General features: G+C 46.1%; 4 protein-coding genes and 4 pseudogenes across 14 annotated transcripts; 4 read left to right on the plus strand and 4 right to left on the minus strand.

The window, feature by feature from the left end:
- Window positions 1–3,910: 3,910 nt before the first annotated feature.
- On the minus strand, window positions 3,911–18,952 carry LOC118717366 (annotated as a pseudogene).
- Window positions 18,860–42,087, plus strand: LOC118728843 (cytochrome c oxidase subunit 5A, mitochondrial). 2 transcript variants are annotated; one of them, XM_036455753.2, is made up of 5 exons: window positions 18,860–19,065; window positions 33,473–33,589; window positions 36,836–36,957; window positions 38,807–38,929; window positions 41,921–42,087. In XM_036455753.2, the coding sequence occupies exons 1-4, from the start codon at window positions 18,960–18,962 to the stop codon at window positions 38,918–38,920; spliced, it is 459 nt and encodes a 152-aa protein (XP_036311646.1). In that variant the 5' UTR covers window positions 18,860–18,959; the 3' UTR covers window positions 38,921–38,929; window positions 41,921–42,087. The 2 variants fall into 2 exon arrangements, with proteins under 2 accessions (XP_036311646.1, XP_045442727.1); XM_045586771.1 differs by lacking the exon at window positions 18,860–19,065 and adding an exon at window positions 29,479–29,524.
- On the plus strand, window positions 25,973–27,788 carry LOC118705638 (annotated as a pseudogene).
- A 4,817-nt stretch (window positions 42,088–46,904) lies between the features above and the next one.
- Window positions 46,905–47,944, minus strand: LOC118717416 (annotated as a pseudogene).
- A 14,439-nt stretch (window positions 47,945–62,383) lies between these two features.
- Window positions 62,384–64,288, plus strand: LOC118728786 (chronophin-like). Its single transcript, XM_036455630.2, is given in 2 exon segments — window positions 62,384–62,980; window positions 62,983–64,288. Coding segments are annotated over 2 exon segments (849 nt in total). The 5' UTR covers window positions 62,384–62,385; the 3' UTR covers window positions 63,237–64,288.
- Window positions 64,289–73,287: 8,999 nt separating this feature from the next.
- Window positions 73,288–79,027, plus strand: FAM219B (family with sequence similarity 219 member B). Of its 5 annotated transcripts, XM_045586805.1 has the most exons (7): window positions 73,293–73,403; window positions 73,446–73,581; window positions 73,803–73,890; window positions 74,336–74,413; window positions 74,527–74,743; window positions 74,855–74,903; window positions 76,500–76,591. In XM_045586805.1, exons 1-6 carry the CDS (start codon window positions 73,386–73,388, stop codon window positions 74,855–74,857), a joined length of 540 nt encoding a protein of 179 aa, XP_045442761.1. In that variant the 5' UTR covers window positions 73,293–73,385; the 3' UTR covers window positions 74,858–74,903; window positions 76,500–76,591. The 5 variants fall into 5 exon arrangements, with proteins under 5 accessions (XP_045442756.1, XP_045442757.1, XP_045442759.1 ...); XM_045586800.1 differs by having other exon boundaries at window positions 73,288–73,581; XM_045586801.1 differs by having other exon boundaries at window positions 73,288–73,581; window positions 76,497–76,588.
- Window positions 79,028–80,129: 1,102 nt separating this feature from the next.
- On the minus strand, window positions 80,130–90,985 carry MPI (mannose phosphate isomerase). Of its 6 annotated transcripts, XM_036455596.2 has the most exons (8): window positions 90,893–90,985; window positions 90,274–90,401; window positions 87,305–87,505; window positions 86,258–86,399; window positions 85,501–85,683; window positions 81,983–82,156; window positions 81,119–81,327; window positions 80,130–80,826 (listed from the first exon to the last, which is right to left on the minus strand). In XM_036455596.2, the coding sequence occupies exons 1-8, from the start codon at window positions 90,906–90,908 to the stop codon at window positions 80,608–80,610; spliced, it is 1,272 nt and encodes a 423-aa protein (XP_036311489.1). In that variant the 5' UTR covers window positions 90,909–90,985; the 3' UTR covers window positions 80,130–80,607. The 6 variants fall into 6 exon arrangements, with proteins under 6 accessions (XP_036311489.1, XP_045442754.1, XP_036311497.1 ...); XM_045586798.1 differs by lacking the exon at window positions 87,305–87,505; XM_036455604.2 differs by lacking the exon at window positions 85,501–85,683.
- On the minus strand, window positions 82,624–82,828 carry LOC118709620 (annotated as a pseudogene).
- Window positions 90,986–107,899: the final 16,914 nt, after the last annotated feature.

Genomic DNA, 107,899 nt, shown 5'->3' on the forward strand with positions numbered 1-107,899 from the left:
TTACTGCCCCCACTGTCAGCCTGGATGGCCCCAACTGTCCCCCTCTTCCAGCCTGGTTGCCCCCCTGCTGGCCTGATCACCCCAAAATGCTCACCCTCACTGGCCTGGTTGCCCCTTACTGCCCCTCCCCCATTGGCCTAGTTGCCTCCAACTGCCCCCCCCCCCTGCTGGCCTGGTTGCCCTATGCAGCCTGCTGTTTGATGGTTATTCCAGTTGTTTTGCTTGTGACAGCCCATGGCTTTTTACATATTAGGATGTACTCCAAAGATCACCTCTTAACTGAAGAATTAACCTTCAGAAGTCAAGTGACAAGATTAACATCTATATTTTATATGGTAGGAAATAAAGGCAAATATGATTGAGTCTTTAAATAAAAACAGACTCGGATTTATTTGAAATAAGATTCATGTGTCCTAAATCCCTTCTATTGGGTTACATCCATTAGTGTACATTTCTACCTATAAGCCAATCCACTTCAAAAAGTTACCTCTATTTTGTTTTTGTTTTTTTATATATTTTATTGATTTTTTACAGAGAGAAAGAGAGAGGGATAGAGAAGTTAGAAACATCGATGAGAGAGAATCATTGATCAGCTGCCTCTTGCACACCCCCTACTGGGGATATGCCCGCAACCAAGGTACATGCCCTTGACCAGAATCAAACCCGGGACCTTTTGGTCCACAGGCCGACGCTCTATCCACTGAGCCAAACCGGTTTTGGCTCTATTTTGTGTTCAATACCTTAATGTATTAGAGTACTATAGATAGATTCTTGTAGTGTTGCTCATTTTTAGTAGGCCATTAAAAAAACAAAACAAAACAAAAAAAACTTTGTGCTTTCTGTTCACTCTTTAGAAATAAAAATGAATGCAAAACTGATTACATTAAAGTCAATATGGGGGGGGATTTTCTAAAGTAGAAACAATAATCTGATTGACTTTAAATCTCTTATTCATTTTGGCATAATTATCTAACAAACAGTCTATTTTACTTCTTATATTTTTATATTTTTATTGATTTCAGAGAGGAAGGGATAGGGAGAGAGATATAGAAACATTAATGATATGAGAGAATCATAAATTGGCTGCCTCTTGTATGCCCCACATTGGGAATGGAGCCTACAACCTGGTTATGTGCCCTGACTGGGAATCAAGCTGTGATCTCCTGGTTCATAGGTTGGCACTCAATCATTGAGCCATCGCAGCCGAGCTGTTTTCCTTTTTTATTTTATTTGTTTGTTTGTTTGTTTGTTTATTTATTTATTTATTGAGAGAGAGGGAGAGACAGAGAGAAACACCGATGTGAGAGAAACACATAGATTTGTTGACTCCTGCATGAGCCCTGACCAGGGTCTGCCCCAAGGAGGAGCCACATACAGGCTATTTTAAACTTAAACATTATTTTCTCCATGATGTCTTAGGAATGTCTTAAATTATTACAAGTCTACTTTCCTGTAAAATGTGCTGCCAAAACATAACTAATTTGTCTCTGATTATAGCTAAAAGTGACAAAAAGATTTATTAAAAACAACAACAACAACAAAAACAACCTTGAGACCTATCTTTTGTAAATATACTCTTAATTTTCATTTAAAATATTTTGTCACCCTGGCTGGATAGCTCATTTGGTTACAGTGTCACACTAATACATCAAGGTTTTGGGTTCAATCCCCATTTTTAAATCGATTGATTGGTTGGTTGATTGATTCTAGAAAGTGATAGAAAGGGAGAGAGAGAATGTCAAAGAGAGAAACATAAATTTGTTATATGTGCCCTGACTGGGGATTGAACCCAAAACCTTGATGTATTAGTGTGACACTGTAACCAAATGAGCTATCCAGCCAGGGTGACAAAATATTTTAAATGAAAATTAAGAGTATATTTACAAAAGATAGGTCTCAAGGTTGTTTTTGTTGTTGTTGTTGTTTTTAATAAATCTTTCTTGTTCACATTATTACAGGTGTTCATCTTCCCGCCCCCCCCCCCATAGCTCCCCTCCACCCGATTCTCCACCCCACACCATGCCCTTACCCCCCACCACTGTCTTCATACATAGGTGTAAGATTTTTGTCCAGTCTCTTCCTGCACCCCTTAGATCCCCTTCCCCCTGAGAATTGTCAATCCACTTCTTTTCTATGCCCCTGATTCTATTATGTTCATCAGTCCATTCTGCTCATCATATTTTTTATTCACTTGATTTTTAGATTAACTTGTTGGTAGGTATGTATTTGATGTCATTTTGTTATTCATAATTTTTATCTTTATCTTTTTCTTCTTCATCATCTTCTTAAAGAATACCCTTCAGAATTTCATATAATCTTGGCTTGTTGGTGATGAACTCCTTTATCTTTTACTTCTTTGGAAAGCTCTTTATCTGACCTTCAATTCTGAATTATATAATAGCTTTGCTGGGTAGAGTAATCTTGGTTGTAGGTTCTTGCTATTCATCTCTTTGAATATTTCTTGCCATTCCCTTGTGGCCTGCATAGTTTCTGTTGAGAAATCAGCTGACAGTTGTATGGGTACTCCCTTGTAGGTACCTAACTGTTTTTCTTTTGCTGCTTGTAAGATTCTCTCTTTGTCTTTTGCCCTTGGCATTTTAATTATAATGTGTCTTGGTGTGGCCTTCTTTGGATTCCTCTTGTTTGGGGTTCTGTGCACTTCCTGTACTTGTAAGTCTATTTCTTTCACCAGGTGGGGAAAGTTTTCTGACACTATTTCTTCAAATAGGTTTTCAATATTTTACTTTGTCTCTTTTTCTGGCACCCCAATAATTCGGATGTTGATACACTTAAAGTTGTCCCAAAGGCTTCTTACACTATCTTCATATTTTTGGATTATTTTTTCTTTTTGTTTTTCTGGATGGGTGTTTTTTGTTTCCTTGTATTTCAGATTTTTGGTTTGATTCTTGGGGTCCTTTGATCTACAGTTGAATTTCTGTATGTTCTTTATTTCAGACAGTGTATGCTTAATTTCTGACTGGTCCTTTTCAATTTTCTTGGCATTCTCATTAAGGTCCTTGAAGGTCTCACTAAGCTCCTCAGAGGTCTCATCAAGGGGTTTTTAAAAGATTCTTGAATAACATTATAAGTGTGTTTTTGAACTCTATGTTCAGTAGTTTGCTTTCTTCCACTTCTTTCATTCATGACATGTTTCTTTGTCTCCACATTTTGGCTGCTTCCCTGTGTTGATGGAGTGGCTTTGTGTGATAGGTGACCTATAGACCTCCCCAATCACCTGAGGTGGACAGCCTTGGTATACCCCTTTGTGGGCTGAGTGCAAAGTCTTGGTGAAATTAAGCCTCTGTTGCTATTGGCACACTTGGAGGAATTGACCCCCAGGCCAATTGGCTGTGAGGAGCGGCTCTGTCTATAATGGAAGAAATGCTGCGCTGAAGACACACTTATGGGGCAGGACTTGTTTCAGTGGGGCTTTGGTGCACACTGAGTCTGCCTCTTGAATATGTTACTTATGGATGTGAGGAATTGAAATCTGGTGTCATCTCACACTGACCACTAGGTACACTGGCTTCTGGATCTCTAATGGGGTGCAGGTCAGCTACTGTCTGAGGCCACTCAGCAGGAGCTACAGCAAAAATTACAGTTTTCTCCTCTTTGCTTGGGGTTTGGAGTTTTTGGAGCTGTCTGACCAGAGCTTTGTTAGGTTAAGCTGCGATAGGGCAGGCCATTCATATGCAAAAGCTGCTGCTTGGAGCTTGGGTGGGTTTGTAGACTGTGTGGTCCAGGGTCTCAGGGAGTCACTAGGCTAGGGTGTGGCAAACAGCAATGGCTGCCAGTTTTTATCTAGCTTCTTGGATACCCAGTTGACTTTCCACATCAGTCCCATGAGACTAGGGACACTTCTCTGTCTTGGTTCCTCTTTGCTCAGTCCAGTGCCTGGCACACAGTAGGAACTCAATAAATAATTGTTGAATGTACAACAAAGGATGCCTTGTGTGGGGACTCCCAGGGGAAGAAAACCAGAGTCCTCTGAGGACAGTGTCCAGGGGCCCCCATGTGGAGGGGCCCCAAGCCCAGGACCCCCAGGGCTGCTGTGGTTGAAGGACCTGGCCTCAGTCAGAAGGACATGCTGGTGAGATTGTCCTGGCTCAACAGTCCCTTCTGACCTACACCAGCCCCGTGGCCACTGCCCCAGAACCCCCACCATCCCCACAGTATTCGTGCAGCCTGTGCAGCAGGCAGGCACCTTTGGGCACATGGACCCGCCAGGCAGCTGGAACAGCAGTGTGGCCATACCTGCCATGCCATCTTCCGTGGGCTCAAGGGCGATGGGCCCAGCTCGCAAGCCGGCAATGGTGGTGGGGGGGATGGCTGGTAGACAGCAGCCCCCTCCCACTAGTCCCCAGACCCTGCCAGCCCCGTCAGCAGCAGGGGTGCCAAGGAAGGCTCAGAGCGGTGGAAGGCGGGGGGTAGGAGTCTGGCAGGTTTCCAGGCAGGAATTGGGGCAGCAGGGTCGGGCAGGAAGCAGACGGTGACCAGGGCCTGCTTGGTCTTCCAGAGGAGCACACAGAGGGAGAGGAAGAGGAAGAAGCAGGAGAAGAAGACGGAGAAGAAGATGAACAGGTCAGTGTGGGCCTGGTCCTGCGGGAAGAAGACCAGGCCCTGCGAGTCAGCCGAACTGTTGGCGCCAGGCCCGCTCGGGTCTCCCACGCCCAGCAGGAGCAGGTAGAAGCGGCTGGACTTGAGGTGCTCCTCGGGGTAGGTGATGACCAGTCTGTCCTGCACACTATGAACCACCAGCACCGCCAACGGCTCTGTCACTGTCACATAGGTGATCAGCCCCTGTGGCCATACCTCCCACACCCGTGGCTCCATTGGGGTGCCCGACCCACTCCCGGCGCCTGGTCCCCCCAGGTTCCCAGCCCCACGGGACCCGCCTTCGACAGGAGGTGGGAGCGGCGGTGGGGTGGCTGGATATGCACTGTGTGGACACCCGTGTCGGGGGCCACGAGAACCACAAAGGTGTCGTAGGAGGTGGAGACGTAGAGGACCATGGCACCGAAGGTCACATCCAGCAGATGTCCACGTTGGTGAACTTGGGCTGCACACCAAAGAGGACCATGTGGCCAGGGCCCAGGGCCCTGAACTTGGGCTCGTGAAAGCAGTTGTTCTGGGACATGGGGCCAGGCAGCACTCCTGCTCACAGCGGTGAGGCGGCAGCACTGCTGGCGGCCCAGCCGGCTCCCGTGGAATGACTCCTGGCACTTGGCATTGGTACTTGCCGCAGTCTCGGCGGTCACTGGGGGAGCTCCCCTGGCAGGTGCCCGTTTCTGTGTTGTTCTGACTCGGGCAGCCTGTCCCGTCCTGCTCGTTACAGTATCCGCATGGCCATTACACTGGCACTTGGTGCACTTCCCATCCAGGAGGAAGTAGCGTGGAGGCAGCTCTCACCTTTGTCCCCATAGCTGTTATTCTGGCAATTTACACACAGCCTCGTCTTTGCTGGGACCCTCAGTCACCCAGTTTTCAATCTCCTCTGAATCCAGGGAGTACTTCTCTGGCTCCCTCCTAACCATTTCAAGCTCCTTCCTGGAGACACAGACAGAAGGTATGGCGGTGCCCGCCCCCCACGGCAGAACCCACCAACAGCAGGAGGCACTGTTCACAGTGGCTGCCCTTGATGTGGTTGCGGCAGAGCAGGCATTGGGGCAGCGCCCCAGCACACTCACTGTGGCTGTTGCAGTGACACTCTGTGGAGCAGTTGAATCTGACAAAGCCAAAGCAGCAGCAGCAGTGGTCAGGCTCCACTCACAAGCCGTTGACGCACACTGGGCGGCACAGCCCCGAAATATTGTCCAAGAGGTAGCCTGTCTTGAAGCTGCACTCATAACCGTGGGGCTGGTCATGGCAGTTCTGTGTCTCATTGCAATCATGGTGCCTGTTTGCACACTCATCCTCAGGGGGGGGCAGGGCAGGAAGGCCCAAGAGGCCCCAGGACGTCCACACATCAACCCATCATGGGGGCAGCTGAGTCCTCCAGGCAGCAGCCATCCCATTCCTCTCCCCCCGCCCCCACCGCAAACCAGCCACAGTGGGGGTACCGTAGGCACAGGCTGCACTGGGGTGCCTGAGCATAGCCCAGGGAGCAGCTTTGGGGCCCTCGGAGCAGAAGCCCACAGCCTCCGGCCATACATCGCAGGGGCAGGTATGAGGTGCTCAGACAGTGTTGGAGACTGCTGCTCCACACACAGTGCTGCCAGCCCCCGTCCACACCCTTGGAGTCCAGACAGGAGGTACAGTTAGGCAGGAGGTGACAGGGAGTGGGGCAGGAGAGTGAGGGCAATGATTCCACTGGCATTGGGGACATGTCCAGAGAGTGGCTGAAGCATGTCCAGTCGTAGGTGGGCTGCATGGAGAGGATGCAGCTGTCTAGGAGGTCACTGGCGGGTCTCCCCTGTCCTCTTGAACTGCCGTGTTCACATGCACTTGCCCTCCCTGGTACACTGCTCTCAGTCGACAGCCCCACACACAGCCTCTGAGCAGTTCCCTGCCCAGAAGACCTCTCGCTGATTGATCTGTCAGTCATTCTCTGAGATTCAGGATTTGTTGCGCCGGATGTAGGCACCCTCGGGACAATTGTTACACCACTTACAGCGGGGGACAGATGCCTCTCCATCTCCAGGCTGCAGGGTCCGGGGATGGCGGGCAAGGCACTCACTGCAGGTCCAGAGATGTCGGCATTCCTCAGGGGAATGAGGCATCGGGGAGCAAGCGGGTGCCCCACAGCCTAGTCTGTGGGCCTGGTCCCCAGACAAGCAGACCCCATGGCACCAGGTGCAGGCCCCAAACTGTTTCCAAGCTTCAGGTGAGGGCAGCAGGCGACAGAGGTCAGGGGGCATGGTCAAAGCCAGCAGGTGGCCCAGGGCCACTCCCCCAAAGCTTCCTGAGATGTACAGGCGGCACCCACTGCTGCTACAGCATGGGCCACAGATTCCTCCTTTGGGGGCCCCACAGAAGCCTGGCGGGTGAGGTCAGGCAGCAGCCAAGAGTTGCAGTTGACCTGGTAGAGCAGCACATCGCTGCTGAACTCATCAGGGTCCAAGCATCCCTCTAGGACCACCATGGTGTCCCCTAGCAGAGCTGAGGCATGGAAAAGTCGGGGGCGGGGCTTTGTCCCCTGAAAAGGGGCCAGCAGGCTCCAGGTTCGGTCAGGACAGTGCAGGGAGTAGAGCTCAGGGGACGGGGCCACCAGCTCTATGTGGAAGCAGAAACCCTCAAACACGAAGAGAGAGTCGGTGGCCTGGTGGTACACGGCAGAATGACCATAGAGACCTGTGAGGGGGTGTCCCACTCTGAGCTCTGGATATCCAGGTGCCAGTTGCCAGCTGGTACTCAAGCAGCTGCTGCTTGAAGCCATTTTCAGGAGAGTAGCCGGCCACCAGGAGCAGAGACTGGCCTCTGCACACAGTGAGGGCGTGACCAGCGACGACAACTGGAAGTTCCACAGTCTGAGGGCCTTCTCCTGCTGCCACTGTAGGATGGTGAGGTTGAGGACCCAGAAGTCTCAGGTGATGTCCCCCGCTGTGACCATCCCCTCATCAGGTACCTGGCACCACAGCCAGCGGGCACATAGGCAGCTGCATGGAAGGAACAGGGTGAGGGGCCTGGACCCTGTCCTCAGCTCTGGCAGCATTTGTGTCCACCTCCACTCACTCACTGAGTACTTGTACAGGTTTCCCAGCAGCCCCTGGGGGAGGCCCAGGCCCTCAAACCTCTGCAGCTGCTGGCCTCTGCCACTGTCCCCAGGACTTGTCTGTCCCACTGTCGCATGGCTCTATGCCCTGAAAATTGCAATGCCCACAGCAGGCCAGGGACGTGTAACCAGAATCTGGGTGTGTGCATCTGTACTGAGGATTTTGGGGGCCCCGACTGTGCCACAAAGCTGGACAGCGGCCAGCTGGTCTGGGAGACTCTCATGGACAGCTGCCTCTCAGCTGACACTTAGCCGTTTCCTGCACCGCCTGAGGCACACCATGGTGGAGGGACCTGATGCCACCTTCATGTGTTCCTCCTTTGGCAACCCTAACATTTGATGCCGAAATCCAGAGGGTTCTGTTGGAGAGTGGGAATTTTTGAGCATGCTTCCAGAGAGGCCGTGGACTACACCCCAGATAGAGTTATCAGTGCTGACACCAGGCCAGGCCTTGAGATAGGGTCTCATGCCCCTTCCCAGCACATAGGCCTTCTTTCATAGATCACTGTCAGCTTTCTGAAGAACAGGATGACCCTGTGAACAACATGGTCGTCAATGGCATGACTCTGATGTTGCTTGGGAAAAACTTTTGTCTTGGGTTGCTTGCTCTGCAAAAACAGGATGTGGTTAATGTGCTTAAAAAGTGGTCTTGCAAAAAGGGTTGGGACTGCTCCTCTGGTCTCTCTGCGTGGAGAAAGGCAGAGCAGTCGCAGACCAGCCAGCCAGCTAATAAAGGCTCCCTAAATTTTAATTTGGTCTGGACTCCAGTGGTCTTTACTCGAGTTCCTTCCACATCAGGTTCCACCTAACAATTGCTATTGGGCCACCAAAAGACCACCCTCCTCAACAGCCTCTTCTATTCCTGCACCCATTATATCCCTTAAGGAGATAGCAGGAACTGAGGGTATTGTCTGGGTATGTATCCCATTTTCCATGTCTGACCTTGTACAGACTGAGGCGTCACAGGTTTTTTCCCACCAATTTGACCACCTTTAGTAAGGAATTTGAGTGCCTGACCCAGTTCTATGATCTAACCTGGCAACACATCTATGTCATCCTGTCCTCCTCTCTCACCCCATAGGAGAAGAAGTGCATCTAGCTAGCAGCTCAGGACCACATCATGCCCTCCATAAACAGGACGCAGCAGCAAACCCTGTTGGCATGGATGCAGTCCCCAGAACTGACCTGAGATGGGACTATCAGGTTAGTTCTCCAGGGGGCCAGCTCTGTAAATATATATAAATACCCTTCTCATTGCCGGACTCAGAAAAGCTGCCCATAAGGCAGTCAATAATAACAAACTTAATTAAATCTCTCAGGGCCCTGATGAAAACCCAGCTCTCTTCCTCTTCTGCCTCATGAAGGTCTTACAGAAATTTTCCACCTTGGACCCCACCTCCCTAGAGGAAACTGTTCTTCTGAACATCCATTTTATATTCCAATCAGCCACCAACAAACACTATAAACTTCAAAAAATAGACACAGGTCCACCCACCCCTCAAAAAGACTCATTAAGCTGGCCTTTAAGGTCTTTAATAATAGAGACGAGGAGACCCAAATCCAAAAACAAAGGTAAGATCAGGTCAAGGCTGAGGCCCAGAGGAGGCCTTTTAGCTCCCAGCCACCACTCTCTCTAACCCCAAAAGTGTCGGTGGGGCTAAGTGCCATCCAGGCCCATGCTTCAAGTGCAACAAGGAAGGCCACTGGGCCAAGTGCTGCTCAAACCCAAGACCCCTGCCTGGGTCCTGCAAGGTGTGGAAGGGAAGACCACTGGAAATCAGACTACAGTCTGGCCCCTGCAGGTCACTTCAGCCAGTCCAGCAAGGCTGCCCTCTGGATCCAGTTTGGAGCTCCCAGAACTCCTGGGACTGGCTCCAAAGACTGAAGCTGCCAGGCCCTGCCAGGGCCCCACAGACATCACAGGACAGAACCTCAGGTAACGGGGTAATAATTGTGGTGGGAGGTAAATTGCTCTCATTTTTAATTAACAATGAGAACACTTATTCTGCCCTCTCTGAATTCGCTGGGATCCTTGTCCCCTCTTCAGTCTCTATTATGGGGGTTGATAGATTAGTCTAACACACAGCCATTAGTCACCACACCTCTACATCGCATCTTACTAAATTCCCCCATTCACTCTTTTTTCATTCTACCTTGATGCCCGGCCAGGGCTGCCATGCATCCCCTCAGAAAGCCCAGTTGTCCCAAACGACATTCACCTATTTCAGTTTCACTCTCACTCCACAAAGCCACACCATTCCTTAGAGACTGTAAACACTTCATCTCCTCCAAGACTGTCCCCTCCTCTAAACAAGAAATACTCTCCTTTCTCAGGCTCGCTGGCTACTCTCACCTCTCAGTTCCCAACTTCAGTCTTCTCGCAAAGCTCCTCTATGACATGACATGGTGAAGGGACCCCCTCCTTGAGCCTTTAGATCACAAGGCCAGCACCCCTTTAATGATCTGAAAACTGCTCTCACCTCAGTGCCTTCTCACAACCCCACCCACCTTTCTCAAAAAACAACTTTCTTTACTGCAAAACTGCAAATGCTTACGTAACAGTTTGGCTACCATCAGAAGCTGAACTCATTATTACCCAAACCTTAGCATATTATCTCTAAGGGAAAATGTGGCATTTTTAAATCCAAGTGGCTAGAGGCCTGGGAACAGACTACTGGACCTGCTCCTTCCTCCCCCTGCCTTTTCTCCAGCCTCGTAGGCCTATACATAATTTTCCAAAGTCTTTGGTAGCTTAAAGGCTTTGGAGCATTGCTGGTTCAAATGATAAACATCTAAATATTTCAATAAGTTTTAAGTTCACTTGATTTTAGCTTTTATTACAGAAAATCTCTAAAGTAGATTTGGAACTGTTGATGTAATGTCTTGTGCTTTGATAAAAGTACATTTCTTAAAAGTGAGAATGTTCATAAATGTCAATCTAAGAAATGCTGGTGATAGATCCTCCCTTACTTCAGTTGATGGACAGATGTAAACCCCACATGCGGCCAGGCCAGACGTTCCTGAGCTCTGAAGCACCAATCAGTACCTGCCAAATATTCTAAGCCCCCATTCCTAAATCCCTAGGTCCCTAATCAATCAGTGTGTGCTGAGTGCCCTAAGCCCCGCCCTCTATCCTTAAAGGTGCCTGTAAGCCCCTTGCTAGCTCTCTCCGCTCCTCTCTCGTGGAAGCAGCCGGCAAGGGTACCCTTCCCTCCAATAAAGCCTGTGTGTCCTGCCATCCGGGTCTCCGGTCTACCTTCTCTATTTAATCTATCAGCTGGTTGTTTACTTTTTGGTTATCATTGGAAAATTAAGCTTTCTAAGAGTTAAGAATATAATTAAACTGGAAAGAAATTGTATGGTTTGGGTAATAGAAGGCATGAGGCATAGGCATGTATTTTGGAGGAAAAAGAAAGTTAATATTATAAGAATGTTTGTGAAAGTTGTAAGAAGACTTGTGAAAGTTATAAGAGGTCTGTAGAGAGAAGTGTTAAAAGGAAGTTATATAAATGACACAGGCCAGTAAGCCAGGACAAGCAGAATAAGGATAGTAATAAGACAAACAGCAGTTTGCAGCCATCTAGAAAATCCTATTCCCTAAGCCAAGGGTACTTACCAGTAAGAATAAATGATTTGAGAATAAACCCTCCAAACTAATGCCTCTCTCCTTCTACCAGACCATTTGTCATTGTTCTAGCTTTTGCCCCTGTAATACTAAAATTTATAAAATAATTTGCCTTCACCAGGATACAAGCCCTACTTGTACTCAGGAAATACCACCTCTAGGCACCATTACAACCTCCTTTTGTGCCCAGGCATTATTGTCCTTCTGACCCCCAGAGCAAGGATGATGAGCAGGTACAGAAACTTACCAGGGCAGAAAGCTCCAGATGCCTAGCTAGGGGCTAAACTGAAAATAAGAATCTTGCCCCCAGGGTAACCTACCCTCCCCTAGCATATAACTCCTCAGGCAGTTTAGATCCCTAATCTTTTCCTCCTTAAAGATAACATCTAGGCCTCAGTTGTGTTTCTGCTCCAGGCCCAGAAAAGCAGAAAAACCAGACAAGTGGCACTGTGGTAGCCTTAGGACCAGCTTTTACCTCCCAAGTGACTCAACAGAACTTGACCAACCAGTCTCTTGAAAAAATGATGCTGTCTTGACCCTGGTCCAGCCAACTACTATCAAAGTCCATCTCCTTGTGATCTCGACATCCCCCCTCAGGAGGAAGTAACTACAGAAGATATGACTTCATCCCAATTTTGTTATAGACTGAAAAATTCCACAAGGTCAGCGAGGCAGCTGTGCACCATAAAATCCACAAGGCCAGCACGCGACAGCCGCTGCACAGCTCGTTAAAACAAGCTCATTAAAAGCAGGATGTGCTGAAACCGGTTTGGTTCAGTGGATAGAGCGTCGGCCTGTGGACTGAAAGATCCCGAGTTCGGTTCCGGTTAAGGGCATGTACCTTGGTTGCGGGCACATCCCCAGTAGGGGGTGTGCAAGAGGCAGCTGATCGATGATTCTCTCATCGATGTTTCTAATTCTCTATCCATCTCTCTTCCTCTCTGTAAAAAATCAATAAAATATATATATTTTTAAAATAAATAAATAAAATAAAAAATATATATTTTTTTAAAATTAAAAGCAGGATGCGCTGACCACTATCTGATACAAAAGGGGTAAGGCCAGGTGGTGAGAGGAGGAAGGGAGAACTGACATGTTAAATGTAAAATGATTAGGAATTGCTGATGGCTAAAGGCAGATATCCGCTTCTGAACACGTAGCTTGCTTGCTTGCTAAGGATGAGAAGCCTATATAAGCAAAAGGCTTCTAGAGCTTGGGGCTGCAGTACGGTCCCGTCTTCCCTGCATAAGTCGGCTGCAGACCCTGCGCAGGAAATAAAAGCACTTTTCTAAAAACTTTTGATCTTTGTCTGAGTGATGTGTCTCTCCTGGGTTACGACATTTTCATAAAACAAAAAAGCTGAAATGTTAGGTCCAATCAAATAATTTAATCAATATCCCACTTCACAATAAACATTCCACTTGCTTAGGCCACATTCCACTTGCTTAGACCAGTATTTTTCCCCTCTGGACTTTCCCAGAATCTGGACCTGCACAGAGAATTCTCTGCCCAGAAAAAGCCCACCTAGAGTCCTTTAAAAATCTTTGTGTCACCATCTTTTGGGGCTGGCACCATTTTGGGGCTCAGACCATCGGGTATCCAGATGACTGAAGTATGGTAGCAACCATACTTAGGTAAAAACTGCTGTTTGAATTTTAACCCTGCTATTCTGGCTTCTGCACTCTTACTTGCCTAAACAATAGTTACCTCAGCTTCCAGATTGAGACCTGGAGGCTAAGGCAATTTTCCTGTGCCTATGGACCAGGTCCACAGGAAATTGATTCCCATTGACTCAGTAGCTCCAGGAGTTGAAACTGCAGATAACCTTTAGAGATTAACCTTCTGTACTATCTGCTTTTGCAAGATAGGTCCACATTCCAATGTCCAGCAAGGTGTGGCTGGGAACGACCCTGTGGGCTGTTCCCAGCATTTAGAATTTTGAATTTAGAACAAAGAAAAATTTTTGTGGTTTAGACCTTTAAAAGGACTGCCTACACCTGGAACGGGGCAGTCATGAGTGTGGACTCCAACAGCATGTGGTGCTCTCGCAGCCATCCTGGCTAGTTCAAAAATCCTTGCCTGCTTTTTAAAAATAAATTAGCAGCCTCCAGTGGTCTTATTTTGACTCCAGGGTTTGACCCCACAACAATGACCTAGTAAATTCATAATTCTTTACCCCCTTTGGCTTCGTGTGTTCTTCCTTCAGTGACCCTAACAGGGACTACATCAAAATAAAAAGCTTCTGGCCCTAACTGGTTTGGCTCAGTGGAGAGAGTGTCGGCCTGCAGACTCAAGGATCCCAAGTTCGATTCCTGTCAAGGGCATGTATCTTGGTTTCGGGCATATATCCAGTAGGGAGTGTGTAGGAGGCAGCTGATCAATGTTTCTAACTCTCTATCCCTCTCCTTTCCTTTCTGTAAAAAAAAAAATCAATAAGATATATTTTTTAAAATAAATAAATAAAAAGCTTCTGCACAGCAAGAAACCAGCAACAAAGTGAAAAGGGAGCCCACTGTATTGGAGAACATATATGGCAAGGATACATCTGATAAGGAGTTAATATCCAAAATATATAAGGAAGTCGTACAACCCAACAAAAGGAAGACAAACAATCCAATTATAAAATTAGCAAAGGACCTAACTAGACACTTCTCCAAAGAAGATATACAGATAGCCAAGAGACATATGAAAAAATGCTCAAAATCACTGATCATCAGAGAGATTCAAATTAAAACAATGAGGTATTACCTTACATCTGTCACAATGGCTAACATCAACAAATCACAAGTGCTGGAGAGGATGTGGAGAAAAGGGGACCCTAGTACACTGCTGGTGGGAATGCAGATGGGTGCAACCATTATGGAAAACAATATGGAGTTTCCTCAAAAAATTAAATATAGAACTTCCATTTGACCCAGCAATCCCACTTCTAGGAATATATTCTAAGAATCCCAAAACCACAATCAGAAAGAATATATGCACCCCTATCTTCATAGCAGCAAATTTTACAATAGCTAAAATCTGGAAACAGCCCAAGTGCTCAACAGTAGATGAGTGGATAAAAGCTGTGGTACATTTATACCATGGAATACTATGCAGCAGCAAAAAAGAAGAATATCTTACCCTTTGAGACATCATGGAGAGACCTGGAAAAGTATCATGTTAAGTGAAATAAATTAGTCAGAAAATGATAAGTCTCACATGATCTCACTCCTATGTGGAATCTAAGTAACAAAATAAACTGATGAATGGAGTGTATCCAGAGACATGAAAGCATGGAACAGAATGCAGAATCTCAAAGGGAAGGCAGGGAAGGGTGAGTGGGTGGGAGGTAACTAACCAAAAGCCTTCTTTGCATATATGCAAAACCTCAAGGACTCAGACAATAGAGTGCTGAAGACCTGGAGTGAGGAAGGGGGGGTGGCTGGAGGGGATCAATGGGGGAAAGAAAAGGGGACATTTGTACTACTTTCAACAATAATTATTTATTTTTAAAAAGAGAGCGAGCCGACACCGGTTTGGCTCAGTGGATGGAGCGTCGGAGCATCGGCCTGCGGACTGAAGAGTCCCGGGTTCGATTCCGGTCAAGAGCATGTACCTTGGTTGTGGGCACATCCCCATGGGGGGGAGGGGTGCAAGAGGCAGCTGATCGATGATTCTCTCTCATCGATGTTTCTGACTCTCTATCCCTCTCCCTCTCTGTAAAAAAAAAAAAGTTAAAAATAATAATAATAATAAAAATAAAGAGAGAGAGACTGGTTTTTCTGCCACCACAATCATTACCCGAGGCTCTGTCCTAGTGATGTAAGTCTGTGGGGCCCTGTCAACGCCTGGGAAGCTTCAGTCTTTGGCAGCCAGCCCCAGGAGGTCTGGGAGCTGCAAACCAGATCCAGAAGGCAGCCTTGCTGGACTGGCTAAGGTCTGACCTGGAGGGGTCAGACTGTAGTCTGATTTCCAGTGGCCTTCCCTTCCACACCTTGGCAGGGCCCAGATGGGGGTCTCAGATTTGGGACTTGGCCCAGTATCCTTCCTTGTTGCATGTGAAGCATGGGCCTGGATGAGGCTCAGCCCCCTGACTCACCCTTGGCTAAAGGACTGGCACGTCATTTGGGGGTCATGAGAGTGGTGGCTAGGAGCTGGAAGGCCTCCTTCTGGGCCTTTGTTTTTGGATTTGGATCTCCTCGTATCTATTATTAAAGACCTTAAAGGCCAGGTCAAAGAGGTCTTTTTGAGGGGTTTGTGGACCTGTGTCTATTTTTTGAAGTTTATGGTGTATGTCGGTGACTGACTGGGATATAAAATAGATGTTCAGAAGAACAGTTTCCTCTAGGGAGGTGGGGTCCAAGGTGGAAAATTTCTGTAAGACCTTCATGAGGCAGAAGAGGAAGAGAGGTGGGTTTTCATCAAGGCCCTGAGTGATTTCATCAAGTTTGTCATAGTTGACTGCCTTATGGACATCTTTTTAAATCTGACAATGAGACAGATGATCATTTGGCTACAGAGCCAGCACCCTGGAGAACTAACCTGATAGTATCATCCAGGGTCAGTTTGGGGGAATTGCATCAGAGTCAACCTGATTGTCTGCTGTGTCCTGTCTATGGAGAGTATGGGGTGTGGTCCTGAGCTGTTAACCAGATGCGCTCCTTCTCCTCTGGGGTGAGAGAAGAGGACAGGATTACATACCGTGTTTCCCCGAAAATAAAAATCCTCCAAAAATAAGACCTACTTACAGTTTCCTTCTGAGTGAAAAATAAGACATTCCCTGAAAATAAGACCTAGCACATCTTTGGGAGCAAAAATTAATATAAGACACTGTCTTATTTTCAGGGAAACAGGGTAGATGTTGTGCCAGGTCAGGTCCTAGAACTGAGTCAGGTACTCAAATTTCTTAGTAAAGATGGTCAGGTCTGTGGAAGAAGCCTCAAGATGCCTCTCCATCAGTATGAGGTTGGACATAGAAAATAGGATGTGTATTCGGACAATACCTTCACCCCAGCCACCTCTCAGAGGGGAAGGACAAGGGCTGGAGGCTGGGCTGTCTGGGAACAAGGAAGAGGGGGCAAGGGTTTGGTAAGGAGTTGAGGGGGTGGACAAAGAGATGGATACTGAAGATAAATAAGACAGTTAGAGGAGGAACATAAGGAGTTGGGTTTGAGAAGACCTAGAGGGGAATGGAGAACTGAGTAATTGGAAGGGTTGAAGGAAGGGTCTAAGGAACCTGAGGGGTCAGGGAAGGACATATCAGAAGCCTCAAGGTGAAAAGGTCCAGTCTTACCAAATGGAATGTGGTCTAAGCAAAAGGGGAGGTCAGTTGTGAAGTGGTCTAAAGGACAGTTGACAGGGGAGGGAGGTGTTGATTCAATTATTTGATCCGTCCTAAGAGTGGGAGAAAGGAAAGTGGGTGAGGAGGGACCTCTGGGATTAGATAAAAAATAAAATAATAGATACATACATATTTTACTTAAGTGGATGCAGGGTAGTTAACAGTCAACAATTAACTCAATAACAATGAGGGGATTTGTGGTCTTTGAAGAGAGGTGCCTGTGCTTTGAGGGGTCCAAAAGAAAAGGAAAATTACTTTGACATTCCAAAAATATGTTATTGTAGATGCAATAGTAGGCTCAGTTAAGGTAAAGATTGACCTTTGTCGGGGAAGATACCAGTCTAGGACAACAGTACCTACCATAAACTGTTTTTTAGTTTAAAAAGTTTTAATTTCAGACCATCCTTTGTGGTTACTTTATGTCCATGAGTTTGCAATGTTACCACACAGGCCTTCCCTGAGCCAGTCAGGTTAGCATGTGGCCCCTTTTCAGTCACAAGAGAGAGAAACATGGGTGAAAGAGAAACATCCATTAGCTGCCTTCTGCTGGCCCCCCACCAAAGACAGAACTGCAACTTGGGCCTGTGCCCTGGGGAATCAAACCGGGCAACCTCTTGGTGCATGGAGGAGCTCTATCACTAAGCAACAGTAGCCAGGGCTGAACTCATTAAAAAAAAAAAAAAATTATTTCAGAGGAAGGGAGAGAGAGAGATAGAAACATTAATGATGAGAGAGAATCATTGATCGGCTGCCTCTTGCATGTCCCACACTGGGAATCCAGCCTGCAACCAGGGCATGTACCCTTGTTATGGGCGACCCGCGATTGACGACCACCAGTCAGCCAAATTGGAATTTAGGAAGCCTTTATTACAAACTCGAGTCCGGGCTCCCGTCTCAACTGACACAGCAGTGAGCAACGAGAGCCCCGACCCACTCTAAGCATGCTACTTTTATCCCCGCCTTAGGGATGCCTGGCAGATTATGATTGGCTAAAGTTTTAACAAAGAAAAGTCAGTTATAAGTTATAGAAAAATTCCACCAGTACAGTAACATTTAAAGTTTATACAACACCTGGGGTGGGGGTTTATTTTCAGCTTAAGCAGTCTCTGTTTGACCTGGTTTGGGCTGTTTGTTCTGCCATGTGGCTACCGGAAACAGGACGTGCCTGCCTGGGAGTTGAGCCTTGCAACAGAACTATTTTATGACTAAGTTATGCTACATTCTTTGTTGTGGGTCTGGTTGCTCGTTCCTTCCCTGGCCTGGAGTCCTGCCTCGATAGGGTGTTGCTAGCTAGCCATCTGGAGCTCTGCCTCTCCCGGGTCTTGCTGGCCACAACACCCTTAAGGGAATCAAACCATGACCTCCTGATTCATAGGTTGACACTCAACCACTGAACCATGCCGGTGTGTGAACTCATTTTTTTAATGCTTGCGGATTTGTGAATAAGAATAGTTGCTGTAAGCAATTGCTTTTTCCCTCCCCCCATTTTGTTCTCTTATTATTTTAGGCTCAAACCCGGGATTGGGGAAGCAAAGGTATTTTTATAATTTGTCCTTGTTGGTATTGTTATTCTCATTTCGAGGTGATGGAGTAGCCCCAAGAAGTGTTCTGGGCTGCAAACATTGCACAACTCCTCCGTCGCCTGGAGGCAGGATGCCTTGGGACAGAGGGAGTGGAGTAGGTCACTGAACAATCGGTTGGAGTTTGGAGGGCAGTGGCAGTTCAAGCTCCGGCCAAGCGCGCCCAGGCCTTGCACCTGTGCCCTGAGTTTCTTGGAAACGGCTTAAATAACTTTTGTAATCTTTGGGTTGTCATTCTAACTGTCCTAACTCCCTCTTGTGGTTTCTGAGTATAAATTTGCTGTAACACCTGTGCTCTGCTCTGCAGTTCGGCCTTTACCGCGGTGAAGTGCTGCAACTGTAGTCGCTGGTCAGCTTAATAAAGGCTCATAAATTTTTATCTCTGTCTCTGGTGGTCGTCTCTTGCGGATCCCCCCATAACAGCAGGACTTGAACGACTACATTATCCACCACTTGCTCCTCTACCCTCTGTCTTCATGATGGCGGCGGCGAGGGGACCCAGCCTCCAAATAATTTGTCCACAACCGGCCGCCGTAGCCCGCGCGGCCGGCCCCGTTGCGTGCCGCTCCCTCCGACGGAGGTGCGCGCCTCAGTGGGTGGAGCCTCATGCTCCGCCCACTGTGCGTCAGTGCGTGAGTCCGGCCCCCGCAGCTCCGGAACGGCCGGTGAGCTCGCAGCCGGCTTCCCTTCAGCTTCGACCTCCGCGCCGCCATCGCCGTTATGCTGGGCACCGCTTTCCGCCGCTGCGCTGTAGCAGCGGCCGCAGCCTCCCGAGCCAGCTCTCGAGGCCTCCTGCACCCCGCACCGGTCCCCGGCCCCGCCGCGGGTAAGGTCCGCTCCTGCTCTGTGTGTCCTTGCGGTGACCTGGGTCCCCGCCGCCACGCAAGAACAGGCTCGCCCCGCGGCCTAGGCTGCCCTGCCGGCGGGCGGCTGAACCCAGTGGCCACTGGCCGCCCTCCTCGCCGCCTTCCGGCGTGGAGGACTCGAGGACGCGTCCCCGCGGCCTACCTCGGCGACTTCTTGTATGGCCACCACGGACGGGTCAGGTGTGGAACTGCCGTGGGCGCCAAAGAAGGGTCCCAGCGCACTTCCCGCGTCAACGCGACCCCTTCGGTCCCCGGGTCGTGACCGTAATACCCGGCGCTGACCCCTGGGGCCACCTCATTGGGAGTGACCGCCGCCATCAGCGCTTTGGCGAAGGTGACATTGAGCCGCCGGACGCGCTGCTCAGTGTAGGAACGGGGGAAGTCCCTTAGTGTGCCCGGGCAACGCCGCCCCAATGTTAAGAAAACACAATATGCTTCCTGGGTGGGACACTATACTTTTTTTTAGTCAGGCATTTTCTCGGTTGGCGTTTTGTGGGTTACCTTCACAGACCGTTCTGTTAATTTTTAGACTGCTCTGCCACGATCTAATTCTTCCACGTGTGTGGTTATTTCCTGAAGTCTGAAAGAGGGTGGAATAGGCATTACTATTTCGAAAATGGGGTACCACAAACCAGGAATACTGGGATCTACAGGTGTGGGGAGGCTTTATTGTTTATTTCAGGTTAAAGCCTGTTGGTTGGAGTATGAAATGGTTTGCTGATTCCTGTCTCTTATTTTTCCTTCTCCTAATATGTGTTCCCAATGACTGCCCAGCTCTATAATTTTATTTTTTTAACATATTTTATTGATTTTTTACAGAGAGGAAAGGAGAGGGATAGAGAGCTAGAAACATCGATGAGAGAGAAACATCCACTGACCAGCTGCCTCCTGCACACCCCCCACTGGGGACGTGCTCACAACCAATGTATATGCCCTTGACTGGAATCGAACCTGGGACATTTCTGTCTGCAGAATGCGCTCTATTCACTGAGCCATACCGGTTTCAGCTAGCTCTATAATTTTAATTATTGTAACCACAGTTTGATCTTAGTCCATGATGGATGGATATGCTAATCATTTAGCCTCTAACCATATATATTTTAGCATATGAACTCACAACTAATAAGGTTTCCTTGGCTATTTTGAGTGTTTTAAGTAGACACACACCTAAGGAATATGTTTCCCTTCATTCGATTTAAGATTTCATCTCTCATTTATCATACGATGGTAAGGCTGGCATTCACATCAGAGATCATGGAGACCATTTTATTGTATAGAAGAGGTTTCCTTCTTGGGAAACTGACTCCTTAACTAGTGGTAGAACAATTTTCTGATTTTGAGCCTCAGTTATTTTTGGCCCATACTGATATTTGTCCGGTTTTATAATTCTTTATTCTTTCCTTATCTAAATGTGAAAATAAATACTATAACTTTTTCATATAGGCACATTTCGGGAGGTGTTTATGACCTTCAAAGTAAATACTTCATTTTGTGGCAGGTAAAGAAAAAGACCAGAGGTTTTTGGCAAACTGTAAATTAAGGGGATTTTTTTTCTTAATGCCTTTGGACATAGTGGTTTATCTCCTAAGTGTTCTATTCCCACTCTTAAGAGTTTAATTCATAAACAAAAAGTTGTGTTTTATATATTTGTTCCTTAGACCTAAATATTTGCCACAAGGAGTCAGTATTGTTTACAGTTATGTCAGCTGCTTTCTTTCTGTGTGACCTTGGACATATTAGTTTACCTCAAGACTCATTTGCCTCTTCACTACAGTAAAATCAGGATATTTGGTTGTGTTGTTTTAAGTGAGATAAAGTAACTTCTTAGCACCTTGTCTGGCACAAACGCTTAATATATATTTGCTTTATTATACTGCATTTCATTTTTGCATATTATAGGTTGGGGTTTATCAGTATAAGACTGAAGAGGTTTTTATGCAATTGAAAGTTAGAAAAAAAATTTTTTTTTAAATATATTTTATTGATTTTGTACAGAGAGGAAGGGAGAGAGATAGAGTTAGAAACATAGATGAGAGAGAGTCATCGATCAGCTGCCTCTTGCACACCCCCTACTGGGGATATGCCCGCAACCAAGGTACATGCCCTTGACCGGAATCAAACCCGGGACCTTTCAGTCCCCAAGCCGACGCTCTATCCATTGAGCCAAACCGGTCTCGGCTGAAAGTTAGAAAAAATTAAGATTCTTGGCCCTACCACTTTGGCTCAGTGATAGAGCGTCGGCTGCGGACTGAAGGGTCCTGGATTTGATTCTGGTCAATGGTACATGCCCAGGTTGTGGACTCAATCCCCAGTAGGGGGTGTGCAGGAGGCAACCAATCAATGATTCTCTCTCATCATTGATGTTTCTATCTATCCCTCTCCCTTCTCTGATATTTGTCTGGTTTTAAAATTAAAAACAAACAAACAAAAAAAAAACGGTTCTTGGATGAGGTGTTCAAAGGCCAAATGAGAGTACACTTGAAGGAGTTCTAAAAAAGTTAATCTGAGGAGCCTCACATTTGCTCCAGTTAAGTAGCAACCCAAATACCATATTTGACCATGAAGAAGTCTCCAACTTGAAAGAGTTGTTTTCCAGGAACTGCTGACTTACTAGATTCTCTAGTCAACCCTTAAAACTTACACAGTCCTGGTTCCTATATTCTTACCTTGATAATTTGTGGAGGAAAGGAGGGTTTTCTATTTTCCCTTTCTTGGTGCAAGGTTGAATTTAAAGAGTTACCCTTTTAAAAAAATAAATTTTTATTGATTTTAGAGAGGAAGGGAGAGGGAGAAAGAAAGAGAAGCATCAATGATGAGAAACCGATCAGCTGCCTCCTGTACCCCCAACCCCCCAACACCCTCACCCCCGGGATCAAGCCACCTCCTAGGCATGTGCCCTGACCAGGTCTGAAACCATGACCTCCTGGTTCATATGTCAACACTCATCCACAGGGCCATACCAGCCCAGCCTTCTCTCCCATCTTAAACAATTTGGTGCTCGACTAAGTTAATATGGAAAATGTCTCCATTGTGGAACAAAACTTCAGTTCTGCAAGATGACTAAAAGCTTCTTGGAGATAGCCCTACCTGGTTTGGCTCAGTGGATAGAGTGTCGGCTTGTGAACTGAAGAGTCCTGGGTTCGATTCCAGTCAAGGGCACATGCCTGGTTGTAGGCTCAATCCCTAGTAGGGGGCATGCAGGAGGCAGTTGATCAGTGATTCTCATCATTGATGTTTCTATTACTCTCTACCTCACCCTTCCTCTCAAATCAATAAAAATATATTTTTTTAAAGCTTCTTGGAGATGATAAAAAGCACCTAGTAGGCAACACACAAAGGAGAGAATAAGAGTTTACCACTGAACCTCTTGGTTAACATATCAGGAAATTGTAATGTGAATATTTTTGTGTTTTTTGTTGCTGGTGAAATGGACAATTAGCACAATTTTAAAACATAAAGAGGCCATCAAGAATGCAAACCTTCATTGCCCAATGGGGTGTGGCTTAGTGGTTGATCATTGACCTATGGACCAGAAGGTTAAGGTTCAATTCACCATGGTCAGGGCATATGCCAGGATTGTATGCTCCATCCCCAGTGGGGGGCATGCAGGAGACTGCTGATCAGTGATTCTCATCTTGATGTTTCTCTCTCTCTCTCCCTCTCCCTTCCTCTCTGAAATCAATAAAAACATATTTTAAAATTTTTTAAATGTTAAGAAGTGGTATGTAGCCGAAGCCGGTTTGGCTCAGTGGTAGAGCGTCAGTCTGTGGATTGAAAGGTCCCAGGTTCGATTCCGATCAAGGGCATGTACATTGGTTGCGGGCACATCCCCGGTAGGGGGTGTGCAAGAGGCATCTGGTCGATGTTCCGCTCTCATCGACGTTTCTAGCTCTCTATCTCTCTTCCTTCCTCTCTGTAAAAAATCAATAAAAATATATTTTAAAAAAAACACAACAAAACAAGTGGTATGTACATATATATTTTTATAATGATAACTTTGCTAAGGATATGTAAGAAACAATGATCACAGGCAATTGAGGAGGTAGATAACCTGTTGTTGATTTGTATAAATGAAAGCAGTTAGCACAAGACACCATTTTGGAAACACTGATACATGAAAAAGTAAAGATGCTGCATACTGACTTCCTGAAAGATACCCCTGGAACAAGTAGTGAAAGTGATTAGTTTAAGACTAGAAGGGGGTTGTTCAATAAGTTTAAGGAAAGAAATGTTTGTTTATAGATTAAACAATATATTAAACATGTACTGTGTATAAGGAAAGGTTAAAACTGAATCATTTGGAGGTCTGGAATGAATAAATTAAATTTACATATTTCTAACAGGGTAGGAGAAGGAAGATTTGGTTTTCCAACAATCACTTCTTGAATAGCCTTCTAGAGCAAATTTAAGTTTCACTGAATAACTAGTTTGTAATTTGGGACTCTCTAGAACACATGTGTCAAACACAAGGCCCGCAGGCCAAATCCGTCCCGCCAGGCCTTGCAATGTGGCCCGCACCGCGCTGTCATCACTGCACTCCACTGCGTTTCCATCACAATGACAGTTTATGACTGTTCAGTAAACCATTCGGCCCGCGATTTAGGCTGGATTTTAGATTTTGGCCCCTTCTCTGATTGAGTTCGACACCCCTACTCTAGAAGGCACCTAAACAAATATTAAAGGTTTTCCATAGATCTCCTTGACTGGGATCTGCAGCTGCTGATCATCTTTTCACAATTAGAAAATAATACAAAGCTACCAGTCATCTGATGAAATCCATGCCCAGGCAGTGAAGAAAGAATTGGTTATCATGAAACACTTTGTTGTAAGAAAGATACACTTAATTAATAATTACCTCTGGGGAGGGAATACATATATTTCACTTTTCTTGGGTAAATATTTAGAAGTGTAATTACTGGGTTAGGTGTGTGTTTTACTTAATAAGAAACTGCTAAACAGTCTTCCAAAGTGGTTGTACCATTTTATACTTGTGCTTTAAGTATTTAGTAAGGATAACTAGTTTTTGAAAAAGGTAGCTTGTAAATTTTGGGTAACAGCAGGTAGAAGCATTTGTGGTCTATGCTTTCTGATATATTAAAAGTGAATATTAATCCTGTGTAGTTTTGACTAAATGTTTGTACTTGCCAAATACTTTTAGGTCTATAGATTCATTTTTTTTTTCTTGTCATAGAAATTAAAGAGTATCCCAATTCTAGCCCATTTATGTATATGTCCCACTTCATTGTTATTGGAAATTTAGGCCTCTCGTAAAATTGGGACTTGTGCTGGGGTCCTCTGTAACTAATGACTGATATTTTGCAATAGGCTCAAATGGTGATTAAAAAAATATATACATATTTTTATTGATTTCAGTCAGGAAAGGAGAGAGAGATAGAAACACCACTGATGAGAGAATCATTGATAGGCTGCCTCCTGCATGCCCCCCATGGGGATAAGCCCAAAATCCAGGCATATGCTCTTGATTGGAATCGAACCTGGAATCCTTCAGTCCACAGATTGATGCTCTGTCCACTGAGCCAAACCAGCTAGGGCTCAAATAGCGATTTAAGCGAGGATACTTTTGCTTGATCTAGTAGTGACAGTCCATCTGCAGAACTGGCAAGTATTCCATCTTTTCACCTTTTTCTGGTTTCTTTTTTATTACTTTCTATTTTTTGCACTTTCTCTTGCCAGTTACAGCAGTAAAGGTATATAGGATATATCTGACATCTAAATTTCAGAGTATATGTAGAGCCCCGAGGTTTCTGCATAGTTTTTATTTTATTTTTTTCCATCACCCTTTATCCCCTCTGATGCCCTCTTCCGCCTCCACCCTCAACCCCGAAATCACCGTGGTGTGAGAGGAAGGGAGAGAGCTAGAAACATCAGTGAGAGAGACATTGATCAGCTGCCTCCTGCACACCCCCTACCAAGGATGAGCCCCCAACCAATGTATATGCCCTTGACTGGAATCGAACCTGGGACCTTTCAGTCCGCAGACTGATGCTCTATCCACTGAGCCAAACCAGTTTTGGCTGTTGTTGTTTTTTAATCCTCACCCAAGGATATTTTCCCATTTATTTTAGAGTGGAAGACGGAGATAGAGAGAAACATCAATGTGAAAGAACCACATCAATTGGTTGCCTCCTGCACATTTCCCAACCAAGTATATACAGATTGAGCCTGCAACTGAGGTATATGCCCTTGACTGGAATTGAACCCTGGACTTTTCAGTCCAAGAGCTGACACTGTCCACTGTGCCAAGCTGACTAGGGCAATTGTTCTTTTTAATCTTTTGAGAGAGAGAGAAGCATTGATTTATTGTTCCACTTATGCATTCACTAGAGGCCCAGTACCTGAAATTCATGCACTTGTGTGTCCTCTCACAGTCCAGGACCCCCTTGCTCCTTACCACCCACCTGCTGGCTGCTCCTTAACGCTCAACTCGCTGTTCCTTAGCACTGCTGCAGAAGCAGGAGAGGCTTCATCCACTGCTGCGTCCCTCGCCAGCCATGAAATCAGCTTCTGGCTGAGTGATTCTCCCCCTGTGAGAGCGCACTGACCACCAGGAGCAGCTTCTGCGTTTAGCATCTACCCCCTGGTGGTCACTGTGCATCATGGTGACTGGTCGTCCCAACATTTGGTCTATTTGCATATTAGCCTTTTATTATATAGGACTAGAAGCCTGATGCACCAAGATTCTTGCAAAAATGAGCCTTCCTTTCCCTGGCTGCTGGAACCACCTTTCCCCTCTGGCCCCGGAGCCACCAGCCCCGCCTTCCCACGCTGCCCAGAGGCCCTGAGTAGCTGGGGAGATGCCAAACACCTGCGTCCCACACCCCTCACCATTCTGCATATGCAAATTAACCCACCATCGCTGGTTATGGCTCCCGGAGGAGGGCGCTGCAGAGTGCCCATGTTCTCTGTGGCGGCCAAAGTGCGAGCCGCCCAGGCTTTTGGCTAGTACCTATCCCAGAGTCACCCTGATAACCAGAATGGAGCAGATCACCTGCTGGCTGATGCCTACTCTGGCCACAAAGGGTCCCCTGAGATGCAGCCAGCACCCCAGAACAAGCACAGCCTCTCTGAGGAGGTGGTCATTGGGAAGTCGGCTGAAGGGGTCCCCCAGCCCCGCATGTACACCATCTCCGGGGAGCTGGCCCCGAGGCCAAGGCCATCAAGCTGTCCGTGGTAAAAGGGCAGCAGCACCTCCACCACCATAGCCAGTCCCTGCATAGCAGCCATGAGAACGTCAGCACAGCCTGCCAGAGCTGGGCAGGCAGCCACCAGGGCTCCCAGGAGTGTCCAGAGTTTGCCCAGCTGGTCTCAGGCCCCTCCCCTTGCGCCTTTGGGCTGGACCAGCCCCCCCTACTCCAGGCCACCAGCCGCCGCAAGAAGCTGGAGAGGATGTACAGTGTTGACTGTGTGTCTGATGACGCCCACACCCCCATTCACGCCTGGTTCCCCAAGGAAAACCTCTTCAGCTTCCAGACCGCAACCACAACTATTCAGGCGCTCCCTGCCCTGGGCCAGGAAGTGGGGCCACCACACCCCTGTGTCCAGGGCTGGCAGGCCACAGTGCCTGGGGAGAGACTGACAGCAGGGCGCTCCTGGGGAGTGAGGGGTCAAGGCTCACTGTGTCTTCTCTTTCACGCTGCCCCTCCAGCCATGCCTCTTAACATTTTGGTGTTCAGGTCTATGAGGAGGGAAAGCATCCATAATCCAGAGGAACTTCTGAAAGCACCTGTGCATGGTCAGTAGCCGGAGAGTGAAGGCCCAGATGTTCTCAGAGCCACACAAGCTGAGCTTCAGCCGGTCCTGGAGCGACCCCACCCCCATGAAAGCCGACACTTCCCATGAATTTGGAGAAAGTGGCGACCTGCAGAGCTCGCATTGAACCTTGGGCGAGGCTTTCCAGGACCTGGACCGGGAGGCCGAGAAGGGCCTGGAGTTTGTGGCCTGCAACGTGGAGGGCTTCCTGCCGCCCAAGGTCATGCTCATCTCCTCCAAGGTCAAGGTACCCAGAGGGGAATACATCCCCGCCATCATCCGCAGGGACGACCCTTCCATCATCCTCATCCCCTATGACCATGAGCACGCAACCTTCAAGGACATCCTGGAGGAGATAGAGAAGAAGCTGAACATCTACCACAAGGGTGCCAAGATCTGGAAGATGCTCATATTCTGCCATTGCGGCCCGGGGTACCTGTACCTGCTCAAGAACAAGGTGGCCACCTTCGCCAAAGTAGAGAAGGAGGAAGACATGATCCACTTCTGGAAGCAGTTGAGCCACTTGATGAGCAAAGTGAACCCAGGGCCAAACATCATCCACATCATGGGCTGCTACATTCTGGGGAACCCCAACAGGGCGAAGCTGTTCCAGAATCTCAGGACCCTCATGACCCTTTACAGGGTCATTTTTGAGTCCCTCCTGGAGCTGTTGGCCCAAGGGAAGCAGATGATCGAGACTTATTTTGACTTCCGGCTGTACCGTCTGTGGAAGAGCCACCAGCACTCAAAGCTGCTAGACTTTGAGGACGTGCTGTGAGGGCAGGGCTACTGCCCTCTCCATGTCCTGGGCCCTGCAGGGCAGCCTCGGCTCAGGGTCCACCACCATGGCCACAGAACAAGTGCAATTTCCTCCAGCCCTTTGGGAGCTAGTGAAGTGTGTGCCCAGCCAGCTGCGTGGTGCCCCCGGCCCTGCGAAACCAACACCAACAAGGGGCATGGGCACCTGGTTGGCTCTTGTGCACTCTTCTGCCTGCCTGTCCCCAGCTTGTCCTGGGCTCCCAGCAGAGGATGCCATCTCCAGGGCCCTTCCCCCTCCCCTCCTCAGAGGTGCCCAGAGCTGCTGCCCGCCCCCCGCCCCCTCCTCACTGCACAGTCCAGGGAGTGGGGATAAGGGGAGGGAGGAGGGAGAGGTTGCAGTCGGGCAGAGCAGGCCCAGCCAGGGCTAGTCCCTGTGGGTGAGATCCTCCCGCCACACTGGGGGCCTGAATCTCACCTTCAGGCCCAACAGCCAAGAGTTGATGGGTGGGCTGGCACCTGGCCTGGGCCATGGGCCGTACTCCTTTTATATACAGATACAGCTGGTGCTGGGGACAGGTCCCCCTTTGCAGAGCCAGGGTTTGAGGGCACCTGGCTGTGCCCGAGGCTGAGTGAGAGCAGGAGTGGCTGGGCTCTTAACTACGTACATTATCCGTAGAGTGACCGTTAAAGCTGACCCTCTGCTGCAAAAACAAACAAAAAAACAGAAAAACAAACTAACCCACCATCTTTGGGTTAATTTGCATACTCACTCCTGATTGGCTGGTAGGCATTGTGAAGGTGTGGTCAATTTACATTTTTCTCTTTTATTAGTGTACATTGGTTGATTCTTGTGTGTGCCGAGACCAGATCAAACCCACCACCTTGACATATCAGGATGACACTCCAACCAACTATCCTACCTGGCCAGAGCACACATGCACGCATGCGTGTGTGGTGGGGGAAGGGTGATTTTGTTTGATAAGCATTTAAAATATATTTTTTTATTTTTTTATAGAGAGGAAGGGAGAGAGATAGAGAGTTAGAAACATCGATGAGAGAGAATCATCGATCAGCTGCCTCTTGCACACCCTCTACTGGGGATGTGCCCACAACCAAGGTATGTGCCCTTGAACAGAATCGAACCTGAGATCCTTCAGTCCACAGGCCGACACTCTTATCCACTGAGCCAAACCGGCTTCAGCTTGATAAGCATTTAAAAATATCTAGACACTATACCAGGTTTGTCTAATTCATCTAATAGAAAATACAATTTGAAGAATGTTTTATTTCTATAAATTATGATATCCGTTAATAGAAAGTCAATTAAGTTTTTTTAGACAAGGATCAATTTATAGTTGTTATTTATTGACTGCCTTTTACAAAGTGCCAAGTCCTAGAGAGTGTTACCAGGCCTTCATTTTTATTTATTTTTTTAATATGTTTTCAGAAAGAAGGAGAGGGAGGGAGATAGAAACATCAATGATGAGAGAGAATTTTAGATGGGCTGCCTCCTGCATGCCCTCTACTGGGGATCAAACTTGCATCTTGGGGCATGTGCTCGGACTAGTAATTGAACCGTGATCTCCTGGTTCATAGGTCAATGGTCAACCACTAAGCCACACCGGCTGAGCTGGTTTTCATTTTTAATCATCATAATCTGATAAGGTAATGGTATCTGTATTTTACAAATAAGAAAAATAAAACTTGCTGCTTCTTAAAACCCAAAGGTAAAATTTCCTTCTTCTCCATTCCCTACCATCCAGAGGCTGTTTAGAAAGATTTCACATTTCCTAACTCATAATTCAGTGTCCATTTGAAAGGCAGTAACTAAAATAGAAAGGCTTTTCATATGTGCTACAATGAGTATAATGATTGGGAGCAGAATGCTAAATAAAGCCTTTTTTCTTTTTTTTAATTATTTTTAATATATTTTATTGATTTTTTTTGCCCCCCCTCCCTCCCATACATACCTTTCCTCCCCAGAGTTTTATGTCCATTGGTTGTACTTATATGCATGTATACAAGTCCTTCGGTTGATCTATTATCTCCCCCAGATCTCCCTACCCTACCTGCTGTAATTTGACAGTCTGCTTGTTGCTTTACTGTCTCTATATCTATCTTTTGGTTCATCAGTTTATAATGTTCTTTATTATCCATAAATGAATGAGGTCATGTGTTCCTCTTTCGTTGATTGGCTTATTTCACTCAGCATGATGTTCTCCAATTCCATCCAGGTTGCTGCAAATGATGAGAATTCCTTCTTTTTTATGGCAACATAGTATTCCATTGTGTAGATGTACCAAAGTTTTTTGATCCAATCATCTGCTGACGGGCACTTAGGCTGTTTCCAAATTCTGGCTATTGTAGATTGTGCTGTAAAGCCTTTTTTCTTGACACTTAATATATTTTAATATCTCACTTAGAACTTTTAAACGTATTCTTTTATAAATTACTATTGCTTTGTCAGGATATATAATTTATTTTGGAGTATAATTTAACTAGAGGCCAGTACATGAATTAATATACATTGAAAGGAAATTAATTAGAAGAAATATTTTAGAGTCTGGGGAGGGACCCCAAAAGGTTGGCTCAAGGGCATGTCCAGCCCATCTCACCCAGTCCCAATCAGGGCCATCAGAGCCGGGGAGGGACCAAGCGAGAGCTCCAGGGCATGTCCATCCCATCTTGCCCAGTCCCCAGCAGCAAGCTAACCTACTAGTCAGAGGTTCTGCCCCCTGGTGGTCAGTGCACATCATAGTGACTGGTTGAATGAACGGTCAGACATTTAGCATATTATGCTTTTATTATATAGGATAGAAAGCATAAGATTTTTATATATATATATATATATATATTTTTTTTTTATTGATTTCGTACAGAGAGCAAGGGAGAGAGATAGAGAGTTAGAAACATCGATGAGAGAGAGTCATCGATCAGCTGCCTCTTGCACACCCCCTACTGGGGATATGCCCGCAACCAAGGTACATGCCCTTGACCGAAATCGAACCCGGGACCTTTAAGTCCCCAAGCTGACGCTCTATCCATTGAGCCAAACCGGTTTCGGCGCATAAGATTTTTTTAAATTTATGAAATATATATCTTTTTTAAATATATATTTTATTGATTTTTTTACAGAGAGAAAGGGAGAGAGAGAGAGCTAGAAACATTGATGAGAGAGAAACATCGACCAGCTGCCTCTTGCACACCCCCTTCTGGGGATGTGCCCGCAACCAATGTACATGCCCTTGATGGGAATAGAACCTGGGACCTTTCAGTCCACAGACCGACGCTCTACCACTGAGCCAAACTGGTTTCGGCAATATATATCTTTTTTAAAAATATAAATATCTTATTGATTTTTTACAGAGAGGAAGAGAGAGGGATAGAGAGTTAGAAACATTGATGAGAGAGAATCATCGCTCAGCTGCCTCTTGCACACCCTCTACTGGGGATGTGCCCGCAACCAAGGTACATGCCCTTAACCGAATCGAACCCAGGACTTTTTAGTCCGCAGGTCGACACTCTATCCACTGAGCCAAACCGGTTTTGGCTGAAATATATATCTTATAAATTAATTTAAGAACTAGAATGAGCCGAAACCAGTTTGGCTCAGTGGATAGAGCATCGGACTGTGGACTGAAAGGTCCCAGGTTCAATTCAGGTCAAGGGCATGTACAATACCTTGGTTTGGGGCACATCCCCGGTGGGGGGTGTGCAGGAGGCAGCTGATCAATGATTGTCTCTCATTGATGTTCCTAACTCTCTATCGCTCTCTCTTCCTCTCTGTAAAAAATCAATAAGATATATTTAAAATAAAATAAATAAAATAAAGAACTAGAATGAAGTTCTGGCTGGGTAGCTCAGCTGGTTAGATCAAATACCAAGGTTACAAGTTACAAGTTCAATCCCCAATCAGGGCACATACAAGAATTAACAAATGATTAGAACAAATCAGTGTTTCTCTTCCCCATCTCTCCTTTCCTCTTTCTCTTTCCCTAAAATCAATAAATCTTTTTAAATGGTAAAAGGCAAACTAGAATGAACATTATTTTGAATTAAGAATTAATATTCTGCTTATTGTAAAATTCCAGACATTTTGAAACTGTATAAAGAAATAAAGTTTTTCTTTCCAAAGATAACCAATGTTAACAATTTCAAGCTAGCATTACACATTGGGAGAGGAGGGGAGCCTGTAATACACCTGTAATACTTTTGGTTCTGCTTTTCTTTAACTTTTTTTAAAAAAATTTTCATGTCAATACATAAAATTTGTTTCATTTGACCTGCTAAGTAATTTACTACTGTGACATATAGTTGATTTAAAACCTAATGCATTGAGTGTATATAAATGCCACTGAACTGTACACTTAAAAATAGTTACAATGGTAGAGTTTATGTTATACTAGAGGCCCATGCATGGGTAGGGTCCCTAGTGGCTGCCAGCTGCCAGCTGGGGCCTCCCTTCCGCACCTGCCTTGGCTTAGTGCTGCCCACTCACCTGCTCCACCATTCCACCTTGGTCCCACTCTCATTGGGACCCATCAGGGCCGCAGGCAGTGCCTGCACTGCAATGCCAATGCCTGCCATGTTCTGCACCGCCCCCTGGTGGTCATCACATGTCTAACTCCTAGTGAGTCAAACTCCCACCCATAGTGACAATTTGCATGTTAGCCTTTTATTATATAGGACTAGAAGCCCGGTGCATGAAATTCATAAATGGGGCGGGGGTCCCTCAGCCCAACCTTCACCCTCTCCAATCTGGGAACCTTAGAGGGATGTCCGACTGCCTGTTTAAGCCCGATCCCTCTGGCTCCCAACTTCCCTCCCATGCAGGCCTGGTCCTCCCCCAACTGCCCTCCCCTGCTGGCCTGGTCCCCCACAACTGCCCTCCCCTGCAGGCCTAGTCCCCCACAACTGCCCTCCTCTGCCAGCCTGGTTTCCTCTAACTGCCCTCCCACTTGCCTGCTTGTCCACAACTGCCCTCCCCTGCAGGCCTAGTCCCCCCCCCCCAACTGTCCTCCTCTGCCGGCCTGGTCCCCCCCTCCCCCAACTGCCCTCCCTTGCTGGCCTGGTCCCCCCACAGCTGCCCTCCCCTGCAGGCCTAGTCCCCCCCAACTGCCCTCCCTTGCTGGCCTGGTCCCCCCCCAACTGCCCTCCCCTGCAGGCCTAGTCCCCCCCAACTGCTCTCCTTTGCTGGCCTGATCTCCTCCAACTGCCCTCCTCTGCCAGCCTGCTCACCCCTAACTGCCCTCCCAGCTTGCCTGCTTGTCCACAACTGCTCTCCCCTGCAGGCCTGGTCCCCCCCAACTGCCCTCCCCTGCAGGGCTGGTCCCCACAACTGCCCTCACCTGCAGGCCTGGTTCTCCCAAACTGCCCTCCCCTGCAGGCCTGGTGTCCCCCCACCCCACCCCCAAACGGCCCTTCCCTGCCATCCTGGTCCTCCCAACTGTCCTCCTCTGCTGGTCCTGTCATCCCTAACTGCCCTCCTGGCTTTCATGCTAGCCCACAACTGCCCTCCCTTGCTGGCCTGGTCTCCCCCAACTGCCCTCCCCTATAGGCCTGGGTCCTCCCGAACTGCCCTCCTTTGCTGGCCTGGTCACTCCTAACTTCCCACAACTGCCCTCCCCTGCAGGCCATCTTGTGATGGCCATCTTATATCCACATGGGAGCAGCCATCTTGTTTCTTGGTGTGATAGTCAATTTGCATATTACTCTTTTATTAGATAGGATTATATAGGACGTGTTTTAACGGGAAATGCAAACAAAAAATACCTTAATTGTATTGACACGATACATCAAGTACTTCTGTACATTTAAGTTATTATTTCTCCATTGTAGGTATCCAGTCAATTCGCTGCTACTCCCATGGGTCACATGAGACAGATGAGGAATTTGATGCTCGCTGGGTGACATACTTCAACAAGCCAGATATTGATGCCTGGGAATTGCGTAAAGGTAATTGTAATATAGACTGCTAAACAGTTTATTTTGTCTATTTCATTAAAGAATTATGAACTGCTTTGTAGTCTTCTACTCCTTTGTTAAAAGCAAAACATGCATCATGTTAACTGAATACTCTCATGCAGCTTGCGATTAGAAAATACTATAGTCCTACCTGGTTTGGCTCAGTGGATAGAGTATCGACCTGTGAACTGAAGGGTCCCTGGTTTGATTCCAGTCAAGGGCATATGCCCAGATTGCAGGCTTGATCTCCAGTTAGGGGTTATGCAGGAGGCAGCTGATCAATGATTCTATTTCATCATTGATGTTTCTATCTCTCTCCTCCCTTATTCTCTGAAAGTAATAAAAATGTATTTAAAAAAGAAAATATGATAGCTTCCCTAGTGTATCCTGTAAAGCAAATTTTAAAGCAGACACAGTGGTATTTAGGGCCAAATAATTCTTTGTTCCAAGGGCTGTCCTTTGCATTATAACATGTTTAGCAGCATCCTTGGCTTCTACCCACTAGATGCCATCCACCCCCATACCCTTCATCCCCTCTCACCCCCAGTTATGACAACCAAATATGTTTCCTGGGGGACAAAATCACCTCTGATTAAAACCACTGCTATAGCCGAAACCGGTTTGACTCAGTGGATAGAGCATTGGCCTGTGGACTGAAAGGCCCCAGGTTCGATTCCGGTCAAGGGCATGTACCTTGGTGGCAGGCACATCCCCAGTAGGGGATGTGCAAGAGGCAGCTGATCGGTGATTCTCTCTCATTGATGTTTCTAACTCTCTATCCCTCTCCCTTCCTCTCTATAAAAAGTCAATAAAATATATTTTTTAAAAAATAAATAAAAAATAAAACCACCGCTATAATATCAAGGTGAGCAAGTGTTAAATTTTGTATCTTTTATTTAGATAATTTATACAAGTAGTTATTTGGTTCTTTTTTCTTCTTAGTTATAGTTTGGGTTTTTTGTTATTTTTATTCTTTATGATTTGTCTTGCCCTGAATAAGTGTCCAATCTAAATAAGCTAGAACTTATTTTTCCTAAATTTTCAGATGTGCATTTAATATGAGTAAGTATCGTTAATGATAACTAGTCTTTCTTTTTCTTTTTTTAAATATATTTTTATTGATTTCAGGGAGGGAGGGAGAGAAAAAGAGGGAGAGGGAGGGAGGGAGAAAGAGAAGCATCAATGATGAGAGAGTCATTGATCAGCCCAGACATGTGCCCTGACAGGCAATCGATTCACAACCCTCTGGTTTATAGGTCAATGCTAGACCGACCACTGAGGCACGCCAGCCGGGTGATAGTCTTTTTTTTTTTCTTTTTCTTTTTTTTAAAAATATATTTTATTGATTTTTTTTTATAGAGAGGAAGAGAGAGGGATAGAGAGTCAGAAACATCGATGAGAGAGAAACATAGATCAGCTGCCTCCTGCACATCCCCCACCGGGGACATGCCCGCAACCAAGGCGCATGCCCCTGACCGGAATCAAACCTGGGACCCTTCAGTCCACAGACCGACGCTCTATCCACTGAGCCAAACTGGTTTCGGCAACTAGTCTTAATATATTGTTAGTCGTAAATAGCTTTAAGGTAGGCAATTTATCTCAGACCAAGATTTCAGCCTCTTTGACTATATTCTAGCATTATAGTCACTGGTGTCCTGTGTTTAAATATTGTGTTATTTTGTGCAAAGCTGAAAGTAATCATGTCCAATTATCTTCTGGTTGAATGTTTGAGTCTGTGCATTAATGTTTCTCTGTTTCTTTCTCTGTTTTTTTAAAATATATATTTTTTTATTTCAGAGAGGAAGGGAGAGGGAGAAAGAGATAGAAACATCAAAGATGAGAGAGAATCATTGATTGGCTCTTCCCTACATGCCCTCTACTGGAGATGGAGCCCACAACCTGGGCATGTGCCCTGTCTGGGAATCGGACTGTGACCTCCTAGTTTATAGTTTGACGCTCAGCCAGAGCCACGTCTGCCAGGCTCTATATCTCTCTAATGTCTTCATTTGGGCTTCATTCATTCTCCTTTTTCATTTCTCTGGTTTTTATTTTCCAAACAAATCTATTTTAAAGCAAGCAACATGTATACATTGTACTAAGAGTTAAAAATATAAATTTAAAAAGACTCTTAATTGAAACGAAACCAGCAAATTATTATGAAAATAATGTTTGCATTTAAGGAATTCTTTGGTTGGTTTTTTGGGGTCTTTTTTTATTGTTTTTTGTTGTTACTGATTTTCTTTAATCTGCAGGATACTGCATAATTCTTTCCACTAATTTATTGTGGAAGAGTCATTATGATCTTACTATCTGTTAAAAGTAGATTCTCTTATTTTATAGATAAAATAATAGAGGCCTGGTAGGTTCCAGGACCCAATTCCAATGTGTATGGGTAGCCTTCCCTACATCAACAAACAAGCCAGCAGGCTGTCCAAGAATTCAGTTCAGGGTGGCATTACCTACCCTACCCAGAAGGAGAATCAGATTCCACAGGTAAAGGGCTCAGTCTCACAAGACTACCCTTCACTTTAGAGGCTGGTTACAAGCTAGGTTGTTCATCTGTGCTTCTGACTACTGGCTACAAATCAGAAGTTCCCACAACCCCCTCCTTGGGTTTCAGTGACTCAGAGAACTCAAGAAAACCTGTTTACTCACTAGATTAACAATTTATTACAAAGATTATTAAAGGATACAAATCAACAGCCAGATGAAAAGATACATATGGCAAGGTCCCAAATGAAGGAGCGTCTATCCTCATGGAGCTTGGGGCCTGGCACAGTGGCTCATTCTAGTACCCCATTGTGGGAAGCTTTCTAAAAAAGGACCAAAGGGCTGTCATATGGTTTTTAGTGGAAGTTTCATACGTAGTCATGATTGATTAAATCTTTAGCCAGGCAATTAATTTGACCTCAAGCCCTCTCTCCTTGCAAATCAGGGAATGGGACTGAAAATTTCAATCTTCTGTCCACATCATTGGTCTCTGCTGACATCCAACACCAACTCTTGGGAGTCCAAAAGTTAACCCCTTAATATAACAAGAGATACCACTGTGCTCCCATCATCATCACTTAGAAAATTCCAAGGAGGGTTGGCAGTTCTGTGTCAGAAGCAGACCAAATACATATTTATTATAAATCACAAGATCATATGTCTATGTTTCAAAAAATATAGATAACTAAATTATAGTTTAAGTGAGACTATTTCAAGTTGATATGCCCCCTCTTTTTCATTTGACAGGGATGAACACGCTTGTTGGCTATGATCTGGTTCCAGAACCCAAAATCATTGATGCTGCTTTGCGGGCATGCAGACGGTTAAATGATTTTGCTAGTGCTGTTCGCATCCTAGAGGTTGTTAAGGTCAGTGAAATAGTATTAAGCTTGTTCTGGAAGTATGTGGTCTATTGACTAGGTATCAGTTTATCCTTTATTTTTTAATTTGTTAAGATAACTAAATTTATTTTTATATAGCTAGAGGGAATGTACAGTGAAGTTAATAATTTTTCTGGAATAAAGTTTTAAAAAAAATTTTTTTTTAATTTTTATTAAGGTATTATATGTGTACATATCTTACCATTGCTCCCCCGCCCCCTCACTGGAATAAAGTTTGACAGAATTTATCCCAGGCCTGAAAAATTGTGCTTGATACCCTTTTGTTCAGCACTTCCATTTAAGAATTTACCTTAAATATGTACAAGGTTTAACTATAATTTATATTTGTGCTATTTTTGATAGGAAATTAAATGTGTGGTTTTTTTAAAAATATATTTTATTGATCTTTTACAGAGAGGAGGAAGAGAGAGTGATAGAGAGCTAGAAACGTCGATGAGAGAGAAACATCAACCAGCTGCCTCTTGCACACCCCCTACCAGGGATGTGCCCGCAACCAACGTACATGCCCCTCACCGGAATCAAACCTGAGACCTTTCAGTCCGCAGACTGACGTTCTACCACTGAGCCAAACCGGTTTCGGCGGAAATTAAATGTTGTTAGTAGTTTTTTAAGATGGGACTTTCCAGAAGTGGTTATTATACAAATGTGTTTAACATTAAACATATTTACATTAAACATATTTATTGCATATTAACTGAAGAAAACTAAGAACTTTATAATTTAAAAAATATAACTAAGGAGACTTAGAATTTGTTAAAGGCAGAAGAGTAGCAGTTTGGCAGTGTCTTAGTCCAGTGGTTGGCAAACTATTGATAATTAGTCAACAGAGCCAAATATCAACAGTACAACGATTGAAATTTCTTTTGAGAGCCGAAAACTGATTTCTGCACAGGGACCACGAAGTTTCAATCTCACTGTACATGTGCGCCTCCACATGGTATTTTGTGGAAGAGCCACACTCAAGCGGCTAAAGAGCCACATGTGGCTCGTTAGCTGCAGTTTGCCAACCACTGTCTTAGTCCATTTGGCTTTTTTTTTTTTTTTTTTTTTTTTAATATATTTTATTGATTTTGTACAGAGAGGAAGGGAGAGAGATAGAGAGCTAAAAACATTGATGAGAGAGAGTCATCGATCAGCTGCCTCTTGCACGTCCCCCAATGGGGATATGCCCGCAACCAAGGTACATGCCCTTGACCGGAATCAAACCCGGGTCCCCTCAGTCCCCAAGCCGACGCTCTATCCACTGAGCCAAACCGGTCCCGGCCCATTTGGCTTTTTAATATTTGTCCCTGGAGAACTTTGTGACAACGTTTAGGTATTAATATATGTTATGGTGAGTATTCATGAAAACTCTCTTACCCTGAAAATAAGTATTTTCTAAGTGTAGCTCTCCATGAAAGAATATGGAATATAAGAAAGAAATTTAAGGTCTATAAAAAAGAAAATGTAAGATTACTTTATCTACAATGGATAAGATAATTTAGGGTTCTGTAGGTTGTCAATTCATTCAGCACCAGTAGTTAATTCAGTTAGGGTCGCAAATTAGAAGCAAATGTAAAAACTTTTCCTCTGTTAACTTAATTATTCCTATTGCCTGCTGGGCAAGTTTAATTACCTTCACAAAATTCTGTCATCACCACCTTGTTTTCTAGTAACTCAGGCTTTGAAAAAATATATTTCTGGATTTAGTCTAATTGTTTTATTATTTTCAAATTGTCTTTAAAAACCTACCTTGACTAGTGCCCACAAAGTAAAATTGCTCTCTTTATTGAACAAATATGTTAACTTAATGAGAGCTTTTTTTTTTTTCCATCAGGACAAAGCAGGACCGCATAAGGAAATCTACCCTTATGTCATCCAGGAACTTAGACCAACTTTAAATGAACTGGGAATCTCCACTCCAGAGGAACTGGGCCTTGACAAAGTATAAACCCCATTGGTAAGCAACATACTACTGAATAAAGCAGGGAAGAATCCAGGGAGATGTGAATGGCATTTCAGTGTTCTCAGAAATGTCTTCTTAGAGGCTGTAAGCATAGAGATTTAGAGTAACAATGATAACTTTAAGGAGCTAGGATTGTTGTTTTTAGTTGTTATAATTGTTCTCTACTGGTGTAAAGGCAAATAAAGACCTCCTTTATAAAAAATCTATATAAAATATTTTAAGCATAAGTATCGATAGCATACAGAATAAATGTAATCACACCCAGATTTTCGGATATTATTATTTTGCCATATTTGCTTTAGTCTCCTCCCCCTCTATCCCACCAAGAAATTATTGGTTTCACCTAGAATTCAAGCCCTCTGGGTACCCTTCCCTCATTCTAGCCCATTAACCTCAAAAAAACTAAAGATAGTTCACTGCATTCAAGATGTTTATCATGTATGCTTTTAAACGTGATTTGTTGTTGTTGTTTTTATATTTTTATTGATTTTAAAGAGGAAGGGAGAGGGAGAGATAGAAGTATCAATGCTTAGAGAATCATTGATCAGCTGCCTCCTACACATCCTTTATTGGGACCAAGCCCAAAACTTGGGCATGTGCCCTGATCAGGAATTGAACTATGACCTTCTGGTTCATAGGTTGACACTCAACAAATAAGCCACACCAGTTGGGCAATGTGTGTTGTTTTTTTAACAGTAGGTTTTTATTAATTTGGTGCTATTTTTGTGTGCCCAGGTTAGAATTTAATAGTCAAGTCAATTTTCATCAATAATAAAAACTTATTCTCTATGGGAAGACAGATTAGGTAATAAAACCAGCCACAAGGTTGTCTAGGTAATGAGCAGTATGCAGAAAATCCTTTGTAAAACATAAAGTATATAAGCAGTAATTCATGTTTTAATTTTATTTAACAAATACATATAGTGTATATTAATTTTTTTTTGCTAATCCTCACCAGAGGATATTATTTCCATAGTTTTTTAAAGAGAGTGGAAGGAATGGCCCGGGGGGGGGGGGGGGGGGGAGACACCTCTATTGGTTGCCTTCCGCAGGTGCCCCAAATTCATGGATTGAACCTGCAACCCAGGTAGGTGCCTTTGATGAGGAATGGAACCTAAGATCATTTGGTGTGCAGGCCAACACTAACTACTGAGCATACTAGCCAGGGCAGTATATAATTCTTGATGTGTGTCAGGCACACACATCATATAATTGCTTTCAGAGAGGAAAGGAGAGAGGTAGAAACATCAATAATGGGTAAGAATCATTGATCAGCCATCTCCTGCGTGCCCCCTACTGGGGATCGAGCCCACAACTCCATGCAAGTATCCTGACCAGGAATTGAACCATGACCTCCTGGTTCAGAAGTCGATGCTCAACCACTTCAATCACACCCGTTGGGCTCAGGCATAATTTTAAGTGCTGTATAAATAGTAGCTCATTTAATCCTCATAAGCAATCCTATGAGGTGATTACTATTATTATAATTATTCCTATTATTTATTGATGAACAAACTGAGGCACCTTGTCCAAAGTCTACATTTAAATCCAGGCAGACTGGTTTCATAGTTCATTGCACCCACTATGCCACATGTTCTGTATAGGCATTTACTGAGGCCATACTCTCTATTTCTCAGTAAAAAATGAGACTTAAATAAAAGTGGGCCCAAAATTATTTTAGGAAGTGTTAAATATCCTACTAACAGACTAAGCAGAGAATGTAATCCACTTTGGGGTTTGTTTTTTGGAGCATATGTCTTAATTTTTATTTTTTTCCACAATCACCACCTCCCTGAATTCAGGTAGAGCTCATCTTTATAATATACGGAAAGTTTTTTGTATGGTATTAAAAACTTCTGTGAGTACTTAGAGAAAATTAGGTATTCAGAATAGAGGATTTCGTAGTCATATATATATATCTTTATTTTTAATGGATTTTTTTCCCAGTGATTTTTAGTGAATGGAAGGGAGGGGAAGAGACAGAAAAACATTGATGTGAGAGAGACAGATTGATTGGTTGTCTACCGCACAGACCCAACTGGGGCTAGGGATGGAGCCTGCAACCGAGGTACATCAAATCCTTGTGCCAAAGCTCTAACCTAGGGGTGTCGAACTCAATCAGAGAAGGGGCCAAAATCTAAAATCCAGCCTAAATCGCGGGCCGAATGGTTTACTGAACAGTCATAAACTGTCATTGTGATGGAAACGCAGCAGAGTGCAGTGATGACAGCGCGGTGCGGGCTACATTGCAAGGCCTGGCGGGACGGATTTGGCCCGCGGGCCTTGTGTTTGACACATGTGCTCTAACCAGTGAACAAAACCAGCTAGAGCCCTAGTTATATTTTCAAAGCTCTTATCTGTGGTTCATATTCATAATGGACTCTAAAAAGTTTGTCTAAACACTTGGGCTTAATTTTTATTTTATCAAATACTAGAGGCCCAGTGCACAGATTCATGTCCCTCCATGTCCTTTCACAATCCAGGACCCCTTGGGGGATGTCGGACTGCTGGGTTTCAGCCTAATCCCCATAAGCAGTCTGAAGGGCCCAACCGGTGCAGGAATCCGTGCACTGGGCCATGCATATAAGATCTTTGGTTAATTTCTTCCTGCCCTCACCTCTTCCCCGTTTCCCTCTGAGATTCATCAGTCTGTTCCTTGCCTGTGCATTAAGCATCTGCCTCCTGGTGATCAGTGCACATCATAGCTACCAGTTGAATAGTCAGATAGTCATTTAGGCTTATAGATAGAATAGATAGATAGATAGATAGATAGATAGATAGATAGATAGAAAGAAAGAAAGATAGATAGATAGATAGATAGATAGATATAGATAGAATAGATAGATAGATAGATAGATAGATTTTTGCAAGGAATCCAGAAGACCTTTGTTATATAGGATGTATTCTTGCTGCAAAAACATGTTTTTTTAAAGATTTCTACCTTTTCTTTATTTCCTGGCTAATTCTTCATGTTTTCTCTTACAGAGAGGCTTCCCAAGGATTTACTGATAATACTACTTGAGTGCAAACAATCACCTGGAAATACTGATGATAACATATTACCTTATTTGAACAAGTTTTCCTTTATTGAGTACCAAACCATGTAATGATAACTTGAATTTTAATAAAAAGGAAATGAGTTTGAACTGAAATTAGGTATTGTTCCATGTGTTTGCATTGAAGAGCAGAAAATGACTATTATAGTTCCATTATGTCACAGTTTTGTTGTCCCCTTATGTTCTGAGAGAACTTTAATTTTCTGGAAGTCATCACTATATAAACATATTTGGGTACAGTGACTGGTAAAATAGCTAAAGGCTAAAAGTCATTTATATAGACTTTCCTTGTTGATAGGTCAGCAAACCCTGGGCTTAGGGAATTGGTTGTCTGGGGATAGATCAAATTGTATATCTTCCCAAAACCAGTGAAATAAAGTTTAAAAGTGGTCATTGAGACGGTCTTGAGGATGTGTTGTAGGATTGCCAGCCTTCGCTTGGTGCCCCTTTCCTTCCCTGCCTGGTCTTCCCTCAAACTGCAGTATTAACTTTAGACATCAAAGAATTTGCTATTGTAGATTTGGAGGCTTTCTCCTTAAAGAACAGTACATGGGTTTACTTCTTGAGAGAATTAATAAAATAAACAAATCCTATCCTTAGAAGCCCCATAATACTGGATATCAGCTGCTGGATAAAGAGGTTCTGGGCCTGAGTGACTGCTACAGCCAGTTCAGACTACAGACTACAGGGAATAGGGTTAATGTTCAGGTGAATTTTTTTTTTTTTTAAATCATTTGTACTTTTACACTTTTATTTCCCTATATAGTTTCTTTTAGTCTGGAAAAGTGAAAATAAGTTTTTCTTTCAGCATGTTCAAGTTCATGCCCCAATCTCATTATCACAGAATATGCTGATACACAGTGTAGAAAGTATAAAATTTGGGAGAAAACCTATAGTCACACCTGTAAATGTTTTTTTTTTTCCATTTCTTTCTTTATTTTTTTAAAATTTAAATTCTTCAAAGTATTATGTAAGTCTCCTTTTTTCCCCCATTGTCCCCGGCTGTCCCCACCCCCAGCACATGACCTCACCCTTCCTTCCCACCCGCCCCCCCCCTCCCCCCAATCTGTGTCCATTGGTTATGCTCATATACATAGGTACAAGTCCTTTGGTTGATCTCTTACTCCCTTACCCCTGATCTTCCCTCATAGGTTGGACAGTCTATTCAATGCATCTTTGACTCTGGTTCTGTTTTTGTTCATCAGTTTATGTTGTTCCCATTGCGTTCCACAAATGAGTGATATTTATCTTTCTCTGATTGGCTTATTTCACTTAGCATAATATTCTCCAGTTCCATCCACGCTGTTGCAAATGGTAGGAATTCCTCCCTTTTTTTACAGCAGCATAGTATTCCATTGTATAAGTGTACCATAGTTTTCTAACAGTTGAAGTTTTGATGTCTTTTCTCCTAAAACCATTGTAAGGGAATGTTAGGGTAAGATTTTAACAACCTTTTATAAAAGGCTGACTCTACCAAAAAGTTCCCTTTTCCCTATTTTAATAAGTATAAAAGTGAAATAAAGTAAAACGCGCCATGCAACTATTTACTAGGTAGGTAGTAAGCCATAGTTAGGTTTGATACCTCTGTGTGGCAGTTCTTTTCCTCTCATAGGATAATGTCCCAGTCTCTCATGCTCTTTTTCCTCCAGATTCCTCCAGTGATGAATATTAACATAGTCCTGACCTCATAAATCATAGAGACTGGGAGACATGTGTGTGGGGGGAGGGGGTATTAAACAGATTAATCACAGATAAAAAAATGTTATGGTAGATTTTAAAAGTTCTGTGAATATACATATGGGTACTATGAGAAAGGGAATGATATTTAAGTTGAAGCTTAAAGGATTGGGAGTGTTTGTTAGTTAAGGCTTTAGCTAAAAGGTAATTTCATTTGGTTATACTAAAGACTTTTATTTCAAACAAATAAAAAATTGAGAGCTATTTCCCTGGGTGTGGGGAAGAGATTAGGGCAAGGAATTTCCCATGGCTGGGCCAATACCATCATGTACTGGAAGGGTTGTGTAACTCTCTTCCTGGCCCCTATGATTGAGAATCTCAGCAAGTGCAGGACCCTATGCCATATCCTACCTACCAAGGGGAACTCCAGCTAGGAGTCAGTATCTGGAAAAAGACAGGCAACAGCATGGCCAAAGACAAGCCATAGGATCAAATCCTAAGTACGTACTAGGAACCCACTCTCCCCCTTAACTGGGACCCAGAACAGATTAAGAAGATGACCTTTGGAGCTCTGGCTGGTTTTCTATTTCTCAGTAGTTAGGGTTGTCCCAGGGACAAGTGTCGTGGGTTCAGGGCATCCAATCTCTGGACCTGGTTGAGGCATGTGTGGGAGATGACCAATCCATGTCTGTCTCTCTCCTCTCTCCTCTCTCCTCTCTCCTCTCTCCTCTCTCTTCTCTCTCTCTCTTCAATGTCCTCACATTTATCAGCTCTATTCTCACAAGAACACTAAATCCTGGAGTCTCAGGTGATGGTACTGGCACCAATGGAGGCAGGGAAACACCAGCAGGTCTGGACCCTAAGGCTGACTCTCCCATCCCCTGGCAAAGTCTACACTCAACTGTGATCCTTTGTATTTCTTGCCTTCCATTTTCCTTGGGTGGATGGGTGGGTAGATTAGGTTTCTTTAATAAGGGCCCTCCAGGAGGGTCCCCTGAATGCCTGTCAATACAGGGCCTGAGAAAGGACGGTGTCACATGATGTTTGGTATTGATAGATTGCAAGGTACTCTGTACCAGTAGCTGGAGCTGCTCCTGTCAAGCTCATGTGGAATCTCTGAGGTTCTGGATAGTGCTGGAGCCCTAGAAGCAAGGAAGCTGAAAACTTTGTTGCATGATCTCCATTATTTGTACCACTTTGTCCTTGTGTTTCCAAGCATCAATAACTCCCTGCAGCATCCATATTTTATAGTAGTTGAATATGTCACCATTCAGGTTGCCTGTGCCTGTAAACTCTGTGTAGCTTAAAGGCCAACATCACAAAGCTCAGGTTTCAGGGAGTGCTGGACAGGATGAAGCCAAAGTTGATGTGAATGATGGGGCCTTCTTCGTCCAAAAGAATGTTCCCATTGTGTCTCTGACTTGCAGCAGGTAGTCAGCTCAAGTTTGCACAAAATTGTGCCGGGCACTAAGGAATGCCTCGGTGTAACTGCCATGCTCCTGCAGGAAGAAATCTGGCCAGGAGGGCTGTCTTTTCTTTCCCTGGTAGATGAGCAGTGTTGACCATTAGTCCAATCATGCTACTTGTCCACTGAAATCACAGAATCTTGTGTGGCTTGATCCACAGAGGCACTTGCCTCTGTTCCCAAATGGACTGCAGTTGCTTCAATAGCTGGGAGGTCAACAGATCATCTCCCAGACTTGACAGTGACTGATAGAACTCCAAGTTAGGGAGATGGCTATAACAGAAGCCCTCTCTGATCACCTCACTTTTTCCTGCCAGGGCTCTATGAGAGCAAATGTATGTTAACATAAAAAATAAAAAAATTGTAACCTGTAAAGAATTTTTGTGAGTTTATTTGAGCCAAACTGTTGACATATGCCGGGAAGCAAAACCTCAACAAATTCAGATAATGCTCCGGAGAATGGCGGGTTACATTTGTATTTATACATTGCAATCAAAGGAGGGACATAGGTGGGTTGCATGAAATTCATTGGTGATAGATTAAGGAGGTGGGATAAAGTAAAGTGGTGGGAAACCCCTGGGATTGTATAAAAAGTAAAATTATTATGCCGAAACCGGTTTGGCTCAGTGGAGAGAGCATCGGCCTGTGGACTGGAAGGTCCCGGGTTCAATTCCGGTCAAGGGCATGTACCTAGGTTGCAGGCACATCCCCAGTGGGAGGTGTGCAGGAGGCAGCTGATGGATGATTCTCTCTCATCAATGTTTCTAACTCTATCCCTCTCCTTTCCTCTCTGCAAAAAAAAAAAAAAAAAAAAAAAAGTAAAATTATGGACACATACTTAAGTAGATGCAGGAACAATTAACATGATAGTGAAGGAATTTGTGGGATCTGTTCCTGGGCCCAGGCACATTAGACTGTGCCCCAGGGGTTCCAGTAAAAGGGAAATTACAAGTTACCTAGACATTTCAAGAGTATTTTATCATAGATGCAAAAAGATAGATAGACTAAGTTAAGGTAAAGGCTGACCTTGTCAGTGAAGATACTGGCCTAGGATGTAACTGCCCACCATAACTGCTTTTAGTTAAAGTTTAATTTCAGACCATCCTTTGTGACTACTTTAGGTCTCTGAGTCTGCAAGACTGCCATGCAGGCCTCCTCTGAGCCTGTCAGGTTAGCATGTGGCTCCTTTCATCCACATGTCGAAGGGTCTTATGGGTCTCATTTGAAGGCAGGTGTAAGCCAGGTGCTCTGAAAGGCACTGTCGTATGTACCCTGCTGCAATGAACACAGGCTCCTTGCTCTATCGGATGGTGATATTGTATACGGAAAACATACTGTCTCAGCTGTTGGTGTGCATTCTGGGAGCTCCACCTGCAGCTCCCCTATGTTGTCCACTAACCAGGCCTCATTTTCTTTTTTAAAATATATTTTTATTGATTTCAGAGAGGAAGGGAGAGAGAGACAGAAACATCAATGATAAAAATCATTGATCCCCTGCTGAGAAACCCAAAACCTGGGTATCTGCCCTAACCGTGAATCTAACCATGACTTCCTGGTTCATAGGTCTACACTCAACCACCAAGCCACACACACTGCTGGGGCTCATCATTCTTTTTCTGTTTTGTTTTGTTAATCTCACCTGAGGATATATTTCCCACATTGATATTTAGAGAGAGTGGAAGGGAGGGGGAGAGATAGAAACATCAATGTGAGAGATCTATTGGTTGCCTCCTGCACGTGCCCTGGTGCCCCAGTCAGAGATTGAGCCTGCAACCCAGGTATTTGGGTTGAGTCCTTAACTGGAATCAAACCCTTGATCCTTCTGTCTGAGGGCCAGCACTCTAACCACTGAGCAACTGGTTAGAGCAGGCCTCATCATTATGTCATAGTGGGGAACAGTGTTGAAACTGCCTGTCTCCTGCTCAGGTAGATACCGAATTTGGGCAGGTTTTCTACAGACTGTGTGTTCCAGATTCAATTCTCAGGAAGTGGTGGGGACATTGGTGGTGTTGAAGTTTTTGCATTCAAGGACTTCCCCATAGTTCAGGCAGGGAGTCTTGTTCTTGGATTTGAGGACAGGATATGGACCATGTGGTGGCCAAAACCGGTAATGGGCAGCAAGACTCAGGGAGCTTACAGTTGAGCAGGGAGAGCTCTCAGATCAGCCACTGCGTTTTCTGCTCTTTGAAGGAAAGGGTGGCAATTGCCATCAGGAATTTGATGAAGTCTCAATCAGGAGCCAGTATGAAAGGCTCATCCTCATTCTCCATTATGGGTTTGCTGGCATTCATTTCAGATTGCTGCTGAGACTTATGCTAGTGGTGGCATCTGACTTAAGATACTGGTGAGCTCTTTTAGAGGGAGACAGCCCTGCCTATGTCAGGGACTGGACTCAAGGAAGGCGGCTCCCTCTTTCAGTGAGCTGGCTTCAGCTCGTCTGAGATCAGCTCCCATAGCTTGGTCCCACAGGAGTGTTGTTGAGTGGAAATGTGCATATCTGAAGAGTAGGCCCCAAGCAATAGGTCACACTGGAGGGAAATGTTAATGGTCTAACAGCAACAGTAGACTAGACTATGTAGGGCTTGATGGCATCATCCATGTCCTCATCCATGTGGATGTACATGTTAAACAACGGGCAAATGGAAGTCCATGTCCCTTCAACATCACTCATCATCAGAGCAATGCAAATTAAAACCACAATAAGATATTACTTCACACCTGTCAGAATGGCTACCATCAATAAATCAACAATGGGCAAGTGTTGTTGAGGATGTGTAGAAAAGGTACTGTTGGTGGGAATGCAGATTGTGCAGCCACTATGGAAAACAGTATGGAAGGTTCTCAAAAAAATTAAAAATGGAACTGCCTTATGACCTAGTGATTCCATTTGTGGGTATATATCTGAAGAAACCCAAAACATGAATTTAAAAGTATATGCACCCCTATGTTCATTATAGCACTATTTACATTTAGAGACTCGGTGCATGAAATTCATGTATCAGAGAAGGGGAGGGGTGTCCCTTAGCCCAGCCTGCATCCTCTTGCAATCTGGAACCCTCAGGGGATGTCAGACCTAAACCAGCAATCCGACATCTCTCTTGCAATCCAGATACTGCATGCACCATTGATCATACTTTTCATACAGGTGAAAGGCATCTTGCTGTTGTATGGGCAGCTACATTATTTTGCCCTGATTACAAAAAGTAGTACATAACATGATCCTTTTGAGGAAGTAATACCATTTCCATCTAGTGGGTGGAAAAACTGAATCAGAGAGAAATTAAGTAATTGGCTTTGTCACACAGTTACAAGTGTCAGAGAATCAGGACTGACCACAAAATGTACAAGCCAGAGTCCATGCATGTCATTGCTGAATCATCCTGTTTTTTGTGTTAGAGTAGCCTTGTCAGGATTTAATTTTTAAATCTAAGAGATTGGCCGAAACCTGTTTGGCTCAGTGGATAGAGCGTTGGCCTGTGGATCAAAAGGTTCTGGGTTCAATTCCGGTCAGGGGCATGTACCTTGGTTGCGGGCACATCCCCAATAGGGGGTGTGTAAGAGGCAGCTGATTGATGATTTTTTTTTATTGATGTTTCTAACTATCCGTCTCCTTTCCTCTCTGTAAAAAATCAATAAAATATATTTTTTTAAATCTAAGAGATTGTTCCCAATATATAGAGTAGAGTCCCTAGGCCTGGCTGGCGATCAGGGCCATCAGGGGCGACCAGCAGACAGGGCGATATGAGGGGGGGCCCTCACCCACTGACACCCACCCTGGCTGCCGACCTGGCAATGCCCACTGGCCGACACCGCCCCTTGATCACCTTTGCCAGTCGCCTCTCTCTGGGGGTGGAGGCAGTGCGCGTCATAGTGACCGGTTGTTCCGCTGGTCATTTGGCCATTCAGTCGATTTGCATATTAGGGTTTTATTATATAGGACAGCCAAGATATGGAAGCATCCCAAGTGTCCATCAATAGACCAATGGCCCATCAATAGATGAGTGAATATAGAACAGGTAGTACATACACTGAGTGGCCAAATTATTATGATCTCTGAACACATAATAATCTGGCCACTCAGTGTGTGTGTGTGTGTGTGTGTGTATGTATATGTATATATATATAAAGCCTGGTGCATGAATTTGTGCATGGGTGGGGTCCGGCCAGCCTGGCCAGGGGGAGGGGACATGGATGGGCAGTTGGCCAGCCTGCCTGCTGGTCGGACTCATGGTCAAGGGGACAATTTGCATATTAGTCTTTTATTATATAGGATATACACTGGCCAGATTATTATGCGTTCAGAGATCATAATAATCTGGCCACTCAGTGTATATGCAATGGAATATTATTTGGCCATAAAAAAGAGTGAAATCTTACCATTTGTGACAGCATAGGTGAACCTAGAAAGTATTATGCTAAGAGAAATAAGTCATAAAAAGTACCATGTGATTTCACTTATATGTGGACAAAATAAAATTGAAACACTCATGGCACAGGGAGTGGACTAGCAGTTGCCAGAGGAGAGGGTAATTGGGGACCTGGATGAAGGAGAAGGGATTAAGAGGTACAAATTGATAGTTGCAAAATAGTCATAAAGATATAAAGAATAGCATGGGGAATCTATATATATAAAAGCTTAAGTGACTGTTAGGTCCAGTCATTATGATGCTTACTGAGCACCAGGGGGCAGGCACTCAATACAGGAGCTGCCCCCTGGTGGTAAGTGCACTCCCATAGCCAACCTTCTGCAGTCCCTCCCCCTAGACTGGGCAAGATGGCCCTGATGACCGGCCAGGCCAAGAGAACCCACCGGTGAACGAATTCATGCATCAGGCCTCTAGTATAGTCAATATACTGAAAACTATTGTTATTTCAATAACATAATTGAAATATTAGGGGAGAAGCACTTTGTAAAGTACAGTGGTGCCTCACACAACGAACTTAATTCGTTCCAGGAGCAAGTTTGTTATGCGAAAAGTTCGTTATGTGAAACGCGTTTTCCCATAACAATACATGTTAAAAAAAATAATTCGTTCTGTAGCATAAAATATGCTAAGATGACATAAAAAAAGATAAATTTTTTGTTATTATTTTTATTTAGATACATCTAAAAACATAATTTAAAAAAAAACACACACACATTTTTTTAATTTTAAGACAGACTAAGTAGAGTCTACCGAATCTTGCACATCTTCATCCATTTTCTGCTTTTTGGCCGATGGTTTCATGAAAAACCTGTCCAAAGTCGTTTGTTTTTCTCTTTTCTCCAACATCTGCCGGAAATAACGGACAAGAGTATCGGAGTAAAGATCGTTGATCCTGTTTGCTTCAGCTGAATCCAGATAGTGGGCATTGGTAAACTCCTGAACTGCTTTCCATTTGACCAGGATGTTCTTGATGTCAGCAGTTGGGATTGGTTGATTGTTTGATTGTTGCTCCTCGTTATCAGATGACGCTTCCCTTTGAGCATTGTCCTGTTGCTGGACCAGAAGTGCTTGGAGCTCTTCAGTTGTCAGCTCTTCTTCGTGTTCCTCAATAAGCTCCTCTACATCCTCTTCCTCTACCTCTAATTCCAACCTTTGGGCCACTGTGATGATGTCCTTCACCACTTCTGTGTCATCAACTACTGCTTCTTCCTGGGTCCACGAAGGCACAAGCATCTTCCAAGCAGAAATGAGGGTCCTTTGTGACACTTCTTCCCAGGCCTTCTGTATAAGTCGTATTGCCATAAGGACATCAAATTTCTCCTTCCAAAACTTTCGGACAGTCATATTGTCTCCACCAAACTTGCATTCTTCAAACACCTTATTAAAGAGGGCTCTAGTGTAGAGTTTTTTAAAGTTCGCAATAACTTGCTGATCCATTGGCTGAAGAATGGATGTGGTGTTTGGTGGCAAATACTGCACCTTGATAAAAGGATAATTTTCCTGCAATATTTCCTCTAGGTCTTTTGGGTGAGAAGGGGCATTGTCAAGTATCAGAAGGGCTTTGAGCAGCAGTTCTTTTTCCAGCAAGAATTTCTTCACGGCAGGAGCAAAGGTTTCCAGAATTCATTCGTTGAAGATAACTTGGGTCACCCAGGCTTTTTGATTGGACTTCCAATGGACGGGCAGTTTGGACTTAATAACGTTATTTTTCTTGAAAATTCTTGGATTTTCAGAGTGATAAACCAATAGAGGTTTGATCTTGAGGTCTCCGCTGGCATTAGACGAAAACATAAGGGTAAGTCTGTCCTTCATGGCTTTGTGTCCTGGCAATTTCTTCTCCTCTTTTGTAATGAAGGTTCTGCTCGGCATTCTTTTCCAGAAAAGACCCGTTTCATCGGCATTGAACACTTGTTGTGGGCAGTATCCTTCATCCTTAATACATTTTTAAAAGTTAATAGAGAACTTTTCTGCTTCTTTCTTGTCAGCACTGCCAGCCTCACCATGCATAGTAACGCTGTGGATTCCACACCTTTTCTTAAATCTAAAAAACCACCCCCTGCTGGCTTTGAATTCTTCTTCATTATCTTGATTGCTGCTACTTCCAGGGACGTTTTTCTTTAGATCATCATAAATTCTCTTGGCTTTGTGACAGATAATATCTTGGGTTGTTATGTCACCTTTCACCTGCCTGTCCTTAATCCAAATCGCTAATAGCCTCTCCATTTCCTCGTGGATTGAAGACCTATGTTTTTCATGAAATAGTTTTGATACTCCTTTGGCTACTTTGGCTGATTTGATTGCATCCTTATTTGTCAAAATGGTGAAAATGGTGGTCTTGCTGAGGCCAAACTCTTTGACGAGGTCACACTGTTTTACCCCACATTCACTCCTTCTAATTATTTCCTGTTTCATTTCAACAGAAATCACCTTCCTGCTTTTTTTAGAAGCCATGATATAATAAAAATATTGAGTTTAACTTAAAAGGACGACTGCCGTGATACGTGCGTGATTTAATTCGTAATGAAGAACGATTGCCGCGATACATGCTTAAGTTAAGCGCAGTGACTAACGACTGCCTGCAGTGCCTGCGCGGAAGGATGCAATACATTGGCAGCGATCGTGGAAGCTCGGGCGAAGCAGTCGTGGAAGCTCGGGCAAAGCGGTCGTGGAAGCTAGGGCGACTTCATTGTGTGAAACGAAGTTCGTTGTATGAATCATGAAATGAAGTTCGTTGTGTGCAGCGTTCGCTGTGCGAGGCGTTCTTTATGCGAGGCACCACTGTATATGATTGTCTAATCACTGTTCTGTGCACCAGGAACCAATACAAAATGGTGAAAGTAAACTGTAATTGAAAACAAAAAAAAGTCCACATTCTAATTGTGAAAGCAGATGAGCCAATTGTTGATGTAGGCTTGTAGTCTAGGCTCCTTGGAGTTAAATAGCTATAAAACAGCCATGGACATGTCAGAGTTTTGACTCAGTCTCAGCAGTCAAGATGTTGTTTTGCTGCTGCCTTCTTGCTCTCTTGGCTGTGTTGGAGGCAGTGTAGTTGCTCCAGGTTCCATTGGCTGCCTGTGCTTCCCTGACAGTGGCCACAGGGGCTGCCTCTAAAAAGTAATTTTATTTTATTTTCTATTAAATTTATTGGAGTGACACTATTATACAGGTTTCAAGTGTACAATTCTACAATACATCATCTGTACACTGTATTGTGTGTTCACCACCCCAAGTCTTCGTCCATCACTATTTATGTCCTCTGTACCTTCCTCCACCTTCCCCCACTTATCCTCCCCATCCCCATAATCACCACACTGTTGTCTGTGTACATTTATTTGTTTCTTTTTGTTTTTTTAATCTATCTCTCTACTTACCCCCTACCCCACCACCCCACACTTGAGAGCTGTCAACCTGCTCTCTATGAGTTTGTTTCTATTTTGCTTGTTAGTTCACTGCATTCATTGGATTCCACATATAATAAGGTGACCAGATCGTCCTGCCATTGGCGGGTCAGTCCCGATTTCTAACAATTTTTCCCATGTCTTGCGGCGTTTTAAAAAAGTTCCGATTTTTGGAAAGAATCTTTCCAATCTTTCCAAAAATCGGGACTTTTTTAAAATGCCGCAGGACACAGGAAAAATTGTTAGAAACCGGGACTGTCCTGCCAAAAGCAGGACGATCTAGTCACCTTATCATATAAGTGAAATCCTATCTAATAAAAGAGTGAAATGCAAATTGACCATCACACCAAAACACAAGATGTCCACCCCCATGTGTCAAAGATGGCTGCCCCCATGTGGACATAACATGGCCACTGAAAGATGGCCAGCAGGGGAGGGCAGTTGCGGGAAGTTAGGGGTGACCAGGCCAGCAGAGGAGGGCAGTTGGGGGATACCAGGCCAGCAAGGGAGGGCAGTTGGGGAGGGAGGGCCCAGGTCAGCAGGGAAGGACAGTTGGGGGGACCAGGACTGCAGGGGAGGGAAGTTGGGGGAGACCAGGCCTGCAAGGGACGGCAGTTGTGGGCGATCAGGTGAGCAGAGAGGACAGTTAGGGGGGTCCAGGCTAGCAGAGGAGAGCAATTGGGGGAGACCAGGCCTGCACAGGAGGGCAGTTGGGGAGGGAGGCAGACCTGCTGTGGAGAGCAGCTGAGGGGAGGACCAGGCCTGCAGGTGAGGGCAGTTGGGGGGACCCAGCCCTGTAGGAGAGGGCAGTTGGGGGAAAACCAGGCCTGCAGGGGAGAGTAGTTGCAGGCAATCAGGCAAGCAGCAAGGGCAGTTAGGGTGACCAGGCCAACAGAGGAGGACAGTTGGGGGAGACCAAGCCTGCAGGGGAGAGCAGTTGTGGGGGAGGGGAGCAGGGTCTATAGGGGAGAGCAGTTACGGGCACCCAGGTCTGCAGGGGAGGGCAGTTAGGGGGGATCAGGCCAGTAGGGAGGGCAGTTAGGGGTGATTGGGCCAGCAGGGGAGGGCAGTTGGGAGCCAGCATCTTGGATTGTGAGAGGGATCCCAGATTGGAGAGGTCGCAGTCTGGGCTGAGGGACACCTTTCCCCCACCCCTCCCCCACCCCCCACTGTGCACGAATTTCGTGCACCAGGCCTCTAGTCATATGATACTTGTCTTTTTCTGGCTGGCTTATTTCACTTAGCATAATGCTCTTCAGGTCCATTAAAAGGTAATTTTATTTTTTAAATATGTTTTTACTACTTTTTAGAGAGAGGAAGGGAGATAGAGAGAGAGAAACATAAATGAGAGAGAAATGATTGGCTGCCTCCTGCACACACCCTACTGGGGATCAAACCCACAATCTAGGCCTATGCCCTGACTGAGAATTGAACCAGTGACCTTTTAGTGCATGCATAGCATGATGCTCAACCAACAAACCACACCAGCCAAGGCTAAAAGGTAATTTTTTAATATATCTTTTTATTGATTTCAGAAAGAAAGGAAGTAGGAAAGAGAGATACAAACATCAATGATGAGAGAGAATCATTGATAGACTGCCTCCTGCATGCCCTGTACTGGGGATCGAGCCCATAACCTGTGCATGTGTCCTGACTGGGAATCGAACCATGACCTCCTGATTCATAGGTCAATGCTCAACCACTGAGCCGCGCTGGCAGGCTAAAAGGTAATTTTATTTATTTATTTATTTATTTATTTATTTACTCTATCACACGTTTGGTTTTTACACCATTGGAATGGGAGGAGGGATTTTTTTCACATTCTCATACGTAGATACATAACCACATTTCTTAAATATATATTTTATTGATTTTTTAAGAGAGGAAGAGAGAGGGAGAGTTAGAAACATCAATGAGAGAGAATCATCCATCAGCTGCCTCCTGCACACCTCCTATTGGGGATGTGCCCACAACCACAGTACATGCCCTTGACCGGAATCAAACCCGGGACCCTCCAGTCCACAGGCTAACGCTCAATCCACTGAGCCAAACCGGTTTTGGCACATAACCACATTTAAATATCCTTCTTTAATTACCAAAACCTAAAGAAATTACTATAACTAGCTGAAAAAGGACCATGTCAGTAATCATTGGCTCTTAACATACAAGAGAAAGGCTAAATGATTATAATGGTTTCTGCTCTTAAGATCATGGGAGGAGCCTGAGGAGGGAACATAGTAGTTCACAACTATCTACAAAGGTGAAATAAGTGCTGTGATGGTCTTCATGCCACAAACATTTACTGAACAGATACTAAGCATTGTATCAGGTTCTGAAGTTAGAATAGGAAAGACAGGAGAAACCAAGATGGCGGTGTAGATAACAACTGGTCTGCCGCTTGCACAACAATTTAAAAAATTAAAACTAATACAAAGGACATCTATTACCCAAAACCACAGGAAGGCTGGCTGAAAGAGAAAGGAGCACAAGCCCTAAAAAGCTGAGGAGCTTAGATACGGGTTGATGGCAAATCGGGCTGGTGGCGGGCGACTGGGCGCGCCGCACGGCTTTTCTTTTTAACCCAAAAGGAAACAAGCTCCCTATCACTTTGAAATCCAGTTTCTGGGGTCACATGGGGGACCCAGACGCCTACAGGGAGAAGCTGGTCTGTCGGCCATTGGGGCCGAAGTGAGGGCGACTCTTGCAGAGGTGCGCGTAGCAATCATTGTTTACTGCGCTGGATTGCAGGGAAGCAGGGACTTGGAAACACAGAAGGGCCAGACGGCTAATGGCAGCCATCACTGTTAGCCACGCCCAACCTAGTGACATCATGAGACCCCGCCCCATCCTGAGGCCCCGCCCCGCCCTGAGACCCTGCCCTGAGGCCCGGCCCACACATTCTACAGACCTGCCCAGGCACCACACAGCTACTTTTACATATGAATGGCCTGTATTGAGGCAGCTTAACTATATATAAACTGCAGCTCCAGCAACAAAACCACCAAGTCCAAAGCAAACAGGAGAAAAATGTAGTTCTTGCTGTAGCTCCTGAAGGGTGGCTTCAGACAGTAACTGAACTGAATCCCATTGGAGATCCAGAAGCCAGTGTTCCTAGTGGTCAATTTCAACCCCTCACACCCATAAGTGACACATTTGGGAGATGGACTCAGTGAGCACCAAAGCCCTTCTGTAACAAACTGTGTCTCCAGTGCAGCAGTTCTTCCTTTATAGACAGAGCGGGTCCTCAGAGACAATTGGCCTGGAGATCAATTCCTCTCAGAGTACCAACAGCGAACAAGGCTTAATTACACCAACACTTTGCACTCAGCCCACAAAGGGATATACCAAAAGCAACCACCCCAGGTGATTGGGGAAGCTGAACTACTGGACCCAATAGGTCACCTACTACACAAAGCCACTCCATCAACACAGAGAGGAGTCACAGAAACATGTCACAAATGGGAGAGATGGAGGAAAGTAAAAACTACTGGATGACACAGTTCAGAATCACATTTATAAGATTACTCAACAATCTTCTAAAAACCTTTGAGAAACTTGATGAGACCTCCAAGAAGCTTGGTGAATCCTTCAAGGACCTTAATGAGAATACCAAAAAAATGGAAAAGGACCAGTCAGAAATTAAGCATACAATGTCTGAAATAAAGAATATACAGAAACTCAACTATAGATCAACGTACCCCAAGAATCAAACCAAAGATCTGGAATATAAGGAAGAAAAAAATCACCCTACCAGAGAGGCAGAAAGAAAGAAGAATCCAAAAGTGTGAGGATTGAAAGTTAATTGGGGAGGAAACCAAGATGGCGGGATAAGATAGACACCTGAATGCAGCCTACCACAACAAATTTGAATTTAGAACTGAAAAACAGGGAAACATCGCCCTGAAGTGCCGGCTGGCTGAGAAGAGGCTCTACCATCTGGGAAGAAGAGAGAAGGCACACTCAATTTCAGAAACTGTGAAGGTACAGAGAACTGTGCGCGCAAAAAGGCGGCCTTCTGACTTTGCTGCCAACTTGCTTGTGGAGCACAGAGAGGGCGGGCTGAGTTCGCTGCTGGCTTACTCCCTGTGTGTGAAGAGAGTGGACAGCTAACGCATGGCTGGCTTTCTTATTCGGGAGGAAAACAGAACCACCCTATTGCTCTGATAGATGGCCCCAGACAGGTAGAGGCCAGACTGTCAGGCAGTGGGAGGTGTGTGAAGCAAGCAGTCATTACTGCGGGACTCAGAAACCAGACTCTCGTAAGGAGGGGCTGACTAAAACTTGTCTGCACCACCCGAGACTACACCCCATCCAAGCAGAGCACAGAAGCCCTTCCAGTGCTAGCTTTCTCGTTCACAATGAATGGGAATCTCCTAGGGAGTGACAGACAGGAATCTAAAGCTTGTCTGCGCCTATACCAAAGAGGTGTGTGCACCTGCAACAAATTGTGCGGGATTCAACAAAGCTTGGCTGTGCCACCCCGAGACTCCACTCCTTTCAAGCGAATACAGAAGCCCTCAAGCTGAGACACTTCTGATCCTCATAGCTAATTGGCTTGGAGATCAATGCTTCCCAGTGATACCAACAACAAGCAAGGCTTAACAACAAGACTACACACACAGCCTACAAAGGGCTACACCAAGACTGTCTCAATGAATCATATAGGACACCTTAGCACACAAAGCCACTCTACCAACTCAGGGAAGCTGTGAAAATGTCTAGAAAAGGAAACATATCACAAACAAAAGAAATGGAGGACAAGAAGCGACTGGATATAGAGTTCAAAACCACGCTTATAAGGTTTTTCAAGAATTTCCTAGAAAAGGCCGATAAAATAAACAAGACCTATGAGGATATGAAAAGGGATCAACTAGAAATAAAGAATACATTGTCTGAAATAAAAAATATTATACAGAGTTCTAAAAACAGAATGGAAGGTTGCAAGAATCAAGTCAAAGATTTGGAACACAAGGAGCCAGAGGACACTCCTCCACAGAAGCAAGAAGATAAGAGAATCTAGAAAGTTGAAGAAAGTGTAAGAAACCTCTGGGACAACCTCAAGCGAACCAACATCAGAATTATGGGGGTCCCAGAAGAGAGAGAGCAAGATACCGAAAGAATACTGGAAGAAATAGTAACAGAAAACTTCCCCCGCCTGGGGAAAGAAATAGACTTACAAGTCCAGGAAACACACAGAACCCCAACCAAAAGGAATCCAAAGAGGACCACACCAAGACATATCATAATTAAAATCCCAAGAGCAAAAGACAAAGAGAGAATATTAAAAGCAGCAAGAGCAAAGCAGGTAGTTACCTATAAAGGAGCACCTATACGATTGTCAGCTGATTTCTCAACAGAAACCATGCAGGCCAGACGGGAATGGCAAGAAATATTCAAGGTGATGAATAGCAAGAACCTACAGCCAAAAATACTCTATCCAGCAAAGCTATCACTCAGAATCAAAGAACAGATAAAGAGCTTCACAAATAAAAAAAAGCTAAAGGAATTCATCACCGCCAAACCAGAATTATATGAATTGCTGAAAGGGGTTCTTTAGGAAGAGGAAGAAGATATATATAAAAGTTATGATCAACAAATATGTAACTATCAATAAATGAAACTAAAAGCTAAGGGAATTAAAAAACCTGATGAACAATATTACCTGGTGAGTATAATATAATCAGAAGTATGGAAGGGGATTGGACTGACTATTCTCGGGGAAAATGGGAGTGGGGGGTGCGGGAAGAGCTTGAACAAAAAACTGTGCACCTATGGATGAGGACAATGAGGGGTGGGGAAAGGGCAGAGGGTGGGGTGGGAACCTGGTGGAGGGGAGCAATGGAAGGGAAAAAAAATGAGGAACATTTATAATAATATAAACAATAAAGATTTTTTTTTTTTAAGTGTGAGATAGTGTAAGGAGCCTTTGGGACTTCTTAAAGCGTACCAACATCTGGATTTTTGGGGTGCCAGAAGAAAGTGAGCAGGATATTGAAGGCCTATTGAAAGAAATAATGAGCCAGGACCAGTTTGGCTCAATGGATAGAGCGTTGGCTTGGGGACTGAAAGGTCCCGGGTTTGATTCCGGTCAAGGGTATGTACCTTGGTTGCGGGCATATCCCCATTAGGGGGTGTGCAAGAGGCAGCTGATCGATGACTCTCTCTCGTCAATGTTTCTGACTCTCTCTGTCCCTTCCTCTCTGTACAAAATCAATAAAATAAATAATAATAATAATAATAATAATAAAATAAAAAGAAAGAAATAATGATAGAAAACTTTCCCTGCCTGGTAAAAGAAATAGACTTACAAGTTCAGGAAGTATATAGAACCCCAAACAAAAGGAATCCAAAGAGGACCACACCATGACACATCATAATTAAAATACCAAGGGCAAAAGACAAAGAGAGAATCTTACAAGCAGCAAGAGAAAAACAGCTAGTTACCTACAAGGGAGTACCCATACGACTGTCAGCTGATTTCTCAACAGAAACTAAGAAGGCCAGAAGGGAGTGGCAAGAAATATTCAAAATGATGAACAACAAGAACCTACAACCAAGATTACTCTACCCAGCAAAGCTATCAATCAGAATTGAAGGTCAGATAAAGAGCTTCACAGACAAGAAAAAGCTAAAGGAGTTCATCACCACCAAACCAGGATTACATGAAATGGTGAAGGGTATTCTTTAAGGAGAGGAAGAAGAAGAAGAAAAGTAAATGTAAAAATTACGAACAACAAAAAGACATAAAATACATACCTACCAACAAATGAATCTAAAAATCAAGTGAATAAAAAATCTGAAGAACAAAATGGACTGGTGAATATAATAGAATCAGGGACATAGAAAGGGATTGGACTAAAAATTCTCAGGAGGAAGAGAGTCTGAGGGGTGAGGGAAGAGATTGGACAAAAATCTTACACCTATGGATGAAGACAGGGGCGGGGGTAAGGGCATGGGGTAGAGTTGGGAATCAGGTGGAGGGGAGCTAAGGGGGAAGAGGGGGGAAAGAGGAACACCTATAATAATCTGAACAATAAAGATTTATTATGAAATAAATAAATATTTTAAAAAATAGAATAGGAAAGACAGAATTAGAGCTCAGAGAAACTGGAGGTGGGGACACAATACAACTATACTGTATAACAGTAGAGTTATCACTTAATAGGATTTTGAACTAGCGTAACTAGTAGAAATGGAAAGAGATTAATTTTGAGAGTTACATCCTTGAGGTATAGTTATCTAATTTTGTGAGGGTGAATGGGAACTCTTGGAAGGCCCCATTTATAGTTATGAGTGAAGGTGCCATTTATAAGAAAACAGGAGTCAGAAAGAAGAGGAGCTTGGTACATGGTGGAGAAGGTACTGCATTTGATCCTGATCTATTAGATCTCAAGTATTAGTGGGCAGAGTACACATAAAAAACTGAAGAGACAGTGACTAGAGGGATTATAAAGGAGGCCCATTTCCATTTGAAGACAGATGTGAAGTCTATTAATGGCTAAGGTGGTAAGAGCAGGGACATTTAGAGGGAAATAAGAGAGTTAACATTTTTATTACAGAAAATTTAAAACATTTATAAAAGTAGAGCAGTATTATAAAGTCTCATAAACTCGGGGGAGAATCCAAGATGGCTGCCCAGGTAAAAACCTAGCCGCAGCCGCACACAACAATTTCAATAAAATACAACTAAAATATAAAATGGACATTACCCAGAACTACAGGAAAGTCGACTGACTGGAAATTCTACAACGAGAAGCAAGGAGAAAACCAGAAGGAAGCGCGGAGGAGCTGTAAAAGCCTAAGGTACAGAGACATGCCGCGTGTGCAGAGAGGACGGAGCCGGAGAGGAGGGAGGCTGAGTGCCTGGCTGGCGTTCCCTAGTGGGAAGGAGATAAAATCTCCAACTGTGTTGGGCCACAGTTCTGACTGCTCTGAACCCCAGTTCTAGGCCAGACCCCGGGGACCCAGGCTCATCCATAGGGAGCCGGGCTGTAAGGCGGAACCCCGGAGAAGAGGCGAAAGGAGGTCCCGGCGGCGTGCACATTGCTTGCAGAGAAGGGACGGTTGGCTGTGCCACGGAATTGCCCTGGTGGGAAGGAGACAGGGGCTCCAAACTACTCTGAACGCCACCTCCAATCCCACTTCCAACTGAACTGACCCCAGTTCCAGGCTCATTGGGGGAAAGCCTAGACGGTTTGGTAGCAGGCGAAAATCGAGGGCACCTTTCTCTCAGAGGTGCTTGCAGCAAGTACTGAAGGACCCTGGGGATTACTGAGCCCAGGAGCCACATAGGGCGGGGCTGATGGAAGCCAAGGCTGTAGGCTCCACCCTGAAACTCCGCCCCATCTGTAGCTGTGAAATGCGACAACGAAATAGATCACAAACGAAAGAAATGGAGGACAAAAAGCGACTGGATATAGAGTTCAAATCTATGCTCATAAGGTTTTTCAAGAATTTCCTAGAAAAGATCGATAAGACCTATGAGGATATGAAAAGAGATCAACTGGAATTAATACGGAATAAACAAGAAATGATAAGGGATCAACAAGAAATGATAAGGGATCAACAAGAAATGATAAAGGATCAACAAGAAATAAAGAATACATTGTCTGAAATAAAAAATATTATACAGAGTCCTAAAAACAGAATGTAAGATGGCAAGAATCAAGTCAAAGCCAAAACCGGTTTGGCTCAATGGATAGAGCGTCGGCTTGGGGACTGAAAGATCCCGGGTTCAATTCCGGTCAAGGGCATGTACCTTGGTTGCGGGCATATCCCCAGTAGGAGATGTGCAAGGCAGCTGATCAATTACTCTCTCTCATTGATGTTTCTATCTCTCTCCCTTCCTCTCTGTACAAAATCAATAAAATATATATTTAAAAAAAAAAAAGAATCAAGTCAAAGGTTTGGAACATAAAGAGCCAGAAGACACTCCTCCACAGAAGCTAGAAGGCAATAGAATCCAGAAAATTAAAGATAATGTAAGAAACCTCTGGGACAACATCAGAATTATGGGGGTCCCAGAAGATGACAGAGAGCAAGATAGCAAAAACATACTGAAAGAAATAGTGACAGAAAACTTCCCCCACCTGGTGAAAGAATTAGACTTACAAGTCCAGAAAGCGCACAGAACTCCAAACAAAAGGAATCCAAAGAGGACCACACCAAGACAAATCATAATTAAAATTCCAAGAGCAAAAGACAAAGAGAGAATATTAAAAGCAGCAAAAGAGAAACAGGTAGTTACCTATAAAGGAGCACCCATACAATTATCATCTGATTTCTCAACAGAAACCATGCAGTCCAGACGGGAATGGCAAGAAATATTCAAGGTGATGAATAGTAAGAACCTACAGCCAAAGATAATCTATCCAGCAAAGCTATCACTCAGAATCGAAGACCAGATAAAGAGCTTCACAGGGGCTGCATGGCGCGCTGCGAGCGGCTGTGCTGCGCGGCCCTGCGCGACGTGCTGGGCCGGGCGCAGGGGGTCCTGTTCGACTGCGACGGGGTGCTGTGGAACGGCGAGCGCGTGGTGCCGGGCGCCCCGGAGCTGGTGGAGCGGCTGGCGCGGGCCGGCAAGGCGGCGCTGTTCGTGAGCAACAACAGCCGGCGCACGTGGCCGGACCTGGCCCTCCGCTTTGCGCGCCTGGGCTTCGGCGGGCTGCGCGCCGAGCAGCTCTTCAGCTCCGCGCTGTGCGCCGCGCGCCTGCTGCGCCAGCGCCTGGACGCGCCGGGCCCCGTGTTCGTGCTGGGCGGCGAGGGGCTGCGCCTGGCCGGGGACCCCGGCGAGGACCCGGGCGCGGCCCCGCGCGTGCGCACCGTGCTCGTGGGCTACGACGAGCACTTCTCCTTCGCCAAGCTGAGCGAGGCGTGCGCGCACCTGCGCGACCCCGACTGCCTGCTTGTGGCCACCGACCGCGACCCGTGGCACCCGCTCAGCGACGGCAGCCGGACTCCTGGCACGGGGAGCCTGGCCGCCGCCGTGGAGACGGCCTCGGGACGCCAGGCCCTGGTGGTGGGCAACCCAGCCCCTACATGTTCGAGTGCATCACGGAGCACTTCAGCCTGGACCCCGCCCGCATGCTCATGGTGGGCGACCGCCTGGAGACCGCCATCCTCTTCGGCCACCGCTGCGGCATGACCACCGTGCTCACGCTCACTGGCGTGTCGCGCCTGGAGGAGGCCCAGGCCTACCTGGCGGCCAGCCAGCACGACCTGGTGCCCCATTACTACGTGGAGAGCATCGCAGACTTAACGGAGGGGCTGGAGGACTGAGCCCACCTGACCTGGGACCGCAGCCCCACCCCCGCCCCACCCCGATCCAGAGATGGAGGGGACGGGCCAGGAGCTGCGGTCAGTGCCACTGGCTCTCCGGCCCCAGTTTCCTCACCCTCATAGGGCTGGGACCTGGGGAAGGTTTTACGACCCTGGTACCCCCAGGGGCGGCTGAGCATCCTTGCTGCCGCCCTTGCCGCACTGGCTTGCCCTGGCGTGACCCAGCCAAGGTGGCCTTACTTCCTGCCCGGTGACTTCCCTTGAGATCTGGGCCCTGATGCCCACTGAAGGTCTCCCCAACCCTGAGCTCTTCACGTGCTCACCTCTCCCTGGGGCCTCCAGAGCTCTGCCTGCTCCCCATATCCTGGCCTTGGGTTCCTGTTGACCAATCGGAGGTCTAGGTAACCACAAACCGTATTGTCCTGAGCCCCGAGCGGACCAATCAGAAGGCTAAGTCGTAGGGATTCACTGATGGTGGGTCCTGAGTAGACCAGCTGGGAGCCTAAGTAACCATGGCCCCCGGGTGTCCCGGAGCCTGACTGGACCAGTCAGAAGGCTGAATGATAATGGCCCTTTCATGGCCTAGATGCTGGGTAGACCAGTCGTACAGGTAATCATGACCCATGAGTCCTTGAGGTCCTACATGGAACAAGTTAGAGTCATTGGTCTCTTGACAATCTCGGTCTGACTGGCTGATTCAGGGGTCCAGGTTTCTGTCCATAGAAGGTCCACATTCTAAAGACACCCCCCACCCCCATCGAGACTGCTAACCAGGGGCCCCTCAGTGGCTCTGCGGACTTCCAGAGCCCGCCCTCCCCTGATCATGGTCCAGTGTTAACAGTGGCCACCACTCTAGTGGGGACATCTGTGACCCTCCCTGTGCCGTCCGTGTTTGCTGTGCCACTTCTCCCCTGTGCCCGCCTCGTTATCTATTTATTTATTTATTATCACGTGATGGTGATGGTGATGGTGCGGGTGGGGGCTGGGCCTTCCCTGCCGTCCCCGCCCCCGTTGTGACTAGTCCTCCCGGACTTAATAAAGTGCGCGTGGGAGTGTCAAAAAAAAAAGCTTCACAAATAAAAAAAAGCTAAAGGAGTTCATCACCACCAAATCAGAATTATATGAATTGCTGAAGGGGGTTTTTTCAGAAGAGAAAGTAAACAAAGATAAAAATTATGAACAACAAATACGTAACTATCAACAAGTGAATCTAAAAACCGAGGAAATTTTTTTTAAAAATCTGATAAACAATATTAACTGTTGAATATAATAGAATCAGAGGTATGGAAGGGGAGTGAACTGAGGATTCTTGGGGAAAAGGGGAGAGAGAGGGTGTGGGAAGAGACAACATAAACTGCACCTATGGATGAGGACAATGGGGAGTGTGGAAAGGGCAGAGGGTGGGGTGGGAACCTGGTGGAGGAGAGAATGGTGGGGGGGGGAGGAACATTTGTAATAATATGAACAATAAAAATTTATTTAAAAAATAAATAAAACAGGGAATCAAGGGGGGGAATAAATAAATAAATATAAATAAATAAATAAATAAATAAAGTCTCATAAACTCAACAATCCAATCTTCATCTGTATCCTCAGTAACCCCAAGTCCAAATATTTTTAATCAAATCTCAGGCATCATGTAATTTCATCTGTAAATAAATATATGGAAATATCTTTAAAAAATACATACACACACACACCTGTAATAAAGACTTTAAATAAATCTTTATTGTTCATATTATTACAAATGTTCCTCATTTTTTTCCCTTCCATTGCTCCCCTCCACCAGGTTTCCAACCCACCCTCTGCCCTTTCTCCACCCCCATTGTCCTCATCCATAGGTGCACAGTTTATGTTCAGTCTCTTCCCGCACCCCCCACTCCCATTTTCCCCAAGAATCATCAGTTCACTCCTCTTCCATACCTCTGATTCTATTATATTCACCAGTTAATATTATTCATCAGGTTTTTTAATTCCCTTGGCCTTTAGTTTCACTTGTTGATAGTTCCGTATTTGTTGATCATAATTTTTATCTATATCTTCTTCCTCTTCCTAAAGAACCCCTTTCAGCAATTCATGTAATTCTGGTTTGGCGGTGGTGAATTCCTTTAGCTTTTTTTTTTTATTTGTGAAGCTCTTTATCTGGCCTTCGATTCTCAGTGATAGTTTTGCTGGATAGAGTATTTTTGGCTGTAGGTTCTTGCTATTCATCACCTTGCCATTCCCGTCTGGCCTGCATGGTTTCTGTTGAGAAATCAGCTGACAATCATATAGGTGCTCCTTTATAAGTAACTACCTGTTTTGCTCTTGCTGCTTTTAATATTCTCTCTTTGTCTTTTGCTCTTGGGATTTTAATTATGATATGTCTTGGTGTGGTCCTCTTTGGATTCCTTTTGGTTGGGGTTCTGTGTGCTTCCTAGACTTGTAAGTCTATTTCTTTCCCCAGGCGGGGGAAGTTTTCTGTTACTATTTCTTCCAGTATTCTTTCGGTATCTTGCTCTCTCTCTTCTGGGACCCCCATAATTCTGATGTTGGTTCGCTTGAGGTTGTCCCAGAGGTTTCTTACACTTTCTTCAACTTTCTGGATTCTCTTATCTTCTTGCTTCTGTGGAGGAGTGTCCTCTGGCTCCTTGTGTTCCAAATCTTTGACTTGATTCTTGCAACCTTCCATTCTGTTTTTAGAACTCTGTATAATATTTTTTATTTCAGACAATGTATTCTTTATTTCTAGTTGATCCCTTTTCATATCCTCATAGGTCTTGTTTATTTTATCGGCCTTTTCTAGGAAATTCTTGAAAAACCTTATAAGCGTGGTTTTGAACTCTATATCCAGTCACTTCTTGTCCTCCATTTCTTTTGTTTGTGATCTCTTTCCTTGTCTCGGCATTTTCACAACTTCCCTGAGTTGGTAGGGTGGCTTTGTGTGCTAAGGTGTCCTATATGGTTCAGTGGGTCAGCCTCCCAGTTACCTGAGGTGGACAGTCTTGGCGGAGCCCTTTGTAGGCTGTGTGTGTAGTCTTGTTGTTAAGCCTTGCTTGTTGTTGGTATCACTGGGAAGCATTGATCTCCAAGCCAATTGACTATGAGGATCAGAAGTGTCTTAGCTAGGAGGGTTTCCGTATTTCGCTTGAAAGGAGTGGAGTCTCGGGGTGGCATAGCCAAGCTTTGTTGAATCCTGCACAATTGGTTGCAGGCGTGCACACCTCTTTGGTATAGGCGCAGACAAGCTTTGGATTCCTGTCTGTCACTCCCTAGGAGAGTCCTATTCACTGCGGACCAGAAAGCTAGCCACTGGAAGGGCTTCTGTGCTCCGCTTGGATGGGGCGGAGTCTTGGGTGGTGCAGATAAGCTTTATTCAGCCCCTCCCTATAAGGGTCTGGTTTCTGAGTCCTGCAGTAATGGCCTCTGGCTTCACACACCTCTGAGAGATCTCTGCCCACTGCCTGACAGTCTGGCCTCTACCTGTCTGGGGCCATCTATCAGAGCAATAGGGTGGTTCTGTTTTCCTCCCGAATAAGAAAGCCAGCCACGCGTTAGCTGTCCACTCTCTTCACGCGCAGGGAGTAAGCCAGCAGTGAACTCAGCCCGCCCTCTCTGTGCTCCACAAGCAAGTTGGCAGCGAAGTCAGATGGCCACCATTTTGCATGCACAGTTCTCTGTACCTTCACAGTTCCTGAAGTTGAGTGTGCCTTCTCTCTCCTTCCCAGATGGTAGAGCCTCCTCTCAGCCAGCCGTCCGGTGCTTCAGGGCGATGTTGCCCCTGTTTTTCAGTTCTAAATTCAAATTTGTTGTGGTAGGCTGCATTTGGGTGTCTACCCTATGCCACCATGTTGGTTTCTCCACACCTGTAATAAAGACTAAAAAAGAATACTCAGCCCTGACTGGATTGGCTCAGTGGAGAGAGCGTCAGCCTGTGGATTGAAGGGTCCCAGGTTCAATTCTAGTCAAGGGCATGTGCCTTGGTCATGGGCACATCCCCACCGGAAGGTGTGCAGGAGGCAGCTGATTGATGTTTCTCTCTCATCAATGATTCTAACTTTCTATCCCACTCCCTTCCTCTCTGTAAAAAATAAATAAAATATATTAAAAATAAATAAAATAAAAAAGAATCTTCACCTGAGGATATGTTTAAAGAGAGGAAGGGAGGGAGGTGATAGATAGATGACAGATAGATAGATAGATAGATAGATTGGCTGCCTCCCACATGCACCCCAACCAGGAATGAAAACTGCAATCTAGGTATGTGCCTTGACCAGGAATCTAGTCCACAATCATTTGGTGCACAGGACAAAGTTCCAACAAATTGAACCACCTGAGCATGGCTAAACTTTTTTTAAAGGAAGTTTTGGTTGTGGTCTTTTTTCCTTCAAATAATAATATATGCTGTAGTCAAAACCGGTTTGGCTCAGTGGATAGAGAGTCAGCCTGTGGATTGAAGGGTCCCAGGTTCAATTCCAGTCAAGGGCATGTACCTTGGTTGCGGGCACATCCCCAGTAGGGGGTATGAAGGAGGCAGCTGAACGATGTTTCTCTCTCAATTTTTTTGTCTATCTCTCTGTCTCTTTCTCTCTGTAAAAAATCAATAAAAATATTTTTAAATATATATATATATATATATATATTTATATATATATATGCTGGAAGCTAATTACAGCAGGTCATAAATGCAAGAAGTTCAACCTTCAAAAGGTTAGTAGACCTTGAGCCTTCAGCAAGGTCTGAAGATACATATTATTTCCTTACTGGAATGGCCAAAAGCATTTCCCCAAATCTGAAAAAGATTCATAAATGATTGCTTGCTGCCAGACAGCTGAGGGCATTTTAATCGACGTGTTATTTCCTTTTGCTGGCCAACAGCTGAATAGCCAAAGGTATTTCCTCCAACCTGACCATGCCTACTGTATGCCAAACTTACCTGTGATATGTATATCTATTTTGCTACAGGGAAAAATGTGGGAATAAAGAGATCCCTGGGTCTGGAGATAGAGAGAACTTGGTTACTGAAGCTAAGCCCTTCTCTGGCTCCTCCATGGATTACAAATTTATATTATACTTATAGTCTATTAATTTACACGCAGCCTTTCTCAGATTCCTGAACTCTTCTAGATGCTTGATATCACCATGGCATTAAATATTTTTACTAGTTTCTTTTCCATTATAAAGAATATATGTTCAACCTATATAATAAAAGGCTAATATGATGCAAATAGACCAAACAGCGAAACAACTGAACAACCACTATGATGTGTGCTGACCACCAGGGGTGCAGTTGGTATGTGACAGGTGTCAACAGCAGGCTCAGCAGAGCATGGACATGGAAGGCATTGGCTGCGGTGGGATAGTGGAGCAGGTGAGCGAGGGTGCCTAATCAAGGGGGATGCTGGTCACTGTCATCAGGGCAAGGCTCTGGTGGTAACTAAAAATTCATTGCTCTTGATGACATGGAAGATGGCGGCCTAGGTAAGCACCTACGCTGCCGCCTCACCCAACAATTTCAAAACAACAACTAAAATCAGAATGGACATCATCCAAAAACACAGGAAAGCTGGCCGAGCGGGGAATCTATAATCAGAAAGGAGAGAGGCTCCCGGATCTCAGTGAGAGCCACAAAGCGCTGAGGTAGGGAGACGCTCGCGCACAGAGAGGAAGTGCAGCCGAATTCCTGGCTGGCGGGAGGGGAAAGGAAGTCCCGGTTGCACTGAACCCTTTCTGACTGGACTGAACCCCAACCCCGGCCGAAACCCCATGGACCCAGGCTCATACAGGTGGAGTCTGACTGTAGAGAAAGGCACCCAATGACTGAGAGACTGGGAGACTGGGGGAACCGGGAGCCGCAGCTGGCAGGATCTACAGTTGCATGCGAGTGAGTGTGCGCAGAGAGGTCTGACCGCAGAGGTTGCCACAGCCTCTCCATAATGGATGGAGTCAGAAGCTCCAGACTACAGAGACCCAACCCAATTCCGGGCGAGCCCCTGTGGTACCCACGCACTTGCACGGGGAATCAGGATGGTCAGGCGGAAACTCGGGCGAGTGCACAAGGGCAGGGCTTACGGGAAGCCAATACTGTCAGCTCAGCCTCGAGACTCCACCCTATCCAAGCTGAGCACAGAGGCTTTTGCAATTTTGCAAGTCTGATCCTATAAGACTGTCTCCAATACAGAAGGTATCCCAGAGTAGACACAGCTGATACCCACATCCAAATGGCCTGAAGGTCAATTCCTCCCAGGGATACCAACAACAATCAAGACTTAACTACAACAAGGTTGTACACACAGTCCACAATGGGGAGCACCAAGAGTGTCTACCTCAGGTAACTGGGGAGGCTGACCCACTGAGCCATATAGGACACCAAACACACAAAGCTACCCTACCAACTCTGGGAAGCAGCAAAAATGCCGAGACAAGGAAATAGATCTCAAATGAAAGAGATGAAGGAGAACAAAAGACTGGATATAGAGTTCAAAACCACGGTTATAAGGTTTTTCAAGAATTTCCTAGAGCCAAAACTGGTTTGGCTCAATGGATAGAGCGTCGGCTTGGGGACTGAAGAGTCCCAGGTTCGATTCCAGTCAAGGGCATGTACCTTGGTTGCGGGCATATCCCCAGTGGGGGGGTTTGCAAGAGGCAGCTGATCAATGACTCTCATCGATGTTTCTAACTCTCTATATCTCTCCCTTCCTCTCTGTACAAAATCAAATATATATATTAAAAAAAAAAAGAATTTCCTAGAAAAGGCTGATAAAATAAATGAGACCTTTGAGGATATGAAAAGGGATCAACTAGAAATAAAGAATACATTGTCTGAAATGAAAAATATAATAATGAGTCCTAAAAACAGAATGGAAGATTGTAAGAATCAAGTCAAAGATTTGGAACACAAAGAGCAAGAGGAAACTCCTCTGCAGAAGCAAGACGAGAAGAGAATCCAGAAAGTTGGAGATAGTGTGAGAAACCTCTGGGACAACTTCAAGCGAACCAACATCAGAATGATGGGAGTCCCAGAAGAGAGAGAGCAAGATACCGAAAGAATACTGGAAGAAATAGTGACAGAAAACTTCCCCCACCTGGTGAAAGAATTAGACTTACAAGTCCAGGAAGCGCACAGAACCCCAAACAAAAGGAATCCAAAGAGGACCACACCAAAGCACATCATGCATCCAATATAGGAGCACCTAATATATATATAAAAGTGTTAGAGGACTTTAAGGGAGAGATCAACAACATTACAGTCATAGTAGGGGATTTTAACACCCCTCTGACTTCACTGGACAGATCTTACAAAAACATAACAAGGAAACTGAAACTCTAAAGGACACACTGGATTAGGATGGATTTAATAGACACTTATAGAACATTTCATCCCAATGCAGCAAAATATACATTCTCAAGTGCACATTGATCATTCACAAAGAGAAAACACATGTTAGGACACAAAACAAGCCTATACAAGTTCAAGAAAATTGAAATTATTTCAAGCATCTTCTCACATCACAATGGAATGAAATTAGAAATCAACTACAGCCCTAACTGATTTGGCTCAGTGGATAGAGTGTCAGCCTGCAAACTAAAGGGTCTCAGGTTTGATTCCGGTCAAGGGCATGTACCTTGGTTGCAGGCACATCCCCAGGAGGCAGCTGATAGATGGTTCTCTCTCATCGATGTTTCTAACTATCTCTCTCTCTTCCTCTTTGTAAAAAAATTAATAAAATATATTTTTAAAAGTCCAGCTCTAAATTCGTTTCTCCTATGCTGTCTAAGGTATAGTCTAGCTCAACTATTTGTATCATCCTTAGGGCTCAGAAGTTGCATTTGACTCCAAACAGCCTCAGGAGACTCACTAGTTCCTACAAGGATCTGGGACTTCTTTCCAACTAGCTACAAGCACATCCCTTCAGGCCAGAGAAGTCAAGAGCCATTGTGGCACAATAGTAAGAAGCTAGGAAATTTTCTGGGCAAGTAGAAGGGAAAACTAAGAAAATTAAACAAGGCCAAACAAGTTTGTGCCGTTTGTAGCCAGCTTGTAGCAAGACCTTACCTTCCCCAACAATACTAGAAAGCAAATGATTAATACCTGTCTTCCAAAACCAAAGAATACAGGAAAGGGGGGAGGGTTATCTCACCCACTGAACAAAGAAGTCAGCAGTCTTAGGACCTGCCAAGATAAAATCTCCAGATGTTCTCATAAATTCTGGGAAAAGCCACAACAAAGTAAAAAAGAGAACTTAAAATTTAGTCTATTGCCCAAAATATCCAAGCAGGAACCTATAAAAGGGTAAAAACCACTTGAACCCCCACGGGGCAGTGTGCTGAGTGATTGCTTGAGCTATAGGCCAAATTTGTCCTATATAATAAAAGGCTAATATGCAAATTGTCCCCTCGGGAGTTCAACTGACCCAGAGTTTGACCACTCGCTATGACATGCACTGACAACCAGGGAGTGGTGCAGAACGAAGGAAGGCCTCAGCCAGCGGCCAGGGGCAGGAAGGCTCCCATCACTGGCCCTGATCACTTGCCAGGTCTAGGGACCCTATCTCTGCACAAATTTCGTGCATCAGGCCTCTAATCTTTAATAGAGTTGCTTGCTTTGCTTCCTCAATAAATTCACTTGCTTTGCTTCAACGCTGATGTCTGTCATGCCCTCTAAATCTTTCTTACAGCCCAAAAAGGGATAGCCCTCTCCCTCCCACTCAGAGAGCTGACCCTTAACACCATGGCAGTTCCATGCCCTACCTATCACACAGAGTCAGTGCATACTTTCACCCTTCTGTCTATAGCCTATTTTACTCTTGTCACTGCTGCAGGGTTAGTGAGGTTGGTTCCATTTTCAAACGTAGAAACTAAGGCCTAAAGAGGGTCTGGCCTCATCCAAGGTCTCAGACAACACTTGGAGTTGGAAGTAAAGTGATTTTTGGCGTTAAATCAACCCAGGCACTGCCTCTAGTTATGACCTCTGCAAGGTCCTTGAATCTCTCTCCGAACTGTTTCCTTTTATGGAGAAAAGCACTAATACTGAAGCATAGTAACCTCCATCTTATATATTTTTAAAAAAACACACACAAAAAAACCCTGCTGTTTGTGAGAGGGCAGGGCGGGGCGAGGATAAACTCCCGACTCTACTGTGGGGCAGGGTGGAGTTATCCTCCATTTTGTGTAACTGGACCCTAGCCCTCACCCAACCAATCAGGGTCAGCCAAAGCAGTGACATCACCACCAGAGTAAAACCCCTGGGCTTGGAGAAATTCACTCTCTTCTGCCATGCAGCCTGCGTGAGTGGGACAGAGCCCATGCTAGCATGGAAAAGACTCTTGTTTATTGCATCGGACTCGGCTCCCTGGTGGTTCTTGGGGATCACGAAGTCTTGGTGTAACAGTTTGAAACTCTCTCCTATTGTTAGATAGTCCCTAGAACTGTAAACTCTGTCATTATAAACTCTGGCACTGTAAGACAGTCTGTTATTCTGTAAAATAACTGTTTTTTAGTTCAAATAATAGAAAAAGATAAACCTTGCAAGATCGCCATCCAAATGTAATAGATAATTCCCATATCCGTATGCCAAGTACAAAATCATGTATTCAAAGTTACAACTGCCTGTAACAATAACTCACACAGAGCCCTTTGTAGTATCTGCAAAGAGGCTCGAACAGTATAAATATGGGAGACTTCGTCTATGTTGGGGTTCAGAGGTTTGGGAAGAGACACCTCCCTCTGGGCCGCGCACAATAAACGACTCCTAGTTAATTGGCTCATTAAGGCATCTAGTATCTCATTCGATAACTTCCAACGCAGCAATACCTCCTTCGCACACAGTTCCTTTCCGTCCAACCCGGCTCCCCCTGCAATGTGACCCGTGACACAGGCGGAGACCACGTGCGCGCAGGGGCTAAAGACGCCCCCAACTCTCCACAAACACCAACATTTGATTTCCGTTAGAAACAGAGCCAGCCAGGAGATCCCAGATTCAGGGCCCCTACTGCAGGGAAGCGGGAGAAGGGACTGAGGTTTGCCCGCCCCGGAAGAGCGGGTGGCTGGGCACGCCCTCAGCCGGCGGGGCCGGAAGCTCTGCGGCCACCACCGCGCCCGCTCGCCACCATCTTGTAGGAAGAGAGCGCCTCCCTCGGTCCTGTCCGCTAGGCGGGGTCGGGCGAGGCCATGGCGACTGAGCAGCGCGGCGGGCACGCGCCGCGAGCCTCCCCGCCAGGAGCCGGGCGGCGCGGGGCACGGCCTGCGGGGCCGCCCTCCGCGCCGAGCGGCCGCGGAGCCCCCCGCCAGGGGGAGCCGCCGGCGGCCGTGGAGAAGCGGGGGCCGTACATGGTGAAGCGCGGGCCTTCCCTTCAAGCCAAGCTGCGTGAGTGCGGCCCGATGGGGTCTGCTGGGCGGCCTGCCGCGCCCCGCGAGCACCCCCCCCCCCCCCCCCGGCGGGCCCGGAGCCCCGCTGGGGCGACCCCGCAGGCACCTGCAGCCCCTCCCGGCCCGATAATCTGTTCGCCGAGAGCAGGCTCCTGGCGTTTGGGAGAAACGGCCGGCCGAGTGGGGAACACCCGCTAACCTGGACCCTTTGACTTCCAGAGAAGCACCGGGACCTGGCCAAGGCCGCTCTGCGGAGGAAGGGCATGCTGCGGGCCTCGCCGAGCCGCCCCGACTCCTCCGGGAAAAGGTGTCCGCAGGAGGAAGTGTCCTCTGAGGAGGCTGGGAGGCGCTGGGCTCACGCTTAAGGTCCAGCTAGGGATTCCCCTGATGCCAACCTGTCAGGGTCACTATTTTAAAATAGGAAGGAAAACGACCTTTTTCTTTTTATTTCTTTAAGAATGTGATGGTGTCACAGCAAGGGGCTGTGGAATCATTCACTGTCTTAAGTTAGGGAGGAGCATCATGGCTGGGTGGAGTGAAGATGGACAGCAGACGGGAGGAGCAGTGCTGTCAGCAGCGGGGGTGGAGTGGGGAAGTGCCTGTGTAGCACAGCTGGCGGTGGTGGCTGTGTGACAGGCAGAAGGCAGGTCAGGAGTAGAGCCGCCCTTTTCCATAAAGGGAAAGGATTCTGTCTTTCCCTGTAAATGCTGGTGCTTCATCTATGCCTGATCTCTTCTCCCATCTTCCCTCAGGTCAGTGAAGTTTAACAAGGGCTATACGGCTCTTAGTCAGAGTCCAGATGAAAACCTGGTTTCCCTCAACTCTGACAGGTGAGTGCTCTCCTTGGAAATACCCCTTGAGAGGTGACTTGGGTAAAACTGCAGATTGCTTGGTGCCTTCACTAGTCCCCTCTCTCTTCCAAAACCCTTCATGCATGTTCCAGGGCTGTCTTCTTTGGAGCACTATTCCATCCCAAGATGGCTTGCTCAGAGGACTCAGAGGATTCATGCTGCTCTTGGATTTGGAGCTCCAGCCTTGTCTGGAGAAACCATCTTTCCCTATTATGTCTTGCACTGTTAGTGACAGTGTCCTTGTCCCTGCTGGAGCCATTGAAGGAACCATTTGTATACTCAAAGCAAATTCTGGTCTTGAATCCTATGGTGTGTGGTCTTCATAAGTACTGCAGACCCTCGTGCATGCTCTTCACCTTGTCATTTTCAGCGGTGCTTCGTAGGCATCCCCCTGAATTAACTGTCTTCCTCTTCTCCTAGTGATGGGGAGCTGGAATCCAGATACTCCTCCGGGTATTCCTCTGCAGAGGCAAGTGCAGAGTGCCTTCTTGCGTGGGGCCAGGCATCAGGCAGTGTTATCACCACTGCCGAGTACTTGTCTAGTGCCTGCTGTATGCGCAGCACAATGCCAGACTTCCAGTTGGTTCTCCAATTTACTCTCTCCTCCTCCCACAGCAGAGGTATAGGTGACTGAGGAGGGCTGTTGAAAGTTCAGAACACCATAGACCCTTAGGGCTGGAAATGGCCTCACAAATCTTCTAGTTCAGTTCCCACTGAGAAAAGGAATCTAAGAACACTAAGTTAAGTATACAATTTTACCTACAATATATGTTCCCAAAAATTCTAGTTTAGCACTTCTTAGTTGGGATTCAGGAATCTGTATTTTAACAACTCCACCAGGTGATTCTCATCATGAGAGAAGTTTGGGAAACACTGCTCTAGAAAAATCCCAGCCAGGTGTTTACCAGCCTCTGCTCGGTTGCTTCTTATAATCAGGTACTCACTACCTCCAAGAAACCTTGTTGCCCATCCTCCCTCCAGCAGATATGCACAATTCCTTCTTAATGCAGCTCTTAGAGCTAAGTCTTCCTTATTAATTTGAAATGTCTCCTGCACCTGGACTCAGTGGTCCTAAGCCAGCCCTCCCAGTCACACAGTAATTCTAGTCTCCCATTTTTTGATAATCTTTTATCTGACATCAGTATTCCTGCCCCTCCCCTGGCCATCCTCCACCAAGCTTACTTGCTTCCAGGCCAAACAACCTCTGTTCATCTATGGGAACTCGGATTGAGATACTCTTGGGCTGGTCTTTTGGATGTGTTGCCAGAGTGATTGTCCCAGACAGAAACAAGGGATGTAGAGTTCTGGCATGAGTTTTGACAGCAGCGAAGTGCTGGGGACATGACTATTTCTTCCTTAGACTCCTGGAAACCGTTAACTAACCCCAAGTTTCTGCCAAAGAGAATAGAGGCAGTTTTTAAATTGCATCCTCCTTGTATATCTGGATGCCTAAAATTATTAAAACTAAGAAAAATTAGCCAAGAACCAGAGAAAGTCCTACACTGTTCCCAGTCTGACTTCCCTTCTGCTCAGAGGAGCTGGTAAAACCAGTCTGACAGGTTCCACTTTGCAGGGGATGAGCTTTGCAGGCATAGGAGGACAATATGTCTAATGATAGTGCCGACAAGGCTGCGCTCTACCCTGTTGTACTGTAACTTATATTCCTTTATTATTCTACCTCACCGTTGTGGTGTAATTGTCTCATATTTTTCAGCCTTCATAGGGACCACTCTAGCTTCCCAGTGGGAATGGTCAGAGCATTGATTTTCAAACATATTCTAGAATCTGGTGTTTACATCAGATTCCTCCTTATTTAGTGAGAGTAACTCCCCTGCGGGTTTGTGACAGTGCAGGTTGGACATTACTGGCCCAGACTCCTGGGTGCCCCTCACTGCTGGCTGAGGCACAGGTAGAAAAAGCTGGCATTTCCACCTACAATCCAGGAATGTATGGGATTGACCTGAGGGTGGAGAATGGACAGGAAGGAAATGTGAGTCTGCATTTTGGGCAGCAGTTATTTCAGCTTTGCAGACTGGCTTATAGTTTTCTCTCCTGCTTTTAGCAGGTGAACCAGGATGTGAGCCGCCAGCTGCTCCAGGATGGGTATCACCTGGATGAGATTCCAGATGATGAGGACTTGGACCTCATTCCTCCCAAGCCTATGGCCTCAACGTGCTCCTGCTGCTGGTGCTGTCTTGGGGACTCTTCCTCTTGTACCCTCCAGTAGACATAAGTCCCTAAAACAGGCCCTGCTTGCCGTGCCTGCAGATCTGTTTTGGCTCTTCATAGGTCACAGACTGCGTTCCCAGAATCACTTGAGGTACTGGCCTTCAGGGAAGTCAGTGACCTGTAGTTACCCCTTACCTGGTGCTTCTCAGGCAGGAGGCCCCCATCTGGGTGATAGGGTAATATGTGGAATTCTGCTGTTGGAGCAGAGTTTGGTGAAGCCATTTAATAGGGGTGGGAATAGAGGAATTTTGATTCTTAGGGTGAGTGACAATGCTAGCTAAGAAAAACACGTGACATCCTGGCTGGTATTTGTTGTCATGCTCTTTGGATGGAAAAGAGCTTTTGTGCCCAGTTTGTGTTGTATGGAGGCAGAAAAGTTGTGGCTTGCACTGGGAATTTTAGAAAAAGAATTCATATGTGACCAGTTCAAGAAATTCCTTAAGCTCTCCTTCCTAGCTCCAAGATGGGTTTGCCCTTCAAGAGAGCATAAAGCTTTGGCCCTTTTCTGGTTGTGCCTGACTGTTGCAAGGAGGATAACAGCTTGCTTGATGACACAGCAGGTTCCAGAATCCCTGGACCCAGATCATTCCCAAGTGGTCCAACTCTATGAGTATGTTTGTCATTCCTTGGCTGCAATCCTCCACCTTGGTCTTAGCTAGTTTCTCCATCCAGTCTTGGAGCTAAATGTTGGCCCAGAAGCCTACAGATTTTGGTTACCAGGAGAGATAGCTGCAGGGTCTCTCTATGTAACAGCCTGTAAACCTGAGAAGTAGCAGTGGTGAGAAGTATACTGGCTAAGCTGTGTGTGGGCTCTGACATAGATGGAGACGCAAACAGATGGGGAGTAGGGACCTGTGCCAGCTCCCAAGGCCTCTGCCTGAGGAGACAGTCTGCCATTGCAGAGGGCCTCCCTTAACTCATTGTGGACCATTCTGTTGTGTCCAGCTGTCCAGGTTCCGTGACCACAGTATGGGCCTCACAGTGGATACTCAGGATTGGACTTTTTACAGTAAACCTCTGCGTGCAGCACAGCCTCTCAGCCCCCAATGTGAACATGGCAAAGACACATGACCCTACTAGACAGCATACCTTGCTAGACTACCCATCTCCCTAGAATTTAGTTTTAGTATTTTTGTGTTTTTTGCCTTACCTGGAACCTTGGTGAGAACTGAATGGGAGTGGGCAGGCTTCCTAGCCCAAGGGGTATGATAGTCAGGATTGGATTGTGGGTTCCACATGGGAAAGTGCCTAGTCTCATGACTTATTGGATGCCCTGTCACCAATAGGGGTATATGAGGGATGGCATGGACTCTCTTTTGCTCTCCTACTGCATGAGGTGATTAAAAGACTGAAAATGTCAGATTAAAAGGCCATATTTATCAGAGGACTAGCCTCATGGGAGTAATCCTATTAGCTTGATTGGCATCTATATTGGTGCTTTTCTCAAATCTCAGAAAGCTGAGAGGAATTCTGTATCTAGGGGGCTGTAGCTAACTTATTCTATAATCTCACAGTGCACACAGCAAGAGAGAGATGGGACAGGGACCAGAGGCACTGCTGGCATAAGGGAGGTAAATATGGTCATTCTATTCTGCAACTCTATATAGGTTCCCACTTACCTAGCACTTTGAAAATGCTTGCAGGGAATGAGGACTTCTCCATTCTGAACCCCTTGCCCATCTACAGATTTATCCAGGCCTTTCTGGCTTCTGCATAGGTGACAAAATGTACACAAAGGGGCTCAGATGTAGGACAGTGTAAAGAAAGTGGCTGTGGCAGCCCAATGTGGGACAGTTTTCTGTGAGGGAGGTGGTTAGGACAGTGGGCCAGTGACCTAAGCATTTGGTAATGGCTGGTGCGTGCTGAAGGTGGCAACAGAACCCAAGACCAAGGCCCTCAGGATCATTGTTGCTATTAACACTAGCATATTTGGCTGCAGCTGTTCCTGAAGAGGATGTTCCAGAGTTGGTTGACATTGAATGGGAGACATTATCTTTGTGGGGAAAGTTGCGGGAACCTGAAATAGGGGACAGTGTGTAGTGAGGCGGGATAGGTTTGGGGCCAGAAGCTAAAGTATCACCAAAAGGCACCAAGAAGCCCAGTACCAAACAGCCTTATTGAAAGAGCTGGGTATTCTGCAGGTGACAGTGCCCTGAGGACAGGGGTGTATTCAGGCTTTACCTGACTGATGGGAGTGGTGCTCTGTGGTGTTTAGAGTACTCTGTAGAACTCTTGGCTAAGGCTCCATAGCTCTTACCATAAATACAGTCAGGGTAGTTGAGCTCTCTGTTGCAATGGGATTTTTAAGGAAGGTCCAGGCCACAGTCATTGCCACTTCTAAATTCTAAAATAAATATCCAAATAGCCTGGCCAGTGTTGCTCAGTGGTCGAGTAGTTCAATTCCCAATCTGGGCACATGCCTGGGTTACAGGCTCCATCCCCTGTGTGGAGCATGCAGGAGGCAGCTGATCAATAATTCTCTCATCATTGATGTTTATCTCTCCCTTGCCAATCCTCTGAAATAAATGAAAATATAGAAAAGAAAATAGCCTATTAGCCCCAACTGTGACCATTCCTCCCAGGAGCTCCTCTCTGCTCTTCCCAGTAGGCTTTGTTTTCAGACCTGCTTCACTGGGGACCGTGGGTGGAATCAGCCTTTGCACATCACTTCTCTTTAGAATGAGCTCCCTTTGACAGACCTTTTCTACCAGGTTTCTTTGTTTTTTTAAGCCAAGGACATTTGGGGGCCAAGAAAACCCAGAACAGATTGACCAGAACTTTTTTTTTTAAGAGTAGTTTCCTAGAATTCACTTGCATGGGGAGTCTAGTGTGGGATATAGCCCGGAAAGATCCTTTTGTGAGAATCCAAACCCTTATCCCACAGGAAGGAACCAATAGACTGGGTTTCTGCTTAGTCTGGGGTGATAAGCTCTAACAGAATCTTCAGTGACAAAGCACAGCTGTGCCGCCTCCTGCAGAAGTGTGTCCCCTGAGATGGTAGGCACAGGGAAAGTTATATGCCCTCCTAGGAACTTCCTGCCAGTTTAGAAAAAGTACTTAGGTTGCCTCTTCACAAGACGAATTGTATTATCTTGACCCTGTATCTATAATGACTGTATTCCAGAGAAGTGGCTAACAAACTTTCTCTGTGAAGGGCCAGTCAGTACTTTGCAGGCTATACAGTTTGACCTATCTACTCAATTTTGTAACCTGAGAGCAGGCAGGGAGTATTGTAAATGAGTAGGTGTGGCCAAACCTAGGCTGCTGATTTTAGCAAGCTAATCTCAGCCCAAAGGCCAGCTCAAATCCTTAAGAATCTTGCTCTTTTATAACCTTCCCACTGTCTGAAGGGCCCAAGGCCTGCCTGTAAGCTCTGCATCTGAGGCTGAAGCTGGTCACACCTTCCTATAAAAGTGCTCTAGAGCCCAGCCTACCCACTTCAGAGACTGAAATACCAAAGATTCAGTGCCTCAACACAAGTGATCTTTTAATTGCTTTGACAAAGCAAGAGGGTGACAAGGAACAAAACTGGTACACAGGCCTAAGCTTTCACTCCTCTGCCACTGAAGAAATGGGCACTCCCACGGCCAGAACCCTGTTCTTAGAAATTAGTTACTACCCTTTTGCTGTAACTGATGTTGAGCTAACTATAGGTTTCACCAACTTGTCTAATACTGCAGATAAAATAACTGTTCTATCCGGCATTGAATTTGTGTCAGGAGTGGTGAGAATACAAATGGAGTGTTGCCCCTTACTCCTCACCTGGGCCCCTCCCAGGAAGATGGTTCAGCCTAGGCTTGCTCAGGAGTTGCTACCTTTTGAGTTCACTGCAGGAAGTACTCAGTCCAGAGCAGGGAAGGAGTTTGGGCTGGGCCTGAGGAGTTAAAAGTGGCCAGGATTTAGGGTGACTTGACTGGGCAGGAGAGCCAGGATGGCTATGGCCTCTACAACAGACAGCAAGCACGAAATATCAGCAGGTCCTCAGGCACAGTGAGCTTCAGTGAGACACTCTCATTGGCCCCAATGAAGAGCACCCCACCACGCTGCAGGGGGATTACTGCCTGGGCTGTGGGAGTGCTGGCTGTCACTGTACCCTGCACCATTAAAAGGATGCTGGCGGAGTCCAATGCTGAGACTTTATATTCAGTGACTGAACCAGGGACCTGGGTGGGAAGAAACAAAAGAATGATGTAGCTCAGTCTCTGCTCCAACAGCTCACAGGCACAGGACAACCCCATGGACCACCTTCTCTCCCACTGCTCACCTCTTGTCAGCATGGAGGCCTACATCTGGACCCCGGCACAGAGGAGTGGGCAGGCCCTGGGCCATATCTCACCAAATGAACTTAGCAAGAAAAGGAAACCCCGCCCCAAGTATAGCCCACAGTGTGGTTTGCCAGGGTTTATCATGCCCCACAAAAAAAGCAAAGAACACCCACCATGGCCCCCTACTCACCTCCATCTTCATAACAGCAAAGTCTGGTACAGGGGGTGCGTAGAGAGAAAGGTAGGGGTCTTCCTGGCTCCATTTTGGAGGAAAGAGCCTGTCCTTGCTGGGGCTGGGAGTATAGCTGAGCATTTCACACAGAGTTGGCACATCGATGAACTTTGATGTCAGGCCAGCACGTACTGTGTTGTCTGAACACGCCATGCACTCCACACAGTCTGAGGACATATGCTAAGCTGATGAAGGATGCCTTGGTGTTTGGCTCTCCAAGGCTGGTCCTTCAAACTTGAGCACTACCAATCCACAGCAGCTAGGTAAGAACATGTGAAGTGCATTCTCTGGGAGAATAAGCTAAAATGTTGGATACAAAAACAGGTGGCAGTTCACCCGCTGTTAGGGGTAGTCAGGTTCACCTTTGGGGAGCCACAACCCTCCTCAGACTCCTAATTCTCTCAGAAATTCCTGTCCATGATGGACATAGGGCCAACAATCAAAATGGAGCACCCTTCTATGGCAACATGTATTTTAATATAAAATCCTTGAGTTGATAGGACAAAAATGAAGGCAGTGTGATGCAGGAGAGAGAACGAACTTTAGCCAAGATAGCCTAGGTTCAAATTGTGGTTCCCACACATTGACAGGGTTTAACATGAATATCATAACCTCAAGGAGTTAGTATGATGATTCAAGCAGTGTCTGACATCATCTTAGTACTCATCATCCTTCCTGGTCTCTTGCTTGCTGACTAGGAACTCTGGAAGTCAGAACTGATAGGGCCCTAAAGGTCTCAAGCACCCTCTCCGCCGTTTGTCTGGTAGGGGACCCAGGGCCCAAGGGAGATGGCAGGGGGCTCACTGCTAAAACGTGGCTCACCTCCTTTCAGGTAGGCATGGGGCACATTGGCCTCAAGAAACATGGCTTCCCCTGGCTTCAGGGTAAGCAGGTTCAGGAAGTAGATGGCAAAGCATCCGATATCACCTGGATACTGCTGGTGCAGCTGCAGTAAGAGCTCCCCACAGATGTCCTCCACATTGTTTCCGGCAGCCACTGAGAATCACAGAGCACCCCAAGAGCATTTAGGTACACTCAGTGGTATTTACAGCCCCACCTCAAGAGAGTCAAGTGCCTGCCCACAAGAATCTAAACCAGCCACATGCTCAACCTTTTGGAGGCCAGCCTTCCTTGATATTCCAGCTTACAGATGCCATTTTTTCTGTATGCCCAGCAGGCATTATGTCGTATGGCCTGGCCACTGTGGCTCACTTGGCTGAACATCATCCCATGCCTGTTCGATTCCCAGTCAAGACACATGCACAGGTTGAGGGCTTGATCCCCAGTAGGGGGCTTGCAGGAGGCAGCTGATGGATGTTACTCATGTTTCCTTCCTCCCTCTAAAAAGTCAATAAAAACATTAAAAAAAAAAAAAAAAAAAGCTAGGTTGGTTTCTCACCCTCAGCATTTTGACAGTTTGGGCTAGCTGATTCTTTGTTATGGAGGCTATCCTTTGCATTGTAGGATGTTTAGCAGCATCCCTGAGTTCTACCCACAGATACCACTAGCCCCTCAACCCAGGTTTTTCGTTTGTTTTTCTTTTTTCATTCCTTCTCCCTGCTCCAAAAATACATTTAATATAATGTCCTTGGATAGAGTACATATCAGATATTAAACTGATAAGAACAGATACTACACTTGATCTTAGCCAAAAGGCCAAGAAGCGACCAACCAGGTTTTATGGTTTTGTTTTTGTTTTTTAAATAAGGTGTGAAGGGCTGGGCCCAGCCTGTCCCCTCACCCTCTTTCTTTTTTTTTCTTTTTTTTTTAATTTATTGATTTTTTACAGAGAGGAAGAGAGAGGGATAGAGTTAGAAACATCGGTGAGAGAGAATCATATATCAGCTGCCTCTTGCACACCCCTACTGGGACCTTTCAGTCACAGGCCAGAATCGAACCTGGGACCTTTCAGTCACAGGCTGATGCCCTATTCATTGAGCCAAACCGGATTTGGCTGTTTTTTTGTTTTTTTTTAATCAGAGAGAGAGAGAGAAACATCAATGATGAAAGAATCATTTATTGGCTGCCTCCTGCACACCTCCCACTGGGGATCAAGCCCAAAACCTGGGTATGTGCCCTTGACGAATCTTTCAGTCCGCAGGCCGATGCTCTATCCACTGAGCCAAACTGGCTAGGGCTTAACCCAGGCTTGACAACAAAAATGTCTCCAGATAATTGCCAATGTCCCCTAGTTCAGCGTTTTTCAACCGCTGTTCCACGGCACACTGTTGCCTGGTGTGCCGTAGGTGCAGAAAAGACAAGAATTTTATAATTTTTCACTATTTTGTTTACTTAATATTTCATAATAAAGTAATTATAAAATACTTTCTTTGTGTTTATTTGATTCCTATTCAAGAGAATTACTTTATATATAGTCAATATAGGCACAGAGTTAAATTTTTTAACATTTTCTAATGGTGGTGTGCCTCATGATTTTTTTCATGAAACAAGTGTGCCTTTGCCCAAAAAAGGTTGAAAAACACTGCCGTAGTTGAGAACCACTGTTCTAGGAACTCAAAATCTAATTAAGAGATAACATAAGAATTCAGCCTTTCCCTTTTTTAGCACTGAAAGTACTGCATCTCAGAAAATTACTCAGTCCCAGGTTGGTCACCTCAGATAGCATGAGAAAGAATGCACCAACTGCCGAAACCAGTTTGGCTCAGTGAATAGAGCCAAACTGAGTCTGTGGACTGAAAGGACCCAGGTTCGATTCCGGTCAAGGGCATGTACAATGGTTGCAGGCACATCCCCAGTGGGGGCTGTGCAGGAGGCGGCTGGTGGATGTTTCTCTCTCATCGACATTTCTAGCTCTCTATCCCTCGCCCTCTCTGTGAAAAAAATCAATAAAATATATTTTAACCCTTTGCACTCCGCTGTCCCCTCTCAGGGGACATCGGAATTCTAGCATATCATTCGGATGTCCCCTCTCAGGGGAGACTGCAGTTTATTAGTGATTACGGGGAATTGAGTTTCCGCCGCAAAGTAGCGTCGAGTAGCTGGTAGCCAATGTCCAGAATGGTTCGGAGTGCAAAGGGTTAAAAAGAAAAAGAAAAAAAAGAATGCAGCATCGGCCAAAATGTGAGTTCAGCTTGGGCTAGAGTGGTGAGGGAAGATTTTCAGAAATAAGCAGGGAGAGGGGTGGGGGTAACAGCTGAGTTGTCTTAAATGTATTGGAGGGGAGGGTATTTGTAAGTAAAACCAGAGTGTGTCAGTGTCATATGAAGAAACCAGCTGGTCTACATTGGAGGGTTCTGAGTTCATACAGATAGCTGAATGCCTACTCTGGGCTAAGCACTTGGGCACAGAAAGGTCAAGGAGACAGGTCTATGGCCTGTCTGCACATGATACAGACTCACAGGTGTCAAGGACTATACCTGACATGAACAAGGTGCTATGAGATTTCCAGATAGAAGAAACCACTTCTGCTGTGAGTGCAAGAATCCCTAAAGGGACAGACATGCTAGCAGAAAAAACACCAAAAAACAAAAAAAAACAATTGGTAGGCTTGGATAAAACAGTTGCTTGTTGCTCAAAATAGTGGTAGGGGAAATGTGTAGAGACAGAATCAAGAGAGTTCTGGGGTTACCTGGAGAAGGAGCTGGGGCCTCATGTGTTCTATGTAAGCTCATAGGTGAGAGTCCATTCTGCTTTGTTTTTCACTATTGATTCTCTAACCCAGTGGTTGGCAAACTCATTAATCAACAGCACAACGATTGAAATTTATTTTGAGAGCCGAAAACCAACTTCTGCACATGGGCCATGAAGTTTCAATCACACTACATGTGCTTCCACATATGGTATTTTGAGGAAGAGCCACACTCAAAGGGCCAAAGAGTCACGTGGCTAGCGAGCCGCAGTTTCCTGACCACTGCTCTAACCCAAAGATGGCCACACCCACCACAGTCATTGCCTGAACTCCCCTTAATTAGCACAAGGTTGGGCACAGGGCAGGTATTTAAGATATATTAATTGAGAGCTCTGAACATCAGACATATAGAGGAGAGAGAAAATCCCCTTCCTTCCTGTTATCTAGCTCCAACGTACAAATCGATCCATAGGGGGCAGCAGTATGAATGGGGAAATCTTGGAATTCTGGGTGAAAACATCCTAATTGTCTTCCAGACCAATCTGTCTCCAGCCATCTAAGAAGATGGCCAGTTAGGGCCCTGGTCCACAAAGATTAAAAAAGAAATGTTAAGTCATCAACAGGCCACCTAAGTCAGGCCTGTTTTAGTGTTCCACTTGTGCAAAGGGGTTGAGAACCCTGTCCCCATAGCCCAGTGTCTGTGCTGGGGACCTAGGACAGGATGCTGGCCCCAGCCCATGGTGACACCCACCTTGCTGGGAGATCCGCTTCACCAGCAGGTTGAGCTGCTCCACCACCAGCTGCTTCTTGCTTTCCATCAGGTGGGAGAAACTGCTCTTCAGAGCAGAGGCCATGGCCTGGGAGTCGTGGCTTAGGCTCTGCTTTAGCTGGGCTGTTGCATTATCTCCAACTAGGAACTGGAACTCGGGCACTTCTGCAGGAAGGCCAGGCCAGGGCCCATATCAGGAATGGCAAGATGGAACCCACAGAAGTGGGAAGTTGCAGGAGGCCTATCCATCCCATCCCTAACCAAGAAGTCAGGCGGTGCTAAGCAAACTTCAGTGAAAACCAACTGCTGCGCCGAAACCAGTTTAGCTCAGTGGTAGAGCGTCGGTCTGCGGACTGAAAGGTCCCAGGTTCGATTCTGGTCAAGGGCATGTACCCGAGTTGCAGGCACATCCCCAGAAGGGGGTGTGCAAGAGGCAGCTGGTCGATGTTTCTCATCGACGTTTCTAGCTCGCTCTCTCTCCCTTCCTCTCTGTAAAAAATAAAATATATTTAAAAAAAAAAGAAAAGAAAAGAAAACCAACTGCTTACCAACCCTCAGCAACCACACTAAGCCTGATCTCACAGGATTATCCCAGTGGCTTTAAGAATTCATAAGGCTAACCAGCCTTTCAGTTCCTGTGGCATTCAACCTGTTCTTGGCCACTGTTCTAGCTCAGCCCTAGGTTGCCCATGTATTCTAGCCCCAATATGCATGTTGTCAGCATGTTACTCAACCTTACTTGTCAGAAAGGTAACAATTTCCTCAACTGGCCGGAAGCCACATAAGCCCTGAAAGGAGGTGAGGGCAATGGCCATTTCTGGCTTATGGTTGGCATCAGGGTAGTGCTGTGGAGCCTGGAGGTGCAGCTTCTCTGCCAATTCCTGTGGGATGGCCAGGGGAAGAAGAGGAAGGTCAAGGTGCAGCCATCATCTAGCAGGATACCATTCCCACCCAGGCCCCAGACAGCAGTAGCTTTCTACTTCTAGCAGCAAGCCCAATCAAGGCATAACGCAGAAATTTCAGGTTCAGCCAACCCAGGGCAGAGACATGGACCAAATCTGGAGAAGAAATGGGGCAGTCTTAAGAGGCCTAGACTTCGAATAGGGAAACCCAAACACCAAGCCACATTCTGACACTAACAAGCTGTGTGACTTTGGATAAATCCCTCACTTCCCTGGTGTTTGCTCATCTAGAAATGAGTTTGGATAGGCAAATGCTTATGATGTTACTCATGGGCTTGTTGCAGAAAGACTCCCTGGGGGTGGAGCCAAGGCAACAGCTGGGGTACCTACCCTGTTCCAAAAGGTGTATTCCCTAAAAGAACCAAATGGAAAATGTCAGATATCAGTAGTCCTGGGCTGGGTAAAGTGAAACTCCCCTGGCATAGGCTGGTCAGTTGTTCACTTAGACATAGCTGCCAACATGTGTCACCAACACCTGGCCTTGCCAGTTGTCCGGCCTGGATTTAGCTTGGAGCTGAAGCCTAGTGTGGGTAGGTAAAAGCAGCAGTAAAAGTCGTCAGAAGGGCCAGACTGGCGTGCTCATTGGTTGAACATCAACAAATGAACCAGGAGGTCACAGTCCCATTCCTGTCAGGGCACATGCCTAGGTTGCAGGCTCAGTCCCAAGTGTGGCGTGTGCAGGAGGCAGCTGATCAATGATTCTCTTTCATCATTGTTTCTCTCTCTCTCCCTCTCCCTTCTCTGAAATCAATATATATTTTAATTAAAGGGCCTTAAAAGTAGGCTTTTCTTTACCCTGATTGTACCCCATTCTGATCATATACCTTGTTAGGATGTGCCTGGATGGAGAGGGCTGTGTCAACTGAGAGCACTTTGAAGAGGAAGGGCAGCTTGCCATTAAAGGTGTCCTTGACCTTTGAGCCCAAGCAGTCCTGGTTCTCAGCGATCCACTGGCCTAAGGTCCTCTGAGAGATGCGACTGTCAAGAATCTTGGCATCTCCCCGGGGGTGGGTCCCCATCCACAGCTGGAAAAACAGGAAATTTGGGAGGAAAGAGGGAAAAACATACACCACCAGTTTGCCTGCCCCAATCCCAGAGTTAACCTGTGTTCCCCATAGGGCAGCTGAATCCCAAGACATGCCTCCCAGCACTGGGTATAAATGATCATGCAATCATGGACCTAAAGGAGGCAGCGGACCCCAGAATACCAGGAGTCAGGAGACCCAAGCTCTAGTCCAGGTTCTGCCTCTAACCAGCTGTGATGGCTTAGACTAGTTATTTCCTGTCTCTGGGTCTTGGTTTCCTCATCTGTCCAACAAGGAGAATAATATCTGCACTGTCAAGGTCACTAGAAATATCTGATGCTCAAATAGCTCCATGAGGTGTTAGCATTCATTTATGCCATCCTGGGTTTAGAGGCTAAAGCCTCCCTATGCTTTGGCTTTTTCTCTACTAAATGGGCAGGAGAAATATATAGTATTTTAGCTTTAAAAATGTAAAAAGTGCCCTGACCAGTTTGGCTCAGTAGATAGAGCTTGCAGACTCAAGGGTCCCAGGTTTGATTCTAATCAAGGGCATGTACCTTGGTTGTGGGCACATACTAAGTAGAGTGTGGAGAAGGCAGCTGATAGATGTTTCTCTCTATCCTCCCTCTCTGTATAAAAAAATCAATAAAATATATATTTTTAAAAATGTAAAAAGTGCCCTGGCAGGTAGTTCAATTGGTTAGAGCATCATTCCAATTCGCCGAGGTTTGTGGGTTTGATCCTTAGTTAAGGCACATACAAGAAGTAACCAATGCCTGGCCGGCATGGCTCAGTGATTGAGTGTCGACCTAATAACCAGGAGTTCACAGTTCCATTCCCAATAGGCATATGCCTGGGATGTGGGCTCGATCCCCATTATGGGGCATACAGTAGGCAACTGATAAACTTCTCTCTCATCATTGATATCTCTGTCTCTCCCTCTCCTTTACTCTCTGAAATAAAATGAATAAATAAAATCCTATATAATAAATGGCTAATAGACCAAACAGTGGAACAACCAGTCACTATGACATGCACTGACCACCAGGGAGCATGTGCAGAACATGGCGAGCATTGGGTGTAGCGGGATGGTGGAGCAGGCGAGCAGGGGCGCCATACCAAAGCAGGGCACCGGTCACTGTCATTGGGGCAAGCTTCTAGTGGTTACTGAAATTTCTTTGCTCCCCTATGCTGTGGTCTGGCCTGGTGCTCGCACCCACTGCTGGTGCCAGAGCCACCACTCACATCCACTTCCAGCACCAGCCCTGCTCCCACCTCCAGCTGGTGCTGGAGCCATCACTCGCACCCGCTGCTGGTGCCGGACACCAGTCCCAATCACTTGGTGCCATCAGCTAGTGCAAGCGGCAGCTGCATGCCCTGATTGCCCCTGAGGGCTTCTCCACCTCCCCCTTCTGAGGGGCAATCAGGGCAGCAGCCGCTCACACCTGCTGAAGGCACCAGCCCCTCACATCGCTGCCAGCCCTGGCCCCAATTGCTCCACACTGTCAGCGGTGCGAGTGGGGCTGGCTCCATCAGCGTGTGGAAGCAGCAGCAGCAGGAGCAAGACTGCTGGAAGACAGAACCAGGGGCTGCAGTGAGCGGGGCCGGGTGGGGGCATGGAGGATGGGCCGAGACCTGTCCCTGTGCCCACTGCAGCCTTGTGGCCCACAATTTCTTTGAAGGTGCATGAATTCGTGCACTGGACCCCTAGTACATAAATAAAAAATAGAACCAATTAATGCATAAACAAGTGGAACAAACCAATGTATCTCTCTAATCAATAAATACTTTTTTTTGTTAATCCTCACCCAAGGATATGTTTTCCCCCATTCATTTTTAATAGAGAGTGGAAGGGAGACAGACAGACGAAGGTGTAAGAGGGATGGATTGGTTGCCTCCTGCACGTAGAGGATTGAGCCTGCAACCCAGCTACCCTCCCCTTGATAGGGACTAGAACCCATTACCTTTTGACCTTTCAGTGCAAGAGCAGGGATCAAGACTCTAACCACTGCTGGACCGGTTTGGCTCAGTGGATAGAGCGTCGGACTGCGGACTGAAAGATCCCGGGTTCGATTCCGGTCAAGGGCATGTACCTTGGTTGTGGGCACATCCGCAGTAGGGGATGTGCAAGAGGCAACTAGCTGATCGATGATTTTCTCTCATTGTTATTTCTAACTCTCTATCCCTCTCTCTTCCTCTCTGTGAAAAATCAATAAAATATATATAAAAAAAAAAAAAAGACTCTAACCACTTAGAAACACTGGCCAGGGCAATAAATAATTTTTAATCAAATAAAAATGTAAAAGTCGCCGAAACCGGTTTGGCTCAATGGATAGAGCATTGGCTTGGGGACTGAAAGGTCCCGGGTTCAATTCCGGTCAAGGGCATGTACCTTGGTTGCGGGCATATCCCCAGTAGGGGGTGTGCAAGACGCAGCTGATCGATGACTCTCATCGATGTTTCTAACTCTCTATCTCTCTCCCTTCCTCTCTGTACAAAATCAGTAAAATATATTTTTTTAAAAATGTAAAAGTCAAAGTGAAAAATTTAATTGTCTAAGACTGAATAAGAGTTCTTTGAGGAAGGAAATACTGGAAACCTCAGCCTATTATGAGAAAACCTTTCTTCTTTTGGTGCCACCATCTGGGTTCATCAACCTGTACTAATCTTAAGATCCTAGAGGGCCTCTTTCTTTGCAGTGTCCCCCTCCCAGGTGATCCACGTGTCCTTTTGAGTGGAGGAGTCTAAGTGGGCTGCCTGGCTCTCACCTCTGCATATGGCTTGTCCTCTGAGATCCGGGCCTGTGGGTCACTGCTGGCCAGTAGCCGAGCCACTTCACTGTTTGACCCCATCTTCCCCCAGGCATACTGCTGCACCACACAGGAAAGTGGGAATACTGGGGGCACAGACAGAGAGTCAGCTTCCACTCCACCCCTGAGGCCTGATCTACTGTCCCGGGGAAACTTGATACGAGCTGCGGGTTTTGTCGTGGGGAGGGGGGGGGGGGGCGGGGAGGGGAGCAAAGTCACATAAGGGGTTTGTAGGTTGTTAGCTGAGACCCTTCTCTGCAGGCCCCAATGTTCCTATCTATAAAACGGGCAAGCGGATCCTCTGCTGACGTGGGGCAGATGACGGGGAGGGAGAGGAAGAATCTTTTCCACTGCACGCTGTCTCAAGGCGACCCTCGTGCGGCCTCTTCCCTAAAGACCTTCCTCGAGGGCTGCAGTAAACGGCTCAATCCACATCACAGGTACCCCTCCCCTGCCTGACGCCCATCCGTCTTTCCGCAAAGTCCCGAGGGTGGGTTCGACCTGCCATAGCAAGTCCGGAAGGATCCCAGGATTCGACCCACACCCTCGCTCTCCTGCACCCCGGCGCAAGACCCACCTCGCTGAGAGGCCATCACGGCAGCACCGCACCTGACTTCGCCCACGTACGCCTTTCCCGGCAGCACCCGCGCGGCCCCTCTGTGCCCAGAGCTTCATGGGATACGTAGTTCTAGAGCGAGAGCCTGGGAGGCGCGGGAGCCCCCTGCGGCCATTCCTGCAATCGCTCTCCCACTCCCCAGTAACCAAGAGAAGCCGCCACCAGTTGAGAGGCTTCCAGTCTACAATCCTTAGATCTGTGTTCATTCTGGACACATTTTTCGAGAATCTTCTAAATGCCAGGACTGTTCAAAGGGCAAGATACTGATCCTTTTGCCTCTGTAGTTTACATTCTTGTGAAGGGAAGACATCAAACAAGTATAATAAATAAATAAATAAATAAATAAATAAATAAATAAATCGTATAGTATGTTGAAAAATAAGTGCTACAAAAAGGGTGCGTGGCAGTTTGCAGAATTTAAAATGTGGTCTAGGTAGACCTCGTTGAGAAGCTGACATCTAGGCACAAACAGAGTGCTCTGGGCAAAAGAAACAGCTAGAGGGAAGGTCCTAAGGTAGGAACATGGGAATGTGCCTTCCCTGTTCTGGAGTAAATAGCAAAGAGACCAGTGTAAGGGGAGCTAGTGAACAGTACAGGGGTGGTCAAAGAGGAAAGGCAGTGAGCAAAACATTGTGAAGACCAGGTTTTACTCTGAGTATCATAGTCATTAGCAGGTTTGAACAAAGAATTGCTGTTGAAACCTGCTAATGAGCAGGGACTCATTGATGCTTGATCATGATGGTAAATATCATCATGCAAGGCCCTTAGCCTGTCTGAGCTTCTCTTTCTTCATCTGTAAAAGGGGATAATGCTGGATTGACAGGGTTGTTGGAGGGTCAGATGGGATGATGTGGGATTCTAGAAGGCAGTCAGTTCTGGGGGCTCCTCTCATCCTCCCTGCCCTAAGTTCTGTAAGACTCAGAACCCAGCCCCTCCTCCAGGCTGAACTGCTCACAAGTCACAACACACACAAATCAAGGAGAGTCACCAGGAACCCTGTATGGCAAAGGCTAGCCTGGGCCTTGGATGTGGAATAAGAACACAATAGCCAAAGCTCCAGGGAACCTCTTGTGAGGGGGCTACAGTCCTGACTCTGCCTCCCCTACACTGATTCACACAGCCTCTACCAAACATGCCCAGGAAAAGAGGGGTACTGTTTTCTCTATTATGTTATGTTCATCTCTAAACATCAACACTCCCCCCTCTGGGGCCCCTTGGCTCAGGTAAATCAGCTTGCATTTCAAAGGAAACTTTACCATACACTAAGGAATAATAAAACGGAAAACAGCCGAAACCGGTTTGGCTCAGTGGTAGAGCATCGATCTGCGGACTGAAAGGTCCCAGGTTCGATTCCAGTCAAGGGCATGTACATTGGTTGTGGGCACATCCCCGGTAGGGGTGTGCAAGAGGCAGCTGGTCGATGTTTCCCTCTTATCGATGTTTCTAGCTCTCTCTCTCTCCCTTCCTCTCTGTAAGAAAATCAATAAAATATATTTTAAAATAAAAATAAAAATCAACTCAAAAAATATATTAAAAAAAAAAAAAAGAATCATACAAACAGCCCTGGCTGGTTTGGCTCAGTGGGTAGAGCGTCGACCCAGGTTCGATTCCAGTCAAGGGCACATGCCTGGGTTGTGGGCTCGATCCCCAGTGCGGAGCACACTGGAGGCAGCAGATCAATGATTCTCTCTCATCATTGATGTTTCTATCTCTCTCTCCCTTTCCTTCCTCTCTGAAATCAATAAAAATATATATTTTTAAAAAGAATCATACAAACAGCATATCTCCCCCTAGCCTTTTTGCTCAGTGGTTAGAGCACCTGACATGCAGACTGAAGGATCCTGGGTTCAATTCTGGTCAAGGGCATGTACCTTGGTTGCAGGCTCCTCCCTGGTTGGGGCACATACAGGAGGCAACTAATGGATGTGTTTCTCTCAGATTGATATTTCTCTTAGTCTTTCCCTCCCACCTCCACTCTCTAAAAATCAATGGAAAAAATATCCTCAGGTGAGGATTAAAAAACAAAACAAAAGCCGAAACCGATTTGGCTCAGTTGATAGAGTGTCAGGGATTAGATTAGGCACTGAAGGTTCTTAGAGCACTTCTCACTATGACCACCACTGAAGACAGATTCACTTCCTAATAGTATTTCTGCAGGGAGGAAGAACTTAGATTCTGGGACAGAGCCTCCACCCCATGCCACCCTCCCTACAAACAGAAAAAATGTCCATAAGGAAATCTAGGATGTTTAGAGAACCTAGAACCTTTCACCCTTACCTCTTGCTTGTCTATCTCTAGCTGAATTGATCACACTATATTATCCAATGATGATGTTTTTCTCTCTCTTCTCTACTAGGCCATGTGTCTCATTCACCATTACATATCTGCCAGTGCCCTGCTGAGACTCAATCTATAACAGCAGCTAACATTTATTTTCATCTCTTTTTTTTTAAAGTATATTTTTATTGATTTCAGAGAGGAAGAGAGAGATAGAACATCAATGATGAGAAGGAACCATTGATCAGAGCCTCCTGCATGCCCCCTTCTGGGGGATTGAGCCCAAAACCTGGGCATTTACCCTTGATTGGAATCAAACCTGCAAACCTTCAATCTACAGACTGACGCTCTATCCACTGAGCCAAACCAACTAGGGCCAGCTATCATTTATTTTCTACTAAATCCTGTACTAAGCTGTTCTCAAGAATTCTCTTACTTCATTCTCAAGATACCCCTAGGGAATAGATACTGTCATGAGTCCCATTTTATTTTATTTTAGTTTAGTTTTTTTAAAAATATATTTTATTGATTTTTCACAGAGAGGAAGAGAGAGGGATAGTTAGAAACATCGATGAGAGAGAATCATCAATCAGCTGCCTCTTGCACACCCCCTATTGGGGATGTGCCCGCAACCAAGGTGCCCTTGACCGGAATCGAACCTGGGACCTTTCAGTCCGCAGGCCGAGGCTCTATCCACTGAGCCAAACCAGTTTCGGCCTAGTTTAGTTTTTTGTTTGTTTGTTTTCCTTTTGAAGTACCTTTATGTGAAGTACCTTCATGTTTTCCTTTTTAACTTCACAAAAGTAGGGCACAACCCAGTGTATTCTCATGTTGCCCAAGGATGCCTTTCCCAAGATGATGATGATAGCATCATTAAATACCATCCAATTTTAATTATCCATTACAGTTTTCTCCATAACAACAGGCAATAAATTTACATAATAAATAATAATAAACAATAGGCATTTGCACCATCCTATATAGTAAAGAGTAAAGAGCTAATATACTAATTAGGCCAAACAGCTGAACAACCATCTGGACGACCTTCTGGATGACCTTCTGGACGAAGTTGAGGCTGCAAGAATCAAGCCCCTTGCACTAATTTTGTGCATCAAGCCTCTAGTAGTATATAATTGTATACATAAAAAAAAATTTTTTTTAACTTAGTGAAAAAAATTCTTAATTGTAATTTTGATAAAATTTTCATTTACTTAATAGTTTTTGAGATATAAAATATGAAAATTTGATTGAGGGCAGATTTTACTAATATAAAATTAACAATTATGTGCAATGTCTGTTGTTTCTTTTTTCATAGAAGAAATTCTGGCTTATCTCCGAACTTATAACGACTTCCAGTGGACAATAGTTCTCAGTCTGTCCTTGCCTTAAATCTGACCAAGTAACCAATTTCCAACAAATGGGATCCAAAGAGAAGTTTCATGTGACAGTTTTAGGAATCTTCTTGAAAAGGAAGCTGCACATAACCATGACTATGTTTCTTTCCTTATTCTAGCTTGCTTCAAAGAATCCAGAAATGACTATCTTGGGTCATAAGAGTAAAGGTCTCACCTTGGAAATGGGAAAACTTGAACTAAAAGGAGACTGACTCTTGGAGGGAGTCAGTAAGACTGACTTACCAGCCTTAAAATGCTCATTTTAGGATGTTACTGAGAGGGCAGGGTAGGGTGAGAATGGGCTCCTGACTCCACTGTGGAGTGAAATACGCTCTCTCTTCCGCCATGCTGCCGGCGTGAGTGGGACAGAGCCCATGCTAGCATGGAAAAGGCTCTTGTTTATTGCATTGGACTCGGCTCCCTGATGGTCTTTGGGGATCACGAAGTCTGGGTGTAACATATGGGGGCATTCGTCCAGAATCCCCAGGACCATGAGAGACCCCGATCCAGAGAGCCTGACTGGTCGCGGTAGGTGTGTGTTGTCTGTGTCCTTGTGTGAGCGCTCTGGAGGGACGTAAAACACCTCATGGAATTGGTGCCCAAATACGCCTGGTGGATGCACCAGGAAGGCCACGGGCAGGAGGTCAGAAGACGTTCTGACCTCCTAGGAGGGCCCCAGAGGGACCCTCATATGGGGAGAGAGATGGTAGCCTCTCCCAGGACGAGGTGATCAGTGTGAGCCGTTGCCTCACCTGTGGAAAGTGAGACTTTCCCAGGTCTGAGTTTGGTATCTGCGGGCTACATGGAGTCAGCAAAGTGTGGCCGGCGTGGCGGTGCGGGGCCCCCTGGCGGCGTTGGGTTGGAGGGGGGCTCCCGCGGGGCTCAGTCTGCACGTTGGAGTGCGGCTGGGCAGTGGTGGCCTCGCTCGGGGTGCAGGCACCTGCGTTAATTTGCTGGCTGCCTGGAGAAGGGGAGGCGGAGCCGGGAAGCCGCTGGGGCGACCCGCGCTTCCTCCTCGGGGGCCGCCTGAGTAGCGTGGCTGGGGTGTCGGCGGCAGCAGCCTTGCTTCAGGGGCCTGGGCCAGCTTGGAAGCATCTGGTCCAGGAGAAGAGCTCAAGGGCGAATTTCTGTGCTCAGTAAAGGGAAAAGGCCAGTTCAAAATGAGTACACATAGTTTGGGGCTGTACTTAAAACTCTTTTCTGTGTACAGAATAAGTTTTTAAAATGGTGGAGATTAACTGGGAGATAAATTAAAACTGGTTTCCCAAGTCATTGTAAGCAGCTTTTGAAATTCCCCGCCATGAGGTGGAAACTAGATGGTAACGGTAACAAGTTTACATGAATGTCTGGGAGTCTTCAGCTAAAGAATGTGTTCATTTGCATTTAAATGCTACTCCAGTGATTTGCAGGGAGTGGCAGGTGATTCCATGGTGAAGCAGCCCAGATGGCCTTGCTTACAATGTTTAGTCTTCCTTGTCATTGGTATCAGCTAAGCAGAGTCATATAGCTACTTAAGTATGAATTGTGATTGATCTATGAACAAAATTCATTTTTTCTGACATTGTCTTAAATCTTAGTAAATTGCCTCTGGTGCGGAGAGGTCTAGGGGAGGCCGGAGAGTGCAAGACTATTAGCTCTCCTGCAAAGAGATTATTCAGTGCTTTGTTTGAACTCCAGAAAAAATTTTGAGATCTAAAAAAATGTGTGACCAGATCTGTTGCTGAAACGCCCCCCTAAGTAAGCAGGATGTAAAAGAAAAAAAGACAGGAAAGTAAAATTTAGATTGCCTCATCAAAAATCTAGAGAACAGAATTGAGGCTCTTAATTATGATGTCTTGTATTTTTTCTTAGAAATGTAATGTTATTAATCTCGCTGAGACCAGTTTGGCTCAATGGATAGAGCGTCGGCTTGGGGACTGAGGGACCCGGGTTCGATTCCGGTCAAGGGCATGTACCTTGGTTGCGGGCATATCCCCAGTAGGGGGTGTGCAGGAGGCAGCTGATTGATGACTCTCCCTCATCGATGTTTCTAGCTCTCTATCTCTCTCTCCCTTCCTCTCTGTACAAAATCAATAAAAATATATTTAAAAAAAAAGAAATGTAATGTTATTAATCTAAAAAATGCCAAATATATTTGACTTGCCAGCTTTAAAAGTTCAAAGTATAAATTGAATTAGGAAAAGTTAATTGCAGTAACTAAATGCCTAGAATATGGCAGGCTAAACTGTATTACATGTGTTAACTTAGCATTTTCTCAAATCAATAATACCTCCACATGCCCAAAGATACACTTCACACAAAAGACACTTCCAAATAGATCAACCAACCTCATCCAGACCCCACACAAGGCACTCACAGATCAACACCCCAGTGCTACAATAACTCAATACATCCAGATCTAAGCCTTCATGACTTGATTCAGCAGACCCTCAAGTTCCCCCAAAGTTTCCAGCCATGTCTGAGAAGCAGCCCTGGGGCATGGGCAGGTGAGGAGCGAGCTGTTCTTGGCCTGGCTGCTCCAGGCCTGGCCTCTGTTGCTCTGGTCCGCTCCACAATCAGCTGCTCTGGGCCTGGCTGCTCCTGGCCTGGCTGCTACCAGCCTGGCAGCAGCTGCTCAGGGCCTGGCTGCTCCCAAACCGGTTGTTCCGGGCCCGGCTACTCCGAGCCTGGCAGCTCCTGGCTTGGCCACTCCCGGCCTGGCTACTCTGGGCCTGGCCACTGCTGCTCCGAGCCCAGCTGCTCCGAGCCCAGCTGTTGCCGCTCCAGGCCTGGCTGCTGCTGCTCCTGACCTGGCTGCTCCCGCCCCGGCTGCTCCGGGCCTGGCCACTCCTGGCCTGGCCACTCCTGACCTGGATGCTCCGGACCTTGCTGCTGCTGCTCCTCGCCTGGCTGCTCTGGACCCGGCTGCTCTGGGCCCAGATGCTCCAGGCCCAGCTGCTCCGGGCCCGACCGCTCTGGGCCTGGCTGCTGCTGCTCAGGGCCTTGCTGCTCCGGGCCTGGCTGCTCTGGCCCTGGCCGCTCCCGGCCTGGATGCTCCGGGCCTTGCTGCTGCTGCTCCGCACCTGGCTGCTCCGGACCCAGCTTCTCTGGGCCCGGATGCTCTGGGCCTGGTGACTGCTGCTCCGGGCCTGGCTGCTCTCGACCCAGCTTCTCTGGGCCCAGCTGCTCCAGGCCTGGCCGCTCCTGGCATGGCTGCTCCCAGCCTGGCTGTTGCTGCTCAGGGCCTTGCTGCTCCTGACCCATCTGCTCTGGGCCCTGCAGCTCCGGGCCTGGCCGCTCCCGTTCTGGCTGCTTCGGGCCTGGCTGCTGCTGCTCTGGGCCTGGCTGCTCCAACCCGGCTGCTCTGGGCCCAGCTGCTCCGGGTCTGGCTGCTCCGGGGTCTGGCCGCCCTGGGCTTGGCCACCTCCCCCCCAGGCCTGGCTGCCACTGCCCCAGGCCTGGCCACTCTGGACCTGGCCGCCGCCACTCCAACATTCTGTCTTTTTTTTTTTTTAAACACATTTATGTTGCAATGTTGGCTGCTGAGTTGAGTTCTGTCTTAGTCTTTGATTTTTCAAGATCTTTGTATTCTTTTTATTTTTATTTATTTATTTATTTTTTAAAAAATATATTTTATTGATTTTTTACAGAGAGAAAGGGAGAGGGATAGAGAGAGTTAGAAACATTGATGAGAGAGAGTCATCCATCAGCTGCCTCTTGCACACCCCTACTGGGGATATGCCCGCAACCAAGGTACATGCCCTTGACCAGAATCGAACCCGGGACCTTTCAGTCCTCAGACCGACGCTCTACCACTGAGCCAAACTGGTTTCAGCTGTATTCTTTCTTAAGTAATTTTACTATCTTTTGCTATAACTTGATTTCTTCACATTGAAAACTTCTTCGGTTTCTTCCTCCTCATCCTGAAAGCTCTGCAGGCTGACCTGTGGGGCCCCTTTGTTCTCCGTGGCCTCCTGCGCGGCTTCAGCCTGTTGCCGGGGTTGGCACCGCCCAGGAAGCAGCCCCCCAGCCTTGGCTCCGTGGCCCGAGATCAGTGGTCGAGGGCCCAGCGGCACCTCCCCCGGGGGCCCTGTTGCCTGACTCCTTGCTGGCACTCGGCTTGTTGGTGCCCGGCAGCAGCTCCTGCTCCTCATTGCATTCTTACCAGTCTGGACCTTTTATCTCCTTCCTGATAGGGCAGTCTAGTATCAGAATCAACAGACTGTCCTCTGCGCACAATATGCGTGACTCTGGGGGCTCTGCCTTTTGCCGCTCCCCTGGGATTCCACCTCACAGCCCCATCTCCCTCTGTTTGAGCCTGGGTCCCCAGGGTCTGGCCTAGAACTGGGGTCCAGCGCTGCCTTTTCTGGGGTTAAGCCCAGTCCGGGGCTTTTATTTCCTTCCTGCTAGGGAACGCCAGCCAGATACTCAGCCTCCACCTCCTCTCCAGCTCTGTCCTCTCTGCACGCACAGCATGTCTCCGTACCTTAGGCTTTTACAGCTCCTCTGATTTTCCTTCTGGTTTTCTCTTTGCTTCTAGTTGTAGAATATTCAGTCAGTCGACTACCTGTAGCTCTGGGCAATGTCCATTTTATATTTTAGTTGTATTTTATTGAAATTGTTGTGTGCGGCTGCGGTTAGGTATTTACCTGTGCAGCCATCTTGGATCCTCCTCCCGATTCCGGCCTAGTATAGTTTTAATTAAATGAGAGTTTGAGGTTACTTTTCTTTCATTTCAATAAATATTTATTGTTCAGATTATTACAATTGTTCCTCTTTCCCCCCCCTTATAACTCCCTTCTACCCAGTTCCCACCCACCCTCTGCCCTTACCTGCCCCCCATTATCCTCATCCATAGGTGTACGATTTTTCCAGTTTCTTCCCACACCCCCACACCCCTTTCCCCCAAGAATTGTCAGTTCACTCCCTTTCTATGCTCCTGATTCTATTATATTAATCAATTTATTCAGATTTTTTATTCATTTGATTTTTAAAAATATATATTTTATTGATTTTTCACAGAGAGGAAGGGAGAGGGATAGAAAGCTAGAAACGTTGATGAGAGAGAAAAATCGACCAGCTGCCTCCTGCACACCCCCTACTGGGGATGTGCCCGCAACCAATGTACATGCCCTTGACTGGAATCGAACCTGGGACCTTTCAGTTCGCAGACCGACACTCTATCCACTGAGCCAAACCAGTTTTGGCTATTCACTTGATTTTTAGATTCACTTGTTAATACATAACGTATTTGTTGTTCATAATTTTTATCTTTACCTTTTCCTTCTTCTTCCTCTTCTTAAAAAATATCTTTCAGCATTGCATATAATACTGGTTTGGCAGTAATTAATTCCTTTACCTTTCTCTTATCAGTGAAGCTCTTTATCTGACCTTCAGTTCTGAATGGTAGCTTTGCTGGATAGAGTAATCTTGGTTGTAGGTTCTTTGAATATTTCTGGCCACTCCCACCTGGCCTGCATAGTTTTTGTTGAGAAATCAGCTGACAATCGAATGGGTGCTTTCTTGTAGGTAACTGCTTTTCTCTTGCTGCTTTTTTTTTTTAAAAATAAATTTTTATTGTTCATATTATTACAAATGTTCCTGCCCCCACCCCCCACTCCATTGCTCTCCTCCACCAGGTTCCCATCCCACCATCTTCCCTTTCCCCACCCCCCATTGTCCTCATCCATAGGTGCACAGTTTATATTCAGTCTCTTCCCACATCCCCCTCTCCCCTTTGCCCCAAGAATCGTCGGTTCACTCCCTTTCCATACCTCTGCTTCTATTATATTCACCAGTTAATATTTTTTTCAGATTTTTTTTTTTTTACTTTCCTTGGTTTTTATTTTATTTTATTATTTTTAAAAAATATTTTTATTGATTTTGTACAGAAAGGAAGGGAGAGAGATAGAGAGCTAGAAACATCGATGAGAGAGAGTCATCGATCAGCTGCCTCTTGCGCACCCCCTACTGGGGATATGCCCGCAACCAAGGTACATGCCCTTGACCGGAATCGAACCCGGGACCCTTCAGTCCCCAAGCCGACGCTCTATCCATTGAGCCAAACCAGTCTCGGCAATTTCCTTGGTTTTTAGATTCACTTGTTGATAGTTACATATTTGTTGTTCATAATTTTTATCTTTATTTACTTTCTCTTCCGAAAGAACCCCCTTCAGCAATTCATATAATTCTGGTTTGGTGGTGGTGAACTCCTTTAGCTTTTTTTTATTATTAGTGAAGCTCTTTATCTGGCCTTCAATTCTGAGTGATAGCTTTGCTGGGTAGATTATCTTTGGCTGTAGGTTCTTACTATTCATCACCTTGAATATTTCTTGCCATTCCCATCTGGCCTGCATGGTTTCTGTTGAGAAATCAGATGACAATTGTATGGGTGCTCCTTTATAGGTAACTACCTGTTTCTCTTTTGCTGCTTTTATTATTCTCTCTTTGTCTTTTGCTCTTGGAATTTTAATTATGATTTGTTTTGGTGTGGTCCTCTTTGGATTCCTTTTGTTTGGAGTTCTGTGCGCTTCCTGGACTTGTAAGTCTAATTCTTTCACCAGGTGGGGGAAGTTTTCTGTCACTATTTCTTTCAGTATGTTTTCGATATCTTGCTCTCTGTCATCTTCTGGGACCCCCATAATTCTGATGTTGGTTTGCTTGAAGTTGTCCCAGAGGTTTCTTACATCATCTTCAATTTTCTGGATTCTCTTGTCTTCTTGCTTCTGCAGAGGAGTGTCTTCTGGCTCTTTATGTTCCAAATCTTTGACTTGATTCTTGCAATCTTCCATTCTGTTTTTAGGACTCTGTATAATATTTTTTATTTCAGACAATGTATTCTTTATTTCTTGTTGATCCCTTATCATTTCTCGTTGATTCCTTATTAATTCTAGTTGATCCCTTTTCAAATCCTCATAGGACTTATCGACCTTTTCTAGGAAATTCTTGAAAAACCTTATAAGCGTAGATTTGAACTCTATATCCAGTCGCTTTTTGTCCTCCATTTCTTTCGTTTGTGATCTATTTTGTTGTCGCGTTTTCGCAGCTTCCCTGATGGGGCGGAGTTTCAGGGTGGAGCCTACAGCCTTGGCTTCCATCAGCCCCACCCTATACTCACTGCAAACACCTCTGAGAGAAAGGTGCCCTCGATTTTCGCCTGCTACCAAACAGTCTAGGCTCTCCCACAATGAGCCCGGAACTGGGGTTCAGTTCAGTTGGAAGTGGGATTGGAGGTGGCGTTCAGAGCAGTCTGGAACCCCAGTTTCCTACCCGCCAGGGCAATCCCGCAGCACAGCCAACTGTCCCTTCTCTGCACACAATGTGCGCGCCTCCAGGACCTCCTTTCACAGCTCCCCGAGGATCTGCCTTACAGCCCAGCTCTCTATGGATGAGCCTGGGTCCCCGGGGTCTGGCCTAGAACTGGTGTTCAGAGCAGTCGGAACTGGGGCCCAGCACAGTCGGAGCTTTTATCTCCTTCCTGGTCGGGAACGCACTCAGCTGCCCCTCCTCTCCGGCTCTGTCCTCTCCGCGCGTGCCACCTGTCTCTGTACCTCAGGCTTTTACAGCTCCTCCGCGCTTCCTTCTGGTTTTCTCCTTGCTTCTTGCTATAGAATTTCCAGTCAGTCGACTTTCCTATAGTTCTGGGTAATGTCCATTTTATATTTTAGTTGTATTTTATTGAAATTGTTGTGTGTGGCTGCGGCCAGATATTTACCTGTGCAGCCATCTTGGATTCAGGAAAGCATCTTCTTCTCTTGCTGCTTTTAATATTTTCTCTTTATCTTTTGATGAGCCCAATTTTATTTTATTTTTTTTTTAAGTTAAAAAATGTTTTTATTATTGCCAAGTGGAGGTCTTTTGAGGCCACTAAGAGAAGTGGGTCAGCATGGCTTCTCTAGTCCCTCAAATCGGGTGGCAGGAACGAGGGGCAGGAGGGCAGGACCAGGCAAGGTCCACCAACGAGGAAGAAATGCAGGAAGGAGGAAGGAGCAATGGCGTGCTTGAGCAGGTCATATTAGACCCTCTGCACCGCTTCTCCTTTGCATTCTGGCCCCCCTCCCTCGTCGCAGGCCTTGCAGTACTGGGGAGCCAAACCAGAGCAAGGCCCGAGAGGCACCAAGACTGATGGCGGTGGAGGCAGTGGAAGGAAAGGCAAGGATGGCTGGACAGTACTAAATGCAGGGGGCTCAGCTGTGGGGCGCAGGTAGCCCCAGCAGGGCTTGAGACAGGCTTGGGGTGGGGTGTCACTCAGGCATCTGTCTGGTGCTGTCTTCCAGCACAGCTGATAGCAGGAGGGACCCAAGGATTCTGGAACAGGCAGGGCCACTGTGGTCACACTGCCAAGGGACTGCTGTGCAGAGACGAACCCTGGGGAAGCACTCGGTACAGTCAGTCCCTGAGAAGCACCTGCAAAGTGAGAGTGGGAGAAACCAGGTTCTAGGGAGGGGGCAATGGCTGTGAGAGGCAAGAAGATTCTGGGAAAGGTAGCAACTTCTGACAGGGGTGAGAGAAGGTGGATGCTACAACCCTCAACTGGCAGAGCCTTGGGGGACTAGGAAAGAAGGATTAAATTCCAGGGGTGGTAAACTGAGGACACTGCAGCCCTAAAGAGCAGAGACTGTCCAGCATCTAACATAGGGCCTAGTACATGGGAGGGCCAAGTAAATGTTAGGTGGGTGGGTGGGTGGGTGGATGGATGGATGGATGGATGGATGGAAGCAAGCAGGCTGGGTAGGGGAAGGAAGGAAGGAAGGAAGGAAGGAAGGAAGGAAGGAAGGAAGCTGATGAGCCCAATTTTAGAGATGAGAAAAATGGATCTTAAACAGATGAAGTAAATGGTCCAAGAACATAGTGTTCTGGTCTACTATACCTCCTCCCTTGTTGAATATGTGAATTAATAAGTAAATGCATGATGTATCTTTCACAGGAAAGTGGACAGATCCCAGGTGACTTCAAAGACAGATAAGTGGGCCAGCTGTACACTGATGATAACAAGTTCCATTCTTTCTTCACCTGTCCACTATTATACTAGGTTGGGCAGACAAGGAGGCAGGACAGCCTCCTGTTGTATAGACTGTTTTCTCAGGCTGCAGACAGCAAATACCTCCGTATGCTTCCTTTGATATTACCTATATACTAGAGCCCCAGTGCATGAATTCATGCACAGGTGGGGTCCCTAGGCCTGGCTGGTGATCAGTGCTGATCAATTTGGTCCTGCCAGCTGGGGGAAAGGATAGGGGAGGGACCATGGGCCTATCAGGGTCTGCCAGCTGGGAGGAAGAACAGGGCATGGAGGTTGGCTACAGGCCCCAAGAAGGGACCTGGCCCTTAGCACTGTTGGGAAAGGGGCTAAGTTCACCACCACCCACCTCAGGTTTCCTGTCTCAGCCCAGGGGGGCAGGAGAGAAGGCGATGTTTGCTGGAGAGAACATGGAAGGAATGGATGCTGAACACCAACACAGGTGCCCCACCACTGCACAGTTCCCTGCCTCCCCCCCTTCCTTCACCACCAACATGGTGGACAGGTGGTGGGAGGGTGGTGGGCCAATTAGGGCCTGCTGGTCTGGGGGGGAGGAGGAATGGTGTGTGGGTGGTTGGCTGCGGGGCCTGAGGAGGGACCTGTCCCTTGCTCCCCCCGCTCTTGGGAAAGGGGCTGTGTCTGTTGCCAAGCACCCTCAGTTCCCCATCTCAGCTGGGGGCCCAAAGGCCCTGGCAGTGTCAGGAGAGGAGGTGACAGTTTGTTTTTTTGTTTGTTTTTAAAAATATATTTTATTGATTTTTTACAGAGAGGAGGATAGAGGGATAGAGAACTAGAAACGTCAATGAGAGAGAAACATCGACCAGCTGCCTCTTGCACACTCCCTACCGGGGATGTGCCCGCAACCAATGTACATGCCCTTGACCGGAATCGAACCTGGGACCTTTCAGTCCGCAGACCAAAGCCCTACCACTGAGCCAAACTGGTTTCGGCGAGGAGGTGACAGTTGCCAGGCAGGGTGCAAAAGGACCAGATGCCAGACGCCAATGCCGCTGGCTGGCCACAGGTGATTGTCTGTGGGTGTGCACTGACCTCCAGGGAGGCAGCTCCTATGTTGAGCGTCTGCCTCCTGGTGGACAGTGCATGTCATAGTGACTGGTTGACGAGTTGTTCCTGTTGTTCTGGTCCTTCAGTCATAATGGTATCTTAGGCTGTTATATATCTACCATGTTTCCCCGAAAATAAGACAGTGTCTTATATTAATTTTTTCTCCCAAAGTTGTGCTAGGTCTTATTTTCTGGGGATGTCTTATTTTCGGGGAAACACGGTATATATAAAATCCCCTTCGGTCATAACGGTAGCTTAGGCTGTTATATATCTATACATAAAATCCTAACATGCAAATAGACTGAATGGTGGAACAAGTGAACAAGTGAAAAACCGGTGAACAAGTGGACAAGCTGACCACCAGGGGATGCATGCAAAACAGTGGGTGGTGGCTTTGGCAGGATTGTGGAGCAGGTGAGTGGGGGTGCCAGTTGCCGTCATTGGGGTGAGTCTTTGGTGGTTACTGAAAATTCTTTGCTCCTGCATGCTGTGGTCTCGCCTGGTGCACCATACTCATGGCTGGCGCTGGAGCCACCGCTCACACCTGCTGTCATCCCCAGTTGCTCCTGAGGGCTTCTCCACCTCCCCTGCTCCTGAAAGGCAATTAGGGCAGCAGCCCTTGCCACTTGCACCCCCTGATGGTGCTGGCCCCACCCCAACCTGCTGTTGGTGCTGGCCCCAATTGCTCCACACCATCATGGGGTGTGAGTGGGGCCGGTGCTTGTCAGCGCATGGGAGCGGTGGTGGCAGGAGCAAGTCTGCTGGCAATCAGGGGATTGGGGGCCATGGTGGGAGGGGCCAGGCAGGGGCACGGAGGTGGCCTGAGTCCTGCCCCTGTGCCCACCACAGACTCAGGGCCACAGTTCATTTCAAGGTGCACAAATTCATGCACTGGGCCCCTATTATAGATATAAAAGCTTAAGTGACTGTTCAACTGTTTAATTATTCACTATGATGTGCACTGACCACCAGGGGGCAGACACTCAACACAGAGGCATGGAAACATGGAACAGACTGATAATCTCAGAAGGAAGGAGGCAGGGGGGAGGATGGGAAGAGATTAACCAAAGATCTTATATGCATACTAGAAGCCAGGTGGGGTCCCTTGGCCTGTCCTGAGAGGATTGGGCCAAAACTGACATCCCCCAAGGAGTACCAGATTATGAGAGGGCACAGGCCAGGCTGAGGGACCCCACTGGTGCATGAATCCATGCACCGGGCCTCTAGTGATATAATAAACAACTCCTGTCCAGAACTCCTAAAACCTTTGTAATTTCCTAAGCAATAAAAGTGCTAGGGGTATCTTTTTGTCCTAAAGTTTAGTCTTTGACCATGGTTTCTGAGGCAGAGCTCCTAAATCCCTTGAATTTCCTGGGCAATTGAAGCACTTTTTGTTCTAATGAGGCAACTCTTGGTGGGCTTCTGGGTAGCCTCAGGATATGGTTGGTCACCAGAAAGAACAAGCCTTGATTAGAAGCTTGAAACTTTCCACCTACCTTCTCTCTCCCAGGGAGGAGAGAGGAGAGATTGAGTTAACTATCAATTATGACCATGCCTATGTGATGAAGTCTCTCTTGGGAAAGCTTCCAGGTTGGTGAATACATTCACCCCAACTTCTTCGGCACAGAAGGTCCTGCACTCAGGACCCAGACTTCACCCTATGTATCTCTTCAACTAGCTGTTTATCTACATCCTTTGTCATATCCTTTATTATATAAGAAACCAGTAAATGTGCTTCTCTGAATTCTGAAAGCAATTCTAAATTATTGAACCTGTCGAGGGGTTCATAAGAATCTTGATTTATAGAAGCACAGGTGACAATCTGAGACTTGCAATTGCCATCTGAAGTGAGGATAGTCTAGTGGGACTTAGCCCTTAACTTGTGGGATCTGATGCTAAACTAACTCCAGGTAGATAGTATCAGAACTGAATTAAATGACCATAGCTGTGTCAGAGAATTGGTTAGTATGGCAAAAACTAAACAAAACCTGTGTCTAGTCCCAGAAGTATTCTGTATAAGTAGTAAAGAAGAAAAACAAGAGTCTTTCCTTATAGTATCCTTGGAGGGGTGGCTGGGGGGAGGGATTAGGGTAATTTTTAAGGGGACACAAACCTGGATTCCTTTCCATTCTCCCACTTGAGGACATTTCCTGAAGAAAAGTTCAGCTGGTATTTAGACAGGGGAGAGCAAGGTAAGTGGATGAGGAAAATAGTAAATATTTACAACAGTGAGCAAAACAGACCCTACTCCTACCTGTGTAGCTTACGATCTAGTGGGAGAGACAGGCACAAATAAATAACCACCTACCCACATGTGTACTTACAATCTGCAATAGGTTTTATGAAGTAAAAGTATAGGCTAATAATGAGTTTATGTGTGGAGAAGAGGGCTGATCCAACCTACAGTGTGAACAGAGGCCACTCCTGAGGGGCATCTGAGCTTGAATTTGAAGGATACTAGGAGTTAACTAGGTGACAATGAGGGCATGAGCTAAGAGCATACTAGGAAGCAGGGACATCTGGTGCAAAGGTCCTGAGGCAGGAGGGAATAAGGGAAGTCTGAGGAACTGAAAAGCCACTAGGAGGACTGAAATGCATGGGGGTGGGCAAAAGTAGGGGTAGGAACAAGAGGCCAAATTAAGAATTCGGACCTTTATGTAAAACTAGGCACCTGTTGCAGGAATATTTCTTTAAGATTTCTGGCAGGCTTCCCTCCCACCACCCCCACCTCTCCCGCACCCCCACCTCTCCTGCTGTGGCGGGCAGAGCGGGGTGGGTGGGAGGGGGGCGCACCCCACCCCACCCACCTGACCCAGAGCCTGCCGATGCTGTGCACTTTGCTGCACACCTCGCCCTGCCCCCCTTGCCCTGCCAATGCTTTCCCTCCAGCAGCTGCCATGCTTTCCACTTTCCCTCCCTCTTCCTTCTATGCTGTCTTCAGTCTTCCCTCCCTCCGTGTATGCAAATTAACCGCCATCTTTGTTTGTCTACTTTGCATACTCGCTCTGATTGGCTGGCGGGCATGGCTTGTGTAGCTGTGATTGTCAATATTACTCTATTATTAGGTTAGATAATTGAAGAATTTTCAACATAAAGTTCCATAATAATTTTGTCCCCTTTAAATAGATCTCTGGTTACAACATGAACAAAAGACCAATGAGCAGCCCTGCACCAGTCCAGAGTAAGGAATGGTAGTGGCTGGATTCGGTGGTAGCAGAGATGAACAAAGCCAGG

Source organism: Pipistrellus kuhlii, unplaced genomic scaffold (assembly GCF_014108245.1).
Source record: "Pipistrellus kuhlii isolate mPipKuh1 unplaced genomic scaffold, mPipKuh1.p scaffold_m20_p_1, whole genome shotgun sequence".
Lineage (NCBI taxonomy): Eukaryota > Metazoa > Chordata > Mammalia > Chiroptera > Vespertilionidae > Pipistrellus > Pipistrellus kuhlii.

Coding starts and splice junctions, on each gene's coding strand:
- MPI (XM_036455596.2), bottom strand. Junction 87,506..90,273: donor AGGACAAGCCATATGCAGAG/GTGAGAGCCAGG, acceptor CTGTTTTTCCAG/CTGTGGATGGGGACCCACCC. Junction 85,684..86,257: donor AATTGTTACCTTTCTGACAA/GTAAGGTTGAGT, acceptor GCCTTCCTGCAG/AAGTGCCCGAGTTCCAGTTC.
- LOC118728843 (XM_036455753.2), top strand. CDS start 18,960: ATGCTGGGCACCGCTTTCCGCCGCTGCGCTGTAGCAGCGGCCGCAGCC. Junction 19,066..33,472: donor GGTCCCCGGCCCCGCCGCGG/GTAAGGTCCGCT, acceptor TCTCCATTGTAG/GTATCCAGTCAATTCGCTGC. Junction 36,958..38,806: donor GCATCCTAGAGGTTGTTAAG/GTCAGTGAAATA, acceptor TTTTTCCATCAG/GACAAAGCAGGACCGCATAA.
- FAM219B (XM_045586800.1), top strand. CDS start 73,386: ATGGCGACTGAGCAGCGCGGCGGGCACGCGCCGCGAGCCTCCCCGCCA. Junction 73,582..73,802: donor TTCCCTTCAAGCCAAGCTGC/GTGAGTGCGGCC, acceptor TTTGACTTCCAG/AGAAGCACCGGGACCTGGCC. Junction 73,891..74,335: donor CCCGACTCCTCCGGGAAAAG/GTGTCCGCAGGA, acceptor ATCTTCCCTCAG/GTCAGTGAAGTTTAACAAGG.